This window comes from Lepisosteus platostomus, chromosome 2 (assembly GCF_059453375.1).
Source record: "Lepisosteus platostomus isolate fLepPlt1 chromosome 2, fLepPlt1.hap1, whole genome shotgun sequence".
Classification (NCBI taxonomy): Eukaryota; Metazoa; Chordata; class Actinopteri; order Semionotiformes; family Lepisosteidae; genus Lepisosteus; species Lepisosteus platostomus.
Genome location: NC_142612.1, coordinates 59399848 through 59521743, shown reverse-complemented (window position 1 = coordinate 59521743; position 121896 = coordinate 59399848). Strand labels below are relative to the sequence as shown.

General features: G+C 40.7%; 8 protein-coding genes, 1 long non-coding RNA gene, 1 other non-coding gene and 1 pseudogene across 16 annotated transcripts in view; 4 read left to right on the top strand and 7 right to left on the bottom strand.

Moving 5' to 3' along the window:
- Window positions 1-426: 426 nt before the first annotated feature.
- Window positions 427-6421, top strand: neu4 (sialidase 4). 2 transcript variants are annotated; one of them, XM_088610156.1, is made up of 4 exons: window positions 427-796; window positions 1056-1162; window positions 3469-3724; window positions 4627-6421. In XM_088610156.1, the coding sequence occupies exons 3-4, from the start codon at window positions 3478-3480 to the stop codon at window positions 5580-5582; spliced, it is 1203 nt and encodes a 400-aa protein (XP_088466282.1). In that variant the 5' UTR covers window positions 427-796; window positions 1056-1162; window positions 3469-3477; the 3' UTR covers window positions 5583-6421. The 2 variants fall into 2 exon arrangements, with proteins under 2 accessions (XP_088466282.1, XP_088466274.1); XM_088610148.1 differs by having other exon boundaries at window positions 430-796; window positions 942-1162.
- Window positions 6408-13326, bottom strand: LOC148676641 (transmembrane 4 L6 family member 1). The gene is made up of 6 exons (XM_088610169.1): window positions 13147-13326; window positions 12246-12455; window positions 11754-11822; window positions 10860-11029; window positions 9023-9194; window positions 6408-8264 (listed from the first exon to the last, which is right to left on the bottom strand). The coding sequence occupies exons 2-6, from the start codon at window positions 12420-12422 to the stop codon at window positions 8250-8252; spliced, it is 603 nt and encodes a 200-aa protein (XP_088466295.1). The 5' UTR covers window positions 12423-12455; window positions 13147-13326; the 3' UTR covers window positions 6408-8249.
- A 7112-nt stretch (window positions 13327-20438) lies between these two features.
- Window positions 20439-37657, bottom strand: ubxn7 (UBX domain protein 7). The gene is made up of 11 exons (XM_088610133.1): window positions 37524-37657; window positions 33971-34127; window positions 32871-32938; window positions 32115-32180; window positions 30986-31098; window positions 29792-29938; window positions 29279-29369; window positions 28941-29068; window positions 26688-27171; window positions 25657-25736; window positions 20439-24589 (listed from the first exon to the last, which is right to left on the bottom strand). Exons 1-11 carry the CDS (start codon window positions 37627-37629, stop codon window positions 24428-24430), a joined length of 1602 nt encoding a protein of 533 aa, XP_088466259.1. The 5' UTR covers window positions 37630-37657; the 3' UTR covers window positions 20439-24427.
- Window positions 37658-39820: 2163 nt separating this feature from the next.
- rnf168 (ring finger protein 168) lies at window positions 39821-46403 on the bottom strand. Of its 2 annotated transcripts, none has more exons than XM_088610120.1 (7): window positions 46024-46403; window positions 44952-45296; window positions 44230-44300; window positions 43552-43722; window positions 42713-42819; window positions 42379-42463; window positions 39821-41631 (listed from the first exon to the last, which is right to left on the bottom strand). In XM_088610120.1, exons 2-7 carry the CDS (start codon window positions 45259-45261, stop codon window positions 40711-40713), a joined length of 1665 nt encoding a protein of 554 aa, XP_088466246.1. In that variant the 5' UTR covers window positions 45262-45296; window positions 46024-46403; the 3' UTR covers window positions 39821-40710. The 2 variants fall into 2 exon arrangements, with proteins under 2 accessions (XP_088466246.1, XP_088466236.1); XM_088610110.1 differs by having other exon boundaries at window positions 46151-46403.
- A 349-nt stretch (window positions 46404-46752) lies between these two features.
- trnag-gcc (transfer RNA glycine (anticodon GCC)) lies at window positions 46753-46823 on the top strand. Its single transcript has one exon. It is a non-coding gene; the product is annotated as a tRNA-Gly (tRNA).
- A 3765-nt stretch (window positions 46824-50588) lies between these two features.
- On the top strand, window positions 50589-61423 carry LOC148676637 (E3 ubiquitin-protein ligase TRIM16-like). Its single transcript, XM_088610101.1, has 6 exons — window positions 50589-51257; window positions 53813-53908; window positions 54164-54397; window positions 54549-54708; window positions 57950-58009; window positions 59919-61423. The coding sequence occupies exons 1-6, from the start codon at window positions 50667-50669 to the stop codon at window positions 60467-60469; spliced, it is 1692 nt and encodes a 563-aa protein (XP_088466227.1). The 5' UTR covers window positions 50589-50666; the 3' UTR covers window positions 60470-61423.
- A 7199-nt stretch (window positions 61424-68622) lies between these two features.
- LOC148676635 (uncharacterized) lies at window positions 68623-80103 on the bottom strand. Its single transcript, XR_015927930.1, has 3 exons — window positions 79807-80103; window positions 77604-77783; window positions 68623-68978 (listed from the first exon to the last, which is right to left on the bottom strand). It is a non-coding gene; the product is annotated as an uncharacterized LOC148676635 (long non-coding RNA).
- LOC148676636 (uncharacterized) lies at window positions 71296-75436 on the top strand. Its single transcript, XM_088610082.1, has 5 exons — window positions 71296-71428; window positions 72522-72628; window positions 73021-73070; window positions 73708-74000; window positions 74859-75436. Exons 2-5 carry the CDS (start codon window positions 72591-72593, stop codon window positions 75174-75176), a joined length of 699 nt encoding a protein of 232 aa, XP_088466208.1. The 5' UTR covers window positions 71296-71428; window positions 72522-72590; the 3' UTR covers window positions 75177-75436.
- A 5271-nt stretch (window positions 80104-85374) lies between the features above and the next one.
- On the bottom strand, window positions 85375-88663 carry LOC148676634 (uncharacterized). The gene is made up of 2 exons (XM_088622770.1): window positions 88636-88663; window positions 85375-86822 (listed from the first exon to the last, which is right to left on the bottom strand). Exons 1-2 carry the CDS (start codon window positions 88661-88663, stop codon window positions 85783-85785), a joined length of 1068 nt encoding a protein of 355 aa, XP_088478896.1. The 3' UTR covers window positions 85375-85782.
- A 12513-nt stretch (window positions 88664-101176) lies between these two features.
- LOC148676633 (uncharacterized) lies at window positions 101177-104184 on the bottom strand (annotated as a pseudogene).
- Window positions 104185-120483: 16299 nt separating this feature from the next.
- Window positions 120484-121896, bottom strand: part of LOC148676632 (butyrophilin subfamily 1 member A1-like) — a 14024-nt gene continuing 12611 nt past the window's right edge. For 3 of the 5 annotated variants that reach the window (XM_088610041.1, XM_088610049.1, XM_088610033.1), the window contains exon 10: window positions 120484-121896. This exon is cut by the window's right edge and continues 105 nt beyond it. In XM_088610041.1, coding sequence (XP_088466167.1) covers window positions 121508-121896 — 389 coding nt within the window. In that variant the 3' untranslated portion in view covers window positions 120484-121507. The other 2 variants (XM_088610069.1, XM_088610060.1) reach the window with 2 other exon arrangements.

The following is a 121896-nucleotide window of genomic DNA, read 5'->3' as shown; positions in this document are numbered from 1 at the left end:
TTCACCCGGGTGAGCTGGGTACAAGATTTATGTATTTAAGATGTGTTTACAACAGCTAAGACAACAAGTGTAAGAACTTCAGCTACTTACAGCCGAGGGTCCTGTTCCTCTGTGAGAGAACTGCACTAGAACATATTTATGTACCTGAACACATAATTCTATTGTCATTAGAAAAGAAACAAGAGGCGACCATCTTTCCCGGCCCCGCAGTCAAAGCAGATAACCGAGCCTCTTGTGACAACACAGCATGTCTGGACTTGTGTCAGAAAACAGCAAGCAGATTAGCTGCTGTTTTAACATCTGCTGGTTTTCCAAGAGTCTCGAGTGGCTTCCTATGTTGCGAAGTTTAACGCAACACACAGTCAGTAAACAAGATGGAATGATAATGCCATTAAAAGAATGCTTGAGAGACCAAACAGAAAGCAGAAAAAGAAATGTATTCAAATTGTGCTATAGCTGGAGGTCCTTTTCAATGTAATAACAAAAGACATAGAGTACGTTTTCTTTAACTGTACCAGCCTAATGAGCTTCTTTTCTTCCTTTCATTTGGGGAGCCAGTATATTTACACACAACAATGCCCTGGTGTGCTGATGCATGCGGAGCTGTAGTAATGATGAGCTGAGCTGATTTCTGGGTCAGCAGGCACCCTGCCCGCACTCTGTGAATGGGGCTCAGTGCTGGGCACTGACACTGGACAGCAGAGGGAGGACTATAGCTGTTCGCCCTCACTCCTATCTGTACGCTCACATCAGACTCTTCAGCAGAGCTCTTCTGTGCTCTGACCGGGATCAAACTGTAAGTTTTCCACTTTAACAGTGTTTTTTTTTATTCTTCTGATGCTGTCGACACAAGCTTTTTTTAAGGTGCGTGTGTTTGATAACAGGAAGGTTCTTACAAAAATGGTCACGTGTGTCAAAAAATGCCTTGTTCTCTGTGTTAGTGTCTGTGTGTTCAGCAGCAATGGGCTCACCATATTTCCCAGCCCGGACCGTGCTGTTTCGGAAGGAAGCCAGTGGCGTGACTTACAGAATCCCTGCCCTGCTCTACCTGCCAGGCTCGACGACTTTCTTGGCTTTCTGTGAAGAGCGGTTCAGCCCCGACGACGCCCAGGCCAACCTGCTGGCCTTGCGCAGAGGAATCTTCTACCGTAACTACGTAGAGGTGAGGCGCTCCTGCCCCCATCTGCACAGCGCGAGACCCCGCAGGCCGATGGACGAGCACAGGCATAAAAGGGCTGCCTACTAACAGAAGACATTGCCCTTTCTGCCAAAGGAGATGAAAGATTTGTATTGCACGAGCCCACGGTGTTGTGAAACCAACTGGACAAACCTAACTTCTTTTTGTGTTTGTCTCGGAAAAAAAAACAACAAAACAACATTTCAGCATGTTGTTTTCTCACTAGAAAACAATACCAAAGGGTCAATTTAAATTATAGCTTTTGTTTTTAAGCTTTTTATGTGAATGAGCTCACTATATTCAACCAAATTAGAATAAAACAGACTCTTATTAAATACGAAATATAATTGATTTGATGAACTGTGTGCTTTTTGATGCAGCTTTTGCTAAGCGTCGTGAGGGTAACTGGTAATCTCAGGGGTCTCTCCCTTTCAATTCAAATCAATTCAAGCTTTATTTTTTCTTAAGGGCAATTTGTTTTGCAGCACAACAGTACAACAAAAACAACATTTTCCAATACAGTATTTAACATACTTTCAGGAGATAGCAAATATGTTACATTAAGAGTAAAACTGCAGGGGAGAACACCAGTTTCCTAAGCCTCTTACTGTTACACTTATTGAAGTATTGAAGTATCCCCCAGATAGGAAAATTGTAATTAGTATAGATTGAGAGTGGAGGGGTGAGGTGTGTTTGTAGAAGGGATTTATGTTGATCTGATTTGTCCTAACGATTTTGCTGCTTGTCTTCATTAATTTTCACAGTTTATTACAATTTACAGCACTTATGTTAATAACCCAACAAGCAAGACAGTACTGTATATTAAGAGACTTTCAATAAACATTTTGTAGAGGAGTGTTAATATATTGTACATTTGTATACCTTAAAAACGCTGTATTCTTAGAAAAAGTTTCCATTGACCATTTATGTAAATAGCCTCACAGCATTTGTACCTTCTTAAATTTTTTATCTATGACCTGTTCCAGTTACATATAATCATCAAAAAATTCTGCAGTCTGACCATTTATTAAATCGGCTGGAGTGGGATTGCAGTGCTCCTAAAATCAATGAGGGGTTCGTTTTTTCCCCAAAAAAATATTTAACTCCAAAAAGAACTCACCATTCAATAATATAATTTAGGATGGGCACTTGATCACAGGGCTGTCTTCAGCAGACTTAATGATATTGGTCTGTTTGCTCTTACGATCGGTAGGGTACAATAAAAGGGACAGGACACCACCTAGTGGTGATTTGGTAGAACTGCAACGAACATCAGATAACTATTCCACTACTTTTCACGTTAATAATAATAATAATAATTGCTTACACTTATATAGCGCTTTTCTGGACACTCCACTCAAAGCGCTTTACAGGTAATGGGGACTCCCCTCCACCACCACCAATGTGTAGCATCCACCTGGATGATGCGACGGCAGCCATAGTGCGCCAGAACGCTCACCACACATCAGCTATCAGTGGGGAGGAGAGCAGAGTAATGTAGCCAATTCATAGAGGGGGAGTATTAGGAGGCCATGATTGGTAAGGGCCAATTGGAAATTTGGCCAGGACACCGGGGTTACACCCCTACTCTTTTCGAGAAGCGCCCTGGGATTTTTAATGACCACAGAGAGTCAGGACCTCAGTTTTACGTCTCATCCGAAGGACGGCACCTGTTTACAGTATAGTGTCCCCATCACTATACTGGGGCATTAGGACCCACATGGACCACAGGGTGAGCGCCCCCTGCTGGCCCCACTAACACCTCTTCCAGCAGCAACCTTAGTTTTTCCCAGGAGGTCTCCCATCCAGGTACTGACCAGGCTCACACCTGCTTAGCTTCAGTGGGTTGCCAGTTGTGAGTTGCAGGGTGATATGGCTGCTGGATAAACGTTGAGAGCTGTTCGTTAAAAATTCTAAAACCCGACTAATTCATGTTGGCATTCCATTTGAAATTATTTTAACTGAATTCTAACAAACAATTTTACTTGAACATAACACTAATAGACCATGTTTAACAATGCGACTATTTCATCAACTTCTGCTCCCCTCCATCCTTGTATGCAAATTGCAGGCAATGAGCATACAGTCCAATATAATGAGTCGTTTCACTGTTCTTTCTCGGGTTTTAACTGGGAGAGATGCAAGAGCCAAGAGCCAAGGGCCTGGAGCCGTGAAGCCCATTTAGCTGAGCACTTTGGAGGGGGTGGAATCCAATTCTTCCACTAGCAGCGGATGATTTGTGAATTTAAAAACATCAGAAAAAAAGTTGACTAAAAATGTCCACTCTGCAGTGGGAGGACATGAGAGCACTGGAATCCGCGCAGCTGAGAGGTTACCGGTCGATGAATCCCTGCCCAGTCTACGATGAGTTCACCGGCACCGTCTTCCTGTTCTTCATCGCCGTGCTGGGACACACGTCCGAGTCCCAGCAGCTCATCACCGGCAAGAACGTCACGCGGCTGTGCTATGTCTCCAGCGGGGACCAAGGGCGGAGCTGGAGCTCGGTCACGGATCTCACTCAGTGCACTATCGGAGACACCATCGAGGGTGGGTCGTCTTCCCGCTTCGGCTTCGGCTCCTGCAAGCGCTTAAACACACCGGTGCACAGTGTGTTGCCACACTGTTTCCTGTTATTCAATCTTATTTTCTCTCCAACCAGAGAGTAACCCCCCTCTTCTTCTTCTGCTACACTGTTCGCCAGGAATAACATCACCCAGGTGTTCAGTGCACTGAAAATGCTTAATTGTTTTAGTCACAGTAAATTTGACTCGACCCGCTCGGCTGAGGGGCAGCTCCCTGCCAGTAAGACGATGAAGCTGAAACCCCCTGCAGAGTGAAGAGTGACCAAGGGGCAGCTGTACAGATGGAGGAGGGATGCACAGGATGAATGTGAGCGAGAGAAGGGGCAGAGACATAGTTTTGTTTTCCAATCAAGCCTGTATTTAGTGCCTGCTGTGTTACCCCTGTGATCCTCAGCGGAATGGTGAATGAATCAGACAGTGTTTTCCAAGGGAATGGAGTGGAAATGCCAAGATTGTCTGCCCCTTGGCCACTGTGTGGCAGTGAAATTCTCACATTATCATTAATCACTGAATCCCTGAGTTCACTTCCTGGGGTGCTACCTGTTTGGACTTTGCACTTTCTCCCCGTGTTTGAGTGGGTGTCCCCTGGGTGCTCTGGTTTCCTCTCACAGTCCACAGGCATACTGGTAGGTTAATTGGCTTCTGGGAGAACTGGTTCTGGTTCTGTGAGTGTGTGTCTGTCTACCCTGTGATGGACTGGCTTCCTGTCCAGAATGTACCCCACCTTGGCTGCCCCACGACCCTGAATTAGATGAATTGGCTTAGAAGTCCCTGACTTAGAAAATGGATGGATGGACATACATGCACACACACCTCACATGCTCCCTGCTTCATATGTGCGTTGGTGTTTATTTTTTCTCTTGGTAGACTGGGCCACCTTTGCTCTGGGGCCGGGCCATGGCATTCAGCTGAAATCTGGACGACTCCTCGTCCCGGCATATGCCTACTACATCCACTGCCGGGAGTGTTTCGGCAAGGTGTGCCTCACCACACCGCACTCCTTCTGCTTCCACAGCGACACTCACGGCCGCACCTGGCGCTTTGGGGAGTTCGTACCGAACCTGAAGACTGTGGAGTGCCAGATGGTGTCGGTGGATGAAGAGAGCGGCACAAATGTCCTGTACTGCAATGCCCGCACCCCGCTGGGATACCGGGTGCAGGCACTGAGTCTCGATGATGGGGCGGTGTTCCAGGAGGGGCAGCTGGTCCAGAAGCTGGTGGAGCCGCCTCATGGGTGTCACGGAAGTACAGTGGGTTTCCCAGCACCCCTTGACTTCCAGTCTCAGACTTTGTCCGCCACCCACAAAGCTCTCACCGGATGGCAGGAGCAGGCATCCCAAACGCTCCTAAGATCCCGCAGCACCATGCTGGACAGAAACCCTGTTGCTCTTCCCACCAGTTCACACTGTGGCAAAAAGAGTGAGCTCCACAAAGGTCAAAGTGCAAAGTTCCTTCCTCCTACCTGGGTGATCTACTCCCACCCCACATTCCCTTCGAGCCGTCTTGATCTGGGGATCTACCTCAGCCTGTTCCCCAGAGACCCTGACAGCTGGACCGAGCCCTGGGTCATCTACGAGGGTCCAAGTGCCTACTCAGACCTGGCTTACCTGGAGCTGCCTTCCCTGGACTCCTTCGACAGCCCCCCAGGCATAGCGTTCGCATGCCTGTTTGAGAACGGTACCCAAACCCCTTACGAAGAGATTTCCTTCAGCATCTTCACATTCTATGAGCTCATTCGTAACATCCCCAGGGGAGAAGGTTGCTTCAGGGGGAAAACTGAGATGAGGCGCAGCAGGAAATGGAATCACTGCAGTGTTGCCTAGAGATGTCCTCACCTCCATCCTGCACCAAAACTGAGGCTGATTTCACTTTTTCACCATTCTCTATGTGTTCACTTGTGCTGCACAATCTTAGAGCATGGTTATAGACTCAGAAAACCCACCCATTAAAGCCGCCCTTCCAGTTAATAGATCGGGTCCTGTCGTCCATGGAATTTTGGTTCAAGCTGGGCTGTGACATTAGTCAAATATGACTGGGATTCCTCCAAAACTGGTTTGTTAAACAGTGCCCCAGGCAGTTGGGTCCACAGCTGGGAAAGGTGTCCTCAGCTTGCAATGAGGCAATGGGTTTATGTCTTCCCAGGTAACTTTGAGCTCCTTTTAATGCTTCAGTTCTGCCATTGCTGTGATGTGAAAAAGAAGCAAAGGCCGACTGTTTAGGTTGGCCCTTAAAGGGGTGGATAATTGGGCTGGATAATCTATTTACATGATAGAATAAGGTTTAAAATGTCTGGGTTTAAGCAGGAACCACTTTTTCATATAAAGAATAATCCACTGATGTGTGGTTAATGATGCTGTCTGTTATGTTTTTCCACTCCAGGGCTGTCTGCTGACGTAGGCTGGCCCTTTGGTAAACATCCAGCACATCCAGTATTGGCCTGTCTTTTGCACAATAGCCGTATTTCATAACCCATCCTGTTGTAAGTCTGTGGTGAGAGTGAGATCAATCCAGATCTCACTGTGAAACCTAAGAGCAGAGATTCTGCACTGAGCAGGTTATCTCACTCCAGCTCCATTCATGTCAGCGCACTACTGTGCCATTAAAGAGGACATGCATTTGAGAAAAAATACTTTGTAACAATCAATAAATCATCGGTACAGTACATTCTCATTTATTCAAACAATGTACACCAGAAACGAAAAGAAACATTTATCCATTTTTGGGAAATTATACAGTAATATCACCATCGTTGTCAATCTGTTTGAAAGTAAATGCTTAGGGATTTTTTGGTGGGTGTAAAATATGTTTGTCTTCAGCATTACTTCTGATGAAACAGCTGTTACCATTGAATTGCTGACAAGTGTGCAATGAATGTAACAGTGCAGTAATTTTCTAAAATGCCATTCAGTCTGTTGATATCATAATGCATGGGTATAGTACCCGGCCCTGCCTTATAATGACTACTGCCAGTCATCTGCAAGGTGCTGTGATTACTGATCGCAAAGAGGAATCTTCACTTGTAACATGCAGTGATGAATGCAAGCATGTTTTCTGCGTGGCATTTTAATGGTGTGATATAATCGCTGTGATCCTCAGTCTGCTGAAGCAAGAATTGTCCATATGAAGCTCCTTGGAGCCATTAAGACATTTCACTAATGGAAGTGCTTTTCCATTGCCTCTCAGTATATTCAGCTCTTCCTAATGTATGTGTCAAATTTAACGCTGCATATTACATGAAGTCCAGTATCCAAATACTTAACTGGTGCTAAAATATTTAAATCACTCATGATAATATTTTAATAATGAAATTAATTAATACATAAAAAGATTGTGAGCATTAATAAATACTCCATATAGGTCTTTCCAAAAATGCACATATCAGTCATTTTACAGTTTCCTGTCTACTGGTATTGAGGAAGATTTACATTGAACAAATTATGCTGCTGGTAAATTTAAATGCATTCATTTCATACTTAAAGGGTTCCTAGTCATCCTTTTAACAGGAAAGTTGGTTTGTCCTGAGCTTTTGTGGAGTCCCTTGCATGTAAAGCATGGTAACATATAGGCACCATTTTCGAAGGTTTTGTATTTGACATTCTGAATCACCTTGATAGATACTCATGAACTTCACATTCATATATACTCTCCCATTTCCAGCTGCTACAGCTCCTTGCACTGACACAGGAAGGATGAGAACTGTCTGTGCTCTTGCCCAGTATCCCTGATGTCCAGCCATTTGGCTTCATACACTCCAGAATAAGGGAGACTAATGGATAACTGAAGACATTTAACATTTATTACTGACAATTTGGCACATTCATCACTGCAAACAGTGATAAGTTAGGGATACCTTGCTCAACACCACCCTGGAGGTGATGTGAAACTATGACTGCAGAGTCCCAGTCATACTGGGATAATAACTTTAGCCAGATTTTTACCATTGATAAGAATGAAAGAGCACTTTCAAACAAGAAGAGGCCAGTTGCCCCCCGCCCCAGCCTGTTTAATAGCTGGATGAGCTCTTGAGGCCACACTACACTCTAAGTATGCATCTTTACTGACAGAGCCACCACAAGGCAAAAAAAAAACAGAACAAGAATCAGAACCATTTTTAGAGACTGATGGTGGAACGTGAGCCCCAGCAAAATCTTTTCAGAATGACAAAGCAGGCACAGAGATGTGGTGGAGCAGGCTCTCTGTGGACAGTCTTAAGGAAAAGGTGGTGTTGGACACAGGGCTCATCCTGTTCTGAAAGCATGTTGTCCCCGTGCAGAGTCCTATTCTATTGCCAGACGACAGCATGGGAAACGAAAATCACACAGCACCCGCACCAGTTTTCCATACTTTTCTCTTCAGCAGTTTTCAACGAGTCTCCTATGAAAAAAATCAGTTTCACTGAATAAACTGAGAGAAAGACCTGACAGTCAGTTCCCACTGTTCCAAAGGTTTAAAGTGCCTTTTTCCTCCTCTTCTGTGAATGGATTGTTTCTTCACACTGGGCTGACCTACAACACAGAATGTTTGCAATTCGTCATATACAGTACTTAATACAGACATTAGGCCATAAGATTATGAGCAACAATTGTCATTGCAGTGGACAATCAGTCAAAGTTTCTTGCAATTTTCAAGCCAAAGTCTCAGAATAAAATCAAGCAGGCGACATCCCGCAGTCAAATTAATTTGACTCCTCAATAAGCAAGTTAGTAATTATTATTTTTTTTAATTCAGATAAGCCTAGCAAAGGGTGACACACCTAAGCTTGTGAAAGTGGTTCTGTGGCACTGTGTGTGTGCAGATGTTTGCCAGCTTTGAAGGCATTGAACAGGAGATGCAAGAGACCCAGCAACAGAGGTGGTGAGAAGTGACACATTGGTTGAAGATGAATAAAGAAGGGGTTAATAGATATTCTGTTAATGATGAATGTACCTGCAGCTGAGGTTTTGTAGTAAGTTATTATAGTAAAGCATTTATAGATGCACACTAACTCTACAATTAACCGAACCCCAACCTATGCTCCTTGATGCTGAATATCTGGGGATGTTTTAACATTCTATAGAATTTCAAATTGTAGAAGGTTGATGAGTAATAGGATATTTGTTAAAGCACTATCAAGCTAGGACAGCCACCTATGTTTATGCCTGATAGGATGTTAGACAGATCACATGACCTGAGGGTGGTCTCTCCTGGAGTTTCGTTTCTAACCTACGGTGCCCAGCAGTGTTTGCGACCTGACAGAATGGAATTCTGCCAGTCCTTTCCCTACCTTGTTGTGCTTGATGTCTGGCCCACACAAGAAGCCCAGGATGGCGTTGAGGACCTGGATGATGCAGAGCAGCGCCTGTGTCCCGCTGCTGGCCAGGAGGGTGGAGAACAGGACCACGTTCCAGAGTACCACGCCTTGCGGCTCCAAACACACCTCCTCCCAGCTGCTGGGACTGGGAAATCAGGACACAGAACAGCACAAGTGTCAATGGAGTTGAGAGGAATCTGTGTGTCCCACCTTGCTCATCCAGCCATGTAAAGCATCCCAAAACCCCTTCCAGCACACACTACCATGTCCTTGAAACTGCACAAAGTGCTTTAGTGAAGAGAGATATGATACAGTGGGCTGTGAATCCACTTCCTGGACAACCAGAACAGTGTGGTGGTGAGCCACAATATTCACATACTGTATGTCTAAATCATTGTTTCCCAGTCTGCAGTCCCACACAGCTGTTGGTGTCTGTTCCAGCCAAGTTGTCAGCTACACCATTGAATTTGTAATTGACTTAATAGCAGGATCAATTTGAACTGTGTGACTGTTTTCAGATTTTAAACTTATTGGAGGTAGCCTTTTAACTACTGCATTTCCTAATTAAAATCAAATCCCAAACTCTTGAGTCAAAAAGGGACTTTTCAGTCTTTTCAGACTTTTAATCAGCTTATCAATTCAATTAAGACTTGATTTAAGTAAATAAGCTCAGCTAGAAAGAAAACCAGCAGGTACAGTACAGTATGTGGACCTCCAGGACCAGGATTGAGAACTTCTGGTCTAAATTCTAAAATCCAAGCTCCTGAATGTTAACTATGCAAAAGAAAGCCACAGCAACACCAGCCCATACTGTAACAGAGGCATCAGTAATGACATTTAATTGTTCTGTGAGGTAGATGCAAGATCATTCAGGGATATTAAGGAATCATGAAGCAAGTGCACCAACTTGAGAGTATCTTTATTGTAAAATCGAAACCCCCACTCAATCAAAATAAACTCAGTTTTGACCAAGATATTTCTTCCCTTTACTAATGTCCTCCAGGGCTCTGATGTTGTTCTCATTATGAACAGATGATCTTAAGCTGTATATCGTATTCACTGTATAAGCGGTTTCTTTAACAAGACAGTAATTGACAAGTTTCCATATGTTAACGTTCTTATAATCTAATCATTTATTTTCATAAAAGTAATTTATTTCTTTGCCATTTATACACAAGGGATAACATTTAATATATGAATACAAATGTATTTTACAGAAACTGTGATATTTTAAATATTACAGGATATATTGTACATGTTGTTATATGTATTATATGTATTTGCTTATGTGTATTAATTTTACAAGCTCTTTACCGACAAATTACAGCGTGTACTTGTGTATACTTACAGACGATGATATAAAACTAGTGGTCCTCAGCAGAATGTAAAGTTGTTTATAAAGAGTGTTGGAGTAACAGAAAAACAAAACCCAACAGCAATAATTAAAGAACAGCTGGGCGTACAGTACAGTATATTACAGTAACAGTTATTCTCTGCATACTCTGACTATTGATCAGCAACTCAATGAAAAGTAAATCTATTAGTTTCATAGTTTTGTGTTTGTGAATTGGTAGATAAAATTTCACATTTGTGTGTCCACTTCAATGTTTTCCCTGGAGTGAAGTGTGGAAGTGAAGTGTAAATTTCTGTTCCACTAAACGATTGTTTGCAAGTTCTGGTTAAGTTAATTTAAGACTCTGTTTTTGTTGTTGTTGTTGCTGCAACACTTTTCTTTAAAGAAGCACAGATTTCAAAACTAGCTGTCGATTTTCTGTTAGCGCTATATTGACGCGGTGACAGCCACCCTTACCTGGGCGTCTTGCGCTCCAGCGGGGTGCCCCACACCTGCTCCTGTGTGCCGTTGCTATAGGTCTGATTGTACTTGCAGAGGGGTCCCTCAACCAGTGCAGTCCCACTCGTTACGAAACACAGCGTAGCTCCTGCTATCGCTATAGCAGCATATAAAATCGAACACAGCATCTGCGTGGCACAAACAAACGGGCACTGACACAGGGTGCTGATGAACCAAGTCGCCCACCCAGTTATTATTTCGCACAATCACACGAGCCAGTAGTATATGACATTATTTTGAATGAAGGTAAAAGCTACTTTTCCGGATGTCTAAATTGAATAACATACTCCACTTGAATAGAAAATGTATTTCTTTCCACAATTTTGACACGGGTGATTTCATAGTAAAGTGCATTAAACTCGCCTTTCGCAGCCTGCTATAGAAATTAACTTGTACAAAAAAAATGTTCATCTAACTTCCTACAGTGAGCTATGCTGCAATGGCAAAGTCCATACATTTTCTAAACGCTTTATCCAGTTCAGAGTCTCGAGGGAACCGGAGCCTATCCCGACAATCAACGGATACAATTATACCTTGGACGGGACGCCAATCCGTTAAGACATACACACTAAGACCAGGGCGAATTGTCCCGGAAACCAATTAATTAAGTATTGTCTATGTACTGTGGGAGGAAATCGGGGCACCCGGAGTAAACCCACGCTAACCCACATACAAACTCCACACAGATATCACTCCAGGGCCCTGGCGCTACGAGGTAGCACTAATAATCACTGGATCGCTGTGCCGCGCACAGAAGCAGGAATACAATTGAAATATGTATACTGATGTTTATATTGGACTATTTTTGTGTCAGAATGCTAATTTCGGTCATGAACAGAAACGAGTCCTTACTTCACTCCTAAAGCCGCACCTCCCTTTCTTGTGACTGCTTGTTATGAACACCCTCGCAGCTGGGAGAACCTGGAAAGATGGAAAGAAAAGGTAACTAACCTAACCTACTGTAGAGACGTGACTTGTGAACCTGTCCTGGTTTGAGATCTGCAGAAACCACAGACCCACGCCGAAAGATCCGACACAGTTCTCTGAACTGAGATTTGATCATAATCGGCAAATCTGAGATGAAACAGTATTTGCAATGGCTTTAATTTGTATAGAAAACACTACAATAAAAAACACGTTCTCTTAGAGGTAATTAACTGGAACTTTAAAACAAATTAAAGACCTCTAAATAAGCAATAGTACATTATATTTGTTATTTTTTGCTTAATCATAACTTTAAATTATCATGACAGTGACGATAGTATTAACAATATTCACCAGCGTCTTTTTTTAGTTCATACGTTCACGTTGTTAATTAATAAACATCAGTCTGCAGACCCTCACCAACAGTCCTGACGCCCACAGTCCTGTTCCCAAGGTAGCGTATTTGGTAATGTGCCCCTCCCTCAGGTAACGGGATTGCAGGTTTGGGAACAGCAGCAGCGTGTTGGCAAGCATGGAGACCAGCGCCAGGGGGATGAGGAGAATCCCCAGAGCTTTGCCACAGCGAGCAATACACATCTTCGAGTCCACTGCTCGATCTGTTGCGCCGCACTGCCACACACACACCACGGGCGAATTAGAGCACACAGGCACATTACTTCACACATAAACCAGCAGCGCTTTTCCCCAGCACGCAAAACGAAAGAATACATATTCAAAACCTACTTTTTAAAAGTATGAAGACATTGAAAAGGAATGAACTGGCAAACATGAGCAAGCTGCTGCTAACTATTGCAAAGCCTTTTAAGTCGCCGGAGGTAAAGGGCTCCGACGTGCTTCTCGCTTGTGTTCTCTGGACAACGAAGTCTCTCAAATCAATTATTTCTGGCCCAACAAGCAAAAGCGCAGCACTATTCTACTATTCACTCTAACAGAGCAACGTTACAGCAGTTCGTGTCCTTTTAGTATAATTTGCAATTAGCGTTCATAACATTTCTAAACAAACAATGATTTTGGACATTTGAACGAAAACAGCTTATACACAGTAACAACATCAGCTCCCGGAAACCAGTATAGGCAATATTTATACCCTGAAAACAAAAAAAAAAAAACGTTTTAAAATCTTAAAAACTAACATTACAACATCAAGATTTGCAATCTTTTTCTGTTAAATGGTGATTTAATCAAATCTCACCTGCACTGAAATTAAACACTGAAGTGACGCTACAAATATAGTTTTGACAGGAAGATATCCAAAATCAATAGGGGCGAGAATGTAAACGCGTATCGGGTCTGGACTCACCTCAGTGAAGAAAAAGATGCTTGACTTGGGTTCGATGCCAGCTAACTTTTGGTGTCTGTTATCTAGAGTGAGCAGATTTCGCAAAACCCGGGAGGGCTGGGACAGCTCAGTGGTGTGTTGAGAGATCTGAGGAACCCTCGTCTTTTTCGCGAGTTAAATACAGTCTGCACTTCCTCTATCACTTCACTACCGCATCACTCATCCAGCTCCTGGTTAGATGACCAACTGCCTTTGCAAGCCTGAGCTGGGCAAAGTCCTCGGTTTCTTTTTTCGCTCTGCCTCCCTTCTGACATCCGAATTTTGTAGGCGCACCCGGTCGCATATTAGTTTAAAATATACAAAAGGAGTGTCACAGAGTGAAAAAAATGGGTGTGAGACAGCTGGTGTCAGGGACTATATTGACTGCAATGTTCCAAAAAAATGGCCAATGTTCCAGTAAGGGCTGTCCTGTTTCTGATCCTGTTCTTTGAGCTTTACCTCATGTCAAAGGTCACCTGGCAACACACTGCTCAGAGTTGAGAGGATGAATCGAATGACACGTTTTAACCATGCCTTCTCTTCTGAAAAGAGAAGAAAAGAGACACAATGTTTCGGCTGTGGGGCCTTCTTCGGGTGTCACACGCAAAAAAGGCTCCACCGCCGAAGTGTTGTGTTTCTTTTCAACATAGAATAAACCTTTACTTGTTCCTTTGCAGCCTACGCATGCGAACGCGGCTACCCACTTGAACCACTCCAGACAATGTATCCTTACACCTGGCCTTTTGCATTTATGCAGTTTGTTAATAGACAAACAACTGTTAGCTCTGCCAACACCCCAGACATAAACCCCAGCCAGGAGCACCCAGCAGAGGATCTGAGAGAAAAAGTGGGGGGAATGCAGGAGGCAGTATTGGACCCAGCAGAGGACTGTGTCACCATGGACTGTGCATTGAGCAGTGGAGGAAAGTGCTGGCATTGTCTTCTTCTTACCCAATGCAGGACTTTGATTAAACTGAGGAGGGAGGCAGAAGGGACTCCTCACCACTCGTAATTGGTGTGTGGTGAGTATACTGGTGCTCTTGCATCATCCAGGTGTGGGCTACACATTGGTGGTGGTGCAGGAGAGTTCCCATTACCTGTAAAGCACTTTGAGTGGAAAGTCTAGTGTAAGAAATAATAATAATAGGACAGATATCTATTTGCCAAGTGTAAGGTTCAAGTTTACATCGCTGTATTTTTGTTCATTTTCTTGTATTTGTATTCACTATTTATTACAATTTATATACAATATTTTAAAAATATTGTATGTGTTGTATTTCTGCTTCATCACTCTCACTGCACCTGTTCTCTCACTGCACCTAAAGCAAATTCCACCAGATATTTCTGTGTGGCAATACATTTTATGCTGCTCTATTTTGTTAAAAGGTAATACAGAAAAAGGCAAGTTTAAACCTAATTATTTGCATTCCACCTTCTTCATCTATTATATGCTTTGTCCTTTGTGTCTCCACTCAACATTGTTGTAGATATCTAAGCACATAAAGGTGTCACTCTCAGGTATGCACAAGCTTCAACCTGGAGATGATACTGTAGTACAGACAATGCCCATGTTAGGACATCTTCCTTTCTCTTAGAAGAATCCGACTCTGAGAGCAGTGCTTGATTTGCACTTTTATGTTGGAGAATGGAGGCAACATTTGTAAAAACCACTTAGTTCTTATGCAAACTCAAAGGGCGCCACCTGACACAGATATACCCGTCTCTTTCAAAATATACGTATAAAATAGTTGTTACAAAATCACGTTACAGAAATCATGTACAGCATGTATTTCACAGAGATTTGATACTACGCACCACTTCTCACAAGTTCTGGTTATCACGATAATGAATCATTCTCACCACAGTGAGTCTGAACTTCGCGTTTCCGAAAACCGAAATAGCATAGAATTACATTCCGAAACACAAGCTCCCCATTAACCCTTCAGTTGTGCTTTCCACGAAAACTGTTTCTCTTTTCTTTTCGCTAAACGGGAACATTTCCCTGCACCGCAAACTAAATCAATAAGCCACGGCTTAACGTGTTTATACTGTACGTTCAGCAATATAAATATCCGTGAACTCACGAAAAGTTACAAATGATTCAGCTCACCATGTTTAGCCGATCAATTGTACTGAAATGATTTAGAGCCCTTGTTATAAATGCCATGCTGTTACAAAGCTAATAGAAAGCATTTGTGCTGTTACAACTTTTCAATTGTTCTTTATTAACTCATCACTGATTAATCACTGTGGAATGAATTCAATTATTTCTGTGTCAGCATCATGCAATAGTGTTTAGGGTTCTGAACATGGGTTTGAATCCTGGGAGAGAATGTATCCCTACAAAAACATACTAGTAAACCTGGTTTACTAGAGAATAAAAAAACATATATTTATTGCTTGTAATAGTAGAGAATTGCGAAATTAATTTGACCAATTCAAAAGATCTGGAAAAGCACAGTGTCTCAACAAAAAAACCTGAAAACATTTGATCTGAATAACTCCCTCTCTCAGCATGAACATTTGTACAGTGTTCCAAAATTAGCTTCAATGCATTTAAGCAGAAAGGGCTAGCTCTATCCTCCATTTCTCCTTTTTTAAATCTGACTAAAATACATTTTGAGTGTAAATGACAAACTCAAAATAGAAGTATGTGATGAGGAAACTGAACTGTATCTTGCAGTTTGCTTCCCAGTTCCTTCAGCCAGTTCAACCTGAATTTTGCACATCATGTTGGACAAGAGTCACTTGGACAATAGTACAGAGTGGACCGGGTCATCTGTCCCATCCCAGAGCACGTGTTCACTGGAGAAACCATGTGGGTCACACTCTGGTCTGTGTTAGCACAAGACATCCTTTTGGAAGCATTTCTACCAAATTTAATTGGCTGGATTTCATTGATAGCTCACTGCACACTTCCGTTCTTTGCTAAAGCAACAGTCAAGCAGTGACTTTGCAGATTGAATAATTAAATGTCCCAGGTTTGAACCAAAGGTGAACACAGTGGGCATTGACCATTTATGCAGGGATGCCTTGGTTGAATGCAATGTGCAATCCACACAATTTGTCAATATCGAACTTGCTCATCCAAAATGTCTTCACAAACAAGCAAATCAAGTCATAATTAAAGTGTATAGACTTACAGTACTACGTACTGCTATTTACTATGGTATATTTAGCTTGAAACCTGGATTGTGGCTCTGTTTCAGGAAGTTTTGGTAGTTTGTTATAACAAAACCAAATTCTACAAAAAGAAAAAGACTTCTGGTACTTCTATAATCAGGAACGGGCAGCATGGTGGTATGATAGTTAGCACTGGTCTTGCAGCTCTGGGGCCCTGGGTTCAAATGATGGACCTGGGGTGGGATTTGGAGTTTTTACATGTTCCCCATGTCCATGTGTGTCCCCATGGGGTTGTCCAGTTTCCTCCCGCAGTTCAAAGACATACTGGTAGGTATATTGGCTGGTGCTAGTGTGTATGTCTGTGTGTCTACCCTGCAATAGACTACTGTTTGTACGGGGTGTACCCCATCTTGCACCTGTTGCTTATAATAATAATAATAATAATAATAATAAAAATTGTAATAAAAATAATAATAATACCATGAATGATCAGCATGTCTTTGGACTGTGAAAGGAAAGCAGAGCACTCCAAAGAAACATACGAACACAGGGAAAAAACACAAACTCCGATGTGGCAGATGGCATCCCAGAAATTGAATCCAATGCTCTTCAAGCCTGCAATGCTAACCATGGAGTCACTATGCTGCCCTGCACTTTTCTAAGCAAATTCAAAGAGCTTATACAAAATCAAAAAAAAAAAACTTTTCATTTCTATGTCACAGAAGAACTACATTCTGTTCTATTTTGTTGTTTTCCTGAAGTTCTACATTGTGGTGAAAAAGCAAATACACCCTTAAGGTTTTATGGTTTAAAATATTTAGATATACAGTAATTTAGCTTCACCTAGTCTTCACCAAGTTCGAATAGTAGATACAACTAACCTATTGTGACACATAATACACACAATACTATATTACATTAATTATAAAAAAAACATTCAACAATCAATATCTTCGTGTGAAAAATTAAGTGCACCATCTCAATTAAGAGGGTATGTAATCAGATGCACTGAAGTGTGCAAGTGATTAGTTGATCATCGGGAAGTGATTCCATCTGTATATAAAAATCAGACAATTTGTCAATTTGTTTGTGGGTTAGTGGTTATGCATCATGTTTGGATAATAAAGTCTGTGGTAGTCTTAAAGAAAGAATTGATGCTGCTGATCAGTCAGGGGAGTAATTTCCAAACAATACGAAGTCCATTATTCCACAGTAAGACAGATATTCCACCATTCAAATAATATTGCCAAACTACCCAGCAGCAACCTACCAAGTTCTCTCCAAGATCTACAGGTAACTGTAATGCCCCCAGAAGTCCCAGAAAACCCCAGGGTTACATCTAGGGATCTACAAGCCTCTCTCACTTTGGTAAATGTCGGTGTCCACCAGCCTGAAAAGCTTGAATAAACATTGAAAGGACAGCTAGGAGGAATCTTCTGTACTCCCAGAAGAACATTACTGAAAAACAGCACTTGAATGAAAAAACAAGACATCTGGAACAATTTGCTCTGTACAGAAAAGTAAGAAGTGGTATTGTTTGGCTGTAATGCAAAACATTGTTTTTGGTGAAAACACTGCCTTTGACCAGGAGGACCAGCATCAAGCACGGTGGTGGTGGGGGTGATGCTTTATGCTTGCTTTGCTGCCTCAGGACCTGGATGTCTAGCTGGATCTGTCCAATGGCTAAAGCTGAACCCAAAGTGGAATACACAACAGGACAGTGATACAGACTACACAAGCACATCTGTTACAGAATGGCTCAAAAAGAAGACAATTAGGATTTTGGAATGGCCACGTCAAAGTCCAGACATTTATCCCATAAAGGTGTTGTGGCAGTGCAAGAACAAGACAGCTCTCAAACATCACAGTCAAGGCACTTCTTTAAGGAAGAGTGGGCCAAAATTCCTCCCAGGTGATGTGAGAGACGGATTAACTCTTTAGTGTTATTTGTTGAATGAGGTTACTTTTAGGACTTGATGAGGTATTCCACTTTTGTGTATTCCACTTTTGGTTCAGCTTTAGCCATTAGGTGAAGGTCAAATATAGGTCAAATATATCTAAATGTTAAATTACAAAATCAAATTTAAAAAAAAATCGTAAGGGGGTGTATTTCATTTTCCAAAACATTGTATACTGATGGAAAAAAGAAACACAACACCTCCTCCTCCACACTCCGTCTGCGTGGAACAGGCTGAAGAGTGACTCATCCGTGAAGAGGACCTGATGCCACTGCTGACAAGTCCATCACAGCCTCTGTCTGGCCCAAGCCAGTTGTGTGTGACGTCTAGGAGGTGTGAGCAGAGGGCCTCTGACAGGTCGCCTTGCTCTAAGGCCAGCAGCATGGAGCCTCACTGTCTTGTCACTGTTGCGGGCATTGTGTCTGCCGGCAGTTTCAGCAGCAGTATGGGTGGCAGATCTGAAACAATCTCTCGGACCAGTCTGATGTGTCTGTCCTGCTCTGGTGTGGTTACTCGAGGGAGACCGGATCTTGGTCATCTGTCCTGCCGGTCTGCTGAAACCTCTGCAGCTGGGACACAGTGGAACAGCTTACTCCATAGTGTCTGGCAATGCTGGCACATGACATGTCTGCCTACAGCATGCCAATGCCCTCTCCCTTGCTTCTGGTGACATTTTCAGCATTATAGAATGTACAGAAAACTTTTTCTTGCAGTGACCTAAGCTTTGAATTAAGGCCTTTTTAAAGGTGACCTGATCTGTCACCTGGACCTCGATCGGTAAAAGTGCACCTAACAACTTTCGTGTTATTGGCAAGTTGCAATGCCTCACTGCACAAGCTGTAAAGCTGGTCAGAGCGCTTAAAACAAACTGACAACTTTTTGTGAAAGTACATAGGCTATAACTATAGTATTCTCATTCCAAAAAATGTTTGTGTTTTTTCCATCAGTGTATATTGTTAGGAAAAAAAAGTTCTGTTAAAACAAATGATGCCCCAGTTTGTGGTAAGTATTCTGGCAATGTGACAAAAGGAATGTTTGTGCAAAAAAAACCCAGAAATTATTTTCTGTAACCGCACTTTTATTACCCAATTGCTGTGTTAGTCATTGGTATGCACTTTTAATTGTCATTGAATAGGAGTAGCAGAATTCCAATAGTTCGCATCTTCAAGATAGAGTTACTGCCGTGAAAACAAAACACCTGAATTTTGACATGGTAGGCAAGCATCTTTAACAGCATTCCTAAAGTGAAATCAAGTGCTTATCATATTGTAGATTATGCTACAAGTTTCAAAGGCCTGGAAGCAATGATCCACATGACATAAGCATTTAAGCAAATAGTTGGTTTAATGAAGAAATCAATAAATGTTGGTTTTGTTTGAAGGAAACATTTGACCCTGCTGCCCACCACAGACGTACAGGAAGGTGAGTGAGCCAAGTAATTCTGACTGCCATGCACTCAAATGTCACGGTCTTGCTAAGTGATTGTAAAGATGTGACAGGCATCTTGTTGCCATTTTCTTTACTGAATGTCAAACATCATCATTTTCGATAACCACTTAACTGGGTCACGGTGGCCTGGAGGTTATCCCAGGATGAACTGGGCACAGTGGATAGGCTCTGGATGGGATGCCAGTCCATCACACAACAGACACAAACACACACACTCATATTAGGGCTGATTTTCCCAGTAGGCAATATACCTATCAGCATGTCTTAGGATGGAGGGAGGAAACTGGAGCACCTGGAGGAAACCCATGCAAACGTAGGGAGACCATACAAACTCCACCCAGATAGCACCTCAGGGAGTTGAACCCAGCGCCTCAGCACAATGCTGTGAGTGTCTTCCCTGAAACCAAAACGTATCAGGTTGATATCAAATATCGGGCTGTGGACTGTGTATTCTGGACACTGGGAGCTCTCGTCAACCTTCTTTACTTCTTTGTTCAGAAATATTCTTCCTCCAGCTGGTTCTTCAACTCCCAGGAGTTGAAGTCGATGTTGCTGTATCTTTGAAACTCTTTTTTTGGCCTCCATCCTCGAGTGACTGCCTGGTTTGGAGGATTAAAGAGGCAGTAAGATGGCTTTTTTAACCTTATCCGGTCCCTGCAGCACAGAACAGTGTCAACCACTGTGTTACATATAAAGCTGATTAGCAACTACACAATACCCTAGACATGGAATGAAACACAGGCACTGGAAAAGCACTTTTATTTTTATTTTTTCAGGTAAAGTATTACAATATTAAGACAAGTTGTATAAAAACTGTTGTACAGATGAGAACGCCCATTTACGTTTGGTCCCTAGATGCACACATATGCGCGCAAACAAACGGGCAAGTCTCTTCAAAACCCTATTGTCTTGCTATGTACAGAAAAAGCCATTACTACAAGCAGCCGGCAGAAATTGCCAGAGGACATTTCAGTAAGCACTGCTTTCTTCCTTGGTAGAACACCGTAACAGGTAAGAATTCGGCTTAATTCAGCTAGGGAAAAATTAAAAGGAGAAGGATAAAAAAAATTACAGGGCATAAACAGCCGCCTTGATTCTAAAATAACCTTCCTATTACATCATGACATTGCAAGAAAACTGTCAACAGAATGTAGTATTCCCTTCTGTAAGAAAATGGCCACACAAGTTCCGTTAATCATTTACCAGAGTCTTCACTTGTTTCACTTGCCAATAATTACAGTTCAAAATATTTATACAAAAAAGAAAAAGCACTGGTACATGTTTAACATGAATTATTTATACCCTGTAATCTCAAAAGCAGCTAATCCCCAAATAAAAAAAATGCAAGTAAAATCTTTAGGCCCCCATATGTATGGTTCTGTTGGTGATTTCATTATTACCAACTGGAGTCAAATTGAAAACCACACTACATACATTTTGCAAGGAGATTTATGTAGAATGGCAAAGAAATGATCACTTGATATTCCAAAAATATACTTCACCTACTCTCTTCTGTTATTAGAAAGAAATTTCTGCTCTGAAGCTATGGTCTATAACTGCTGATCTCACAAACACAGTGTGTAGGCTTGTTGCTGCCTTCTGTCTATGCTAAGAACCACATGCTTATTTCACCAGTGCTATTCACTGTTCAAGGATCCACTACTGCTTTTTCGGTCCTGGGTGTCACGTTGCTTGTCTCTAGTCTCTGCACTCACTCACACAAAGAATAGTGCATTTCAGTGTATGTGTTTTACGTCTATATACACATACACAAGAGAGCTCATATTATTACAAATAATATAAAGAATATATTGTTATATTTGTTCTTACATCCTTGCCCTTACTGGTGTCATGATCTCATGAACATCATGCTGAAGGCTGAAGGAGCCTTATTGGAAACTTAAAACATTAACGTTTTTTGTTAACCTCTGCATCCCAGCCCTCAAGTAACAGACCACACAGCAATTCGCCACGGGACTATGGAGTCGTCAGGTGTGGACACAGTGATGTGCAGTGGCAGTTTTCCATTACATAAGTGCAAACTGGCTCGATATGAAAAAAAGGTACTTCCATTTTATATTGTGCGGCAGCTCAGGTATACCTCGTGGGTATTCATACAGGTGAGCACCCCTACAGGACACAGAACATGTCATTGGCTTTGGAGGCACGGAGCAGATAAATCCAAAGTCAAATGTGCAAGCACCGTGCTATGCCTATGCCTGTCATAAAAGGCTTTTAAGTGCTGTTGCTGGTTTGGTATACAGTTCATGCAGTGCTGTAGCAGTAAAATATGCCCTTATTGCTATACTTGGTCTCACTGTACCAGTCTGTGTGATACAGAGCTAAGTGTAGAGTACCAGGAGCTGTGGCTGGTGCAGGCTGGTAATGTGGCACTTCAGCCTCAAAAGTATTTGCAGCATTGTATTCACTAATTAGCACCTTGAGGAAAGACAGAACACAGAAAAAGGTTAACTTGTCAACAAAGCAGTACACTGTCTCAGTCACAACCAGGACTTGTGCTACATGCAACAAAAATGACTTATTAGCCTACAATCCTAACGCCCCTTTTTTTAGACCTCTCAAAAATCCTAAAACTTCAAATCTGATGAAGTGCCGATTACGGTTCTGCTCAAGAGAGGGAAAAGGATGCTACAGCTCGCTAGGGCCTCCTCACTGGTATGGAAAATGACGAGGTGTTTGCATTTTACCAAGCACACCCAGGACTGGAAATGGAGGAGTTTGAGGTGGAGAGTGTGGCAAGTGAGCGAACTGTTGCACTGACTCAACTGTGACTGACAGGAACAGGGTGGCTGGACTCCAAGGCTGACCTTATAAGGAATCATTCTTCCTGTCCAACACTGAAGGGGAAGTGGGAAAGATCTGGTGATCAAGAGTGTGTTATACACAGGAGCACATACCTCATCCCCAGCAGCAAACTTAAAGATTGGTGAACCACAAAGCTTTACCACTGACACCAGAGATTGTATATGGAGCATAGGGTCTCTGGCAAAACATTACAAGTGAAATGTGTATTTTACATAGACTGCAGCTGTCCTTGTTCATCTCAAACATACGACATGACAACTAAAAAAAAAAAAAAAAGAGACATTTCTTTCATTTAGAAGTAATGTCAAGAAAGAACATGTTTTTATTAAAAAAGGGTTTTAACAGTGACAGTTCGGGGTTATTTAGTCCTAGACAAGGTTGTATAGGACTCGGAAAATCAATTAATTCCAATTTTTAATGCGCTGTTTTTATTATTTTGAAATCATGAGCTGTGCTGTATTACAGATTACCAAGACATTTCCATGAACCAACCTCTATTAAAATGCTGTGTCAATCCAAGCTCTTAAAAAGTGCTTGAAAAGACCAGGACTGTGAGTTTATTTAAACTCCTTGATGTTGGTAGACAGCAGACCATTTCATTTAAATGTGTCTGTATTGTATCATGGCAGTACTTACTGTAAGAAACTGGAAGGGAGTGTGTTGTGTATCTTTGCATAATCTAGTACTAGAGTTATAATCCTTGGGTAGAGTACCAAAAAATAACCAAATTGAAAAAATCTTTCCTCAACAAGCAAACATAATCGCAGCTCATTCAGGCAACACAATTGTTCATGTTATCACTTCCTTTTGCTGTCTTGACTCATTTAAAAAGTACTCCGAGGTTGAGATATAAACATTACTCTTACAGAAGAGACAGCAGTGATTTCCAAAACTGCCACAAATGTTCCAGAAAACAAATTATTCTAGGACAACACAGACTGACTAAGGGAACTGGACATTGAGGACCAGCAGATAGGCTGCCACAGATGTCATCAGCAGGGTTATGCGTGTCACTAAGAAACACAACTGCACTCCTGATATATGCACAAGTGCAACAACAAAAAAGTTGCTTTTCTTTTGATTTTGGTCTGAACAATTTTTTTTTCAGTCATATTTCAACAGTTTCTGTGTCAAATTCAAGCTCATGTTTCTGCTTGATAGCAATAAGCTATGGTATTATCATAAAGTCGAAGTTGATTAATTCCAATGCAATCAAAACAAGTGACTGTTGCAGGCACCAACCTTTTACTTGATTCTCCTATTCATCAGATCGCTTTGACACTTTAAATATAACAGGACTACCATGATTTCCAATGGGACAAGTTACAAGTAAATGGTTCTGTATGCAAAGTAATACTGCACAGTATACAATACAACCAAGATAAACGACAGTTCATTCTACAGATTTCCGATAGGTAGTTAATACAGTAATAAAAATTCCCTTTGATTTGACATTTCTACTTGCCAGGCTTATTTTTGTAAACACGGGTTCAAAAAGAACAAAATGCTTACCCCCAACCTTCCTCTAAGCAGCCTATTCAAAATTTGCACTGTGCACATTTCTGTTGCGCAGAACAACACATTTAGCCGGTCAATCTCGGAAATTCAAAGCACTGTGAGGAGGGGACAAATATTGGGGGAAAGAAAATAGAAAACGTATGCTTGCACACTGATAAGAATGCAAGTTAGCAACAGGGCTGCAAACCTTGGGCTCTCTTTATTGTTCTTCCAGAACGACAAAGCTGCGTGTGGAAGGAGGAGAATGTTGGGCTGCTGTGGGCAGTGGAACGTCTTCCTGCACACAAGTGCTCCCTCCATGCTCCCCCTGGATCCTGTGGCCTTTCAGAACGTTTGGGCAGAAGAGTCGGGCAGGGAGGGCAGTTGCACTGGTTCAAACAGGTCCATTGTTAATTCCTTTCCTGCACAAACACAGTTTCTTGGGGGCAAAGGCCTGCGTCCTGCAGAGTGATGTCATAGTCCAAGTGAGAGAGTTTCCGTCTGGGAAAATTGGTTACAAGCTCAAAGCGTTCGTTTGGATACCCCTTGGACTGTACGTGCCTCACGAGCGCCTGCGAAGACAGATGTTAAACAGAGTCAACAGACGGAAAAAAAACGGGTCACCAGGAGAAGGAAACATTCTTTGGCAATCATCAACGAGCACCGAGAACTTGTAAAAAGTCGTTTTTGCTCACACAGGTAAATAAAGTGACTTTGTGAAATTTCCACCATCCCTGTTACACGACCTCAACTGCATATTCTGTCACTACTTCAAGGAAACGGAAACTGCAATGTCTTTGAGTCATTCTGGCACCGTAGTTTGACCTCAGAGGAGAGCATTCTCTTACAGCGACTCTGCAACACTGCGGAATGACATTGGGGGGCGGTGCCCCAGCACGTTCTGTGGCACTGCTGACTTCAGTTTGATTTTTAACTTTCAGTATCAATGTCTGCACTGAAGTGGGCAACACGATCGGCGTTCTTGAAGTAGTTGTCTAAATGACATTCCAGAACAATGCAAAATTAGTTCACAAAAATGGAACAAGCCATTTTTATGTTTTTTTACATAAATCCTTCACGCTGATCTGTTTTCTGCAGTATTTTTGTTATTTATTTTATTGGGGGTACACAGTATTTACCTTCTCTTACAGCTGCAATGAAAACTTAAAGATACTAAATTATGTTTATGTTGTAGCTGTTAGTGAAAAATGTAAAAGATGAATAATCTCATATATCACAGGTATATATAATTTTAACTATTAATTAGACTTTGTTTTATTTCTGTTGTTTCAGTCATTTTAATCTGCATTTGTAATACAGCTACATAAAACCAAGTGAAAAGACTTTCCACAGGATTCAGAGGCAGACAAATACCAGCCCTCACAAAGCACTTAACTATATCTAAAATTCTTTCCTAAAACCATTTTCTTTAACCGAATCAAGGATCAAATAACCAAGTGTCAAAACTTAGCTGCAGCAGAATTGCTATGTTGAAACTGTTCGGTATTCCTAGACTTAACTACCTTTTCTCAAGCTTATGTGAACTAATGTCTGTAACCCAGGGCAGGTATCTTGACTAGATCTTCTACTATATCGACAAGAATAAGTAGAATTCTGCTTCTTCTACATGGGCATTTACCATAAGTGTGGCTTGAGTAGGCAGTGATATCTGTTCTCTCTGTCCATCTGGATAACGCAGCATCAACCTTGCCTTTGGCCCTGGAAAAGACAAAAAGTGATTTTCATTCAAATGGAATATTTTTATTTACATTAAAATACAAAAGCTTGGATAAGGATATAACTATTTGTTTTGTGGGCAAACCTTTAACCTTTAGATGGGTATTAACACTGATAAGTTAAATGATGCAGATGACACAGTAGAGTAAGACTAATCTGGAAAAATAATGTATTTCCTTTTCCCTCAGAGGTGTATCATCTTTCAACAGCAAGACAGGGAAGGACTTCTGCCAAAATGACCAGAGGGGGCAAAGACAGCAGTCACCATCACTATTTACGTTTTTCTCAACCTTCTTTATCAATTTTAAAATGTTACCAAGAGTGAAGCACCTTTGCTGTATTCAAATACTTTGTACAATTTGAGCTTTAGAACAGGAAGCCATGGTATAGCTGTTCATTTATTTTTGCCAGTTATTGCACATGATATCCCGACAATCTTTCTTTCAACGGAAGATATTTATGTAGTGCACAATAATCACAATTAAGAGTTTTACTAATTACAGTTAATCATGCTAAAAAACACCCCATACTCAGAGGTTAATGAGGAGGTAGTGAAGACACAATGACTGCTAATGGCCTTTAAAATAAAATAAAAATAAAAGGAAGGACTTTTGTTGACACCAAATCACCAAACACTACAAATAAATAACACTATGTAGTGGTTGTGCCCAGCTGCCAATTTCAGGTATGTAAGGCCAGCTTGAAGTACATGTAAGTCAAAATCTGTCTGGGTATAGCAAATATGTTTGACACACCTGTCTCTGATACTCAGGATTTTTCTTGACCTGTTTGTCACTTTTTGTAGGGCGCTGTAAAACCCCTTTGAGCTGAACACATTATTTGACATTATTGTACAAGACTGGTAAAAACAACACAGGTCCGGCCTATGCTGTCCCTGCTGTCAATATGGAGAGAAAGACCCAATTGCCTTACCATTATCATTCAGCACCTCTGGGCAGCTTGTCTCCCCCGTGTGCATTTCCACTCCTCTCGAACCAGAGCTCTGCGGTGACTCGGTCCGGTGGTTCGTCCCTATGTCGGGTTCTCCTGCAGCTGGTTCTGACTTGGCCGGGGGCTCCAGGTGGTTCTTTTTGCTCTCCTCCTTTCGGTGGCTGGACTCCTTGTGGGGGGACTTCCTGACCCTGGGGGGACTGGGACAAGGCTGCTGGGACTGCGCAGGGGAGCGGGGGTGGCTCTGGGGCACGGGTTGGTCCGCGGTTCCCCCTGTCTCGCCGTCCTCTTCGTCAGAGCCGTCCACGGAGATGAGCCCCTCGCTGTCGGAGAAGGGCTCGGCCTCCGACTCGTCCTCGGAGCGCGAGTCGGCCCGGGGCTGGCAGGACTCGTAGTGAGTCTCTCGAAGGGAAGCCCGAATGGCCGCTTCCAGCTGGCTGTCCTCGCTGGCGTCGATCAGGCTTTCCTGGGCAAGAGACAGAGAAAGAATCACACATAAGAGACATACAGCTCGACAAATACTATACCATTCGAACCTGCGCTTGCCTTGACTTAAGGACACTCTTACATAAACTCAGCATCCAAAAGGTTTCCCATTGCAAATGTAAAAAAGTGACTTGCAGAACCATTCCTACCTTTACAGTCCAGCCTTTCCCAGAGCAGCAACAACATAAAGCCCAAGTATTTATACAACAAAGCACGGGATTAAAATCAGCATGAGGCTGGAATTGATGCGTGGCCTGTTGATCTCCAAGAAGGCTGTTACAAAAATTTCCCAAACAACATTCTAGCTGGTAGTTTCAAATTAAAGTTAAACAACTTTTTTACGTAAAAAACGCACAACCAACCAAGGATTTAACCAACTTCAAGCCCACTGTGAGAAAGTAAAAGGGGGGTCAAACTCTTAACATGAGATGTACAGCTCTAGTTTGGCTTTGTGGAATAATTATCATTATTCAGTTTTTTAAGTACAGAAGTCCACATTAAAAGGCAAATTTCTTAATCACAGCAGCAAACTTAATTTCTAGGATGCGGTTCAGACTGAACGAACAGCTGATCGATATTGCCAACGTAAAGTGAAACTGAAAGCATGTTTTTTGCACTGTCAAAACTTTGACTGGGATTGTAAAAAAAGATAACTAGACAAAAGAGATCCAGACAGCTAACAACAAATGTGCAATTTTACACTGGTGTCAACACAATCTTGGTCACAGTCAGTTTTTCGAGACAAGCAGTCTAAGAGACAGAGAGATTTAGAGTAGAGTCAATGTTACGACCCCAAGTGTCTAGGGGTAAAGGGGTGTAACATTTAGGATAGTTTTTGGATGCAGGTGGGTTCTGGTGAGGGACTTAGGAAGCATGATAACAAGTGTTGGTGCAAAAGTGATTATTTTAAGGTGAATAAGTGATTGGCATGTAACAGGACACAATAACACACAGGGAAAGGGAACTAGAGTGGTGCCAAAGAAAAGAAAATAACAAACAAAATGGAGCTGGCTAAGAAAGTGAGGGAAAGCTAATCTGACTACAAAAAGAAAACCCAAAACACATGGTCTTCGGTGTCTTCAAACACCCTAGCTGACCTCCCCTGACTACCCAAAACCATACAAGACAAACGGCACTCACCCGTACTAACTAGTGTTACTAATACAGAGATCAACTATGTGTGCAGAATGTAAACGACAACTTAAACTAACCCTATACACAAAAGTTCACACAAATACACAAGTGAACTAGGAATACAAATAAGGGATAAAGAGAGTAGACAACAAGAACCGGGTACAAAAGAACACAAAGGTCAATATAATACATTAGGGCAAGGTAATGGCTAAATAAGGCTAAACACTCAAACAAACAAAAGTACGAGGCAAACACAAACCAACAAAAACCAAAGCTATACGAAAACACACATGAACGAAGCGAAGCCGAAGCAAAAACCAAAAGCGAAGTGAAACCGAAGCTGAGCCGAGCGGGACCGAAGTCAAACGAAAGGCCCCTTCATTCAGAAAACCTCCAACTAATATACTAAATAAGCTGCACTCTGATTGACTAAGAAGCTGATTGATGATGACGTCACACAGAAACAATGATGTAATGATGGACCAATGGGGGAGGGAGAACAATCAAGGTCAGGAAGTGTGGAACATAGTAACAAAACACACATGCACCACACACTGGGATGTAACATTCAACAAGACGAAGAGGCAGAGAGCTGCAAGGGGTAAAAACACTTACAGAGCGCACACGTTTCTTGGGCGGCTGGCTGGAAAGGCCATCAAGCTGGCCATGCTCTGACAGGAAGCTGGTCACTTGCTCCAGGAAGGAGGTCACATCCAGCTGGTGCCATTCCACCAGCTTCTGACCTGAGGAGTTGTAAGGGAGCAAGGTCAGGAAGATCACACAGAGATTGGAAGGTTTCTGCGCAAGCAAGTTTATGAGTCTCTCTCTTGACTGGAGAGCTGATAAAACAGTCTAGAAGACTTAAAACTCACGGGACAGGATACATACCTAGAGCACAGTATTACAAAATGTAATAATTCATGGGTGAGAATATAAGAGTTGCAAAGTTGCACCTGTTCTGGGGTCCAAAATAGAGATGTATGGGAATTCATTTAGCTTGTAGAACTGAATATATCTCTGTCCCTCCTCACTGTCATGATATACCTGCAAGAATACAAAGAAACAGTTAATCAGAGTTGGACAGGTATACCACTGCCATGCTCACATCTGCTGAGACAGACACCAGACAGACACATGAGTGTTTGTCAATGACAGAGCACATACATGAGCACCCAGGGTAATCCACAGTGCCTTCCACCTCAGCATCACTGACCACACTACCAGACCCACCAGATTAAGCTTTATCTTTTAGTTCACCACGTTAGCACCTACAATCTATAAAGCACACAACCTGCTAGATGCAACACGCAGATTGTCAAATGTTCCAGTATAGCCCTAGTGAGTGCCGAAAACGAGTTGTTAAGCGTACAACACAGGAAATAAAATATTCTGATGCGTGAGAACACATGCATGTGTGTGGAGGTGATCTTGTGCGAGCATTGTTCTGTGTGTACTACGTGCTATACCTGCCAGAAGATGAAGTGCTCACGGATGATGGTTTTGACAGCTTCATTGCTCCATACATCCCTGTTTAGACACTGGCATGCGAAGTCCTGCACGTTCTGGATGTTTATCATAAGCCACTTGTTTTCCAGCTGTCCACATTCTTTTGCCTTGCTCAAAATAAAAGACGTAGAAGTGATGAAAAAAGCCACAAAACTGTTAAACTAGATACAGTAGCACTGTTAAAAAGGCTCATGTCCCAAATGTTTCAACTGGAAATGGAGCACATCCCATATATATTATCCAGACATTGTCGGCTTGAGCCTGGAAAATGTCGCTAACTGACTGAGACTAGGATTCCCTGTATAGCATAATGCACATGCACAGATTTCTTGACCAACAGAAAACTAAGACTGTACACAAACTGATTGCAAAGCAATGCCTATGTTGAGGAACTTTTCGAGAGACCACGGCATTTGTAGTCTTAACAACAGAAAGGGGAACAGGTGGAGCAGAAAATGGTGAAATGTGCTACAGGAACGTGAGGAAGAGTATGCAGAGAGAGTGAGCTGAAACAGCTGGAACATGAGGAAGAGTGTGCAGAGTGAGTTGAAATAGCAAGTTGTGTAAAAGACTAAAGAAAATAACCAGTGATACCTAAAAGAAAATATAACATTCTCCTCAAACATGTGTTTTGCATTCAATTATACCCACGTTCTTCATTTTTAAAAGGAATGTTTGACATCTTAACTTTCATTTTGTAAAATCTGCATATTCTGGTAAGGTTGAAATATATTCATACCAAGCATGTCAGTTTCCTGATTCTGATTGCACAGGAGGCAGTTTATCGCCATGTCTAAGGTTTGGCCTCGTGCTGTTGCTAACATTTCTTTCTTATAGGAAACTTTAGAACTGCAAGAATGTAGGTGTCTTTCTGCTCGATTCTCCAGAAGTCATTTTGCAATAAAATTATTCCAAACTACGCTGCACTGCAATCTGAATTCTTGCATCCCTAAACGTGCTGGTACCAAATGGTTTGCTTATAGTCGGAACATTTAAAGTATAAATCCTGACAGTAGGGGAAAAAAGAAAGTTCAACTACAAAAGTAAAATAGCTTTTTTTTGGAACTCCTGTGTAAAAATTCAGAAAAAAGGTGCACGCCCAAAGGTGAGGCCCAATAAGTTTGAATGCATCATCCCCATTCAGTCCGGTTTACCGTTTCAAAACTGCCTTTGTGCATGAGGTCTATTGGAGGTCTGAAGAGGTCTGCCAACGTGCTCAGCTTCTTGTCAACAGCACTGCCGTTCCGTAGCTCCTGCTCCTGCCGGACTAGAAAAAAAAAGAGTTGAATGAACCACACCGTGCCACAGCTGAAGTGAAATCTGCAGAGCCCTTTCCGTACACACGCAACCTAAGACACTGGTCGTCAGCTGCAGAATAAACTTGCAAAGTGCACACTAAGACAAGGAATCAATCATGTATTTATTATAGTTTAAAACCACGATGGGCAATATGTATATACAAAGTGCATCAGGTTTTTCGTACCGCATATTCTAGGGGCTCTGTGGTGCTATACAATGGCACTCAGAATATAAAAAAACATGGGTTGTTTTTTATTTTTTCTTTCTTTGAGCACTTGTTGCAGGACAGATGGACACTAAGCCAAACAGACCCTTAGGAGCAACTCATTTTATTTTCACATTGCAGAGGGGCCACAGAACAAGGGTTGTGCCATATAAAAGTTTTGTGCTTATTCTCACACATTTGGCAGAACAAGGATTTATATCACCGTTTTCAGATTGTGTGTCGTGGTTTATCCCTTTTCTTCTCACAAATTATAAGATAGCTGCTACATTTTTTCCATCATTTACAATGGTGTTTGCCCAGCATCGTTCCTGAGCTCACCTTTAAGGAAATTAAAGTTAATGAAATACATGAAAGTAAGCATAAAACCTGCTTAGCTTCCAAGAGCTTAAGAAATCAGGCTACAAGGTGGCAAATGCTTCTGGATTATGGATAACACAATTCACATCACCAATAATCCATTTCCCATCAACGTCTTCCTGCAGTCTGGGACAACAGATTCTCTTTTTCCAAAAATTCTGGATATCCATTTCAGTCTTGCAGAAGGAACTGTCAAGGGATCTGACCCCCTCTGTTACAGCCACACTCAGGGTGTACCTGGTACCTAACCACACATGCCACAGGGATGCCCTGCGATGAGGTGCTTCTGGGTGACTAATCTGCTTCCTGATATGAGTGGTGTGACTGTGCTAGGAGCCCTCAACTGCTCCTGCTCAGTGATGATGTTTTTCAACTTTTTCAGAAGAAAACGAACCCCTTACTTGTTTCCGTCTGAAAATCCCGAAAGCCATCAAATATGGATCTCGTAGGTCTTCGTCTTTTAGGAACTAAAAATCAATAATAATCAATAATCAATGAATCATTGAATAATCCAATCAGATCCCATCCTGTCAATGAAGAAAGGAAGAGTCCTAACTCTGCAATTTTTTTTTAAATAATAAAAATATGATATTTAGTTAAATAAAATAGAAAAAGAGAACTAAAGCCTGTTATTTTAAAACGTTAATACTAAACGCCTAACACTACATCACAAGTCTCCTGCCATGGAGCCTTGCAATACGAATTTACTGATATCATCCACATTGTGAACATCACCTTGGTATTACCACCATACTTAAAACACTAGTTTTGTGTTACAGTGATAACATCACATTGGTGTTCTCCTACACAGAATGAATAAAATATTTCCTAGTGATTCTGGACGTGCCAGTATCTATTGGTCCTGAATATGAAACTGGCAGCTCCTTCACAGCACATTTCCTTCAGAAAATTAGATTATTTATATTTTTTCTGCAGACAGAGCAATAGGAAAATGCTATTGCCCATCCCTCTGAAGGAAGAAAGCCCACTGTCTGCAAAGAAGGTATGATATTAGAATACAACTATGCATAATACTCAAATACTAATCTGCTCACACCTGAAGAAGGCTCCACGGCCGAAACGTTGCGTATTCTTTCTTCTCTTTTCGGCATGGAATAAACCTATTACTTGTTTCAAATACTCAAATTGTTACCTACCTCCAAACAGTGGCTCAGGTTCCACCAAAATTTCCTGCTTCTGAGGAATTGGTGCCCGCACTTCATCCCTACAAAGATGATTAAATGACCTCAGTTTATCTCCAGTTTACACTGCTGTTAATTTTGATATTTTGTTGCTGCTGTCCGAAGGAACTACATATCACATCCACAACCTACATGATCACACAGAATCTGCCAAATTAATCTTTTTTTTTTCCCACAAGGCACTTCATACACAGCACACTGTTGAAACTGACATTATTTTCACATTGCTGTGTGTTTTGCAGGGTGACACGTATGGGTTTGGTGTGGAGACAGTACTTAGGTAGAAGATGTCAGCATTCCTTATAAGGGTGTGTACCCTCATCTTGTATAAAAGCACTTTGTAATCTCCTCTCTGGCATGTGCTTACAAACAAAGCTCAAACCGCAGTATCCTGTACAGACATTAATTCCATAATTTAAGAACTACCATACAATACCTGTAAAATCACATGTACAAGTACTGTATAGGACAAAAGAAAGTGATTTCATTTGGTCCAGAGCTGCAAAAGTCACCGGCATTTGCCTACCAGCAGCTTGGTAGGTTGTGATGGATGCACTGCATTAACATGCACAATCTGTCAGCAAAAAACAGAAATACAGTAGATGCAACAGGATAATTATGTTTGCCTAATCTATTCCCTGTCTTCAGCTGCCATAAAATCTTTGGACCAGTGTTTTTTTCCATTTCTGTCATGTGAATCATCTCCTCGGCGTCTTTAGCACTGTGAATTACTGCACCACTAATTCCAGTGCTCAGTGATTTAACCAGGGGATGCAGTGGTGGCTGTGCTGCATAGTCTTTTCAGCAAGCTTTGCAGAAATGGGACTCTCAGGACCCACACGTTTCATCAGTCAATTTCTGTTACCTACAACTGACCTAAACACTGGTCTGGTGAAGCAAATGAGTTCAGTTCGGGGATTAGCAGGAACAAAAACAAACCAGTAGAGCCTGCAGGCCAGCATTCTGAGGAAGGGAGTGGCTCCCTCTGCTGGCGTGACAGCCCTTGGCACACACCGTCCACCCCCCCCTTTTTTAAGGGCATCACATGCACTCACTCTGCAGGGGGGGCTCTGCTGCTGGATGCCACTGCGGCACTGGAACTGGTGCTGGGCTCCTCCGCGATCCCCCCTCCATCCAGGAACATGGTCACTGCCATCTCTAGGTTATTGTTACAGGCCTCCAGCATGTGCTTCCCAACACTCTCGGTAGCACCTGGGAAAACATGTGCTGCCTGATTAGCGATTTGAACACCACTGCACTGTCCCCTTATTCATTTCCACACAAGACAAGACACACAGGTTTTAGACATTCGACAGAGAGGGGATCGGGCCTTTCCTGGAACTTCGCTGAGCATAATGGTGATCAAAGGCTAATGTCTACCTGAAGCAATAACAGAAAAGGTCTAAAGAAATGAAGCAGTTCAGGTGGGGAGCTGCGTCGGCATGCGTAGGCTGCAAAGGAACAATAGGTTTATTCCATGCTGAAACGAGAAAAAAGAAAACAGCCGAGGAGCCTTCTTTAGGTTCCTCACACCTGTTTTCTTTCTTCTCTTTTCAGCATGGAATAAACCTATTACTTGTTCCTTTAAAAAAACATATACTTCTTTCACAATACCTCTTTTCTTACAATCATTTTACTATCTATAACTGCAGGGCTTCTCAGGATTTAAGCACTATTTACCTTCAGTGTGAGCCACGTAATATCAACCAAGCTACAACTCAACTTGAGTGATGAATGCAGTGTGGGGGTGGCATGGTGGTGCAGTGGTCAGCATTGTTGCCTCACAGCGCTGGGGCCTGAGCTGGGGTGCTATCTGCATGGAGTTTGGATGTTCTCTTCGTGTTCGCTCGGCCAATTGCTGGGTGATCCATTTTCCTTCCATAGTCAAAAAACATATTGGTAGTTTAATTGGATTTTGAGCAAACTGGCACTGGTGCGTGCGTGTCTTTGTGTGCCCTCTGATGGACTGGCGTCCTGTCCAGGGTGTATCCTGCCTTGCGCCCGTTGCTTGCCAGGACAGGCTCTGGCTCCCCCCCGCGACCCTGAACTGGAAGAAGTGGTGAGAAACTGGATGGATGGATACAGGATATGCCTGCTGAACCGTAGTCAGACAGCTATGACCCCAGTTGCTGCACAGAATCGCCTGTGCAGCGCGGTGATGGAGAAGGCTTGAGTAGGTCTCTGCAGGCTGCATGACAGCAGCACAAGAGCCTGACAAAACCCCACTGCAGGAGGACACATGCACAACTGGACAGCATGGTGGTGCAATGGTTAGCATTGCTGGGGCCTTGGGCTTGATTCATGGGGTGCTATCTTGCACTATTAACCTGCACTGTAAGCAATGTCATAACAACCAAGCTACAACTCAACTTGAGTGATGAATGCAGTGTGGGGGTGGCATGGTGGTGCAGTGGTCAGCATTGTTGCCTCACAGCGCTGGGGCCCTGAGCTGGGGTGCTATCTGCATGGAGTTTGAATGTTCTTTTCGTGTTCGCTTGGCCTTTTGCTGGGTGCTCTGGTTTCCTCCCACAGCTCAAATCATACTGGCAGGTTAATTGGCTTTTGGGAAGACCGCCTCTGGTGAGGGTGTGTGTGCCCTGTGCCCTGTGATGGACTGGCATCCTGTCCAGAGTATATCCTGCCTTGTACCCACTGCTTGCAGGGATAGGCCTGGCTCCCCCGCAACCCTGAACTGGATAAAGCAGTTAAAAATGGATGAACAGACACACACATACAACCTCTCTCTCTCTCACATGCAAAAAGAGGGCAGTTGTGGCAATCTGGGGAGGTTGAGGGAAAAAAATGAGGAATTCAGAGGATGCCACATATAATATCCAACTTCAGACTTTTCTCAACTGTGCATAAAACCAATTTGTTTAGCAAAAGTGACAGTAATATATGGATGACTTATGTAATATATATATATAAGCTAGAAGCCATATCACCCTGCAACTCACAACTGGCAGCCCACTGAAGCTCAGCAGGTGTGAGCCTGGTCAGTACCTGGATGGAGACCTCCTGGGAAAAACTAAGGTTGCTGCTGGAAGAGGTGTTAGTGGGGCCAGCAGGGGGCGCTCACCCTGCAGTCCATGTGAGTCCTAATGCCCCAGTATAGTAACGGGGACACTATACTGTAAACAGGCACCGTCCTTCAGATGAGACGTAAAACCAAGGTCCTCACTCTCTGTGGTCATTAAAAATCCCAGGGTGTTTCTCGAAAAGAGTAGGGGTGTAACCCCGGTGTCCTGGCCAAATTTCCCATTGGCCCTTACCAATCATGGCCTCCTAATAATCCCCATCTATGAATTGGCTACATTACTCTGCTCTCCTGCCCACTGATAGCTGATGTGTGGTGAGCGTTCTGGCGCACTATGGCTGCCGTCGCATCATCCAGGTGGATGCTGCACATTGGTGGTGGTGGAGGGGAGTCCCCATTACCTGTAAAGCGCTTTGAGTAGAGTGTCCAGAAAAGCGCTATATAAGTGTAAGCAATTATTATTATTATTATTATTATTATTATATAGTATTAGAAAATACCTTAATTATTACTATAGATATTAGATATGACTAAATCACCTGCAGTGCTGTTGCTCCAAAAACAACCTCAAGACAGAAAGTCCTTCGACAGGACCTTTTCCGTGTCCAAAGTTAAACAGTTAACCGAATCTCACGCTCCCTTGTGAAGTCTGAAAGGAAATGAGATCAGACCTGAGCCCAGAGTGGGGGGCCTGCTGCCTTCACTACTGGAGTTCACTCTGCTCACATTACGAGAATTCTGCCTCTTTGTTTTCCACGTGACAGGTTTATGGCACGGCGGCCGAGGACTTTAGAAAACAAGTGCGACTTCTCGGGGGAACATTTGTTGCTTTTCTGTGCGTGCAGTTGTAAGGGTGTAGCAGGCGAATCCATTTCACTGTGCTAGTCTAGGCACAGAAACTGGCGCGCAGGACAGCAGCAGAGAGGAGACTCTCCGTCTGAGAAATGAAAGAAGTATTGCTAACGGTCAGCCCACCAGACTTCTTTTTTTTCTGTAGGTTGTTATAACAAAGCATCTTGATCAACAAACTCTAATGCCACCAAACTTTATCACTGTCGCCGATGTTCACTTCACATGCAAAGTCCTGCAGATGTTTAGCTGATCAGCATATCCAAACATTTAAGAGACCAGTTGCAAAAGGACCCAGATCTCTTAAGTTTTAAAACAACACTTAAGGGATCTGACGTGAGCTTGCACGTTGAACCACCATTACAGTTAGGAGGAGCCTCTACATTAAAAATTGTGTTACCGTGCCCACACAGCGAGCATTCTTTAATCACAAAAACGATACAACCGAAATCATGGGCATGCGTGCTGAGACCTGGACTCTCAACTTTGACTCGTTATCTTGCGTGATGAAGTGTTTTAACTTAATCACTATTAATTTCCATTTTTCATCTCTCTCCTCTTTTTAAGATAAGCAGGTCTATTTTCACTGCATGTCAAGGGGGCAGTACTTTCTATTGCCCCTTTACTTTTTTTACATATGTACCGTGCTGCACACTCCTGTTGTTTTTTATTGATTCCGTTAATAAAACATAATATAATCCTTTGAAATATATCATATTTACCAGTAATGGCTGTAAATTGTTGTATTAACCCATTCAGCCCCGGAGTTGATGCATCCCCGAGCGCCGCCATCTTACCGCCGCTGATAACAACACCACTGTCACACATGCGCACTAAGGGCTATGAACGCGACCTCTGCCGCCGCTTGTACACGTGACATCTACCAATGCATTCTGGGTAGTAGAGTTCTTTACAAGCAGCAAAGGTGTGGATAATTTTTATACTCGTATATGCCGGTACTAAGCACCCCGGGGAAACAGTGCTGCATGAGAAGTTAATCACCATTTGTGTAGGCTCATGGATTTCATACATTAAGTGAACGTAATAAAAAGCCTAACAAAATACATCGTAATGAAAAAATCTTGAAACCAGTTCAACATCAAGCTGAACTATGCCATACAGGTGTGGTTTCAGAGCGTTTGGATTTGGTTTGATTCCGGTTTGGCTTGTGTGCATTATGCGAAAGACTAGCGTCTGGTCCAGGGTATACTGTTCAGTTTATTTGTCTTACGCTCAAGTGTAATGAAATCCTTATTTGCACGTATGCTCCACTGCAAAGGCATTAAGGAAGCACGAAACAACAGAGTTAAATGGGGTTACTTAACACACCAGCGGACCAGAGCCTTCTCTCTGTGCTGAAGACTAGGCTCCACACAGCGGACCAGACCCTTCTCTCTGTGCTGAAGACCAGGCTCCACACTGCGGACAAGACCCTTCTCTCTGTGCTGAAGACTAGGCTCCATGCTGCGGACCAGAGCCTTCTCTCTGTGCTGAAGACTAGGCTCCACACAGCGGACCAGAGCCTTCTCTCCGTGCTGAAGACTAGGCTCCACACAGCGGACCAGAGCCTTCTCTCTGTGCTGAAGACTAGGCTCCATGCTGCGGACCAGAGCCTTCTCTCTGTGCTGAAGACCAGGCTCCACACAGCGGACCAGAGCCTTCTCTCTGTGCTGAAGACTAGGCTCCACAAAGCGGACAAGACCCTTCTCTCTGTGCTGAAGACTAGGCTCCACGCTGCGGACCAGAGCCTTCTCTCTGTGCTGAAGACCAGGCTCCACACAGCGGACCAGAGCCTTCTCTCTGTGCTGAAGACTAGGCTCCAAGCTGCGGACCAGAGCCTTCTCTCTGTGCTGAAGACTAGGCTCCACGCTGCGGACCAGAGCTTTCTCTCTGTGCTGCAGACCAGGCTCCACACAGCGAACAAGACCCTTCTCTCTGTGCTGAAGACTAGGCTCCACGCTGCGGACCAGAGCCTTCTCTCTGTGCTGAAGACTAGGCTCCACGCTGCGGACCAGAGCTTTCTCTCTGTGCTGCAGACCAGGCTCCACACAGCGAACAAGACCCTTCTCTCTGTGCTGAAGACCAGGCTCCACACTGCGGACCAGAGCCTTCTCTCTGTGCTGAAGACCAGGCTCCACACTGCGGACCAGAGCCTTCAGTCTGTGCTGAAGACCAGGCTCCACAGGGTGGACCAGAGCCTTCTCTCTGTGCTGCAGACCAGGCTCCACACTGCAGACCAGGCTCCACAGGGTGGACCAGAGCCGTTCTCATGTAAAGCACCAAACCTTTGGAACTCAATACCTTAGTTTTTACTAAAAATCTTACATTTAGTTTAATTCATGATTTTAATAAGTGCCTTTGCTGAGCTTTCCCATTTTTATTTTGCCTGTGCGGTGCTGTATTATATGTTCTGGTGTACAATTGATCAAAATGCCCTCTTCTCTTTTGTAGTCTTACAGTACAGTATCTCTCTTAAAAAATGTTTTAAAAAAAAACTAGTTAGCACAGTATTCTGAAACTGTAACTTTGGAATGCCCTGCAGCTAATGTTTTTGAAAAATGCCCAAAATTCAACAACATATTTCTTGGCATTACTATGTCCGTCTTAAACCTACTTCTTCAGCGTTTATCAAATACACAATACAGCATGCAGCAGTAGTTGCTGGCAATGATAAAAAGCACAAAATTAAGGTTACAAAATAAGCTTACATAATAATAGATAATAATGTAATAGAAATTGAATAAAAAACTCAGACAAAAAATAAATTTAGAGCTGCTATGTATCCAGGGTGTATGCAATATATTATGTCCAAGTAGTGCACTATGCAGAATACAGTGAAAACTGTATACCTATGTAGCCATTACGGGTGATTTGCTTAAGGAGCTGCAGGTTGGCTATATAGCAGTCTTATTGCCTGGAGGCAATTCTTCTCTAGTGTAATGCTATATTTTCCCCATCTAAAACCCAAGTCTATCTTCATATCCATGTAAAATATTAAATATAAGAAATACAATGAAAGTTTCTCAAACTACATCCTTTATTGCTAAACATCTTTGGAATATGGAAAAAAAAGAATATATTTTTCATAGTTCTATTTTTCAGCAATAACTGGTTAACACGGAGTAAAACTGATCAACAGCGTACAAAGGATGTACACAGTAAAAAAATGTGAAATAAAATACATGGCACTATACAGTTTTTTCTTGATTGCAAGATAATTTCAATGTGGCATATTATAACAGTAGTGACTGCATAACAAAGGGTTAGAGTTTACTTAAATCCTGGAAAATAAAACTAGTTCAGCTTTCAACCCATTTAAGCAAATACTTAACAATACTGACCCACTGTCAGAAGTCACTGTCTTTTTTAAATTGATAACCTGAATGCAGCCCAACAATTACCCCATAAATGTAACACCTTGCAATTCAGGAACTTGTCATTGGAAAACCTGTAATATTGAAAAGGATACAGAGAGTGATTCTCTAAACGTTCTTTCCCCAAAGACAAGTTCCTTCCCTAAATTTAGAATCTGCTCTACAGTTATCATATTAATCTTATGAATGAATATTAAGATATTTAAATATCTCAATAAGCAACTAATATTTCCTTTCACTTTCCTGAAATGTAGTCTTTTATTAACAAAATTATTCAAGACAGCAAAAAAAACAGAGAAGTACTTTTTACAATTCATTTTATAGTTTGATTTCTCAAACTTCTGGAAGAAGATATGAAGTTTCATTTTAAACAGCAAACAGTGTCTTGATCCTGTTTTACATGCTTCAAATACCAACAGAAAGAAAGACGATCATCTTATTTTGTAAACTGATAAAACTGGAACGACAAAGGGACAAGTGGAATGACATTCTAGAGAAGGAGCACTTTTCTTTGATATCCCTTCCTGAAGAGGCATTATCTTGATTGGCTCTGGAACATGTTCAAGAGGGTCATCTGCCTCCTGGTATATTTTGAGCTAGTCGTCGGTGTAGCAGTCATAGCCGAATTCGTCTTGCCTGCTGCATCTCTCAAGGAATCACAATCAGAATGCCTTGACTTCTCCGTTACAGTGTCTGCTTCTTTCTGTTGTGCAGAGGGACAAGACCGTGACCTCCGAGTCCCTGAGCTCAACCCCTGACTGCTCCCAGTGGCCGAGTCACCTGAGCCGCTACCGTGGGCCTGCCGCAACTTCTCACGGAAGGGGTACTCATCTGGAGATCCCTTCTTTCTGTTCACACCTTTACTCTCTTGGTCGAGCTGTTTCTGCAGCTTTAGGGCAAGCAGCCGGTCCTCCTCCTCCTGCTGCTGCCTCTTCAACATCTGCTCCTCCAATTTCATCTGCTCCTGGATGCCCGAAACATCGACTGGGAAATCGGATACCCCCCCGGACTCGAAGTCAATGGCCACTGCCTTCAACCTTTTACTTGCCAACTCACTGTCTATTTCTTGCCTGCACTCCTTGCTTTTCCTCTTCCGGACATCTGTCTTGGTGTGGGGACCCTGACGGGTGTCAGCGCTCAATTCACCATCTCTCTCTGCAGTCCCCATGCTCTCGAAGGAGCTCCTCAAATCCGTGCTGCACCCACCATTATTAAAGACATATGTGCTCTGCTCAGGGCCCCATTCTGTGTCTCTGCACTGCATGTCTTCGGACTTTATCGGTGTCTCTGAAAGCTCCCTGCAGCAGTCCATCTTGCCACAGAAAGTCAGTTCTGGCATGGAAGGTTCTTCAACCAGTTCCCCACACGTCCTCTCAGAGAACCGGGATTTGGCTTGAGGGCTCAATTTTGGAATTCCTTGTTCATTAAAGACTGGTCCACTGAAACTGATGTTTTCCTTATGGGGAAAAATACAGATACGTTCATTTATGTTGCGGTGCCATGCTGAAACACATGTTCATGAAGTTTCATTATAAAATTACCAATACTTTTAATATTTTTCAACTACAAAAACTTGAGTAAAGAATTCTACATTCCCACACAAAACAGATATGCAGTCCATTATACCACTGCAGTATGAAATAGGAGACCAGTTCACTTATAACTTGGACAATAAGCTTTGCAGGGATGGTTTCCTTACAGTGCAGTTGGTTCTTCCTTCATAATGAGGAAGTACACTTGGAAATATGAGAAGGCACATACTGGGTGTAGGTCAGAGGGGGTCATGGACCTATCTTGATCAACTTTGAACAATAGAAACACTATCAATCTGCTGATACTAAACATCAATTTTCTATTTCCAATCATGTAGTTGAATTGATTAAGCTAGTATCACTCAGAACCTAGCTCCGGTGTTCATATAGTGAAGACCACTGAACAAGCACGCTCTTACTCTAAAGAGGTTTCTTTTGCCCCTTCACTCCCACTTTCCCACAAAAATGGGAAATAAAAAAAACCCCATTCAACAGGTTACTGGAGTTAAATAACACACAGATTCCTATGTATTTAAATAGTTAATTATTGTATAATCAAGTACAAATCAGACCTTCTCCACAATATAGATGTGTTTTAAGTGTTCTCAGTGTTCTAAACTATAAAATGCTCAGTAGTGCAAGTCTTGTAAAGTGCACTGTGATTCCCATACCTTATTGGCAGACAAGCCTGCGCTCTGGCCTGTTTCAGGATGCACATGACAGGTTGAAGATCGGTGCGATATAGGAGACAGGTACCTGAAAACAAAAGGTTTTCACAACAACAAAAAAACACATATTTGTCAGTTTACTGCGCATTCTTTTTTATTCAATTTTGTTATCGTCTTTTCTGGAGTGAAATTATCCTCTTATATGAAAGAGGTATGACTTGAAAACTACAGTACTTCCCGTTTTATGAGAAAGTTATGTTCTGAAAACTAGTACTTTTCTCTTACACTCACTTCAGGTCCGTAACAAAAACTTTGGACAATGATAAATTATTCTTACTTCTCAATGTCTCCACCACTTTTCCTCTTCTTTTTTACCAAAGGGTGCTGCACTTGTGATGCAACCTGTGTGCGGTTTCCCTGGGGTTGGAAAACCTGGTTGGAGTTCTGAAGAAGCAAACACAAATGTTCTAGCTTTAAAAAAAAATCAGTGACTTAAGAAAGGTTCCAAAGAAGAGGAGGGTATTCTTGCTCACTTCTAGGTAATGGAACTGAGGATCTTTTTCAGATCTTTCCTTGAAGATCTGTTGGAGTGAACTTTAGCAACAAGCCTGGGCACACTGTTCCACAACACTCTGAGTAAAGAATCACTTTGTGTTCTTGGACCTCAATATAATAGGTCTCAATTTAACAATTTCCATTCCAAAAGTACTACAACAAAAAGCAAGGCAGGGTACACTATTCAGTAAATATTCAACATTTAATAGTAACATTTCAGCAAACTTTCTATCAAAAACCATTGCTACAAACATCTCAGCTTTTGCTAAATTAATCCCATATTTTTACTATACAGTTTGCATGGAGTTTTACACTTATCTTCTGCAGTTATATTTGCAGCAAGGTTAGAGCAAAACTAGTGACTTTCATTCAGGTGTTTTTGAAGCATTGTAAACAACTTTTATTAATATAAAGTTCCAAGTTACCTGTTACATACTGTAGACCCCAAAAAAAAGTATGCTAAAGATTTTCCATCCGTGAAAAAAACTACAAATACCTGGCCCCGGATTATTTTATAAGCGATTTCCGTGCTCGTGAAGAATAAATTAGTGATTGATCGATATTCTACAGGTGATAACCGGAAACTTTCACTGTGTCCCCACCCTGCTCCCTGGGACTCACCAGCTCCTGGCTCAGCAGGCGAGCCAGCATCTCGTCGTGCTCCAGCTGCTGCTCTTCCTCCCTCCTCCTCTCCTCTGCCTGCCGCTCCTCCTCCTCGGCCAGCAGCCTGCGGATGTACTCCTCGCTCGCCTGCCTCTCGGCCTCTTCCAGGGCCCTCTTCTCCTCCGCCAGCTGCGCGGGCAGGTGAGGAGGCAAGGGAGCCGGAGAGGACACGGGCATGGGCAGAAGTACAGACAGATCCACTGAGTGACACAGTGTCCGTGTGGAACAATCAATCAAGTCTATTATCAGAGAGGGAAACTGGTACAAAGCATGCATAAAAGCTGACCAAATCCCTTTTTATTTTGGATGTAAAAATGCTGAGCATGGGGTCATTTCCGGCACTAATCTGCCACACGGTTTCTGCATAAAAATACGTTTCAGGAGGTTCCTCAAAGGATTTAAAGAATACACTGTTGGAAATGCACCACTTGTTAATTTGTAATTCACAATACAATCAAGTCCCATTTCAGCAAAAACGTCACACCTCCGATGTTTCGCCGTCTGCTATGACCAACTCAACAGTTTTGTGTCAACTGCATTTCTTTTCAGATCTAACCGGCAGATCTAGTGTGCAAGCTTAGATCTTTATATTATTTTCTAGGGTTCTGTTTAGAACAGTAAATGATGAGCATTTACCTTACTTAACTGGGCCTCATATTCCTCCCGCAGTTCACCAGGTTTGCTGATTGTTCGTAGGGGAACCAGAGCTGTCGAAGGCATAAAAAACAGTACCTTACCAGACCAAAATGAAAGATTTCAATATTATATGATGATCTGCTATGAAGTGTAGTACCAAAAGGACACAGGGTATTTTCATTGCATTCGGAACCCTGTTTATACACAGTGGTGGTACCCAGCACTGATCCTGTACCACAGATCTGGATCGTGAACTTCAATCTTCTTTTCAGGGTACAAATTTAAGGTCTTAAATAGTTCAACGGTATTTTTATTTGGCATCAACCCTGTATCACTGAAGACAGCGATAAACCGTCCTTCGGATGTGTAACCCCGGCGTCCTGGCCAAATTTCCCACTGGCCCTTACCAATCATGGCCTCCTAATAATCCCCATCTATGAATTGGCTACATTACTCTGCTCTCCTGCCCACTGATAGCTGATGTGTGGTGAGCGTTCTGGCGCACTATGGCTGCCGTCGCATCATCCAGGTGGATGCTGCACATTGGTGGTGGTGGAGGGGAGTCCCCATTACCTGTAAAGCGCTTTGAGTGGAGTGTCCAGAAAAGCGCTATATAAGTGAAAGCAATTATTATTATTATTATTATTAAACCCTCTTCTTTCCTCCAGAACACCCCAGGTCCCCAGGTGACTGGGCAAGAGTGGCAAAGGGGCGAGACTCACTGCAGCTGTCGTCGGCGTCCTGCCCGCTGAGCTTGCGCTGGCACTGCAGGGGGAAGGCGGCCTGCACTTTCCTCCACAGCTCCGCGTTCACCAGCGTCTTGTTGCGGCTGTGCAGACGGCACCACGTGGACACCCTCTTGCGGCACAGCGGGCAGCACATGCTGGCCTTGTAAACCGTCTGCTCGAAACACGTCTTGCAGAAGGTGTGGCCGCAGGGCAGGGTGACCGGCTCCAGGAAGATCTCCAGGCAAACGGAGCAGATACAGTCCGCGTGGGACAGCTGCTCCTCTTCCTTCGGCACCTCGGGCATCTCTACCTGTCCCACCCCCCCTCTCCCGAATCCCACTGGAGGAAGGGGAAAAGAGTGAGGTCCAGAGACTGCTGCAAAAGGAATCTCTTAGTGACACTTAAAGCTATCCCTGTCTTTAAAGGATGTAACAGAAATCCTTATTTTCTTCTACAGATTGTGATATCTCCTCTGCTGTATCATTTTTTAATTTTTATTGGGATTTTAGCTCCCAATCCCAAGTCCCTGACCAAATGACGGATACAATTCAGTAAAATCAGGAATCTATTTAAAAACCGTGTCACCTGTTTGCTCTCTGAAGAACACAGTAAGGAAACAGGAAAAAGTTTCTGAAAACTTTCTTCAGCAGAGCACAAGTACGGAGACCATATACAAAAAGACACTATATACGGTTATACGATCTCATAAACTCTAATAAAGCTGACTGTATATCTGAAGAAAAATGGTAAAAATAAGGTAAACATTTCCCGCGAAACTACGTTTAGCTCAATATAACCTAGAAAGCAATAAGCTGCAGATCTTGCATAAACAAATCTAAAAAATGACAAAATACTACCGAAACAATTTAAACCCCAATTATTTATTCCGTTGTCCGCTGATACGACCGATGGTTTTATAAGTGAAATTAATATCCCTACGCGTAAATATTTTATTAGTATATGCCCTTTCATACACAGACCTTTATTTTCTGTCTATTGGTGGACAACCAATAAAGTGATTCAGTGACACAAACACCGGAAAACTACATTTTTATATATTAATAACCTTTAGGAGACAATGCCGAGAAACCAAGAGATCCGGAACAACATTGGGGCCTGTCTTCTGATACAGAAAAGTCATCATGAGACCCCGAGAAGTGCGATAAAATGATCAAAGATTTCGAAATGTTTACCTTGTGGCGCTTCAGATGGGAACCTACACTGCCCGCGCCTGCGGCAACGACCGCGGAGGTCAGAAATGTTTAAAACGCACACATAAAGTACATTAACACAACAAAAATGATTCTGTTAGATTATAAAATTCTAAAGAAAATAAACCCGTTTCCTAATTCACAACGTAAAAAATAAATGCTTTTTTCACCCTATGTAAATCAACCAACCCGGGAATCTGAGCTGGAGGAGTGATACTGCGCCTGCGCACACTGTAGCGCTCCTGGAGAAACGCGCATGCTCATTTCACGCAGACGCGCTGCCAACATTTTTTTTTTCAGTTCTAGCGTTCAGTTTCCAAACTGAAATCACTTTCAAATCAAGGAATTGCAATAGTAGCTCATCAGAAACTATGAAAGATTGTACAGCTTATATTATTATTATTATTATTATTATTATCCCACAAGGAAAGGATACTTTGAGTTATGGATGTAATAACAAATTTGTAAGATTTCTATTGCAAGCTGACAATATCCTGTCAGTTAAAGTATTTTGGAATACCTTTATTTGGAAACTGATTGATTGGGAAAAACAAGATGATGTCAAGTTAATACTGTATCGTAGCGCATTGGTGGTTCAGTGGTAGAATTCTCGCCTGCCACGCGGGAGGCCCGGGTTCGATTCCCGGCCAATGCATCGTAATTCATTTTGGAGCGGAGCAGTGGTTCTGTGGCTAAGGATCGGCACCTGTGGCTGGACGGTTGTCGATTCAAATCACGCGGCTGGCAGAGGAATCCTACTCCATTGGGCCCCCGAGAGCAAGCTGGCGTATGTGAAAAGGTGATTTCCTAATGCAAGAAATTGTATAGGGCTAATAAAGTGATGTTATGTTGTGCAGAGATTAAAAATTACTATAGATGATAACTGTGTCTTTTGTGAAAGTAGCTCTGAAACCATACAACATATATTTTGGTTAGGTCCTATTGCAAAAGCTTTCTGGACTGATTTGCACAAAAACAGGCTAATGTTGATATAACTTTTAAAGAAACAGAAGTAATGTTAAACTTTAATCCCATTGAAAATAATATGGAAATATATTTCATAATTGAGTTAAATATTATACTTGCACGTTACTATATACATAAAGTGAAATGGTCTGGGAAGAGTCCTGTGCTTGATGTAGTCAATATAGATGTAAAGGCGTATTTGCAGACTATTTCACAATGTAAAAACAAGAAAATGTATCTTTATTTACTCTGTTTAAACTTTTTTCATGAAGTGTATTTGTATTGTAATATGTACCCCTGACGATGTAATTGATATGTTAAATGTTCTCTTGTTTATATTGTATCTTTTTTGTTGTTCAAATAAAAAGTTTTTAAAAAAATCACCTTCAAATTCAGTCTTTATTGGAATGATCGATGAATTACAGTGCTGCCAAAGCAGATGCAATACACATAACATTTATGGACAATTGCTTCACAGACTTATTATTGGACATTTACATAAACATATAAACATAAAACTTTATTGTGAGACAGGCTCACTCAGTGTTCCTCTGGCTGACAGGAGATCACATACTGTATTAGGCTGCACCTCAGCTGAGTTCCTCCCTCCTTAGCCTGTAGGTAATAATAATAATAATAATAATAATAATAATAATAATAATAATAATAATAATAATAATAATAATATTAATTGCTTACACTTATATAGCGCTTTTCTGGACGCTCCACTCAAAGCGCTTTACAGGTAATGGGGACTCCCCTACACCACCACCAATGTGCAGCATCCACCTGGATGATGCGACGGCAGCCATAGTGCGCCAGAACGCTCACCACACATCAGCTATCAGTGGGCAGGAGAGCAGAGTAATGTAGCCAATTCATAGATGGGGATTATAAGGAGGCCATGATTGGTAAAGGCCAATGGGAAATTTGGCCAGGACACCGGGGTTATACCCCTACTCTTTACGAGCCATTCTAATTCTAGCAGGTGTGGAAATTGTGGGATTAGATTCGTTATTTTAGAGAGAATGTTTATCTAATCCCAAAGTATTTCTCACAATGCAATAAGAAACACATTTTTATTCTCTCTGGGCAGTATGGTCTCTCTGTGTCACCCAGTTTGTGGTCTTTGTGGTCACTGAGTCTGTCCTGTCTGGACAGCCAGGTCTGCTTGTGTCCAGTGTCTAGGTCCAGGCTGTGGTGACTGAGCCTGAGCTCTTTGGACAGCTGGCTATGCTGTCTGGCACAGCATCACAACCTGGGCATCACCTATGCATAAACAACCTGCTTACATGATTCACAATCTGTAACAGATTTATTGAGGGACCAAAATAAGTCTTAAGGTGTGAATCCAGAGTTTTAAACTGAATTTACTTAAAGACAAAGAGTACTGTGAAGTGCTAAACTATTTTTGTGGCAAAGGTGTACTTTCTTGTGACGCATCTCCACATGGAGTGGGTGCTGTACTGTCACATAACTTGCTGGATGAAGCAGACTGGATGTATGCCCCATATTTTGACATTCTCTGAAAAGAATTATTCTCACGAGACAAAAAGGGTTTAGCAGTGGTGTTCGGCATACGTGGTTTTAATAAATATCTGTATGGATGGAAGTTTGCTATCTAAACAGATCACAAACCTCTCCTATCACATTTTAACAAGGTGAAAGGTGTGCCACAAGTAATGTCACCCAGAGTCCAAAGATGGACAGAGACACTACAAGTCTATGAATATTCCACAGTGTACAAGGCAGGGGGGAGGAGGGGAATGCTGATGCTTTTAGTCTTCTTCCACTTCCAGAGACGTCACAGAGCCCAGTGTTGCTCTTTGAGAGTGCAGACACTGGCCTGGTGGAAGACAGCCAAGTCAGATCAAGGACAGGTACAGACCCTATCCTATTTAGAGACTGTGTATTTAAAGTTTGAAAACAACAACCCCAAAAATGTGGCTTTGTACTGTACAGATTTAGACAAATTCAGTTGGGTGTGAGGACGGATGCTTTCTGTGAGGGGCGCAAATAATTAACCCACCACGAGGGTGGAAGGCAGTTCTAAACTAATTTCATCAGTTCAGGTGGGTACTGTAGCTGCGTCAGCATGCGAAGTCTGCAAAGGAACAAGTAATAGGTTTATTCCATGCTGGAAAGAGAAGAGAGAAAACACAACATTTCAGCTGTGAAGCCTTCTTCAAAGACAAAAGCCTTCAAAGCCTTCAAAGAAGGCTTCACAGCTGAAATGTTGTGTTTTCTCTCATGAGCCCATAACAGCAGAAACCACCATGCAGGGGCAACACTGGAAGAAAACAGGGAGGTGATAGAAGCTGGACAGCAAGTGGAGAAAACCTGCCCAGAGAAACCCCACAATTCAGGAGTGGACAACAAGCTGCATCGCTCATGGAGAATGAACAAACTTCAAAGTTAGTTTTGAAGATTGTGAACTGTAAAAACATATAATCATTGTTTTCTGGGAAGTTTAAAAGTTCAGTTGAGTTGTAGTTGTGTAAAGGAGTATAACCAAATGTTTGCCAACTTAAAAAAAAACCAGACTTAAAGGGGAAGGTAAGAAGTAGATTGGATTTACTGTTGGTGCCACTAGAGGGCAGTAGAGTACGGTTAATAGCTGGGTCTAGAGAAGCGAGGAGGTTGTGCAGAGTAAAGAGTGCACAAACCGGTGTGAGTTAGTTCTCGAGAAAAGAGTTAATATCCCACAGTGTTATTACCTGCATTTAATTTACGTACTGTAGTCATGTACTCAGCTAGTGTGTCTTGTCTGTTTAGGGTAGTGCAGCATTCCAGTATGTGTTGTGTTTGTGTGTGTCCCAGTGGGTAGGGTAGTGTTATTTGTCTTGTTCTGTGTTTGACTTTCATTAATTTTTTTTAGTTGTGTCCTGTGCCCTGAAGTTGGTTGGTGCCAGTGGGCTTCAGAGACTGATGTTGTTGTTATGTATGTTGGGTTATACAGTTTGGGCTAATGACTATATCATGAGTACAGATGACAATTAAAAGATGTATGGTTTATAGTTAAAATGACCAATAATGGTTTATTGGTTCTCTGGTGTTTGGCCTATGCTTTGCAGGTGTTCGATTATGGGTTATAATCCCTGTTATAAGTGGCCCAGTTAAAAGTGGCCCCACACGACAGTTTGACTGGAGCAGGCTCCTCCCAGGGTTTAAATACCAAACCTAGGCTAAATGAAACCCAAGTGAGAGTGTGACTCTTGTGGCAGCAAAACTAGTTTAAATGAGTAAAACTAATATCATTACTGCTGGCCTACCCCATTGGGGTCAAATGATCCCTGTACAGGAGTCACCACTGATATCAAACACACTTCATGAATTAAAACTTCTCTCTGCTCTCTGTCAGTATCGAAAACCACACCCATTTTTCTGAAAACCACACCCCCTGCACCTCTGTATAGCTCTGTGGAGAACCAGGAAGTCTCACTCAGAGATAAGTTTCATTTTACTAGGAATAGCCTCACAGTACCCCTGTCTCTACGACTCCTCATTCTGCAGTTTTTACTAACCAGGAAAAATGGCAGAAGGCAAGATTTCAGTTTCACAGGATGAGTTCATCTGTTCAGTGTGTCTGGATTTGCTAAAGTATCCAGTGACGCTTCCTTGTGGACACAATTACTGTATGGACTGTATTAAGACCTACTGGGATAGGAATGAAGATACTCGTGTCTACAAGTGCCCCCAGTGCAGACAGACCTTCACCCCAAGACCTGATCTAAGAAGAAACACCACTCTGGCTGCAGTGGTGGAGAAACTGAAGAGGAGGGGGGATAAGCGTCCTTATCCAGCTGATAACCCTGCTGGTCCTGGAGATGTGCCGTGTGATGTCTGCAATGAGAGACAGATGAGAGCTGTGAAATCCTGTCTGGTGTGTCTGGCCTCTTACTGTCACACTCACCTCGATCTTCACTATGAGCTCAACCCAGGAAACAGACACAAGCTGGTCGATACTATAGGACCTTTGCAGGAGAGGATCTGTTCCAGTCATGAGAAACCCTTGGAGATTTATTGCCGTACTGATCAGAAATGTATTTGTTATTTGTGCAAAATGTATGAACACAGAGGCCATGATACAGTCTCAGCTGCAGAAGAGAGGACTGAGAAACAGGTGAGGACTTTGAGTTTGTAAATCAGGTGACATCTAATCTGTCTGATACAGGGGCTAGTAAGAGTGTACGCAAGGTTCTGTGAATTTATTGATGGTTTTGTCTTACACATTTATATTTCATTTCCTTTGAAAATGTATACATTAGCATCAGCCGGAAGTGAGACTGATTTTCTCAAGCTTCCAAAAGGCTGAATATCTGAATATTTAATGTTGAATTTGTCTATTATCAAAATGATTCCTACTGGGCTGGTAGGAGAACTTTCAAAACAGGCTTATAACTCAGTTTTTTGTCTCTATGTATTCATATAGCTACAGACAGTTCATACATCCTTATCTGGGCTCAATAGCGTAGTACAGGTATAGTTTGAGCAGTGAAATGGATGATTATATCTTAAAAGAAAACTCTTTTCATAGCCATTGTCATGACCGGATTGAAAGGTTTGTCCTCACCCCTCACTCATGTTAATTCATTAGTAATGATGAAAATCCAACTCTGAGCTGAGTCAACTGATTCATGGACTCATTTCATCACACACTGACATGTCTGTACACTTCACCAACAGAGTGATCAAGAATAAAACATTTCAAGAATGGTGGCAGAGTGCAGAGTCCTTGGTTGTAACCTGGCTCCAGGCCGCAGGCTTTGGGGAAAGTGTTTAATTGATTAGGTTTTCTAGCTACCTATATTTCCTCCCTTCTCTGAAAGGCTTGAGTGCCTTTTCTATATTTTCCTTTTTTTCCCTGTCTGGGACGTGTGAGCTCACAGTCCTGCCTTGAACCCTGTGCCACTGCAGCTGTTTGTCTTTGTCACGACATTTGCAGATCTTCTAATTCCCTCAGCTCCAAATGCAGATGCCTCCTACACAGTTGTTTTCTTGAGGAATATATTTCAGCTCAAAGCAAGTTGTATTTCTAAAGTGCATATATGTGAAATTGAGCAGTTTGATCACTTTTGTGTCTTGATAGCCTGTGGATGTTGCAAGCCAGTCAGTGCTGTTGAAGAGGGAGCCAAGTTTCTGCTCCCAGTTTCCAGGTTAATCCAAGTCCCCATCCTCTCCTTCTCAGGAGATATAAGAGGTGGAAATGGGTTTTATTGACCCAGTGGCAGAGCCTCTTTTAGTCATAACTCTTCCAGACTGAGAAGGACCACCTGGCAGCTAGTATCTCACTGGGCTGAGATCTGCAGACTGACCCTGCTGACTAGCTCAGAGCAGACACTTGGGAATCCAACATGAGGAACTAGTATGTGTTCAAAGGGAAAAGATTGTGGGTTCTTCTAAACTAACATGTTACCACAGTGAATATAACAAGAACAATCGGACTGTAACTGGATGGAGGCTATTTAAATATCCCAGTCATAATCAATTATGGGTAGTCTCTTCCAGCATTCAAAAACTTCTGCATGAAATGATGTCTCCTATTGTCAATGTTAAATGGACTGTCATGTGGTTCTCATTCTGTCCTCCAGTTCATGCTTTCATTGTTTGTCCTGAAGAAATACAATAAGTTGACATTAAAATTCCCTTTGAGAGATATGCATTCTTATATGGGATAATCTTGTCATCTTTGCTTTTTAAGGCTGACAAATTCAGTCCTTTAATTTATTTCGTCTCAATGTTAGAATCATCAGCTATTATTAGTTATTCAATCAGCAAACATTATTCTCATCTAATATAGAATCACCAGATCTGTGTTTTTCAAATCTGGGCTTGCAACTGAGATTCCTGCACACAGAGGAGTATGAGAAAATCTAGGCCAGACAGCCTCCTCTGGAATGCCTACCTCTGAAATCTCAGTCTTTGAAGACATCAAATCCCTTCAGAAATGCAGTGCATACCATCAAGCTCAGCACGTTGCAAGGTCCCTGTGTTGCTGAGAGCCCTGGCTGAATCATCCAGCCCTTTGAGGAATTCTGAGTGCAAATGGTTAGCGAAATGACCTAGGGTAAAGAAGCGGTTCTTTTAGCCTGTGAGTGTAGGACACTACTTTTAGCCTGGGAATACATCTGTTGTCAGTCCAGAGCAACAACATCTTTTCAATAATGTGGTGACCAAAATAGTATACAGTATTCTAAACCTAGGTCATTCAGTTTAAAAGAACATCTCTCAATTTAAATTCTACACTTAAAGTATATATCCTCATTTTCTGTTTGCCTTTTGTACTGTTTTCCATATGGGCTACAACCAGAATTTAATAACTAATAGTAGTACAAAACAATTTCAAGGATCACTATCTCTGCACCAGGCTACTCATACCCTGACTCCTACCACCACTATCACCGTGAGACAAGCCACTGCTAAAATTTATGTGAGAATTTACATGAATAAAAGTCATTACCTTCTATGAATAATCTGTGAAGAGTGTGCAACTGACTAAAATATCCTGTAAGTCTTTGAAATGGTAATTTCAGCGGCCTCTAGTGTCACTATTACAGGTCTTCCTTGGGCCAGCTTGCCTCAGCAATGAAAAAAAAAAAATTCTTCCCTTCAGATACTCTAAAACACAGAAACTCCAGGAGTGTGGGGAGAAACCTGAGTGTCTTTATTTCTTCACAGAAGCAGCTGGGGGTGACACAGACACAAACTCAGCAGAGACTCCAGAATAAAATGAAGAAGAAGAAGAAGCTGAGACAGGCTGTGAATTCGCTCAGTGTGGGTATAGCACCAAGGAGTGGATAACACTGACATTTCTAATACCTGGACACTGGACAGACTACTATCCTTAGAAAACACAATATGTGCAATATATTTTTAGTACATTATACCAAGAATAGTTTAACAATAACTCTGACTTTTTTCTCTAGTTTTAAGAGCAGGCCTTCACCACTAGTTTGCCCAAGAAATGCCCATCAGTTTAAATGTGAGTGTTTTCCTCTGTAATAATCTGCTGTGTGTCTCCTCAATCAGAGCTCTGCACAGGCAAACATAAAGGACCCTGTCAGGATCCTTCATGCTCTGATCCGCTTCATTGATGGAAAATGTTCTGACATTCGACACCTGATCAGAGCTCAAGAGAGGGAAGCAGTGAATCAGGCTGAAGGACTCTTAGTGCAACTGGAGCAGGAGATCACTGAGTTGAAGAGGAGAAATGATGAACTGAACCAGCTTTCACACACAGAAGATCACATCCATTTCCTCCAGGTAACATCACTGCTCCAAGACAATCTGCAGTACTGAAGGGTGTCTCCAACACAGAGCTCTCCAATGGAGCTGTTCCTGGCCTCCATGCAGCAATGTGTTTTGGAGCCCATTGTGTTTGACTGAAAACCTCTCTCTCTCGTCCTTGCTGTAGAATGTCCAGTCTCTCTGTGTCTTTCCTGGAGCTGAAGACTCACCACACATAACTGTCAATCCATACTTCTCTCCTGAGATTGTGAAGGAAGCTTTGTCAGGACTGAAAGAGCAACTGGAGGACATCTGCAAAGGGGGATTTGACAAGATCTCCAGGACAGGTTAGTGGAGAAACGTAATCTGAAGTCATTCTAAAATGCTAATGAATTTTCTGTTTTCCTTGTAACTAGATTTTCTGTACAAAACAGGAGCTAAAGTAACAGGAGAATAGTATACATGTCATCTCATTACAACAGAGGCTACAGTCAGTCCTGCTATAATAGGGGCTACAGTCACAGTAAGGTTTTATAGTTCTGTTAAAATAAGAATTAAGTCACAGTACAGTAGAGTTGTCCTGCTAAAATAGGTGCACAGTCCCAGTGCATGAAACAGTCTTGTTACAATGGAGGCTAATGTATACCACTACAGTATAACAGCCCTACAGCTACAGTCAAAGTACAGTACAACATCCATCTATTTTCTAACCGCTTCATCCATTCAGGGTCATAGGGGAGCTAGAGCCTACCCAAGCAACAGGCACAAGGCACATTACACTGAGGACAGCACACCAGTCACACAGGCACAGACATGCACACACTCACACCAGGGACAATGTCCCAGAACCCAATTAACCTACCAGTATGTTTTTGTACTATGTGAATAAACCAGAGAACTGGAGGGAAGCCAGGTGAACACAGGGAGAATATACAAACACGCAGCTCCGGACTTGAACCTGGGGCCCTAGATTTGCAAGGCAGCCATGCTAACCACAGTCCTGTTACAGTATGTGCAGTACAATTAACTTAGAGTAATATACAGTGCCTTGCGAAAGTATTCGGCCCCCTTGAACTTTTCAACCTTTTGCCACATTTCAGGCTTCAAACATAAAAATATAATTTTTTTATTTTATGTGAAGAATCACCAACAAGTGGGACACAATTGTGAAGTGGAACGAAATCTATTGGATTTTTGAAACTTTTTTAACTAATAAAAAAATGAAAAGTGGGGCGTGCAAAATTATTCGGCCCCCTTGCGTTAATACTTTGTAGAGCCACCTTTTGCTGCGATTACAGCTGCAAGTCGCTTGGGGTATGTCTCTATCAGTTTTGCACATCGAGAGACTGAAATTCTTGCCCATTCTTCCTTGCAAAACAGCTCGAGCTCAGTGAGGTTGGATGGAGAGCGTTTGTGAACAGCAGTTTTCAGCTCTTTCCACAGATTCTCGATTGGATTCAGGTCTGGACTTTGACTTGGCCATTCAAACACCTGGATACGTTTATTTGTGAACCATTCCTTTGTAGATTTTGCTGTATGTTTGGGATCATTGTCTTGTTGGAAGATAAATCTCCGTCCCAGTTTCAGGTCTTTTGCAGACTCCAACAGGTTTTCATCCAGAATGGTCCTGTATTTGGCTGCATCCATCTTCCCCTCAATTTTAACCACCTTCCCTGTCCCTGCTGAAGAAAAGCAGGCCCAAACCATGATGCTGCCACCACCATGTTTGACAGTGGGGATGGTGTGTTGAGGGTGATGAGCTGTGTTGCTTTTACGCCAAACATATCGTTTTGCATTGTGGCCAAAAAGTTCGATTTTGGTTTCATCTGACCAGAGCACCTTCTTCCACATGTTTGGGGTGTCTCCCAGGTGGCTTGTGGCAAACTTTAGATGAGACTTTTTATGGATATCTTTGAGAAATGGCTTTCTTCTTGCCACTCTTCCATAAAGGCCAGATTTGTGCAGTGTAAGACTGATTGTTGTCCTATGGACAGACTCTCCCACCTCAGCTGTAGTTCTCTGCAGTTCATCCAGAGTGATCATGGGCCTCTTGGCTGCATCTCTGATCAGTCTTCTCCTTGTCTGAGCTGAAAGTTTAGAGGGACGGCCAGGTCTTGGTAGATTTGCAGTGGTCTGATACTCCTTCCATTTCAAGATGATCGCTTGCACAGTGCTCCTTGGGATGTTTGAAGCTTGGGAAATCTTTTTGTATCCAAATCCGGCTTTAAACTTCTCCACAACAGTATTACGGACCTGCCTGGTGTGTTCCTTGGTCTTCATGATGCTCTCTGCGCTTTCAACAGAACCTTGAGACTATTACAGAGCAGGTGCATTTATACAGAGACTTGATTACACACAGGTGGATTCTATTTATCACCATCAGTCATTTAGGACAACATTGGATCATTCAGAGATCCTCGCTGAACTTCTGGAGTGAGTTTGCTGCACTGAAAGTAAAGGGGCCGAATAATTTTGCACGCCCCACTTTTCATTTTTTTATTAGTTAAAAAAGTTTCAAAAATCCATTCGTTCCACTTCACAATTGTGTCCCACTTGTTGGTGATTCTTCACATAAAATAAAAAATTTATATCTTTATGTTTGAAGCCTGAAATGTGGCAAAAGGTTGAAAAGTTCAAGGGGGCCGAATACTTTCGCAAGGCACTGTATATACACATCATATTAGAGTATATAGTAAAGACATATTGTTACAGCTATTGTGACTATTGAAGTGTCCAGATATAAGGGACAAAGCAAGGGCATGTTCGCCAAGATGTAGGAGTACAAGATTCAGTGATCAAGGCAATCTTAACATTTACTTTGGTTTACCTTAGTTAATTAAATTATTTTTAAATCATTAAGAGTGTCATCAACAGTCTAGGAACTCGGCATAAAAACAAGCACGTAAGAGTCAGAAAGACAGAAACACACATGCAGTACGAGACAGGAGAAAATAAAGTGTGTGCCTGGTTAAGATCATCCATAAAGACCAGATTTGAGTTTAGTATTTAAACCCAATTAAGAGAGCTTGCCATTCAGTTGTTTTAGGAAACAGATTTCCTGTAGAAGGAATCCTTCAGTTAAAAACAGTCTCTCCTGGTTAGTGAGTGCATTTTGTTTAAAAGAGACAGATTTAACTTTAGGTTGTATTCTGCTTAGTTTAGAAGACAGCATTTTCTTATTTTGGTCTTCATAGGCATTATATAAGAAAAGTCTGGGGTTTTTCTGAGTGGTTATGGTGTAGGCCTCAGGAATGTCTTGTTTGTAAGGTTCTAAATAGAAACATTATTAATAAATGTTTGTTTACCCAGTGTGACTGAATTCACCAAAGAATCAAAGAACAAAGAACTCAGGTGCCTCTAATTATACCAACCGCTCTGGTATATTTCTGGCAAATTACTCTTTATAGTCTGGGGGTTATTTTATGATTATTTAATTGACTTATTGATGAATATGCTTGGTCATTTCCTGATATCCACAATTTTGTAACCCCCTGTTTGTAACAATATTTATTATATTTCTTGCTGATAAATATCGAATCAACACTACAATAAATAAATAATCAGACATTTCTTTCTGTGTTTTCCCAGTGAGTCATGTTTACAGTTTGCAGGCCCCAGAGCCCAGGACCAGAGCAGAGCTTTTAAACTGTGAGTCTGTTTCCACCCAAACTCTCCACTGAAAGATACCTGGAGCTCAACCCCATAACAGAGACACGCTAATAAACATTCTGATACACACCCTGAAACTCACACACTGACACACACACAAATTCAACAGGATGAAATACAGTTTAATTCTGAAAATCAACAGAGAGCAGTACAATAACATACAAACACCCTAGAAGGATGCAACACACATTAACACACCTTGACGACACAGAGACAGTAATTCTAGGATTTGACATAGGGGGAGAACTAGGGGGTGAAGGAAGGAAGGAATAAAATTGGTCAAGGTGACATGGGGGTTTGTTGTTTCAGTTCCCTGAAAGGGTTAAAAGGCTGTGGTTTAAATTCCTAGCAGGGATTCGAGTTTTTGGGGTATCCAGACCCTGAGGTGTCTGTGGAAGGTAGACCGTTAATTCCACTGTTTGTGTAGAGGCTGCTGCGAGGGTTTTCCGTGAGTCTGCACATGGGGTTTGGGTGTAGGGGAATCCTGCAGGAGGTTAGTTCTCTTGGGATGCATTGAGGGGGCCGCGATGAGATCTCAGTCACATGTAGAAAAGAGTGCAGGCCTCGGCCGGTTGCTGAGAGTGACTCTCACATACTGTAGTTCTTAATAATCCCGGACACATGGGGGGGACAGGTGTCATGAACCATATTCCCGCATGCACCACTCTCCGTCAACACCTGCGCACTAGTTAAGCTATTAGCACTTCTCACACCTTTTTCCTATGTATACCCTCTCACTCCTCTCACTGTTGAGATCAACTTTTGACTTTCTCTAGTGCGCGTACCTTTCTGACCTGACTTCTGGGTACCTGACCCTGTCCTGTCTCTGGCCTCGACTTTGTCTCTGTCTAGCGTCTTTTCGATTTTGATACTCTCTACCTAACACTCCGGAAACCAGACCAAGCCTTCCTACCTCGACCTCATATTCTGCCTTTCGCTCCTGGGATTTGGACGCCAAACTCATTCAAACTACTCTCTCAGCACCGCATAAGGTCCAACCAGTTATTCTCACACATCCCTAGTGACAACATTGTCAACAGGAACTTCTCAAAAATCCTGGAGTGGGTTATATTTTAAACATAAGCCCCTGCTCAATAAATAGAGAAATGCCTGGTGGTTTACAGAACATGCTCTGATGTAGATATATCTGTATGGCTCACACCACATGGTCACAGCAAGGATTATGGTATGATTAACATCTGGTTGTTGGGTAATTATTATAATGTTACAGGATAGGGTTATAAGTATGGTTACGGCAACTTCTTTTAGGATCCTGAGAAGCTCAGGGTGTCACCAAAGGTGGGGTTTCGGGACCCGGAGTAAGCACGTTCTGGGTTGTAGTTTGCACACTTCAGGGTAGAATCTCCACATCAGTGAAACAACAGGACCAGAGGATGAACCCGAGACCCGGTTCAGCAAAAATTTCACAATTACTTGGGAAACCATGAGTCATGAGTAGTGTAAGGGAGCAGTGTAAAGATTATCAGAGTGCTCACACTGGTAATGAGAGGCGACAGACCCCTAACGGTCAGCATTCAGAGAATCTGCATTTTCACATGAGAATCAGGCCTTGCAGATCTATTCTGCCATCAGACACTCAGTGCGGTACAATGACATACAATGTATGAGAAACAGACTGATGGATCCACAGACAGAAAGACCAGGATGTGTCATTGGGAGAGAACCAGGTTGCAAAAGGAACCTCTGAAACAGGCTAGCTGACATGTGAGCCAGAGATGTTCCTGCTGGTCTGTGGGAAAAATTCTGAAATACGATCCATAATCAGCCTTGGTACTGACAGGAGGAATCGACATTTTCAAATGGGCTTTGGGACCACTAAGTCTGTTCCGCCTGTCTGTGTTCTAACTGCCCTCTTCTCTCCACTCAGACTTCTGTCATCTCACACTGGACCTCAACACAGCCCATAGAGACCTCTGCCTATCTGAGGGGAACAGGAAGGTGTGCTGGAGTGAAGAGGAACAGAATTATCCTGATTCCCCTGAGAGATTTGACAGCTGGAGACAATTGCTCTGCAGAGAGGGGCTGTCTGGGATGTGCTTTTACTGGGAGGTGCAGTGGAGTGGAATAGGGGTTTATATAAGTGTCACATATAAAGGAATCAGCAGGAAAGGAGACGGTGATGACGACTGTCGACTTGGACACAATGACAAGTCCTGGAGTTTGTTCTGCTCTGGTTCCAGTTGCTGTTTTCTTCACAGTAAAGAGAACACTGCAGTAACTGTCCCTCCATCTTCCAGAATAGGAGTGTATGTGGATCATGTGGCTGGGACTCTGTCATTTTATAATGTCTCTGGAGACACGGTAGCCCTCCTGCATAGAGTCCAGACCTCATTCAGCGAGCCCCTGTATCCTGGATTTGGGGTTGGGTATGGGCTTATCTTTATTAGCTCCAGTGTGACTCTGTGCCAGTTGGAGTAGAAAGCCAGAGTGAGAGGAAAAGAAGCAAAATAAAATATAAACATAGAAAGAAAATACAAATAAAGATTAAATTGGATGTCTTTAAACCATACTCATGTACACCAGTAGTTGAACAGGGTCTTTCTATTTGGAGGATCATTGAAGAAAGATACTGTACAACAGTGGTTAATTTATACCTGTATTCCACTACTGTACTGGGCACTCTGGTACTCTGATCACATAGGAGAGAGTTTATAATTTACAGTTGTACTCCTCTTCTGTACTGGATACTCTGTAGCTCTGATCACATCTGTATTCCTCTACTCTATTGGACACTCTAGAACTCTGATTACACAGGAGATAGTGTTTAATTTATATCTGTATTACTTTACTGTATCATATACTATACTCTTATAGTGGCAATGCTTGTTAATAAGACAGAATTAAGTGTTGCTGTTCTTTCCCAAATGAGGCCCCATCTCCCTTTTCATCTCTGTGGTGCAGCCACAGAGAAGCTATTCACGCAGGCTGATTTAAAGATGTTTTTTTTAGATAAGGGACAGCTCCCTAATGGCACTAAGCTTAGCCTGGCTATCATGATCAATGGTCATCCATTGGCGCCTATCTGTCTAGGGAGTGCTAAAAGGACATCTGGACTGCATTCCTAAGTGTCAGTAGTAAGTGACTCATATCTCACCTTGATCAACCAATCAGGGACTGGTCGAGTAGTGGAGAGACTATTCTAAAGAGAATTCTAAGAAGAATTCCAGGGGTGCTTTTGTTTTCTTATGACAAAAGCAAATCTACTTTTTGCCATGCCTACTGCCTGGAAAATAACAGTGAGCCTATTTGAAACTTGGAAATCCTAGTATTTGCTCTATCCTTGGTGACAGAAGTAAATATTTCTGTGTTGATGTTATTTTACCTGTATTAAACCAGCAGTGTTCAATAAAGATAGCAGCAGTGCAGAATCAACCCTATGATGTAGTTATTGGGACTAATTTGATTACAAAACATGTGTTTACATCTGTATAATATTTGCATCTTGTCAATCTAAAAAGTAAAGGCTTATTCCATGCTGAAAAGAGAAGAAAAGAATGTTTCGGCTGTGGGGCCTTCTTCGGGTGTGGAGCTCTGAAGGCTTTACAGCTGAGAAATTGTGTTTTTCTTCTCTTTTCAGCATGGAATAAACTTTTACTTGCTCCTTTGCAGCCTACACATGCTGACACAGCTCCCTACTTGAACTACTCTTGTCAATCTAACTGATTTGTGTGTGCACAAATCAACTAGAAGAATGGCAACCTATCCATGCAAATGAAACTGCGCTATAAGAACAGAAACTAAACATTAAGTCATGTCAATCTAGGCCACTTAGAGAAGATTGCTCAAAGAGTCCTACATTTTGGTTTAGATATACAATATGCTTATTTCCCATTTTATAAGACAGAAAGGAAAAGCATAAATAAATGGATGCAAATTCATTATAGATGAGGATTTATTGTTTAGAATTAGAGAGTATTGTAAGCATCCTCCAGTACCAAGCTGAAAGAAGGAATGTGTTACTCCTGGGACAAGACAAACACTTTATATTAGTCTACTGTATACCTTTACCAGAGCATATACAGTAGGTCAAGTGAAAAAGTGATGTATAGCTGCTAGGTGTCTTGGTCAGGAATTTACAGAGACATGGCAAAACATTTTAGTTCATGTATCACCCGTCAAGACACTTTCCCTTCAAGTGTTCAGATAAATTACCTCTTTGGTTATTGAAAGTAAAGGCTCTGTGGTATAGCTCCTACCACCCTCAAAGAGACAGCTTGGTTGAGCAGCTCAATCAGTCCCTCAAGATGATGCTTAGTAAGTCCTTGTTGGATACTGTTGGATACTGGCAATGAATGGGACAGCTGGCTGCAGTGTGATCCCAGAACGCATCTCAATAAACGCCCTCATAAAAGGGCTTCGACCCTTAGAGCTGTTGTATGGGAGGACTCTGACAGGACAGGCAGATGTGCTTCAGGAGACCTGGGAAGAACCAAATAAGTCTGTAAATCTTTCAGTCGTTGACTGTAGCTGAGCATGTGCCAGGAGCAGTACTCAGCCATGGCTTGGGAGCATCTTCAGAAGGCTCAACACACACCCATTATGTCTTTTTCTGAGGTACAAATCTGTGAGTGAAGACAGTGACATCTGAAACCGTGAACCCCAATGCAGTGATTTCTTAGAGATAAAATATAAAGAGTTCAGCAGTGACTTGGCACAAAGGAGTGGATCAGCTCAGTAAAGATACTGCCAGTGTCCTGTACTGCTGACTTTGCAGAGCTCTGAGTGAGGAGACATACAGTGAATTATCGCAGAGATTGAAACTGATGGGCTTTCTTACTGGTCTATTGGTCACTTTAATACCAGAAAAAACTTGGTATCTTGGTTTAATGCATCACAGATAAGAATAAATTGATATGAGCCAGGGGTGTGTTGTTTGCAGTACACATCTTGTTTGCACTGTTATTTTAACTCAGAAAACTTAAAACATTTGGTGTATTTTGTCAAGCTGCAGAACAACTGAGAGGCAAATAAACACAGATGCGCAAATGGGTTCCTGATGATTGATTGAAACAATGGTTTCAAATGATTTACTCTGATTAAAACAAAAGGATTTCGGTTTTCTGAGATGTGAACTTTCAAAATGTGACCAGCAAATGACACATGTAACAACATAAAGAACTCTCTTGTCATTTCTCGTGCTTCAGATTTTACCTAGGTATTACCCTGACACTGATAGTTTCTAATACTATTGTGCTATGTTTTGTATTTCCTAGGTGTATTGGCCTGTCCAGTGCCCAGCTGTTCATATGGGTTTAAGTGTTACCCACTCCTCTGCTCAAAACCCACTCTGAGTGACTCCATAAACTCTCTCTCCTGGAGTCTCGTCTGAGTGTGTGACTTTATGACCTCCAGGTGATTCTGCTGAGAAATACAGACACTCAGGACATTTCTACTGTGGTCTCTTCCCACTTTTGGCAAAAAGGGGCTGCAGGAGACAGAAAAGCTGCTCAGCTCATATTTGAGGAAAAATCTGAGCTCTAATTAATTCTATTGAGAAAACATTTAATGAATAAAGTAATAATGATTAAATGAATTTAGTAGGATGGGCCTGAACTAATTTATTTCCTTACATTTTAGATGGACTGTAACATGCATTCTGTTTATAATTTTAATATTCAGAATATTTTTAAATGTCCATGTAATTTCAACAAAAGGTAACTGCTACAATTGGGCTACAAAAATCTCTTTGAGGTATTATTTTTTATTTTATCCTCTGTCCACTGTCTGTTCCTAAATCAATTGGAAATTCTTTAGAACATTTTTATAGACAGAAAGTTCTATTCTGACCTACTGGTTATTCCATATGAATTCTATATGAATGTGAAACCAACAGACGCGTCCATCAAAACATGTGCAACTTTCAGCCCTTTACTGCACAAAACAGATGGATAGGTGGCACTTGTGTTGCATGAGACTACAAATGAAATGGTAGCTTCATTTAATCTTTTTTTTCTTGGTAAAATAATTCTGTTGTTAATTAATAATTAAAAATAATTAATGTAATTAATGGAGCCTGGATCCATCGGATTGAAAGCTTTTGCATTAGACCACTATGCATGGTACTTCAAAGTACAGTACTTAACATTAATGTACTGGAAGCCTACTTCTTTAAATCCACTTAATATGGGGGTGCCAATAAGCATGACTTCAGTCTTGTCACAGTTAAGATGAAGAAAATTTTGAGTCATCCAAGTTTTTATGTCAGAAATGCAATTAGATAGAATAGAGACAGCCACATCAGTGTCAGGTTTGGTATGGATGTTTATTTGAGTATCATCAGCATAGAAATGACAGCTGAGCCCATGTGATGAAACATGTAAATGCTGAAGAGCAACAGGCCCAGTATTGAGCCCGGAGGAACACCAGACTTAACAAGACCAATTTCAAACCTATACCCATTAAGAGAGACAAAGTGACCGTGATCAATGCGGTAAGGCTTGAACCATTTGAGAGCAGTGTCAGAAACTCCAAACACAGTCTCAAGACGAGAAAGTAAGATGTCATGGTTAACAGTGTCAAAAGCAGCACTAAGATCAAGAAGGATGAGTATAGAAAGAGAACCAGAATCAGAAGCTATTAGAAGATCGTTAGTGACTTTGACCAGGGCAGTTTCTGTGCTGTGAAGTTGACGGAAGCCAGATTGGAGGGGTTCAAAAAGGTTGTTTGTCATGAGGTGGTTATGTAACTGAAGTGTGACAGCACGTTCTAGAATTTTAGAGAGAAAGGGTAAGTTGGAGATGGGGCGAAAATTATTAAGATTGTCGAGAGCCATGTTAGGCTTTTTTGGCACGGGGGTAATGGCAGCAGTTTTGAGGACCGTTGGTACAATGCCAGTGCTCGTGGATTCATGTATAATATTGAGGACAATGGGACAGAGAGAAGAGAAACAGGACTGAAATAAAGCGGTGGGAATGGGATCTAAAATAGATGTGGTGGGTTTTGTGTGTGTAACTAGTTTATTGAAGGATGCTGAGTCAAGAAGAGAGAAGCTGGACAGAAGGGAACCAGAAAAGTTGGATAAGGAGGGAGGAGGTAGGAAATGAAACAGGTAAGTATAGATTGAATAGAATAGCTAAGTGGTCAGAGAGGCCTAGATCAAGGGAAGAACAGTGGGAGTCATTTGCAGTGATTAAATCTAGGGGGTGTCCTTTGTTATGTGTAGGGATACTAACAGAGTAAAATCAGTTTGTTTGTAGTACACCCCTTTAAAAACACCCCCCCCCTCCAAAACCACACCTCCTGCAAAACCCCACCCCCTGCAGCTCTGGGCTGCTCCAGGAGGCTACAAAGAGAGATAAGTTTCATTTCTGCTGAAACAGCTCTTCTTCCTGTTAGTAATATATTTACTCAATGACAACATGGCCTTAAAGACCAGTTCATGTCTTAAGCACGTTAATGGTAACAGAAAAAAAAACCTTATATTGAATATCCATGGCCCTGTCAATGAAAGCAGATGAACTGGTCTTAAATACATGACAAACAGGAAGAAGAGCTGTTTCAGCAGAAATGAAACTAATCTCTGTATCTCCTCAAGCAGCCCAGAGCTGCAGGGGGTGGGGTTTTGCAGGAGGTGTGGTTTCAGAGGGGGGGGGGGGTGTTTTCAAAGGGGTGAAGTTTTAAATTTTGTGGGAAGCTCTGATTGATGTTAATTATGTTTCTCTTTAGATAAAAACAAACTTAAAATAAAAATAGGTCAAGGGACTTACAATATGAAGTGCTGTATATTCATGAATTGAGAAAATTAAGTCTTTACTGCTCCACCTGGCAGAGAAGTGCAGTCCTGCATTTGACAAATAGGGAAAAATAAGAATGAAGTGTTGCAAGTCACCACTGTACACCTTGGTGTCTATGGTGGCAAAACTATTAGATTAGATGGCTGCAGCTGTAGTAACAGAATCCATATCACAGAGACCCCCTTAGAAACCTCACAAAATTCACACTATCCCATACAGACAACCCAAAATAATCAAAGATCACTTAGAGCACCTGCCATCTTATTTTATTTTGTGAAAATCAAAAATGATGGAAACACATTCTCTTAAATTGACATTTTATTGAAAAACCTGAATCCTCAAACTGAAGACTTTGAAGTGTAAGATAAGATGAACATTTTAGGTATGTTATCCTTAGATATGGCTAGCAGTCAATGTAGCAATATGTAGGACATTTCCTTATATCTGGTAATAGAGATGTTACCTTTAGCCAGCAGCCATATCACCGTGCAACTCACACCTGGCAACCCACTGAAGTGTGAGCCTGGTCAGTACCTGGATGGGAGACCTCCTGGGAAAAACTAAGGTTCCTGCTGGAAGAGGTGTTAGTGGGGCCAGCAGGGGGTGCTCATCCTGTGGTCCATGTGGGTCCTAATGCCCCAGTAAAGTGATGGGAACACTATACTGTAAACAGGCACCGTCCTTTGGATGAGATGTAAAAACTGTGGTCCTGCCTCTCTGTGGTCATTAGAAATCCCAGGGTCTCTGTTTAAAAGAGTAGGGGTGTAACCCTGGCATCCTGGCCAAATTTGCCATTGGCCCTTACCAATCATTGCCTCCTAATAATCCCCATTCATGAATTGGCACATTACTCTGCTCTCCTCCCCACTGATAGCTGGTGTGTGGTGAGTGTTCTGGCGCACCATGGCTGCTGTCGCATCATCCAGGTGGATGTCCATTACCTGTAAAGTGCTTTGAGTGGAGTGTTCAGAAAAGCGCTATATAAGTGTAAGCAATTATTATTAGGAACTGTAGAGTTCTTCCAAACATCTGGAACAATGCCAGTGTCTAAAGAAAGCTGTAATATGTGTTTAAACACTCCACACAGTTCTTCAGCACAATGCTTTAATTCCATCTGGACCTGACTTGTTGTTGACTTGGATTTAAAAAAAAATATTTTGCACCCATGCAAGTTGATATTTGCAGTGATTTTCCTGGAATAAGTGACTGACAGCCAGCTCTCAAATCATTGAGGTGAAAGGTGAAATAATACTTTTTGAAACATTTAAAAAACTTATTCAAGTTTCAAGTTTCAAGTTTATTGTCATTACACTCATATACATGGTATATGGATTAACGAAATGCTATTTAGCTAGCTCTCGGACATAAGTAGTACAAAGAGAAAAACAACAACAACAACAACAATACAATTGTGTAGCAAAAGAAAGACAGAGACAACAGGCAGTGTGCCAAAAACAACAACAGATGATGTGCAAAAACAACAACAGATGATGTGCAAAAAAACCAACAACAGGCAATGTGCAAAAAAAACAACAACAGGCAATGTGCAAAACAACAAAAAGGTAACAGGTTATGTGCAAAAAATATGCATCAACAGAATAAAATAAAGGGATAGAAATTATGGGGAGTGAGCTCTTGACATATATGGTAGAGGTAGATTTTCAATGTGTGTTTGGGTTTTTGGTAAGAAAGAAAGGAAGAAGTCACTGTGAGGTTCAGATCATAGGTGAGAGGTGAGGTGAGAGTGAGAGTGGGAGAGGCTGGGAATTTAACAGTTTGATAGTGCGGGGGTAAAAACTGTCTCTGAGTCTGGTAGTCTGGGCCCGAATGCTCGGTGCCATTTTCCAGATGGTAGCAGATCATAAAGTCTGTAGCTGGGGTGTGTCTGTAGCTCATCATGTAAGGTCTCTCTGCTAATTCCATCTGTTGAATTTGTGACCTTCGTTGATATTCACAATGGCCACTGTTTTAATGTTTTGCCAGTATTACATACTTAACATCTTTCTTTACTTCTTTGCATGAGGGTTCCACAGTAGAAAAGTCTCTACTTATTATTAAGAATGCTCTTGAGCTCTTTGGAGACCCACATCTTATTTTTGAAAATCTAGCTGCAGATATTTGAAAGTGTTATCCAACCTATTGTCCTATATGGCAGTACTGTGTGAGATCCAATCACAGACCAAGAGAGAACGAATCTTGACTTTTGTTCGAGTTTTGACAGGTTTTTTGAAGGTTTTGGTTATTTTGTCCTACACTATAAATAAAAATTATTGTACTTGGTCTGGATCCCTCTCTGCCAGAGAGAAATCTCTTCCTTGTTTTGTCTGAAGTAAATCTCCAGACCTCTGCACCTCTGTAGTGCAGTCCGCTGTGTGTTTCACACTTCTGTGAGGACAAGACTTCAGTTCCCCCTCTTTCCCTGAACTGGAGGGCAAATTCTTAACCCCCCAGAAGACCCAATTGTGAGATATTTACTTTCTTCTTTTTCTTTCCTTTTAACTCTTATTATTATTTTCTTTCTTAGAGAGCTGTCTTCTATAAAAAAAGAGATCATAATCACTCTTCTCCCTTCTAGTAAGCACAATATATAAGATAATAAGAAAATAAAAATAATTTAATCTGTAAATTCTAGTTTCATTCAATCACTAATATCTGAAGCAAAATGTGTTGCAATCCATTTCAAAATCTGAGTTTAGCAAATCAAAGGCACTGTATGATCTAAAAGAAACCTGACACGGTAAGAAACCTGAGGATAGAGATGAGAAGTGTTGATTGACCAGCAGATGGCACTGTGTATCAGTGTGTAGACAGAGGATGCCAGAGTGCAGGAGGCATGTAGTCGATTAGATATAACTTTATTGTTTTTAATGTCCATCCAAAAGGGTGGAAATTTCTCTTTGCCATAAAAAACGACAAAAAAACTCAGCATAAACTCAGCATAAAATAAATTCACATTAAAAACAAACAATACTCATAGATATACTGTACAACAGGAAATATACAAATGTGTCTCTTCGGACATATTACATTAGCATTACTAATTAATATATTGATTGACAGGTTAGTCAAAAATGCTGTCGACATCTTTGACAGTTCATTACAAATTAATTACATGGGTTGCATGATAACAGAAAACGCAAAATGATTTCTCCACAGGCGACGCCATTGTGGATGCTGTGCGACTGTGGCACCATCTGTGGAAAAGAAAACAAATATTAAGTAAGATAATTGGCATTTATACTTGTCGACAACATTTTGACTGACCGTGTATATTTTTTGGCCACAGGCATTCTAAATCACCTCACTGAAGGAAGCAGATGGAAATGGGAATGAAGAGGGTGGGTGGAGTCACCAATAATAATCTCAGCTTTCTTTGGAAATGCGGTATAATACAGCTCTTTAAGCTGTTTCTGTGGTCTGCCAATTATTTTACTAGCAGTATTAACATTTTTGGCCAATTTTCCTTTGCCGTAATACTCAGGCTATCACACCATACCATAATTGCAAAAGTAAGGATGCTCTCTACTAACATTCTATAAACCCTCTTTAAAACATTTGACTCACTCCAAACCCTTTCAGCTTCCTGATCAAAAATATATGCCGACTAGCCTTCTTCAAAATGCAATTGGAATTTTCTGTAAAGTTTAGATGTTCATCTATTAATGTTCACAAGTATTTAAAACACTGAGCAACTTGCACCAGCTACTGCAGTTAATATAAGAGAGAGGATGAAAATCTAAATGAATTCTGTCACAAGTAGCCAGTTCTTTGGTTTGATCAATATTAATATGAAGCATGCTTGATTGATACCACCTTTCCAGTTTTTTATTTTTTCAGAGATATCTTTATCTTTTGTCTCCCCCCCCTTCTCTATCACCCCCAGTAAACAATCCTACATGGGCCATATCATCTGCTTACTTTAACAGAATGACAGACGTTCACCTCCATTTCCATTTAGTTCATAAACCAGTAAAGGTAGTAAATAGTAAAGGTAAGAAAACAGCCCTGGGAAACACCAGAATTAAAAAAAAAACATGGTATATTCATAACATCTTCATGTTCATAAATAACCCCCTCAATGAGTGGCATTTGGGATGAGTGCTTTGACCTTAATAATTTTAGGTACATGTATAATAGTTGAAACTTCCCACATATTCCACATAAGAATAAATTAGTGCCAGAAATAACTGAGCGAACTCCTCTAAATTGATTACCACACACGTTTAGCAACTTTTCCCACAAACCACCTGGGTCAGGTCCCTTGGCTTGATCTGGGAGAGACATTTAACAACCTCTGTCTTGGTCAGTGGTATAGATGATCTTATGGGAATCTCCTCAATTATCCCATTACATTTATCTCTCAAATTAACAGAGTGAAGCCTTCCATAGAAATAATTGCAATCTTTCACAAAGCTAACAGCAAAATTCCACTACTACCCACAATTAAATTAAGCCTCCTTCATGTTTGCTTAAGATTTCCTAGATAAAGAACCTATACTCAAATATCTCTTTAAAATAATTTTAGCCTCACTCAGTACAGCATTAAACCAAGAGCTTGGCTTAACTGTGGTCATTTAAGATCCTGAATTGTCCCGGTCAAATTCTACCCGAATTTCCATCTCAGTTTGATGATTTTGTAACATCTCCACCTCATCCTTTGCGCCGTTTGGTGCACTACTGGCACTTTAACAGAGGCTGCCTATGATCTATCTTGGTGAAAACTGCTGTATAAATGCAAATAATAACAACAATAATAATCCATCCATCTTCTAATCCCTTTATCCAGTACAGGATCATGGAGGAGCTGAAGCCTGTGCCAACAAACAACGGGCCAAAGGCAGAATACACTTTGGCTGTCCATTCCAGGGGACACACAGACACAAACAGACGCACATACAAACTCACACCAGGGCCACCTCCCAGAAGTCAAATAACCTAGCACTTTGGATAGTGGGTACTACAGTGCCCTGAGGAACACATGGAGAATGTACAAACTCCACACCAGATAGGAGCGCAGGAATTGAATGGCAGGGTGGCGCAGTGGTTAGGACTGCTGCCTTTCAGTGCTGGCGTGCTGAGCCTAATTCCTGGTGTGCAGTCTTCATGGAGTTTGTACAGTATGTATTGTAAGTATTGCATGCTATGTAACGTATGTGTTGCTTGTACTTAACACACGTACAAAAAAAGTTGCAATGTAATAGAGCATCTATCAATGCAATATTGGTCTAAAATAGTGCAATATAAGTTGAGATAACAAGAGATCCTATATTGCTGGAAACATTTGAGTTAATTCTGGCCTTTATTTCTTCACTTGTGTCTTTCTGCTTTATCCTAATTGTTTCTTAATCAAACAGACTGCCGCACCGATTTCTCATAAATTTTCAGTAAAAGTCTTTCACCCTTGTTGTAACATCATGTCAACACTTTTTCCTTGACGCTTAATTTCTTCACACCATAGGGTAAGCCCCAGACATCACCTACTGGAAACAAATAAAATAAATGCCAATTGGTTTTGGCAAACCTTCCCCCCCCCCATCTATAGCTTTACTGTATATAAAGACAGTAATTTTTCCATGAGTCCATCAATCTGGAGGAAGAACCTGTCTTGTGAAGAAAGGTTCCCCTGGCCACTCTCTGTTTTCTTGTAAGTATTCTTGATTAATATTCTTCTTTTGGTATTACAACTGAATGTTGTGTGTGATACAATGTTAGACTCTTTTCTGAACAATTTGGACACTAAACCACACAAATAATGTCATAAAGCAGTACTGCATTGAATACTGCTGCATTGTCAATGTTGTACAGTACATGTTTCTGAAGACACTCTTTCTTGTAGACACTCTTTTAGATGGCAAAACATTGGTAATGTCAGATGTGATCCATACATCATCAGAACACACAATAAGGAGTCTATGAATGTCTGTGATGCAGTTTCTTTAGCGAAGACAATTTACACCAAAAAATCCAAAATATTTCCTATTGCCTGGCAAAATGATTAACTTGCTGACGATGATTTATGGTGGCTCAGCTCTTAGATTCTCGGTTCTGTGTGGAATTAGCATTTTTCTCTATGTCCAGTAGATGACCCAGTTTCCTCCTGCCTTCCAAAATTATGCTGGTTTAAATTTGTGTCTCCTACAAAGAAACAGTGTGCTTGTGTGTGTAGCATCTGCAGTGACCTAATGTCTCATCCAGAGTGTCACTCTGTCCTGCTCCACAAGCCCCAAGGACAGGTTCACAGTTACTAAGAACTTCACCAGGAACAGGCAATTTAATGATTATGATGAATAATGTCTGAAACAATTAGGACACTTCTGAACAAGCCCTTGGAAAGATCTCTTAGCCTTTCAGAAAAAAACTCTGTTACTCTGAATCTTCTAATGTGATACTTAGTTGCACCACAAGCAGTGTGCTGATCTTTTTTCTCAATGTCCCTCAATTTATTTTGATTTTTGCCTGTTTTTAAGGAATTTTAGGAACTTTAAATTTCAACTACTGTTTGTAAATGTTTGATGACAACTCCATAGACAAATAAAACTCTATATAACACTATAGAGAAAGAAGAGCAGTGAATTTATTTGACACATGGAAAATAAGACTTGTTATTAAATGAAACAATAAACAAGCAGGCGGTAATAAAACATACTAGAAACATTAGTGTGTTGTATCAGTACTGATATTATATACTGTACAGTAAATAACGCTCAAAAGAAAACAATTTTTTTATTTTGACACAGGTGTAAAACTGAAATAAAGATACAGCGAGAACAGCCAAGAAGAAACGTAGAATAACTTGATTCATAAAGATGAAATCTTTCATGGTTCTTAGCTATTTCTGTGCATGGTAAGTAACTTCTGTTGGTTAATTAGAATCTAGCCGGGGACATTAGAGTAAAAATCACCAGTATTAGAAATAGATTAATGAATCTTATGCTCTAAGCACTTCATATTTAAATACTAAAGTGTGAAAAACAGGTTTTCTACTACTTGCTGTTTAATATGAGTTCTTGTATGTAGGAATTATGTTTTATCAAACTGTACTTTGGTCTGATAGTGCAAGGAGGTTCCATTAGAGTATGATCAAAAAGCCAATCTTGTTATTTTATTGGCACAGCTGGGTCAAAGGAGCTCTTTTGATTATAAACTATTTTATGCTATGTTATGAGGTCAGGTCCTTTAGATTTCTTGGAAGTAATGTTTCATTTTTTAATTTTTTTATTTTCTTTTTCATTAAAGGTCAGTTTTTGCTTTAGACCCAAAAGAAAATGTGGTGAATACAAAACATTGTAAGTATTTTATAGGGCATACTGATTAAACATAAGATATATTCAGCTAAATTTGTATTGTATACTGTACATTATCGTGCTCGATATTTTGTCAGGAAATGTTGGCTTACTGTTATGTTAAATAAAATAATCCAAATACCCAATGAGCAGTTGTTCTTGTAACACTATAACTTGTTACAGAGAATATTTCCTTAAGAAAGGTGACAAAATAGCCCAATAGTAATGCATGTTTTGTTCCTGGCAGTATAACAGGCAGTGAAGTCTTGGTACTCAACACTGCCGTAGTCTCCAGGCCTGTTTAGGTAACAAGTCGACTGTCAGATTGGGGCTGTGATGTGAGGTCCAGCACCCCCACACTGTAAATGCTCACAGGGAGCGCTAGCAATGTTGCTTGTAAAGATCTTTAGGCAATATAGAGATTCTCACCAGGCAGTTTAAATATTGTGATTCTTTTGGGCTGCTTGCGAAACCCAGTGAACAATGAACCAGGTGCCTTTCTTTACTAATCATGCTTTCAAGGCATGATTCAAGTCACAAAGCAAACATTCTCAGTAATTTCAGTAGATTACATTTTATTCACAAAAAGAATATACAGTATGTGAATAACATATGACATGAAATAAAAAAATTTCTACAGGTTATAGGCATGGTGTAAGCCTATATGAGAAGCTCTGGAAAAATAATATGGACATTGCCAGAGATACAATGAAAACTGACTTCTTGAAAAGGATGGAAGCTGGGACGCTTGAAGCAGAACGATACATTAATTTCACTCTGCAAGACATCTACTACTTAGAGGAAGTGACAAAATTACTACAGAAACTGAGCAAAGAAGATGAGCTGAGAGAAGATCTGAAATCTTTCATAATGGGCAGATACAACAGTTACAGTAGCTTTGAAAAATATTCATTACAAATGTACCAGCTGAAGGTAAGACTGGATTCCTTTTTCGTTACTCAGTCCTTTTATTTTCTTTGTAATTTTCTAGGAAAGACTTCAAAGGACAGCAACCAGAACGATTTCTGGTCTCATGGATTCTCATGAGACATTATGAGAACAAAATCATTTCAGCCGCGAACAAGGAGCCTAAAGAGATTTGGCTCAAGTACAGTGTATGAGATCCTCAGGCAGACAGAGCAATAAGAAACTCTTTCACACTCAGTAGTGAAATAAGGACGTTACATTACAATTGGAAACTAAATGAGGCTTAATTTGGAACAGAGAATAGATCTTCCGTTCATATAGAAAATATACTCAGGAACTAGAACAGGCTTCCTGGTCCCAGACTGAACACTATAATGAAACAACTGGAAGAAATTTCATTTTTATTTAATTACTAAAGTGGCAAACAAGCAGGATGAGCTTATACTGTAGCTAAGCTTATACACAAGGAGTCCATCTTCATCTTACAAGAAGTCAAGGTGTCAGCATTCACAACAGGGTTTGTCTCCTGGAGCCCTTTTCTGATCTCAAGTATACGTTTCATTGTTGATTCTAGAGACGTGCCTTGATTTGTCAAGGCGTGTGATTTTAACTAACCTCAATTTTCTAACATTACCTATATTTTGCACACCTCTTGACAGTGTCCAGAAGATTTAAATGGTGTGTCAATTTAAACACCTTATTCTTTCTTATAGATACTTTCTTCAAGTGTAGTGCTTTCCAGTTGTTTATTTATAGGATCTATTTTTCCTACCTGCATGTAACACTCTGCAATTGTCTATATTATGTCATTTGCCACATGTTTGTTTTTGTTCTAATAAATGTTTCTTTTTGTCTTGCCTATAGAATACCAGTGCCATTATTCCCTCTCCTACAATTGCAAACTACATTCAATCTTACAAGGCCATATCAGAGGACGACCATGTGTACTTTGCGATTGCTCTTCTGCCATGTTCACAACTTTGGCCTTATGTGGCCCAAAACCTCAAGATCTCAAAAAAGAGTCCATATTACCCCTTCAAGAAGAATAACCTGGAAGATCATTCAAAGAAGCATTATGAGAACCTCCTAGAGAAATATCGTTGCAATATTGATGAGTCAAAGGCTCAATCTCTCTTTCGACTGCAAATGGCACACGAGAGAGAGTTCTTCAGCACATCATGACAGCTGTCACTTTGTTCTGAGATGATCTAATTCCTGATTCCTGACTGCCTAGAGACTGCCAGGTATAAATTAATCTACTTTGCAAGATGCGTTTTGACTCTATCAGATTTTGAGCCATTCTCTGTATTAGAAAATCCAGGTGTTAGATACAGTACATGTTTAAGGTGATTATCATATCATTGAAATAAATACCACATCTCTTACCTTGAAATGTTATGTTAAAACCTTTAATGAATAAAACCCTGATTTCTATCAATAAATGCTGTTTGGATTATGCTTTACCTTATTCTAATACTGTAGTATTAAAGCCAATGCTTTGGAGATGCCTATAAAACATGCAGACACACTGGCCCACCAGGATCATAATTTCCCACTCTGACTTGGGGTAATTAAGATACAATAAAAAGAATAAAAGATATAAAGTTTTATTAGAATGTAGAGGCACTATGCAACAATAATATTACAGATTCCCTTATGAAACAATCCTGTGTTTACTGCATCACATGATTAACAATGGTTTGAATTTAGTCTACATGATTAATGTCTCGATTATTATAAAAACCACCAATTTATATCCATAATGCCATAGTTTCATCTTGGATTGCTTAACATTATTACCCTAAGTGAAAGTCCTAAGGTTACCATAAATTAACATACAGTGAGTTACTGTATTAAATACTATTATAATGATGGTGTACTGCATATCTACAAGATCATTGGTCTGTCAAGGATGTCTATAGTTATTATGCTCACTAAACATACACCACAGCCTATCACATCTTACCAATGGCTACCATGCATAATCCATAGTCTAAGATAGTGTTAGCTATGAGCCTTAGCCCAGATCAGAAACCTTTAGTACCTAATAAATAATCAAATAAAAGTGTATTTATGATATATTTGTATTTCTACAACCAAAACTACATCTATTGTTGGTAATATGTTTTAAAAACTGTTATGCACAGTTATGTTCATGATGATTGTAACATTTAAATATGGGTTAAAGTAAAACAGATTGTGTTTTTCCACTGACTTTACAAACTTTTTCACCATGCTTTTTACACAGAAATGTTTTAATTAAACATTTTTTTTTGATTATGAAACAAAATATGAAGATACAGTAAACAAATGGGAAGAGAAAGAAGGGCCTAATTAAAACAATGAAACAAGTATCTAACCACACTTTCGTAGGATCAAAGCCTTTACACTAGCAAAATGTTATCTAGCTGTCCATAAGAAAAGCTTCTGCCATGTAAAATACACTGATGCACCATTAAAGTGCTACATTTTAAGTTTTATACTAATGGCTAACTTGGTCCATAGAAAATGTTATTTATACTTTAAAACATGAGAAGAGGGCATTCCATTCAGGATGTGTCAGGCTTTGAGCCTATTGTTTGCTGGTATATGCTCTGGCTCTCCCATGTCTCTGAACTTCAATAAGCAGTTAGAGAATTTATAGATGTTGTGTCAGTTGAGGCATTTTTTATTTTTCATAAAAACAATATATTCAAGCCCTCTTTAGCAATTAAAGACTACCCAATACCTGAAGCTGTTAAGGCTAAACACAAAACAATTACTATTATTTTTATTATCTCACACAAAACTCTAGTTTTTTTTAATATCAGAGATGGTGTGTACTTTTTTTCTGCAGTTTTATGCATGACCTCATCCACAAAATTGCAACTTATTTGGATTTTCTGTCGATGTGTATTTGTAATTTCCAAGATTTCAGAGAGTACACAGGAAATGTGTCACTCTGAACTTGACACACCCTGGACAGGGCTCCAGTCCATCACAGGGCAGACACACAGACACAAACACATCACAGCCAATTTTCCCAGAAGTAAATTAACTTACTAGGATGTTCTTGGACTGCGGAAAACCAGGAAACCGGAGCACCTGAAGGAAACCCACACAAACACAGGGAGAGCCTACTCCATGCAGATAACACTGATCAGAATTAGAACCCAGGACTCCAGTGCTTCAAGGCAGCAATGCTAACCACTCCCTAAACCTTGCCATTCATCTGGCACAATATTGTTTTCAAAATTGCAGAAGGAACAGAAGGAAGTGTTATGAAACTCCACTACTACATTCAGAAACACTTAATTGTGAAAATTCGTAGCTGTGCTGAATAGACCAAGTAAAGTTAGAAGCATTGTTTTAGTTTAGTGAGTACTCTCACTCCTTACATAAGAAGTACCGGTATAGTTGTATTGATGTATATATTATATTAAGGTTACCTTGCTTGAATAATTGTAGAAGACGCCTCTGGGACACCAGAATGTTGCTACCTGTACACTGTAGAACTTACTTTATTCTATATAGACCAGAAAACAGCTACCATAAAATATTAATAAGGTTATAAATATAATAATAATAATTTAGTAAATTACATTTACTACACAGCACTGTGAAACTTACTTGCATTAATCTGATGAAATAAGATGAATCAGCAGGGGACAGAGTGCCTTTTGTGTCATGGAGTGTCCTTGCACCCAGCAGTGAGTCTGGAGGCTTTCCACCTCAACAGGAGAGCGAGTTTGTTAATGAACCCAACTGTCGTAATTTCTATTACACTGCAGTTGCTTTTAAATCTTGAATCTGTAAAAAAGCATACAACTGTGTGACATTAATAATTAAAACATGACAGAAGTGTGATAATTTTGTGAAATTACAAAATGAACCATACACATTTTTAAAAATATTACATTTTATTCAAAACCTAAATGAAGAGCCTAGAATCCCAAAACTAGTTTCACAGGAGAAATTCTGTGCACCTGATTTTACTTTCACAGCCTTTCAGTTCCTCCACAAATTCAGCAGCCCCAGTTCTGTGTGCTATTGAAACTGGCCTTTTGTCTCAGCTTTAACAGAGTAATATGTGACTCCCTTGTTTTATATTATAGGCCATGTATTGAACAGGGCAATGTGCTTATTCTTTAGTGTAAACAGCCAACTGTGGGCAACAAGTAACTTCAGTAGTTTTTTCATGAAACTTTTTAACTTTGTCACTGAGTTTGCACTTAAAAAAATCACCTTACATGTCTTCTCAGTCAGAACTACTGGCATTTTTATGTGATTTTTATCTGCTTCCTAAACATTTGTCCAGATTACATTTATAATATTATGAAAGAATTAACAAGCAGAAGCTCAGTTCAGGGCTGTAGAAAGCTGGTTTCCATGACCCTTGTCTGGATAAGTGCTTTACTAAAAACAGGACAGATTATCAGCATGGAATACTGTTGGATTCCTGCCAGTTATTAACTAGGATACCCAGTGATAATCTATCACTAAGTGCCAGAATGGGTCTTCAAAGTTTTCATGACACAATTACTGTATTGTGAGTCAATGCCACTGCTTAACACTGTAAAAGTGGAATGTTGTGTTATGTGAATTGTGTTATGTGTATATGGTTCACAGTTTACAGTTGTGTTATGTGAATTGTCACGGGGACACTTATCTCTGATGTAAGTCTGGAAAGTTCAGACATACTGTAGCAAAAATCCATCTGCTCTGTCAATATCCTGTAAATCTGTTGCTTCATCTTTCTGCAAGCTCAGATGTCACAGATTGATCAGGAAAAGGAACCACTTTTCGTCAATACTCATGGTGCAATTCCTTTGAACTTGAGCAAACTGTCAACATTAGGCACAATACGTGCTTTTCAAAGTGGTGATAATTCTTTAGCAAAGTAGCAACAATATGCTCCTCTAACTCCATTGTAGCTAGTCATTTGGCAGTCATACTTTCTGTGGTTTTTTGAGGCATCATTAATGATTTTAAATTTTGTTTGAGCCTGCAGCATACTGTATATGTTAGGTTTTCAATTTGAGTTTCTAGACCTACATTAATGTGATTAGGCTTTCCTTAGCAATTATTAACCATCTTAAAGCATTCTGGGTCTCAGGGGAGCCAAAGCCTATCCAGACAAGCTACACGGGGTAGGCAGGACATACCCTGGATGGGACATCAGTCCATCACAGGACACACACAGAGACAAACACTCACACCAGGGTCAATTTTCAAGATGCCAATTGACCTATCAGTACTGTATGTCCATGCACTGTTGGAGGAAAGTGAAGCACCGAGAGGAAACCCACATGAATGCAGGGAGAACGTAAAAATGCATGCAGACAGCACCCTAGGAATTGAACCCAGAGCCCCAGCCCTGTGAGGCAGCAATGCCAACTACTGTGCCACCATGCTGCCCAGTTGTGCCCTACAGTGCCTGGCATCGGTATTTAGACCTTTGCATCGCTTTATTTTGCATTTGTTCCTTTAAAGCTTCCAGTCGTGACACTTTGTATTATACCATAATAGGAATTAGTACTTATTATATGCTTCACATATTCAAAGCAAAAACAAAAATAAAGAAGTAAATAGATCATTAGTAAGAAAAAAAAATGGAAATGTCATGACTGCATAACTATCCAAAATCTTTGCTCTGGCAAACCTAAATTGATTAAGTGCACACAACGAGTCATACAATTAGTTGAGTTGCCTCTGTCTGTGTTCGATACTAGTTGTTCACTGTTACGCATTCCACTCGTGCCGCTCTTCCTTCTTGCATTCCCACGCGCACAACCTGTAAAACAAGCTCACGCCGCAAGTAAACGCCAATCACCTTTCTCTCCCGTCTCTATTTTAGTTCTCCTTTTTCCTCACTTCCCCGCTTACTACTGCGGATTCTCTAGTGCGCGTTTACTTCTTGCTTCTCTCTGGTTTTCGGTTTCGCCTTGTGATTTGGATTGCTGCTTCCTCGTTTGTGCTTCCGTGTTCTGAACTACTCGCCTGCTTCCTGGATTCGATTTCGCCTAGTGTTTTTGGATTGTTGCTTCTTCCTTGTCTCTCCGTGTTCCGACCTACTCGCCTGCCTCCTGGTTTTCGTTTTTGCCTAGCGTATCTGCTTTGTCTTTCTCTTGTCTTGAGTCCTGCACGGGATCCTATTGCCCTAGCAGCCCTATCTAACAGTTCACATGATTTCATAATAAAAACACCCATCTCTGTAAAGGTGGTGAAATTGAAATAAAGATTCTGCCATGATTTTCAAGGAGTTTGGATTCAAAGCAAATTAAGGATAATGTTTTGTAAAAACACAGATCGGAAAAAGGGGAATATTTCAAAGACTCTTTACTATCTCTCTTAGCTTGAAGTAGATCTGTCTCAGTCCACGCTGAAAAGCAAAAAGAGGAAAATCAAAGTGCCTAACTAGTTTGGTCACAGTCCTTCACCAAACACAAAATGATGACAGGATGCGAAACAGAGTAGGAAACGAAAGTGAATTTATACATTTTTGTATACAGAAGTATTTTAGTGTATTTCTATAGTCTCCTTTTGGGGTCTTTTCAGTGTATCATAATTAGACATAATGCATAAATATTATAATATGTAATATACAGTACATTTACCATAATCAGCCATGTATTTGCTTATACAATACATTTGTTTTATTATATACTGTATATTATATTTTAATATATAATATATAATATATATTATATCTTATTTATATATACCATATTCATTATATACATACTTCTATATGTTTGTGCCTCGAACATACAGTATATATCTCATAAGTCAAAAAGACCATTTTAAAACCTGAAAGAGTTTTAATATTTAAACATAATGTTTTGCTCAACGGCTCAGCAACAAAAGGACCCACCCCCAACTTTTTCCGTCACACAGATACTCACTGTCAGACCTGCCCAATATACCAAAGGAGTCCAGTCTACTGCGGGCTGGTGGTTTCACTGCAGGTTAAGAGCAGGTTAAAAGTCTGTATAGGGAGATCAACTACACAGGGGAAAAACAACCATATAACAACCACCACAAACAACCAACAACCATAAGGAAAATATGTATATACTTTAACTCTTAATCATCTCCACACCCCCTCTGGGGCACAGGATGCATAATGAATGTTCTGTCACTACCTGCAATAGCAACCTAGGTTTCACAGGGCCCAAATCAGCAGAGGTCAGTAAGTTGCTGATGCCAAGCATGAGTCCAAATGTGTAATGTAATGTTTCTTTATTAGCCCTATACAATTTCTTGCATTAGGAATTCATCTTTTCACATACCCCAGCTTTTCTCCATGGAGACACAGACACAGAGAGAAGCTTGGGGTCAGAGCACAGGGTCTGCCATTGTACAGCACCCCTGGAGCAGTTAGGGTGAAGGGCCTTGCTCAGGGGCCCAACGGAGTAGGATTCCTCTGCCAGCCATGCGATTTGAACCGGCAACCTTCCAGTTACAAGCGCAGATCCTTAGCCACAGCACCACCACTCCGCCCATAACTGTGACTGTTGTTGCAGTATATTTTGTCATTCTCTTATCTTAAGCTATAGTGTATCACACCTGAAGAAGGCTCCACGGCCGAAACGTTGTGTTCTCTTTCTTCTTTTTCTCAGCATGGAATAAACCTATTACTTGTTCCTTTGCAGCCTACGCATGCTGACGCAGCTACCCACCTGTACATTAGTATGTTTAATGTGTATTTAGATACCCCGGTGAGAAGGGCATTACAGTAATTAATGAGAGAGAAAAAAAAGAAAATGTTGACTAGCTTTTCATCAACAGTTAGTAACAACATAGGACATAGTCTGACATTTCTGATTATTTTTCAAAAGAAAGATGTTTTTGTAATATGTTGCACATGAGGGTCAAAATCAAGCCTGGATCAAGTATTACCTTCTGTACAGTACAGATGGGATTACTGGATTGGATTTACATGAAGGAAGTTTTGAGTCATCCATGTTTTATGTCAGAGATGCAATTAGTGAGAACAGAGGCAGCCAGTTTAGTGTAAGGTTTAGTATTGAGTGTCATCAGCATAGAAATGATAATCTAGGCCATGTGATCTTTATAACTGATCAAGTGGGAACATGTAAGTGCTGAAGAGGGGCCCAGTGAGTCCAATTTCAGAACTCAAATTACCAAGATAGACAAAGCGATGTCAATCAGTGAGGTAAGACTTGTACCATTTAAGAGCAATATCAGAAACTCCAAACAGTCTGAAGATGAAAAAGTAAGACATTGTGGTTAACAGTGTTAAAAGCATCACTGAGGTCAAGAAAAATAAAAAACAGAAAGAGAATTAAAATCAGAAGCTATAATAAGATTGTTAGTTACTCTAAACATTTGCAATGCTGTGTAGTTGGGGTTCATATTTGTTACTTGCAAGTAACTTAATTGTAACAGCATGTTCCAAAGAAAGAGTAGGTTAGATAGAGGTACAGTGATAGGACAGAAAAAGGGGATTATACTGTAAATATCAATGATGTCCCCATCACTGCCAGAAGGTCAAGACTGTTGAAATAAACTGTAACCCAGAAGAACTTGTTAAACAAGAGCCCATCATTATGTTTGTGCCAGGTTGAAGTCAAACATGGGAAATTGAATTTGTCTCTTTGATGAAGTCATATAACAGAACAGTCTGTTGTTCATGGATCAGGTGTTGAGTAATGCTGATCTAGCTGGTTTCAGTAGACCAAGGGGGTCTGTTGGAAAAAGTAGTGCATTCCAGGGAATGAAGGGAGATTAGATTGCTGAGGTCAGCACAACTGTGGGACAATCTAATAGCCTTGTGCAGAAAGCAGACACAGTACCTCCACAAGTGGAGAAGGAAGAAAAAAGCAACCACTACTGCTGCGATGGATATATCTCATTGGATGCAGGATCTTGATAACACAATACTCATATGTAGATTTACCAGAAAATCATTCTATTAAATAGGGGAGTATCTTATGAGCGTTTTGGTGGAATCTTGGATGACGACACAAAAACCAGGAAGGAAATCCTGGATCTGGAGAGTATAAGGTGGTTTTGAAGAGTACTCAGTTCAACAGCACAGATGTGGAAAGCTGGCAATAGATCAGAATCATGTTGGAACTCCAAATAGTATAAAATGTGCAAAAAGAAATGGCTACAGTAGGTGGGGAACATAATCATATTAAAGTAGTAAAAGCAATGGGAAAGGAGGAAAAAACGTATTGTAATGCTATGGGGTTCACGTGGGCGCCCTCACCACCGCCACATCAGGTCGGCCCCCCACCGTTGGCTCTCCCCCACTTAACTCGTAGTCTCCCTGGAGGCGTGCGTTCAAATCCCACCACTAACAACAATGTAACGCATACGGCCACCATTGAGTGTGAGAGCTGGATTACCAGAGTGGTGACGTCACCGCCCTTCCCTGTGAATAGCAGGGCCTGCAGCCGCTGGGCTGGGGGGAGATCTCTCTTTGGCTCAACAGGCTGGGTCCCTGTTGAGTGATGCCGGAGGCCTGGGTTTGAGTCCCCAACGGTGTGGGGCTGACCTGATGCGGCAGCAGGCGAGGGTGCCCACGTGAACCCCGTAGTGTTACAGTATTAAATAAATAAAAACAAGAAAATTGAAAACTGACGAGAGGAGCGGCAGGCAGACACACCTGCATTTCCCCTAAACCTCACATCAGCAAGTCAGAGATGTATTCAATATTTCTGAGATTGAAGAATGTCTGTCAATAAATTGCACTATTGTGAAACGTCAAGCCTGGATCAAATGTCACTCCAAAATGAAATGTTATAGCAAATTCTATATGTAAATCAAATCCTATAACAGATTGAGCCTTTTGCAGCCTACGTATGCTGATGCAACTGTGAGATGCAACCTTTTCAAACATCTTCAGGTTTAATCATCAATCGCATTGCATAATTTTCCTCAAAAGTTGTGAAACTCCACTAGAGGCTGCTAAAGGAATCTAATTGCTGCTAAGTTATAATTGACTAATTGGTGAAGGGTAAAAATTCACTTCTCACATGGAAATTATTACAAATGTTTGGAATATAAAGAGAATATAAAAGAATTTATACTTTTTTAGACAAAGAAGGGAAATGGTGTCTTCAACTGTAATTAATCTAGTCTAATTCTTTTTTTAATTAGATTTTTGAAGAGCTGATGAACAGAAAATGAAGAGGAACCAAAGAGATTTTTCTAATTAATACCTCTATGAGACAATCTGATTTTCGTAGTTACAAAGAGAGCAGGTTTCTCTGAAAGGTGACCACCAGTACATCATAGGAGTCTAGAGGGGTTTTGCATGCCAGTGACAGACCACCCAACCACACATGTAAAATCAGATGATAGGTTGGCTCAGGGCCATAGTCAGTGGCCGGGGGGTCAGCATTCACCACACTGTCCTCTCTTTATAGGCTATATGGAGACACTGAGCTCTGCTCTGTTCCATCCAATAATTCCAACGCAATCTCTGCCCTGAGGGATTGAAGGTTTTTAACAGTGGGCAATATGATCTCCTTGTAGCCTGGGGGACACTGGACGGACATGTCTCCCTGATACCATGTCTCTTAAAGTATTATGTTGTCTGTCTCCTTTATATTTTTGAACTCAGGATCTGTGCACTTTAGCCCTAAAGCTAATGCTTATAACAGGTTCGTTCTGTAAAATACAATTACTGTATTTTATGTTTTCTGGAATGAGGCAAATTATATTAATATTTAGAAAATGGTTTATTATTATGTTAATTCGTGATAGTGGTTTGTTTCATGAGCCGTGTGCAGATGAGGCTCAGGTAATGCTGTTTTTCTCCCGGCTTTGAGTCTGTCTCTGCTGCTGGTCTGGATGTAGGGATTGCCCTGTGGCACTGAATCTGATATGGCTCTGGAGATTCACTCTCTCTATTAGGCTATTAGGCTATTACTACACACTATAGAAGGAGATCCAATTTAGTTGTGTGGGTGGTCTGGGTACATTCCAAAAGATGCAGTCTTCATAAGGAGGAAACTTTTAAAAGTTAGCTAAGTAAAAACTCTTAAAGAAACATAAAAAATATGTAAGACACCTTTCACCAGTTTTTACCCTCTCAAAAGTAATTGATTGAGGATGGCGGATGTGACTGCAATTTAAAAGTTTAAGGTTTAAATTATTGACTATGAAGTTAATTAACAGAATTAATAATAAACACCAAAATCTATGGCAACTACCTCAAATGATACCCTGAAGGTTTCTGAGTGAGGCCTAAATAATACATTATTATTATTATTATTATTATTATTATTATTATTATTATTATTTATTTTTCTCTTTTCTAACGACCGCAGTGGGGGAGCTGAAGCCTTTACATACTTTTTAACTTATTAAGTTATCTTAATGTTATTTAATATAAAAAAAAAGATTAAACAGAGTGTTAACAAGGTCAATGCAATGTCACAATTTATTGAGAAATAAATGAAATCACAGAATAACAATTTTATAAACAGTTGTTTTTTTAAATGTAAGAATCTATAGATGTAAATGTAATCAATGGTAAACAGATTTAATGATTAGTACTTTTGGTTACGTAGGTTGAGATAATTCTTGTCACACTAGCACTTTATCCTACAGTATATTGCTTTGTATTATTCTCCTTCCTAAAACTTAGATAATGATAAACATTACTTCTATCATTCTATTTCTCAGCAAGTTATTTACAAAAAAAGCTTTCTTATTAATAAACCACTTCCGGTCTAGATTCAAGCCTCATCCCTAATGCAAGCTACAGTATGACTAACCCTGAAGAACCATGAAAGATAACACCTCACACATCCAGAGAATCAGCAAGATGTTACTTTCTGGCTGGTGGGAGAGGAATGTCAGTAGGTGGTGTAGGATCATCATCAAATCTCATGTCACGGCATAACAGGACATCTTCCTTGCCAAAGCCAAGCTTGTACTGCCACACATATATTTTTTGGTGGGGCTTCAGAGTCAGGTTCACGCTCTCTGCTACCTCAGTTGCCTCTTCCCAGTTTTCACCTTCTGTGTTGACACTTTTCCCGCCATATTCTGCTGACAACGAGAATTGGAATTTGGCAATGCTTTCAGTCAGAGTCCCTGACTGATACGTAGCGCTCATTGACACTTTCCAGTTGTGCTCTATACTTGACGTCTTGGACTTGACGTAGCCCACTTTCCGGGTTATCTTTTTTTCCCAGGTTATGGGAGTTTCAGAATCATTGGCAATGGTCTTAATGAGCTCCCATTTCCCAAATGCTGGGCCATAAGTCTCACCCAGCCCTCCAGGAAGGAAGTTGACTACATCAGGATGAATTGAGAATGTCTCTGCCTTAGTATCTTCGTTAAGGTTATCAGTTTTGTGGTACTGGATTCCCCACTGATCTTTTTGCTTGACAAAGTAAGTGTAGCTCTTTGTGCCCCAGTAATACAGGCCATCCTTGCAATTGGGATGCAGGGTGTATTCTACTGCATCACTATCTTTGTTCATATTGGAAGTTCGGCGGTACACGCCTCTGCTCTTAAAGATAATATAGAAATTTCCATAAGCAGACAGATAGTGGTCACCTCCACGACAGTTTGGGTGGAGGTCATACACCACAGCATCAGTGTCAGCACTCATATTGGACACACGGCGATAAACGTTGCCCTTGATGATGTAAAATGTGTTGTCGTCATAGGCAAGGTAGTGGTCTCCACCCTGACAAGAGGGGTGCAAGCTGTAAACTTTAAGGTCGCTACCCTGATGGAAACTTGTTGACCACATGTAACAGCCAAGATCAGAGCGTACTATATAATAATTTGAATCCACACCACAGAAATCAACACCTTTGGCTTTGCTCTTTGGGATGATGCCTTCCATCTTCTTTTCTGAAAATTGAATGAACAGAAAGATTAAGTCACCTAAAACAACATCAGGATTCTCATGGTTGTGTTAGCATTTGCTACATTTTTACAGTGTTAAGTCAAGTCTAGTCACTCTTTATTGCAACAGCGTAAAGAGCACTTTATGCAGAGCTGTCTAATTATCCGAAGTATTATCATCCTGTCATTAACACAGAATATCCAAACCAAGTGTTTTTTCATTTGGGTTTATAAAAGAAAATCTGCAAAAACATTAAATCATAGCCCACAGGATCATAGCCCATAGGATGATGGGTATGATAGTGATTGAACATTCACTATTCCAAGTATCAATTCATTGACACGAGGTCCTGACATTTTGCTTTTCATACTTTTACACAATGTTGAAAACATTTTACACAATATATAAACTGCAGTTTTCAAACTTTTTTGTATTTCTTCCCAATATACACATAAATACAATAACCACCAAAAACCACTTAACCACATCTTTATGCAAATTGTAGTTACAATATATTTTAACACAAATGTCACAAATTGGGGGTACCCAGCCAGGCACAAAATGTTACAAATTGCGGACAGAAGCAGACCAAAAAAATCATTCCCTCTCTACAGTATATTTAGAAATTATTCAATTATAGGTACATGGAATAACCATTTAATAAAAATTGTAATTGGTGTGCATAATTGAACACAATACCAGAATGTTTGTAAGCAACTTTGAGTTCTGCTCTACATGCTGTTTAAACTGTACTTGTGCCCTGTGTAACCAAATTAGAACATTTAACTCAGTTTTTTCAGCTTTATAAAATAACCCAATAAAATTAACAGTTCTGTTTATGTGGACTGCACATATCTTTAGTTACTCTTTTGTTTTCTTTCCAACCAATGACATTTAAAAGACCGTTATTTTTTTCACAACTTATATTTAAATAATACGTATTACCGAATTGCATTTTAAGAAATCATAGCTTTTTGTATAAGTGCAATTACGCACTAGCTAGAATATGGCACAACTGTGGTGTACATGAGTTTATACTGAAGGAATTACAGTTCATACACGTATTGTGCATAAATACCTCTTATGACAATATATAGCAGAACAGTACAAACTCAAGATAGTTTATAATGTTTCTTAACTGAGTATTGGTTTAAACTTTTCTTTGATTAAAGAAAAACTCTTTATAGAGTGCAGACTTGTATCAGCTACAATGCGAATTACAGCATGTGACAGACAAAGTCATTTAAATCCCTACAAAACAGTGGTTCACAAACTGTAGTACGCATACCCAACCTCAGGTTGTATGCCAGATGAGCCTGGAAATTTGTGTGCACTGAAAAATTGGGAATTTAATAATGAAAAATTGTGTCATTTTTTCCATCTGTAATTTAATCGGGTTCAGAAAGCTTGAGATGGGTTTACATATTTTCTATTTAAATAAAATTAGTTTGGGTGTCAAATACGCAGCCTATGTATTTAGCTACATCGATATAGCGCACGGTAATACTTGAGTGGACACGAGGGATACTATGCATAAACCATTGTATAGGAATGCGTGCTATGAACCTACAGTAAGTGACCAATTGTATTAAAAGATGTTTTAGGCAAATAGGGAGGTAGGAGGATATGCGTGATTTTGGAACACTGCCAATCTTGTAAGCACAGGAAAGTGTGATAGATAGAAAAATATTTAAGGACTGTTCTATGTTAATTCCTTTGAGTAAAAATACACTGAGCATCTCTGTGTTTCGCTCCCATGCACATGAAATAAAAACAGTTCCACATTCACCAACAGAACAATTGATCAAAAATGAATACCTCGGTTATACTGCATCTTGTTCTGCATTTTTTTATATTGTTTACTGACAAAGATTGTTGAAGGCAACAGAAGAATAGGTTTCCAAGTATCACTATACAGCACCCCAGTTGTCAGATCCAAGTTGTATGTAAGCATTTTAGGGAAACTGCCTCATCCAAGTTACACAAGAGAGTGTAAAACCTGGATAAAAACTTTTTTGAGTTCCCACTCAACACCATTGAAAAAAACAACACCATTGTTCTTGATGCCCACATAATGTGTGACCTGGAGATACTTGTCAGTATATCGTACTCTTGTTAGTGTCTTGTTATTATATTTTATTGTACTTGGAGACACTCAAATAATTTAAATTCCCCTCTTCCAAATAGGTCAGAAATTCTATTTGAATTTAAAGTGTAAATTTCTATTTGAATGTAAGGTGGGAATCTGTCACCTTTTTAGGTGGTATTTCAGGGTAGGTCAGCATTGCCTACTAGTGAAGATAATATTCTGTATAAAGAGAGGAACAAAAAAACAAGAATTTACAGAGGACAGATGCAAGATTACTTGATCACCTGAATCTTAAGGTATGTGATGCCCTTGAGGTTCCAGTGGAATAGTTTAATATTAGGTTGGTCCTAATGGTTTAATATAGGTAGCATATACACAGTATACTGTACCACCATAAGCTGGTATAATTATAGTATATAAAACATCATTTTAAGCTCACATTTTCATCATGTGAGCTAGCTTCTTTAATTTCCATTCCGCTTTGTCTATTCTTTTAATTATCATGTCCATTTTATTTGATAAAACATCAAAGAGTTCTCAACTCGCTGCAAGTTTAGAGTATAGCATTTCAGCAATTGTTGTTGTTACTCAGTTTGTTGATCCTAATTAAAGAATGTTATTGTGTAAGAAATATTTTTCCTTGTTGTATCATGTGAAATTTAGCTCCAATGGTAATATTTCTGTAAACCAAGTAATAATTTAAAAATATCTGTTAATAGGGAGGCCCCATATCTTTCCTTATATAATGTTTTGTTTATCATTGGGTACTATATATTTCATTACAGTTAACCTAGAAGAGAAAAAAACAATTCTTCTATGTTAAAAGTTCAGTTAATAAAGGATAATGAACCAGTATCCTTGTTTTATTGACACGTAAGGTAAAGCCACACTTCTTAAATCTTAAATAGTTTAGTATTCATGGAAAAAAAATACATATCCAGTCCTTAAGAGCAAAAATATCTTGCATTTTGTGACTTTTAATAATATAAATAACAGTTTTCATATTAGAGAAAGAATGAGTGAACACTTTGGACTTTAAAACAGTGAAAATTTGGGGTATTATTTACTGGAAAAAGTGACTTTAAACTACTGTCTTAAAACATATTTTTATGAAGGTAGTTTTTTGTTCCTGTGAATTATAAGACAAGTGAACTTGTGTAAGATGAACACTTTAATACATTTAATATTTTAATTTAGTATAATAATTAAATGAGCTAATAAAACATGAATACTTAAAAGCTGATAATTATAATTGAGATTAGTGTAAGTGGAGACATTTTATTAGGGCAGCACTGTGGTGCAGTGGTTAGCAGCTCTGGAGCCCTAGGTTTGAGTTTGGATCCAGGATGCTATTTGTGTTATTTATCTGATCTGATGCTGTGCTTTCCTCTCAGACTCCAGAGACATACTAGTGGGTTAATGGACTTCTGGGGAAAAACAATTGGTCTCTGGTATGTTGTGGTTGAGTGTGCCTTGTGTCCATTGCTTGCTGGATTAGGCTCTGGCATCACCTTTAGCCCCATTCTAAATAAAGTGGTTAGAAAATGCATGGATGGACAATATTCTAAATCTTCTATTGACTTCATTCATCTGCATTAAAATACTAGTAGTTTATATAATTTTTTTGTATGCTTAAGTTTTGTTTTCCCATAAATGTGAGTAACATATCACTGGAAAATGTATATCACTTAATTTAATTGTAAACTCAAGGGACTTTACTGATTTCATCCAGGAGTCTTACTCTTTTTTATGACATTGAGTTTATTTAAAGTTCTTTTTATAACTCTGGGGCTCAGAAATGCTTACATCTGAGCAGAACATAATGTAGTGAAATTTTATAAAACATTTAACATTACATATATAAAAGTGTATACATTTTCCTGCACTTTACAGCTAGTTCTGTCAAATAATCATTATTTTAAAACAAAAATAATTATTACTTGAATAAGATCCTTGAATACTAATGCAGATAGATGCTTTCAAAAGGTAAAGTGAAATGCAGATTAAACAGAATTGTATCATGCAGATACAGTTATGCAAGACAGGACAGAAATAAAAAATAAAAAAAGTTACTTACAGTTATTGTGCTGCAAGATAGAGAGTGAAGTTCAGATTTTCTTCTCCTCCTATAAGTAGTGGCTGATGTAAAATGGGGCATCACTATATATACAGTAAAGGGAAATAATATCCCCACCTGCTAGAAGTGGTACCAGCCAATGAGCACTTAATGACCGGAGACAATGTTCACTGAGAGGTGTGTCAGAGCTTCCCATATCCCTCCCAGGCCATACATTGTTTCCCAGCACCAGGTTCCAGTTCCTCCTGGGCTCTTATCAATAAATGCCTTAATTTTCCCCCTGGGTCTCTATCAATAAATTGCCAGCTGACAGATACACAGTAGACGCTCCAGCAAGTCTTAATTTCCCCCCCTGGGTCTCTTATCTAAAATGTTTTTTTCCCTTACCAGCACCCTCCAGTTTCTCTTTCTCAAATAACTTTCCACAATTCTTACATTTATTTCAACTTCTCAATATTTCCTTCCTTCTTTTCATTTATTTCATTATTTGGTAAGATGATTGGTGCTGAAGGAAAGGGTTAAGAGCTTCTTGGAGCCCCTAATTGTTGCTGGGTAGGATAGGCTGCGTAAGAAACAAGAGATGTTGTAAACCTAGTTGAGTACACCCTCTGGCAGTGATCTGGAACTAAAGTATGCCAAACCTAAACAATAACAAGATGCTCCAGGGCTGGTGGGGGGTTGGATTGTAAATAAGCTGTCTGTTTCACAAATGTTCTTGCTTAATACACAGATATGTTGATTGCTCCCTTAGGGGATGGGTGGTGGTGCCAATTATCAGGAATCTCTTCATCTTCTGTGCTTAGTCTTACAGTATGTGTCTATATGAACAGGGACACCCTGACTCATGTTTTACTGAAAAAATAATAAAATGGCCATACCACTACACCATAAGTAAACAAAAGACATACCACTACACCATAAACAATAATTATAAGTAAAATCATAGAATATTACAGAACCAAAAAACATCAAGCAAACCATACAAAATAAGAAACTTCCATTTTACAAATTAGCACACTCTGACTCATACTTTGAATTTCACCGCTACTTTGTGGCTACACCAATCCTTTATACATACATAATAAACTCACTGTACCTTATTCACAGAGAACCTGACTAAAAGTGTTCATTTTCTATATAGTGTAAAATACTGTATATCTTACCAATGGGAAAATGCAAGGTGTAGAAAAATCAGGAGAGGAAGACAAAAAAAAACAAAACAATTCCTACATTATTATCAATATTCTGCACTTTTCAAAAATACTTCTAATGGGCTCCATACATGCTTACATTCATTATTTTTTTTCACTGTAGACTATATGATATATTTTCTTTTATCTGTCTTACAACTTTGTTAAATGATGTTTTGTAAAAATGTTCTGTACTATCCACCTGTTTTTCCAAGATTATGTTTTAGCAATGATACAAAGGGTGTGAAATTTATCTCTGTGAACTGGTACTTTTGATAGTTCTAGGATGCAAATAAAAGGAATAAATGAGATTGAAGTCTTTCTCCACAGTGAATGTTCAGAAAGATTGTATGTGCTGATAGATCTACAGTAAATGCAGCAATGATCCTTTATGAACGTTAAATTTTGCATATATTCCTGTGCCTTTTGCCAGGTTTTGGGGAGTATAATAAAGTCTATTTAAATTTTTATATAAAAGCAGTTTATTGTGTATGACTCTGTTGTATAACTGGCATTGTGCCAGACACCACAAAGAGATCAGCTAACCCAGCGAGACACACTACTGTTAAATACCTGTCTGAGTTTGCATTGAGCAAATTGTTAAAAGTCAGAGCCTTCACTTGTATATAATAATTGTCTGTCATAATTTGTTCCTGTAATCATCGAATTGCTGAGAAAATGTTTTTGTAAGATATTAGTACCGCATAGTTATAAAATTATTTCCTTGGGAGAGATGTTTGATTATCACTTATGTGTTCCATCTTACTAACACCTCCCTGAAACCATACTGGCCCGTTGATCGGTTTAGACTGTATACTTAATCTTGGTAGTCTAAAAAGTGATTGATTTAAAGACAATGAGGCATCAAAGGATAAAGATATCTTGCAGATCTTAGGTATTATAAATGAAGAAATAATTGATGCTTCAATAAGCAATAGAAATAAACAATGAATAATGTATACTTTTCATTATTTTCTGTTATTTATTTGACATTTCTTGGAATGTGGAGAAAATCGTTCCAGGTCCAGCCTTCATGAAAAATGATGCAGAATTGTTTATATCTGTTCAATTACTCAAATATTTATCCAATGTAGAAGTCACATTGTCCTGGATATTTATTTCTAATGTCTGTACTGAGTAAGACACAAAACAAATCTGAAGGTTAGGGTTACATGGGTTGCCCTTCGGTTTCCTCTGGGGACAGTGTTAAATGTTGTGCTTGAAGCATTTTGCTTTAATTTTGGCTGCTTGTACTGGCCTGCATTATACTTATTTAATGGTACATCTGTTCCAGGAGTCTTTTGACATTGAGTTTCCTTTGTGCCTGAAGCATATTTTATATCTAGCTGCCTGTACAGGTCTGTACTGTAGTTATTTAAAGGTGCATCCACTCCAGGAGTGCTTGACAGGAGATTAACTATACTTTATTTCATGCAAATTCTGTTTTTCTCTCAGTGACTCATTGTATCATAATGGTAAATGTGAAATTGTATCCCAGTCCCATTCTTTATTTCATTCTGATAGTTTAAACTGTATGTCTTTTATTTTGGAGAGCAAGGAGGTTTTTGTTAAAACCCTTTGCTTTTTGTTAAAGCTAGCTAGTCTGATTCTCTGGGATTCTCTAAGTGTGACAGAGGACTCTGTCACTAGGCATGGGTAGCACAGGAAAATCACACAAATACACACATTCCACAGGCCAATTGCTAGCTAACTCCTGAGGGGGCACACTCAGGGCTTGGCTGGTGACTTCATTTGTTAATTTGAGGCATAGTGGCATCCAGATACATACCCATATAAGCATACATACTGTATTGTATAGACCATTTTTTAATGTTGCGATCGTGTGAATGGACAGCCCTCTCCATTTGTGTGGTACTTATTGTTTGTTTGTTGTTCGAGACTTCCTGGTCCTGTCATGTTGTCAGCCTATGGTGACGCCAATGGTCCAAAACTAACCCCTACTTCTAAAGGCATATTTATAGCGTGTAAAGGAAAAACCTCATGCAGGTTTCAATGGAAAGATTCCATTTTTACTTTTACTTGGGGAAAGGGTAAAAAAGGAAGCTGTAAATGTTATTTTTGGATACATCTGTTTTTTTCTTTCTTCTTTTGTTTTGGAAATTATTATGACCAGACTGAATGAATTGTGAAACATTTTGTGTGGAAAATTAAAGATAATTAGGATAATGGTTTATTCCACGGGGAGGGGCTTACAATTGATATAAGCTGCTCCTCAGTCTAAAAGGTTAGTTGAGTTGGATGTTCGGGAGTGAAGGATTAAGAGTGTCTGAGTATGTAGAGTTCTAGATGGATCTTTTTTTATTTCCTTTTGTTTTAGGAGCTGTTTTATTGTAAATCTTTTTGTATTTTTCTTGTCGGGAAGAAGAGCACTGTAAATAAATTGAACTTTGATATAACTGAGTGCTTTACAGCGTTGCCATCATTGGGGAAAAGGACCTGCTCTGGCCACTGCATGGGCCATTTTGCGACACCATGATTTACTCAATCACAATTTACTCCCATTAGAATTCAAAATATATTTTTTATATGCATCACAGTTGAAGAAAGATGTGAAGACGGGGGTTTGAATTTAATCTTTTCTGTAGGGGGTTTAGACTTCCAAGTCACAAGCTGGGGTTTATGGCAGGAAAGGGGGTTAACTGATAAGGATTGCAGATGCCAGCTAGGAACCCCCCTGGGTGTAATGTTAAACTGACCATTTGCCCAGAACATCGTAAACTGGCCAAATACCATGAACCCCCCTCTTTACCATCAGACCGAGTGACGTCAGAAACGGAGAAGAAAACACTATATAACCCAAAAGTTTGTAACAGTACGTTGAACAATACTTCGGTTTTGTTGTTTCTTGCGGGAAACAAGACTTCGGCTTTATTGTTCCTTGCATGCAATAAACTCATCTGTTTCACTTCATCTCGGGATCAAGAACCTTATTTCTTCTGTTACAACAAATTTGGCGTAGTCGGCAGGATTTTCCAGAAGGCGCAGAACTTCCCATCGGCAGGAGAGACGGTCAGCGCGCACATAACTAAGAGGTAAGGACTCCTCTTTTATTTAAAAGTCCCGACTCTCTCTGACCGATTGGGAAATCTCTGCTCCCTGCGAGAATCGCCCGAGATGACGGAGTAAACGTGAGTTTCTGAATTCCTCTGGCCCGGGGAAGGCACCGGTGTATGTAATGGGTTGTTTGCTGTAAGCCCAGAATTTGGTCTGGCAGGGGTTCCGCGGTATTGTGTACAGGCGTTCGAAGCTGGTGTATGCCTTAATTGCGCGTGGAGTTTTGAACGGGTTTTGGACCCTTACCGTGAAGTTCAGGACTGGTGTGGGTCTTAATTGCACCCGGAGTTCTGAAGGTCAGAACTGGTTTGGGTCTTAATTGCACCCGGAGTTCTGAGGCTCAGAATCGGTGTGGGCCTTAATTGCGCCCGGGGTTCTAGAGCAAGTGGTGCATTAAATGCACGTAGTTCAGGACTGGTGTGGGTCTTAATTGCACCCGGAGTTCTGAAGGTCAGAACTGGTTTGGGTCTTAATTGCACCCGGAGTTCTGTGGCTCGGGATCGGTGTGGGCCTTAATTGCGCCCGGGGTTCTGGAGCTGAGTGGTGCATTAAATGCACGTATAATTCAGGACTGGTGTGGGTCTTAATTGCACCCGGAGTTCTGAAGGTCAGAACTGGTTTGGGTCTTAATTGCACCCGGAGTTCTGTGGCTCGGGATCGGTGTGGGCCTTAATTGCGCCCGGGGTTCTGGAGCTGAGTGGTGCATTAAATGAACGTATTATCCAGGATTGGTGTGGGCTTTAATTACGCCCGGGGTCCTGAGATTAGCTACGCCTTGATCGTGCACAGATTGGAGTGGCGTGGTTTCTGGCGTGGCGTGGTTTTTTTTTTGTTTTAAAGGAAACAGGAGTAGAAGAGATATATGTATGTATGTTTTTGGTGTTTTCCTTGTTTGTGAAATACATATACACACGCGCGACACTGGCATGGGCGCACCTCATAGTGGGGAGCGGGGCATTAAGTGGCAGGATTTGGGGGACGTTGAGACCCGAGAATCGCCCTGATTGAGCTCAGTGCGTAAGTCCACCCCGGGGCAAAAGCAGCGATGCTGGCGTTCTGGGGATGGTGAATTACTGATCAAGAAAGGGGGTTTTCGAGGTCTCGTTTCTTACCTGTGAACAGTGCGGTGTAAGTCCTCTCTAAAGTCTCGGAGAGGCATTTAGATCTGGAGGTAACAGACGCCCTTAGCTGAATGAGTGCAGGAATGCACAGGTTTTTCCAAGTGAAAACATCCCCCTACTGAATGAGCTGTTACCTCACACACGACAAAAGTAAATCTTAAAGAGACCGAACATGTGCGCTAACTGATGGTTTGAGAAAGTGGTGGAAGGGTCCGTTTAAATATCGGAAAAGTGTAAGTTGACGGAAAAGAAGGAGAAAAATATGGAAAAAGCTGAGCTTGTCAGAGGGAATTTGGGGCGAAGACGCCTGTAAAGAAAGCATATATGAGTATTGATTGGCAAAAGCACAAGCATGTAGCTCCCACCCTGGTGCACGGCCGGCACCAGTAGTGGCAGATACATGACGAAAAAGAAAGAAATTGGGATGTGACTTAAAAGTGTGTTTACGGGGAAAATAAATACCCGGAAGAAAATATACTTTACTCGCTACGAAAGAGTATAGAAAAAAAAAGCTAAAAGAGGCAGTACAGGAGAATGAGAAACTAAAGAAGGAATTAACTCCTGGTCACGCTGCACTGGTTAATGTGCTGCAGCCAGCGACTAAGTTATATCCTGCTCTCCCACAGGGGAACAAACAGGCAGGAAACGAAAATAATTGGGATCAATTCCCTCAGTGGCCATATGGAGAAGGGGGGTCTGATTGGGATAACACTTGGTATGAGTGTGATAAAGACGGATCAGGGTCTCCCCTGTTAGAGGGAGGGCGCCCGCAGATCTGTACTCTCACTCGAAGTGGGAAAGGACTTGATGTAGCAGGGGCTGGCACCGTTGATGACAGCGCCACTCTAACACTGTCTCGCACCCCGTCAAGGGGGTCTGCAATCGCACCTACCTTCCCTGATTTCCCCCATACGATCAAATCCAAAACCGTAAGATATTGACCGGTGGGCTAAAGTACCGCACCCGAAATTAGAAATGCAGCGAACCTGGAGTGCGCTTCAGGAATTAAAATGATTCATGTAGAAGTAAAACAAGAATACAGCACATTGTATTACGAAGAGAAAAATATATTCTCGATGTGTATGTGTGTTTTATGAATTTGTGTGCCGGCATGTATGTGTGTAACTGTGAGTTTTGGTCTACTAAATGACGGTGTGAGTGTGTTTAGCCAGCGGGACTGGCTAGAGACGTAACTAAAGAGACTTGACGAAAATCAACTTAAGGAGATTGGAAAATATAAGAGCGTCTGAAACGTATAAGTACAGTACAGGTGGACGTAAAAGTAGTTAAACAGTTTTTGTATTATTAGAAATTATTATAAATTGTAATTTATACAATTAGTTGCAATAGTGGAAACAATTTGGTTTTATTCGAATGTCTCGAAACCAGACATGCTGAAACGCTGTAGGTTTAGAATCGAGACTGGGGAGAATAACGTCTTGTGAGAAAATCTGTTTACCTAACGATTAGATCCTGTTAATCCCTTGTAGCCTCCCTAAGTCTGTCCCAGTCCAGTGGTTAAAAATGTACTGTTAATGGAGTGGTGGTTTCTCTGTTAGGGGATACTGGAGCACTACTGTCATGCTTGTTTCACTCCTCTGTTCAACAGTGTACTATAGAGCAATGTATAGGGGAAGATGGCAGGAGGCCACAGGAGTATTGGGACAGCAAGTTTTACTTGCCGAGTACCAGATTTTAATGGGTGGTTTGATCCCAGATCTATTGGGTTGAAATATTATGCATTACAAAGAATGACTATGCAGAACAGGGTATCACGTGGCTTCAACTGGCTGTGATCACTCAGTATGTTGATGGTATTCTGAGTGCTTCCCCTGACGAGGAAACCCACAAGTCTGAGTTGCTTCAGCTTTAGAGTGTCTAATAGAAGCAGTTATGATAAGGCCCTTTTGTGTCTAGCATTGTGGAATTTTAACAGGGCCTGGGTAATATGTTTTTTGCAGGGTGAGCACAACTCTTAACAGATCTGCTTAAGGGGGGAGTGCAGTACAAGGACAAGATTGCCTTGGTTCCTGCAGCAAAAGCCGCCTTTAATAATTTGAAACAAGTTCTCTTACAGGTGCTGAGACTGGGGTTTCCTCAGAGGGATCAACCATTCCTTTGTATTATTGCAAGTAGCTGACAGAGGCCACCCAAGGAGCCCGCGAGCAGGTCCTGGAGGCGTGGGGACCACCACCTGAAGGAGGGCACAACCTCATCCCAGGAGAGTGGGTGTGGATCAGGAAATTTCCTTCACAGGTTCTCCAGCCCAGGTGGGATCCAGATCCTGTTGACAACCGAGTCTGCGGTTCGAGTGGAAGGAAAAGATCGCTGGATCCACGCGCCACACTGCCGACGAGCCTCATCCCCATTTACAGACTCAGAATGAAATCAATTCTGTTTATAACAATAATTGTTGCTGTAGGACTATGTTCCGCAGGAATTAATGATCATCTCTCCCACAAAGGAGAACATGGAATTAATTCCTTTTTAGGCCTCTCCTATCTGACAGCTAAGAAAACCAACCAAAGTGCCTGCTGGGTGTGTGCCGCATTACCCAAATATGTACAGGGAGGACTTCCTATGGGAGCCATTACTTGGTGTCGCGAGGAAGTCATAGGCATGATCATTTGGAGGGATAATTTAGGAGATTTTAATATGACAAACTATGGGGGGTTGCCATAACACGACTTTAACCTGCACAACATTACAATATCTACAGGAGCGAGGCTTAGAGCCCACGAGTTTCACAGGCTCTTACGCTCCTAAATATAACAGAAGCCATACACCACCATACCTGACTCTCAATAAGGAACGTGAGGGAAACATATGTTTTCAGCACACTAATTGGTCTGCACTTGGTTGGATGGAGTCGTTGCAACCTTACCAGCGCTGCAAATATATCCACCTCTACCTCCCAAATTCCAGGATGGGATCGGCACACCCCACAATTCGGTATAAGCTTCTTATTTTCAGAGGCATGGGGAGCGCCAAACGGAACATATTTCATTTGTGGAAAACGAGCCTACCCATGGCTGCCAGCCCAGTGGTCTGGCTCATGTTATTTAGGATATGTGGTTCCTCATATCCGTGTTCAAACCCACAGCCCCTTCGGACCTAACCACAGACCACAAAGAAAATTGGCTGATTGGGAATATTATTTAGGTATAATATTTCCACAAGCCGGCATGAACTTTCTGAGTCGAGAGTTAATTCAAATGGCCTCGACTTTAGAAGAATTAGCAAAGTCTACCTCATCTAGTCTGAAGGCTGTTAATGATGAGATGGTAGCCCTCAGAACAGTGGCCATGCAGAACCGACTAGCTTTAGATTATGTACTGGCGGCCCAAGGAGGAACTTGTGCAGTAATTGGCACTGAATGCTGCACATATATTCCTGATAATTCTGAGCACATCTCAGATCTGGCCCAACACATTTACAATGAGGGACAGAAATATCAGGACTATTATACTGAAAATTGGGGAATTGGGTTTTGGGTAAAGTCTGTGTTTGGGGCCTGGGGTGGAACCTTTTTATAGTGTTTATCTGTAGGAGTAGTATTGTTTATATGTATAATTGTAATCATCACGTGCACAAAAACATGTATCACATCTTGCCATAACCGTGGAACGTACAATGTCATGGCAATACATACCTGTTCGCCAAGAAAGGAAAGATCTGCCCTGACATTGTATGTATAAAAATAGGCTACACTGACGTATGCCATATTTTATAAGGGGGGAATGAAGAAAGATGTGAAGACGGGGGTTTGAATTTAATCTTTTCTGTAGGGGGTTTAGACTTCCAAGTCACAAGCTGGGGTTTATGGCAGGAAAGGGGGTTAACTGATAAGGATTGCAGATGCCAGCTAGGAACCCCCCTGGGTGTAATGTTAAACTGACCATTTGCCCAGAACATCGTAAACTGGCCAAATACCATGAACCCCCCTCTTTACCATCAGACCGAGTGACGTCAGAAACGGAGAAGAAAACACTATATAACCCAAAAGTTTGTAACAGTACGTTGAACAATACTTCGGTTTTGTTGTTTCTTGCGGGAAACAAGACTTCGGCTTTATTGTTCCTTGCATGCAATAAACTCATCTGTTTCACTTCATCTCGGGATCAAGAACCTTATTTCTTCTGTTACAACACAGTGCTACACAGAAATTGAAGCTGACTGCACCAACTAGCAGTTTTAGAGGTGCTAGGAACCTTCTTCCTGCACAGTTTGTTGTTTTCCCCAGAACCAGCACAGAGGAAGGCAGAAATGAATGAATGAATTGGGGGAACTTGAGGAATCTGCACCTCTGGTTGGAAGGTTGCCAGTTTGGATCCTGCGGCTGGCAGAGGAATCCTACTCCATTGGGTGCCTGAGCAAGGCCCTTAACCCCAACTGCTCCAGGGGTGCTGTTTTAATGGCTGACCCTGCTCTCTGACCCCAAGCGTCACTCTCCTTGTCAGTGTACCTGTGTGTCTCATGGAGAGCAAGCTGGGGTATGTGAAAAAACAAATTCCTAATGCAAGAAATTGTATATGGCTAATAAGTGATCATATCTTATCTTATAGTTCACGTGGGTAGCTGCTTCAGCATGCGTAGGCTGCAAAGGAACAAGTAATAGGTTTATTCCATGCTGAAAAAAAGAAGAAAGAGAACACAACGTTTCAGCCGTGGAGCCTTCTTCAGGTAGCAGTAGCAGTATGATTCAATCAGTGGAAATTTTCTGCAATACTGTTTGCTCTAGGAAGGCTTGGAATCTAGATTGAAACAGACACACAAAACAGATTAAATCCCTAAAAATAACTCTGGCCTATATCTGCAAAATAAAAGAAAACACAGCCCCCAAGGGATTGCCTAATACCCACTGCTGTCATCCCATGAAGTTCTGCAACTTGAAGTCCATCTGTACAGCACTCTGGTTGGTAAGTGACACTGCAGGCTGGGCTCCCCTCTCCTTTTATTTGTTTAAAGACCTCAGTGAGATCACCTCTTAAATATATTGTATGACGATGAAAAAGGGCTTCTTCCAGTCAATTCTCACATTTCACTGATTTCAGCCCTGGAAAAATGGTCCTGTCCACTAACAGGCTCTTCCCCAGAGGACTGCTTGCTAGGAGCCCCCCCCCAAAACAGCACGTCTGGCCTGGTCTTAAGAGTAGACTCTCCTTAAGGGTTTGTGCGTTGAATCAGCCTGGCTCTTGGAGCCATCTGACCGGACCTCCCCATTTTGTTTCCTCCCTGGCCTTGAAATGCCAGACCCTACCACCCTGTGAAGTCCACTGGACTTTGCACAGCTCTATGCTTGGTAGCTCATCCCTTCCATCACCAATGTAGAAAATTAACACTCTTAATCAGATTCGCCGTGAGTAAGATTCAGTTTATTATGTATGCATACAGGAATGACATAGCCACAGAGTAGCCTCATTCAAGAGTAAATACAGAAGATGAAGAGATTGCTGATAAGCAGCACCACCACCCTCCCCCAAGGGAGCAATTAACATATTTGTGCATTAAGCAAGAACATTTGTGAAACAGACAGCTTATTGTACGACCCTGGATATCCATCCCCTACCAGCCCTGGAGCATCTTGTTATTGTTTAGGCATAGCTTCAGTTCTGCTGAATCACTGCTGGATTTTCTCAACCACATAAACTGTCATCTTCAAAAGGTTGGAAGTTCATGAACAATTCTGTTTGACTGCATTGGAAAAATGCAAATTGATAGAAATAAAATAAAGAGGTTTCATCTTAATGAATAGGGAAAGAGCCATAAAGATATTTTAAAATGCAGCTGAACACAATGAACACATGCTTAAGCATATTGGATTGGATTCATCATATCCAATTCAACGGTATTTCTTATTACCTGTATATCTTCCTCGGAGGTGGGAGGCAGCACTGTTTTGAATGCACTTTCAATTTTCATTCTTGATTTTGCAATTTTGTCAAAATCATCTTTACTTTTCAGCACAAGAATTTTTATGCCCTTTCCTGCTTCTTAACAACCTTTCTGAAAGTTTGTCCATTCCGAGTCAAAATCTGGATTACTGGGATCTAAAGCCATGAGTTTCCCCAGGCTGCTGATGCTATCCATCAGGTATGTGTTGGAAATCTCTGTGTAGGACCCAGAGATCATGTTGACCAGACTGGCAATGTTTGAGGCTTGGAATGCATAGTTGTACAGCATGTCTTTGAGAAACAACCTGGGTGAGTAGTTAAGCTCAGAAGAACTTGCTTTTCCAGCTGTTTTGATTAAATCTGTCACACATGTGCTCAGGCATATCTTGATTATATTGGAAATCATTTGAAATAAGTGCACCATTTTTCCCACTGCTCCTTCACTTTACCCATTGCATCCAGTCCCTTCATCAGCATCTTAATCATGGTCTTGAGGTCAATCTCCTTCACCTCAAAGCTGCTGTCTGTGGTGAGGATTTCAGTCAGATCCTTGTGGTAATTGCCCAGATTGTCCAAGCTTTTCTGGAACATGTTTTGTGCTTGATCCAGCTGGGCATAGTTTTGCTCTATGCGGAATCTGACATTTTCAACTGCGATTTTTTTCTGCACTTTTAACAGTGTCACTTTCCTCTTGATGTTTAGCCAGCCGTGGAGGGGTTACAGTAAATGCAGAGGCACCTGTGCAAGCTTTGCTCTGTGAATCAAACTTCAAAGCCAGTCTTCTCAGATTCTTGATATCATTAATGAGCTTTTGTTTTTGGTCTTCATCACACTTTCCTAGTGGTGCTATACATGTTAGATCAGAGCAGCTTTCAAGTGCCTTTGTGCATATTTCTAGTGCTAGTGATTTGGGTCTGCATTCCTCCTGTTTGTTTATAAAGCCTTGAACTCTTTTAACCTGGTCTGCCACCCATTCAGACACTGCATATTCTTTCTTTTGATCATAAAGACTGCCCCAATCTATTTCATCACTGTTGCAAAAAGCAGCAATTTGGTCAACATGACTCAAGAGAATCTCTGATAGGGCAAAAACATTGCCCAGTGCAATGGGATTTGTGAGATTTATCTTCTCTTCTTGGTGGCTTTTAAAAAAATCCAAAATAAGAGGAACACTCCCCAAACCAAGGCGCATATTAATTGCACAAAATTCATACCAATAGCATTCCAACCATTAGGCAGAGAATACATGGCATTTTTAAATTCTTGCTGAGCTTCTTTTAGCTGCCTCCCCATATTGTCATAGACCTCCTTGGCTTGCTGCTTACCTTCTTCTGTAGCCATTTTTCTCAGATTGAATTCCTCTATTTTTCTCCTCACTCGTTCTGCTTCTTCACCACAGGCTGCTTTTGCATTCACACAGGCCTCCATCAGCTCTTGGATCAGCTAAGTGACAGAGATGAACTTCTTCTCTGTGAGCTCGTGTTTTACACTCCTCGGCTATAGAGCTGATGTTTTGCAGCTGGTCAGTAATCATGAGCTGGATGAGCTTGTCGTCATCTTGGAGAATCAGTCTGACGGCCATCTTCACATACTCTGGCACGTTGCCAGAGAGGAGATGAATCTGCTCCATGTTCTTGTGGGCCTCATTGAACGCACCCCACCCAGCATTTCACACTTGCATGAGACAGGCTTGAAAGGATTCTGGGTAGCGAATGAACTTGTAGCCATCCTTTGGAGGGTTTTTATTGATGGAGAAGTCAGTTTTGGAAGAGATAAAGACTAGCTCTCCTAAAATGGCTATTGAAATTGGAACTGGCATCAGAAACTCTTCCCAGTTGGCATAAGGTTTCATTATCATCTTGGCGTCATTTCTTACATCTTGTGCTCTGGTGATTGTCTTGATAGTTTTGGATAGTGCCATTGTTCTTCTTTCTTAAAGGAAGACAGAAAAACATCAATAACAATCACATCTGCACCTGTGTGTGAGTTGACCTCTATGAGAGCTATGAGAGTGGTAGAAGGCAACAGTGGTGCCAAAGCTGCCAGGTGTTAGACACCAATGGATGTTTTACAGACTCAGCCATTCATGATGTGCGGCAAAACCTCACTGTTGCGATAAACTGGCTTCGCCGTGCTGTGCCGTCCTGTGGTGTGATTTGGCTGTGTGATTCACTGGCCAGAACAATTGATAGGTGGCACTTGTGGGTAATTACATGTTAGTGAAACAATTTTTTCATTCAATCTGTTTCACTACTATACTTCGTTAAATCCATGTAATATGGAATATTAATATGGAATCATGTAAATAAAGGGAAATTTTTGTAGCTGAAAATAAATAGTTTCTGAATGTCATAAATTATATTAATTTATTAATATACATATAATATAGTTATTTAGCTGGCTGTGGTAGGGTATTCCACTTTTTTCATAAACATCTGCACCAAAATCTTTAACTTGGTCACTTGTGGTTATTTTGTTAATATTTTGACGGGCTTGTTCTAACCACATTTGTGTTGCGTTTAGATTACTAGAGGGTTTTCAATGAGCACCAGGAGTCTGTTTCAGAAAGTCAGATAACTCAGGCAGATAACTTTAGTATATAAATCGTTAAAAGTCTGGATTTTTTGTTTCATAATGCAAGATCAGATTGTATTCAGTTAAGCAACTACAGTAGCTCCTCTGACTTTGGTCATCACATCCAGGTGGGTACTGCACATTGGTGGTGGTGGAGGAGAGTCCCCATTACCCTTAAAGTGCTTTGAGTGGAGAGTCCAGAAAAGGTGGTATATAAGTGTAAGGGTTGTAGTAGTAGTATCCTGTAATTCGTGCACAGCTGACTGCAGTCCACAGCTGCAGCTTAAACATCTCCTGATGCATTTTGAATACACTTGAGATGCATCTATAGGTAATTTCATTTTTCTGCATTAATAATAGGTGAGAGGAGGTGGGGAACCATAAGAAAGATGCAACCCACTGCTGGCAACTCATAGAAATACCTTCAGAGTCTCTTAAGCTCATAGGGGCTTGCTGTCGGGCACATGGAAGGGCCTGAATGTGCCTGAAATAATGGCGTTATTTTACACCCGGGCTGAGAGCAGCTCACATCCTGATGTTGCCAGCACAACCCAAGCAACTCACTCAGGACTCATCTCTTACAGGCAATTAATTTTTTAGTCAGGTGACCCTCCCAATCTCAATCAGTCAATTAAGAAGACTATTGAAGGCTTTCCCCACACTTATTCAATATATATAACATATATTATAATTATATTCAAATTATACCAACCAGCCTTTCCTATTTTAACATCTGCATTCACTCCAGCCACTCTGCTGCCTTATTTTCAGCTCATATTAATCATACAGATCCACTTTCAATCAGCCTGCATTATTACTTCATCACCTCTCAATAAAACCTCCCTCCCACCAGGTTTTTGAAGACTTCCGAAACTTCTCTGTAAAACTGCACTTGGAGCATGATTTTCCATTCACCATGGTCCTGAAACTTCAGGGACCACAGAATAACAGTTTTATATTAAGAATGAAAGCAGCCCAAGTGCTACTTTCTACAGCACACTGTTTGTGTGATAAAAGGTGGCCAACTCCTTTTATGTTTGGTATGGTCTGTTTTAAACAGAACAGGAAGTATTTCCTTCACAGCATATACTGTAGTTTCAAAGCAGCGGCCATGTGAATCGAAACAGTTCCCAACATAACCAAACAGCACCATACAGTACAAATAAATTAATGATATACTGTACAAATATAGTCTGTATTTAGATAGATACTTTATTGATCCCGTGAGGAAAATTGCAGTTTTTTGTTCTTTTGCTTTTTCCTTAGATAGAAAAAACTGTGAATTTAAAAACAGTATATTTTATACTGTATACTATACAGTGTATACAGTATTATATTGTATGTTTTTAAAGCCCATACAGTATGTATTGAATGTATTTCTTATAATCTAACAAATTTTCCTAATTACTGGTTACTTAAATTAGTATTAATACGAATTAGATTATTTGAATGCCTATGTAAACCTGAAAAAAAAACAAGCAGACTATAATGATAAACTGTTTATATATAGTACATCCAACTGAGTAATTCTGCTTTGTGAAACACCCCTACTTTTATTTTTAATATTAATTTTATACATCACAGTATGTTTAACATATTAAACTTAACATAATAATAACAACATATTATTAACATAATAAACTAAAATAAAAAATTTAAATAATAATATGGTATACAAAATAAAATTTTGTAATTGGAGAAAAATTATTCACAAATTGCTTGGCCTTGGCTGGGAATCAAACACAGGCATGGGAGACCAGAATTCTTGTACTAAACCACCAATACCTCACAGTGACGAGGTTATGGTACACAATCATAAGTCATTCCTTCGGTCACTGAAAACTACTAAACTGTTTTTTTTTTGTTTATTTGCTTCTAACTATTATATGTTTTAAAACCACTATGTATAATATATTTGATCAAAACCTCAAATATAATTATGTTTTCTAATTACTGTTTATACACAATTACTAAGAATTCTATAGATTGTATTTAATAAAAATATTTTAGTGTTACTGCACAGTACTGTGACTAGCACAGGAAAGCACTAATGGATTACAGATTTACATGTAATTGTTAAAATAAGATTAACTACAGTATATGTGAGACACAATGGTTTATTAAGGATTTACTGTGTCACCTGGTGGTTTTACAGAGTAGTGTTGTCCTGCATCAGATTATTTGAAATAATACAAAGCTGTTAGGTGTTATCTTTCAATGTACCATGGAATGTGTGCTGCATTACACCTCAAGCAAACATTCTGAATGGCTGCATCATCTCAATTTAAAACTCCAATGAAAACATAGCCTCACGATCACGTGTACAGTATGTCAACTAGTCTGAGTAAGATACACAACCACTTTCATTTCACACAGCAAATTCAAATTCCTTTGTAAGTCTTAGTGTCCTATGTTTTTTAAGTTTTTTGATTTGCCAACCCTATCTGCTATACCTAATGCCAAACTGACACAGATACAATAGGGATGAATATAAAAAGATTCTATTCTAGCTGAAATTACATTAAAAAGGAATGGTATGGGACAGCACCGTGTAGCGGCAAGGCTTATTAAAAATACAGGAATTAAGTTTGCTGCTCCCTTGCCAGTCCCTCTCAGTGGTGCTGGATACAGAGAGGCCATTCCATTTGGTAGCCTTGGAGTAGAGCTGATATTTCTCGGCATCGAGAGAAGCTAACTTACAAATTTCAGGAAACTGGACAAAAGGTTCGCAAAGGGATTTCATTTACATGTTTTCCTTACACAAACCACTCAGAAGTGACCCCATAGGTGATCAGGAAGGAATCCATGAAGGATCATGCAGGAAGGATCCCATTCTGGTGGGATAGAACCAGTCTGTATGTAAGAAGGACTTCAACCAAAGAAAAACCCTGTAACTTGCAAGTCAATGATAATTTTGCCTGATCAATGAAACTTGATATAGTAGAACGTCTTTCAATCTGAATAATCCATTCAGGATTAGCTGTTATACACTGGAACAAACCAAATTTCAACCCATCCTTTACTCGATTGGATCCAAATCAGTCTATGTATATAATATTTAATTCAGGATAGCAATTATATAGACTTGACTTGGAGAATATGGATGTTTTTTTAATTAAAAAAGACTGATTTAACTTAAGAGAATATATATAAAACAGTTATTATCAAAGTATTTCAACCCTGCTGCTCTTCATATCATTGTAATCCCAGAGTGAATGACGAACTATTTGTGTCAAGACAGATTGATTAATATATATCGATTCCAAAACAGTATATTATTAATCTTGTTTTTTTTTGTTGGAACAATAAAATTGTATATTGTATATTTTTATATTTATGTGCAGCCATTTCTTTTCATTTTGTCCAATTGGTTCCTCATAATAAACTACATTTATGGCAATTTATTTGATTGGAAAATGTGCTTCTCTGAATCAAATCTTTAGTCTGAAAAGACAAAACAAGCTTGCCAAAACCAAGAGAATGTACAGTATCATAAATGTTAAAAAAAAAAAATTGTCAGGTATTCTATCATTGGAAATTTTGTGTTGAATGTAGTGCTGAATGAGTATGAATTCAGGCTGAAGTGGCCTGAGTCAGAAACAAGTCAAGTCAGTTATTTTCAAGTTTAGATACCATTCTATTTTGGGGAAAAGCACTGCATATAGCCATACTGTATATGTCAGAAAAAAATGTCTAGAAAACATTGAAATAACTATTTTATTTAAGTATCATTTCTGCCCTAAAACACAGCCATGCCATGAAAAACCGACAACATTATAAGGGAATCCTTACCTTAACCCTAGCAAGGGGTTGGGCTAGGTTAGGGTTAGGGTTTAGATATTTGTCAATGCCTTCTCACAATCTTCCACTCATTTGATTGGAAATTTGCGTCTCTGAATCAAAACATTATTCTGAACATACAAAACAACCATTCCAAAACCAAGAGAATGTCTCATGAATGGTAAAATTATTTTTTGTCAGGTATTCTTTCAAATTTTGTGTTGAATGGAGTGCTGAACAAGTATGGGTTCAGGTAAAGTGGCCTACAGTAAGTGTCAGAAACAGCTATGAAATTGTGTCTTTATTTGTTAATATGCCTGTGCATTCATTGTCCATTGCAAGAGTTTGAAAAGTTAAATCAGTTTCTTTCAAAGTTTTGCTTGTAGCACAGTTTAGAGAGCATTCCATTTAGGGGCAAAGCACTGTACTGTATGTATTTGAAGATTTGGATCACTGTCAATTAAAGATTGCTATTTGCCAGGCTTGTCTTATCTTCACTGAAACAAAGATTTACAGAAACTGTTTAAAGTTATAATAATAGTGAAAAACACTACAGAGTATTTAGTAATATGATCATGTTCAAAACACACAAATACCGTAACATCTGGGTGTGTCTTTGATATCTTATACTTTTGCTTACATGTATACTGGTACTTTTATAGATACCAGGAGACAGAGACTGAGAGGGATAGAAAGCAAACTGTGTCAGGAGAACTTCTGTGTGTGATCAGCAGAGGACGAGATTAAATGTCAGCAGTGTGAGAAAATCATAGGTCAGAAAGTTGTGATATGAGAGTAGAGTAATCCTCAAAGTTAAAGGCACAAAACTTAACATAAGAATATACTATTCTCATGTTCCACAGAGTTCCAGTTCAACTGTCATTACTTATTTACTGTACAAATAATCTGTACAGTAATTAAGAGATTATTTGCACAAATTTCTTCAAAGACACATCTTTCATGTTCCATAAAACAATTACGGAGAGCAGGTTATTAACATAGTTACTGCTTGATATTTCTTCTGATAAAGCATGAAATATAATTTTACTGTACAGATGTGAACTGGTGCATATAAATCATACTGATGCAGTGAATTTTATAAGCAATGAATAGTGCAGAATTTAAATTCTTGCTCCAGAAACAGTAAGCATGAGCTCCTGTTTCCTTTTTAATTTAATATTGATAAAGATTTGAGCAGAGCCTCACAACATTTCTGAAAGTAAAATAATTACACCCAAAAATCTAAGAATTACTTTACATTTTAAAATGTTGTCATTTAAAAACATTTCAATTAATTTTATTAAACACATAACATTATTATTGTCCGTTTTGTCATGCAAAGGAAATACAGTAAAATAACATACCTTTTGAAATGGAATACCACAGTCAGACGACCTAGAGGATTGATTCCAGCAAGGTAAAGACGTGCTTTTATAGAGACTCACAACATAGAAGCAGGGTTGTGTCCAATTCTGTGTCCAATAGAAATCTGTTTCTTCTGCACATATGCAGAAGTGTCTCATGGCTAAGATAACTCATGATGTGTGTGCACAGCATCTGCAATCAGGAAGCAATCTGTGAGAGTTTAATTCAATGTTGTTTTAGAAACAGATTCGCTAAACTTTTTAGATGTTAAAAATATATTAATTGTATATTATAATTATTATATTAACTGTTGGGTATGGTGGGACAATGGTTAGCATAAATGCCTCTTCCAGACCTGGGTTGCTACAAGCTCGGAGTTTGTACAGGTTTGTTATCCCAGTGTTTTGCAAGAGTTTCCTCCCATAGTCCAAAGATATACTTTGGACTATACCACAGATATAATTGGTTTTTGGGAAAAATGGCCCTATGTATATGTTTCTGTATTTGTGTGTCTGGCTTTGATGGACTGGCTTTCCATCCTGGGCGTACTCTGTGTTGCACCTGTTGCTTGCTGGGATGATAGGCCCTGGCTCCCCCTTGACCCAGAATTGGAAGAAGTGGTTAATAAAATTGATAAATGGATGATCCATATGACCTGTTAATAATGTAGCTTGAAGTGGATTTGTTTACATTGCTCTGCATGTGATTATTAAATGGAGAACACCAGGCTGTGTGGCAGAAATAAAAGAGTGAATTTTGGATCCTAAATATCTTTCTCTGGAATTACCGTTTCTAACTTTTGACTCCAACGGTAATTCCAGAGAAAGATATTTAGGATCCAAAATTCACTCTTTTATTTCTGCCACACAGCCTGGTGTTTTCCATTTAATAATCACAAGCAGAGCAATGTAAACAAATATTCATATTTTACATAGGCCATTAACAAAATGGTCACTTCCCCAAGTATGGTGGTATTAAAAAATATCTCAAATCTGATGAGGAATTTAAAAGTCTGACTGTGTCTGATTGATTGTCTGATTGATTGCTACACACAGAAAGGGCCTGGTTAATACATACTGAGCAGTGACAGAAATGCTTCATAGTACAATTGGTAGGAAAAAAATAAATGAAAAAAGTAAAATCTGTATAATTTGCTTTAATCCTTAACAATGCAGAATAGTATCACATTTTGTTTACCTTGTTAAATTCTGACGGTGGAAAGGCATTAAGGGTCACAGAAAGTGTGTACTTAAGATTAGGAGACCAGATTCTGAGGTTCACAGTGAACAAGGAAAGATTCAATTCTATGAAAAATAAAATGTCAGTGCAATGTCTTTAAAAGACTTTTGTATAATAAAGAAGTCTTTCTATTAATAATATTTTTCTCTGTCCATATGAATTCTGAGGATGCTGAAAGAAGTGTTTCTATGGAAATGAGTATAGTGCAGTGCAATATACAGTACGAGGCAAGCATTGCTCATTATGTAAAATTATTACATAATTGTGTTTTCAAGATCAATAATAATGTAAATAACTGGTATACAAGCATCATCCTAGTGAATGAAGAATAAATAATTACATTTCCCTGTACAACCTCTGGCATTGTGTGGTTAGAAATTGTGCTGGCTTTGTTAAAAATGAAAATGATGTGCACATGAAGACACTGAAATGCAGAAACACAAATACCCATTTGTTCATTAGCAACAGGAAAGAAAACAATTATTTGGATATTCAGCGAGCCACTTCCTTTCTGTAGATTCTGCTTTTTTGAATCAAAGATCAGCATCTCTATTGTTCAGTGTACATCAACAAATAATTGATGGCAACTGGCATTTAAATACCAAGCTGGGATGATAATATCTGAAGTACCTGGTGGCTCCAATCAGTGGTTCTTACCCCAATGAGACACTCCTGGGAATATTTGACCCTGAGGAGCAGCAGGTCAGCTGTGCTCCTATCCTAGATCATGAAACACCTCACCCTTTTCTGGAGGATGACCCCAGCAGTCATGTAGAGAGATGTCCTCTCAGCACTCCAGTAAACCGAGAGATTTTTCTGGAAATCCAACTCTTGCTTTATAGAAACAGGCAACTTTACCCGCAGTACAACAGGTATTGTTCTAATGTACTGGTTGTCCTCAAACACTCCTTCACCATCAATCACAAATAAACAACTGGGGAGCTTGATCTTCTCTCTTTATACTGGGTTTTCCATCTTTCCTGAAGGGAGTGACCCGCTGTATCAGGGAATAACTATGAACTCATGTTCAGTATTGCAGATCCTCATGTCAACTTGATTACACTCTGTAGAAAACCATTTCATCCTCCATTGAATATTCTGGTTAGACAACATTGGAGACACCAATTCCAAGCCACTGAAATAGAATCTCTCCAGACCCTCACTGGTCTTGATTCTTTGTCCATGAATATCAGACACAGGAGTGGAGATGAAAGTCCTGAATCAATTACACATCACATACTGTACACTTCAATTAAAATAATAGCAGTGGGGAATTATTTTCTGAAGACATTCAGATAATCTAACTGAATCTAATAAACTTGTGGAAAATTATATGATCATAACAAGTAGGACTTGTGCTTAAATGTGTTTTGCCCTGAATTTTAACACAGTTGTAGAGAAGAAAACCTATACACTTGAACATGTGAGGTAAAAATATTATTTTTATTTATATGTATATATTTGTACTATATACAATATAGTATTGTACAATATATTTGTACATTGCACATTATTACCAAATGCTGTAGATCTGATTTATAATGTACATAATTTGGCACTAATGAGTAATATTTAGGAAAATAATTATCACAAAGCAGTCAGGTTAATTACAAGTTATATTAATATTCCCCCAGCAAAAAACAACACTATGAACATTAAAATGAGTGGGAAAAATACTATTCTAGCTAACTGCTCATAACAATTCCTTCTAAAGCACATGACACACAGTGAGTGCTGACACAAGGGTTAAACAGAAAAAAATGTCATAAAAAATAAAAGGAGTTTCTATAGAAATGCAGAAATAAATTGAAGAGTTAATAGAACCCTAAACAATATATAATAAAATCACAATTCTTTCAAGACTTTCTGAAGTCGGTGGATTTATTGGCTAAGGAAACCATACTGTTAGACTTTGTACCAGAGCTTAATTACCAAAGATATGAAAACCTTTTGTAATGAAATGAAGAAACTTTGGAGAATCACAAAATTATTTCCCAATTTAACAAGAAAGTTTAAACATACACTATTGTTCCCATCTTATTCTGTGTGTGCTGAAGGTACAGTCTCTAGATATGGGTACTGTACAGTATATTGTATTGAGTGAATACTGCAGTATATCTGATGCCTGGATTGCTACAGTATGTGCTGTAATGCCAATAGACTGCATTTCAGTAATCAATAATATGTAAAAAGCCTGGAAAAAACACATAAGGCCAATTAATAAACTTCATGCCTCTGTATTTCCTAATTTAAAATATTAAGTACATGCTTGCTTAAAAAAACAGTTGAACTCTAAGCGAGGAAATTGAATTACATCCAAATGAGCATCACCGTGTTTTTTTTAAAAAAGAAAAACTGCGAGGGCTGACAGTCCTCATGTGGTGCTGTGGCCGGCCAGGTACCTGGCAGCTCAGCCCCACACTCTGGGAGCACTGCACAGCTGCCAGCTCTGGTGGTCCTTCCCATGCTCTCCAGTCTGCACTGTGTCCAGCCAGCCTGCTCTCTGCCCAGGCATCCCCCACTGGACTCAGCTTCAGCCTGTCAGCCACTCTGCCTGTCTTATGTCCTGACCAGCCCCTGGAACTCTCCACTTTCTGCACCTTCTGCAGTGCTTAAAGAAATGCAGTATGGGGAAGCAGCTACTCATTAACTTTTACCGCAGCAACATACTGTAGAAGTGTCCTCACTAGTGGTATCACTGTGTGGTACAGCAATACTACCATGCATGACAAAGACACACTACAAAGGATTATAGGATGTGATTTACCATCAGTCCGTGAAATTCATATAATCTGCGGTCACAATAAAGCCCAGTCCATCATTAAGGATCCCAACCATCCCGGCCACAAACTGTTCTCCCCCTTGTGCTCTGGCAAGCAGTACTGCACTATACAGCTGTTTTCTAAAACAGTCTTGTTAATTTTTTCCATGATTTTTCACATCACAACAAATGGATTGACAGTAAGTCTGTAGCAGTCAGTGTCTAAGTAATCATTCCCTTCGAAAAGAGACAGACAAGGACAGACTTCAACACTGCTGAGATTTCAGCAGTCTTAAAAGAGATTGAACAAGTGTGTCAGCAGAGTGAAAGATAAGCTGCAAGTTTAAAAAGTGTTTCAAGACCATCATAAAACTGAAAGTTTTAAAACATGAGTTACCTCAATGGCATCAGTATCAGTGGTATCACTGGTATCAGTGAGAGATGAAATCCGTACCATCAGGGTAAATTACATTTAAATAACATCTTATCCTCAGAAGGGGGGCAGGCTCTAGCACAGCTGATTTAGCAAGACAGAAAGAAGCTGGCACTAGAAGTATATTTGTTGGTCATTGCTAATCTGTTGAGTTATGTATAGTTTGTGATTGTAGGCTAAAAATTGCCACAGTGTTATTAATTGTCCTTATTGCTTGTATAAAGAATTCGAGCAAGGTAGTTCTATTTGGCTGTCTTTTAAAACAGGTATTTCTTTCCTAATTCAGCTCACTTTCCATATTTTTACCAATAGCAGCAGACTCCTTTTAGGAAAAAGTGTTTCACTAACAATTCTCCAGACTGCTTGTACCCATTTGAAGTAAGAGCTGTATTTTAGTAGCTAGGAATTAAAGTACCTAATTTAGTCATTTAAGATTGGAAAAATACCATTTAAATCCCTGTGATTTATTGGTGTTTAACCACAATAAAAATACCCAATACTGACTGAGTTTTAACCACATGCTACTGACACTTTCTATTGTGGAAACCTGTGATAGATATTCATTAACATGTTGACCATATCTTTATTATCTTCTGTAATTAACAGGGTGAGGTACTCTGACCTAACAAAGAGATGTTGTGAAGATCTGGCCTCTGGTCTTTGGTCAAAACTGTAGTCTGAGTGTGCTGGATATCAGATACAGTAGAATAACTTTGGGGATGCAGGACTGATTCTATTATCTACAACTCTAATGAATGCAAATAGTAAAAACACTGAGGTATATGAACAGGCAAATTCTGTGTTTATAAATGAAGAAATGATAATATTCTCCTTTAAGGTGGAATGAAAAACGTGAATAAGAAACTGGTGACTAAGAAGCCAACTTCAGCCTTGTGCTCACCGACCCGTGTTGAGCTACAGTTCCGCTGGAGATACAGCATACGTCACCGCCCTTCCCTGTGAATAGCAGGGACTGCAGCCACCAGGTTGACGGGAGATTTCCCTTTGGCTCAAGTGGCTGGGTCCCTGCTGAGTGATGCCGGAGATCCGGGTTTGAGTCCCCGATGGTGGGGGTCCGACCTGATGCGGCAGTGGCAAGGGTGCCCACGTGAACCTCGAAACGTTACATTGGTGTCAGAAGCGGGATGGGATAGCCCTCCACCGAGGACGGCGAATTAAGCTGGGGAGAGTGTAATGCATACAGCCTCCATTGCTTGTGAGAGCCAGCTTACCAGCACGGTGACGTCACCGCCCTTCCCTGTGAATAGCAGGGACCTCAGCCGTCGGGCTGAAGGGAGATTTCCCTTTGGCTCAAGTGGCTGGGTCCCTGTTGAGTGACGCTGGAGGTCTGGGTTCGAGTCCCTGACGGTGGGGGGCCGACCTGAGGCAGCAGCGGCGAGGGCGCCCACGTGAACCCGAGAGCGTTACAGGTATTCCCCAGAGGTAAAAAAGGAGCGTGTAGCTAGCGACATTAAACAACGCGAATGATCAGGAAGTGTATGCAAATAGCCGATTTTTAATCAAAATAAAGTCCTTCAATCACTACAGTAGCATATGAGGGGTATAGCAACATTAAGCGAAGTGACAAGCAGATAAAACACCTGCTTTGTTATTTCTTCATGGTTACTTGTAATTCCTTGAACAATCTGCCTATTTTTTAGGGTACTTTTTTGAATTGTAAATCAAAATGTTCATTAATTTTGCAGTACGTTTCTTCCATTTATACTGTTGTCAATTGTTATTCCCATAATTTTTTCTTAGATTGTTTTTTCTATTCAATGAAAAACGTTTTGCGATGCAAGCTTTTAAAGGGGCTGTATATAATATTTGTAATCAAATCAAATCCTTCAATACATAATAATACAATCATTTTTTAACTATAAGCAGGGACAAAAACCTATTTTTTGCACCATCAAAAGTGGTGAAACGTACAATGTTAAAACGTACAATGTTCAGATGCTCAGCCCATAGCAAATCACCCTTCTTCAGTAAGTTTTAAGTTTTAAGCTATTCACAGGGAAGGGCGGCGACGTCACCGCGCTGGCAAGCCGGCTTGCACAACCTGTGATGTCGGCCGTACAGTATGTGTTACAGTATTCAAATATGAATAAATCTGAGCGTTAAAATAAACGATCATATCGAGAGATTCTTAACTCAAGTGAAGCTGAGGAAGTCAAAACGGTGTCTGAACATGATGTGCACTTTCTTCTTGAAAAAGTTGCCTCAATTTCTGAAAAACTCCAGAAATTGGATCTGTTACAAAAATGAGTCATTGATGTTGTGGCGCCCTCGCCTGGCGTTGTGGCTGGAGAGCGCGGTGAAGGGCAGGACGGGAATGACAGCCAAGGCGGGGACTAGGGAGCCTCTGGAACGGCTGTACACGGTGTGAGGTTGCCCGGATAGTGTAAATAGTTAACCCCCAGCTTTGCACCCCTTTTATACCTGTCCCACTTACCACCCTATACCCACGTACTGTACCTGTACCCGAAATGACCCTTGTGTGTTGTACTCTGTTTTGTGGGGTCTTATTTCTTGTGTGGTTGCTGCTGAGCTGGACTCCCATGAGATTCAGAGAAGTGCCAGTTCCCCCAGCAGATGAGCGAACCCTTAAGCGCCTCCTGGGGGCAAGCAGCAGCTATCAAGAGGGCACCACCTGTGGCTGCAGCCCTTCTCAGGGCTACCCAGTGGTGGCCTGCCTGGTGGAGGAGGGACTGTCTCCTGCACCACATGAGCTGAAGTGGTGGGAGGGGGATGTCGTAGCAGTGGGGAACGGACGGCCATTCATGCACCAGCCGGTGCAGCCGAGCCACTATGACGACATAGTGCAACAGTATGAGGCCCAGTTCCAGATGGCGGCCTGGGCGAACGGCTGGTCCCAGATGGAGATGGCAGGCCACTTCACCGCAGCTCTAGAAGGAAAGGCCTGTCACGCTTTCCTGGATGTCCCCGGAGACCAGCGCTACAGCTACGCAGCATTGGCATCGGCCCTCTGGAGGCATTTAAGCGGAAGAGGGAAGGAGCCCGGATTGCTGTGGGTGAACCTGGCCCAACGCCGGCGCCTACTGGGAGAGCCCCTGGGGCCGGTTGCTGCAGATGTGGCCTACCTAGCCCGCCAGGGCTGCCCCACCCTCCCAGAGGTGGTCCACCGGGACATAGGCATTCCTCAGGCCCCTGGCACCGACGGAGCTGCAGCACCACATGATGCTCGCTGCACTGGTCTCCTTGGACTGGGCTTTGGCTCCGGCTGAGCAGGCCTATCCCATGTTTGAGGAGACCAGCGGGCACAGCCGGAAGGGAGCTCCCTGCTGGGAGGCAGAGGCCGCATCGGAGGAATCGGGCGGGGAGCAGGAGATGACCAGTGCGGCAACATCAGCAGACCGGCAATGGCCGGTCATCTGCTACCTATGTGGGGAGAGGGGGCACTTTGCCTGGGAGTGCTGGGCGCCGGGGCCCCAAAGCCGCCAGAAGCCATTGGGAAATGGGAGTGGGGTGGCCTTGAATGACACTATTCCCACTCTGGAGAGGCCAGAGGAATGCTACACCTTGCCTGCCACCATGGGAAGGATTGACCATGACCGGTGTTTTTTCCTCCCCTGCCCCATCGAGGGGCGGCACTGCCAGACCCTGGTTGACACCAGCTCAACCATCACCCTGCTCCGGCCCGGTGTCCTATTGGGCACCAAGACAGCCCAGCCCCCAGGATGGGAGACCACCAGCCTGCGCCTGAGAATGGTGACGGGAGAGTGCGCTGAGGTCCTCGGCAAGCGGGCGCTGACCATGCAGTTTGGGGCCGAGAGGGTGAAACACCCCTTTTACCTCACCCCAGTCCATGAGGACTGTATCCTGGGGTTGGACTGGTTGCAGCAGGTGGGTGGCTGCCTAGACTTGGGCTGGCGGGAGTTGGTGGGGCAAGGGAAACGGATTTGTCTCGTGGAGGGCGGAGTGGGGTAGGGGGTGTCCGGGGCGCGTGGGCTGACTGGAGTGGGAAGCGGAGGGGACAGCAGCTGGCATCGCTGGGGCCGACCAGGGCCACGAGTCTCGGGGCAGTTGGCGGGATGGCCGCTGGGGGTAGTGCGGGGGCCAAGCGCAGGGAGGAGACAAGACGTGCTGTGGTGGAGCTGTTGCGGCATAGGACAATCTCTCACTTTATCAGAAGTTAAGTGTGGTGGCACACCAGGATACTAGATAGGGCCTATTTTGCACAGTGGTGCTGTTGGACATTTTTTTTGTTTGGGACTTTTGATTTGGGACCATGAATTTCATGTTTGCTTTTGCATGTGTGGCCTTGCAAGTATGGATACTTTTTTGTTTCTTGCGTACAGTGTATCAGGTAGATTTTGAAGTAGTGAATCAGGAAGTGATTCCATGCAATTGCTAGACTAATAAAATTATGTTGTACTATTGTCTTGTGCTGAGTGCATTGGTGACTCTGAAAGATACTTTGTGGTGAGAAGGGCCCGTGCATATAGTTGTAACTTATATCTGTGATACCCAAATAGCTGCGACACCTTACTCTCTCACACACCAGGGTTAATTTTCCTAGAAGCCAAATAATCTACTGGTGTGTTTTTGGACTGTAAAAGGAACACTGGGAGAACATACAAACTCCACACAGAAAGCATCCCATCTATGGAAATAAATCCAGGACTCCATCACTGTGAGGCTGGAATGGTATGTAGTGTATGTTGTGTTGTGTGTTCTTTAGTTTGATTGTCATCGTTAAAAAAATATTTAAATATTTGTTGATCTCAGTTTGCCTCTCATTTTTTTTTCAGTAGCTGTGCCAGAGAATAAAGATCTCAAGTGCCCCTTACTGAAACTGAAGACTGAGACTGAAACTGCTCAGGTGTATTTTGAAAAATGCAATTTTGGGGGTTATGATTATTTATTTTAGTTATTGATTATCCTACTCAGTACTCATTATTCCTCTATTTGCTATTTTTATTTTTATAACCCTTAATTAAGTCTGTTTCCTATAACATTTGTATTTCAAGTTCCAAAGAGGACCTTGAGCCCTTCTCTCAAGTTCCAACATTAAGGTTTTAAGACAGCTCAAGTGGATAATGTCACTACATTTTTTTATTTGTCACTTCAAGCACTGCTTCCAAGATCTCCATTCCGTTTCCTTGTCAGCATGTGTCTGTTTGAAACACCATTTCTCTCAATTCCACCACAGCTCATGTTTACAACCAACCATCCATTTTCTAAATGCTTCGTTTCGAACAGTCTTTGTGACCCAGTCTTTGGACCGTGGGAATAAACCAGAGTTGTTTATGTGCAGTGTAATGCAATATATATATATATATTTCTTCATATTTTGTGCTTTTAAGCATCCAATTTATTTTTTCATTGTTCCAGGCTCAATACTGCCTGCACACCTAGGCATTGTTCCTTCTTTATGTTTTTTTTTTATTTCCTTTTCCATTTTCTCAAAACAGTTTATTAAAATTATTTTTCTTTTTTACTTTATTGTCTTCAAATACAAGATTTTGGCTTCCACTTTCCCTCCATCATTTTTCTTTTGTCTTTCAATATTTCACCATGATGCGGTCCAGCTGGTGGACCCTGATTTATCCAGACTAGATGCAGTGTCCCAGTCTATCAATGCTGACAGTGGAGTAGCAGACAGATTATAAATATCACAGGCAGGAAACAGACAATCACTCTTCTGACACTTATTCGCCAATTCCCCCCCTTAATAAACAGGTCAGAATTCACGGGTTGTCAAACTGTTAATACACAGGGCATCTCACTAGGACTTTACCATTGCTTAGCCTTGTTCTGTTTAGGGACTTTGACTCACCCCAGGGGAAAAGCACCCTGGGTTAATTATCTGCCCCAGCTCAGAGAATCTTGTCTTGTCCTTGGTTCAAAACCAAAGCTCAGAGGAATTTAATTTTGTGTTGGTCCCCACTTTTTTTGCTTAAAAAGTTATTTTATTTTTCCTATGACTCTGGTCTTTCCTCTGTTGCTCCTTAATTGGGTTATAACATGAAAAAATGTACATACCCTGGTCGTAATGCCAAATTATTGTGGGAAAGTCTTTAAAGGAAAAGCATGAAAAACCATTGTGCAAATTCAGTCTTTATTGAGCTCAATACACACAGCATTGGGTTTGCTCAGCAGGACCGATTGTTGGGGTTTCTTACTCTTTGATACAGCATGGCTTCATGTAGTATGTAACAGTTGGTTTGTTTCAGGATTGGGTGGTTTTCATCCTGTTCTTTAAAGTTGCAGACCAGCAGCAGATCTAGCGTCAATCAAATCACAACGCAAGCCAAACATGAAAAGCAACAAGAATAAACAGGCCTTAAAGCAGTAGAAGCTCAGTGACTACAGTCTGACTATAGTCTGTCCAAAGACACTGAGCAAGACAGGTGGACCTGGCTGGCCAGAAAGGATAGGTTCAATGTCCATCGCTTGGCCTTAAACAGTGGGCAACACAGACAGAACTAGTTGCCAGAAAGGACAGGGTGATCACAGCCTAGCCACAGACACTGGCTAACACAGGCAGATCTGGCTGAAAAAAGGGGACAGGGGTACAATGACCACATCCCAGCCAAAGACACTGTCTGAAACAGGCAGACCTGGCTGCTCAGAGAAGACAGTGGCTCAGTGACCACAGCCCATCCACAGGAAAAGGACAACAAAGGCAGATCTAGCTGGCCAGAGAGAACTATGCTCCCACTGCTGGCAGGAAGAAGCAGCAATAGAAACAAAGTTGTAAGGATTAGAGATTAAACAAATATCCTTCTATAAAATGACCAATCAAATCCCAAAATTACCACATCTTGCCAGCATCAGAAAAACAATTCACTCATGCTGGTGTAGTGTTAAGGAAACACAACAGATCCAAATGTGTAGTACATGACCTCATGTCACAGCCAGACATATTAAATTATGAGTAATCCACAGTGAGCAGTCAGAGAAATATAGTTCTTGACACAAGAAAGACACCATCCTGTCTGGAGACCATCCTGTCTCCTCCACACAGACACTAAATGAAACAATACAAAAACTGTGTTAGTAATAAAAAACATTAATATTAAGACTGAAAGTGTCATGAGAAAACTTCATGAACTGATCAAATTTTCAATATCCACAGCTAACAAGAGGCAGAAGCACAAGTTCTTTCTTCTCATCCCAGGTCCAGAAGACTGGGTAGATCTTCTCCCCCTGATTGAATACCATGTCAGTGAATTTGTAGATATGTGTCCTAGACTCCACTGTGTAAAAGGAGACATTTCGTTCATCAATATCCACACACACACCCACCATCCTTGGCTGATTTCTCAGATGAGAAGAGTTACATTCCAGCACCCAGTAACCACACTGGGGAGAGAAGCTGAATCTCCCTTTTCTCTCTGCAGACTCTCTGGTCACCCCTATTCTCCACAGGTCAGTCACCTCCACTTCCCAGTAGTGTCTCCCTGAAGTGAAGCCCTCCCTGCTCAGGACACATGGTCCAGAACCTAATCTCT

What these genes read in the sequence shown, in the direction of transcription:
- neu4 (XM_088610148.1), top strand. Translation starts at nt 962, where the DNA reads ATGGGCTCACCATATTTCCCAGCCCGGACCGTGCTGTTTCGGAAGGAA. An exon ending in TCTACCGTAACTACGTAGAG is followed by an intron (nt 1,163 to 3,468) that starts GTGAGGCGCTCC and finishes TCCACTCTGCAG; the next exon opens with TGGGAGGACATGAGAGCACT. An exon ending in TATCGGAGACACCATCGAGG is followed by an intron (nt 3,725 to 4,626) that starts GTGGGTCGTCTT and finishes TTCTCTTGGTAG; the next exon opens with ACTGGGCCACCTTTGCTCTG.
- LOC148676641 (XM_088610169.1), bottom strand. Translation starts at nt 12,422, where the DNA reads ATGTGTATTGCTCGCTGTGGCAAAGCTCTGGGGATTCTCCTCATCCCC. An exon ending in TGTGGGCGTCAGGACTGTTG is followed by an intron (nt 11,823 to 12,245) that starts GTGAGGGTCTGC and finishes CCATCTTTCCAG; the next exon opens with GTTCTCCCAGCTGCGAGGGT. An exon ending in GGTGCGGCTTTAGGAGTGAA is followed by an intron (nt 11,030 to 11,753) that starts GTAAGGACTCGT and finishes TGTGCCACGCAG; the next exon opens with ATGCTGTGTTCGATTTTATA.
- ubxn7 (XM_088610133.1), bottom strand. Translation starts at nt 37,629, where the DNA reads ATGTGTGACAGTGGTGTTGTTATCAGCGGCGGTAAGATGGCGGCGCTC. An exon ending in AGCAGAGCCCCCCCTGCAGA is followed by an intron (nt 32,939 to 33,970) that starts GTGAGTGCATGT and finishes TCATCTTTGTAG; the next exon opens with GGATGAAGTGCGGGCACCAA. An exon ending in CTACTCAAGCCACACTTATG is followed by an intron (nt 24,590 to 25,656) that starts GTAAATGCCCAT and finishes CTGTCTTCGCAG; the next exon opens with GCGCTCGTGAGGCACGTACA.
- rnf168 (XM_088610120.1), bottom strand. Translation starts at nt 45,261, where the DNA reads ATGCCCGAGGTGCCGAAGGAAGAGGAGCAGCTGTCCCACGCGGACTGT. An exon ending in GCCTGCTGAGCCAGGAGCTG is followed by an intron (nt 42,820 to 43,551) that starts GTGAGTCCCAGG and finishes TTGCTTCTTCAG; the next exon opens with AACTCCAACCAGGTTTTCCA. An exon ending in CAGGCTTGTCTGCCAATAAG is followed by an intron (nt 41,632 to 42,378) that starts GTATGGGAATCA and finishes TTTCCCCATAAG; the next exon opens with GAAAACATCAGTTTCAGTGG.
- LOC148676637 (XM_088610101.1), top strand. Translation starts at nt 50,667, where the DNA reads ATGGCAGAAGGCAAGATTTCAGTTTCACAGGATGAGTTCATCTGTTCA. An exon ending in AGGCTGTGAATTCGCTCAGT is followed by an intron (nt 53,909 to 54,163) that starts GTGGGTATAGCA and finishes CTCCTCAATCAG; the next exon opens with AGCTCTGCACAGGCAAACAT. An exon ending in ATCACATCCATTTCCTCCAG is followed by an intron (nt 54,398 to 54,548) that starts GTAACATCACTG and finishes TCCTTGCTGTAG; the next exon opens with AATGTCCAGTCTCTCTGTGT.
- LOC148676636 (XM_088610082.1), top strand. Translation starts at nt 72,591, where the DNA reads ATGAAATCTTTCATGGTTCTTAGCTATTTCTGTGCATG. An exon ending in CTTAGCTATTTCTGTGCATG is followed by an intron (nt 72,629 to 73,020) that starts GTAAGTAACTTC and finishes TTTTCATTAAAG; the next exon opens with GTCAGTTTTTGCTTTAGACC. An exon ending in TACAAATGTACCAGCTGAAG is followed by an intron (nt 74,001 to 74,858) that starts GTAAGACTGGAT and finishes TCTTGCCTATAG; the next exon opens with AATACCAGTGCCATTATTCC.
- LOC148676634 (XM_088622770.1), bottom strand. Translation starts at nt 88,663, where the DNA reads ATGCAGAACAAGATGCAGTATAACCGAG. An exon ending in CAAGATGCAGTATAACCGAG is followed by an intron (nt 86,823 to 88,635) that starts GTATTCATTTTT and finishes TTCAATTTTCAG; the next exon opens with AAAAGAAGATGGAAGGCATC.